We start from the raw sequence: 144,179 nt of genomic DNA on the forward strand, positions 1-144,179 counted from the left end.
CCCCCAGACCAAGCGATTTTTCTAGAGGTCCTACCAGGCCAATTCTCGAAAATTTCAATCGGATATCATTTTTGGTAGGCCCCTTTTCTCTTGACAGCCCCTGAGTAGGCCCATGCCTTAAGATGGCACTGGCAGCAGTTTCCTGAAGTGCTCTAGAACTGTGCCGCAGTTTCCTGAAGTGATCTGTAAATATGACTTAAGTGACTTGGGAATGTGCCTCGGGCCGCTTCAGTGCTCTGAAACTGTGTCGTGGTTCACTCAAGTGATGCCACTATGCCGCTGGTCCCTTATGTAATTAGTAAATGTGCCGCGGGCCACTTTAATGATGTGGAACTGCACTGCGGGCCCTCTAAGTAATCTGTAAATGTGCCTATTGGTTCATTTTTACAAAATTAATTTTGCGGTCATGAGCCACATCAGATGATTCCAAGGGCCGCATTTGGCCAGCGGGTCATGGGTTGAGCATGTATTATATACTCTTCAAGTTTTTTTTTAGAAAAGTCGTGTACACACACACACAATTAGAATTCTAAGAAATTCCCAGAGAAATGAATTCCCAAAATCAAACGTGAATGAGATTTATGGTATGATAATTTCATCTTCGATTTTTTCCCCTTTGAATAAATTACGACATGAATTGTGTGTGATTCATAGAAAAAGTACTGTAATAGGGAAAACACATAATTCAACGCATCAGTCCATGAACAAAGCTTGGCTTTATTAGAAAAGCCTTTGTTTTATTTGAATGACGCTCTCTCTGAACAAACTTTCCAAATTAAGCAAAACAATATGCTACTAACAAATCGTATTAACCCATCATGTCTTCTTAGAGAGTATTTCTCAAACATTCCCATCACCAAGGACGCACGTCGACTAATTTCGTATCGGATGGCTGCGGTAGCAGACAATATAATACACCGATAATGCTCGGTCCAACACTGAAATCAAGCAAAAATATCAGCTCAGTCGTGTTAAGACCGACAGACTGGCGCCTGTCCAGTTGCGTATACGAGAGAGATGCGCACGCGCGCGCGTCATTACGCCGTCGTCATTGTCTCATAGGTCGTTTGCTGCCACTGTCTTTCTCTTGTGGCTTTCACAATCTATCCATCAAAGAAACAAACGCCTGTTTCTTTCGCTTGTCAAATAACCATTATATCATTTTTCCCATTTTACACAATTACGTTATCTATGATCAGTGCGATTTGGTGGTTTTCGAAAAGGTGTCCTCGGATTCCTAGGGGTCAGTGAATGATTGCTACAGGGTCAGCGGTGATTTCAGAATTAGTACAACATGAAAGGAATGATTAAGAAGGTTCGAGGGCAACGTATTTTGTGTTACTGCGAATGAAAAGAGAAACAAAATATACGAATACGAAAATTTCACAGAGCTTTTTTGGAATACGGGAAGATTAAAAAGTCAGATACTGGTGTTGGATTTGAACCCTCTCTCTCGACAAACGCAGTGGTTCTTAACCTTTTGCGTTTCACGGACCCTTTGCACCAAAAAAATGAAGACCATAGACCCTTTGTACCAATGAACTGAAAGCCACGGATCCCTTGTACCAAGACCACTGACCCCCTTGTTGAAATGAAAGCCACGGACCCCCTTCTACGAATAGAATGAAGGCCACGTATCGCTTGTACTAATATATGAAGACCACGGACACCTTTTACCAATAAAATGAAGCCATGGATCTCTTCTACAAATACATGAAAATCATGGATGCCTTGATCCAATAAAATGAAGCCATGGATCTCTTCTACCAACATATGAAGGCCACGGACGTCTTGAAAAAAATAAAACGAAGGCCCTTATCCTTTCTACCATGAGGGAATATGAAAAGCCACGGATGCCTTGAACTAATAAAATGGAGCCATAGATCCCCTCTACCAATGTATGAAGTCCACGGACACCGTGAACCAATAAAATGAAGTCCACGGATACCGTGAACTAATAAAATGAAGTCATGAGCTCCTTCAACCAATATATGAAGATTACGGATGCCTTGAACCAATAAAATGAAGCCATGGATCCCTTCTACCAATATATGAAAGCCATGGATGCCTTGATCCAATAAAATGAAGCCATGGATGCCTTGATCCAATAAAATGAAGCCATGGATGCCTTGATCCAATAAAATGAAGCCATGGATCTCTTCTACGGACGTCTTGAAAAAATAAAACGAAGCCCCGGATTCCTTCTACTATTACATGAAAAGCCCCAGACGCCTTGAACTAATAAAATGAAGCCATAGATCCCCTCTACCAATATATGAAGGCTACGGATGCCTTGAACCAATAAAATGAAGCCATGGATCCCTTCTACCAATATATGACAACCGCGGACGAATTGTCCCAATGAAATTAAGTCATATACAGGGTGTTTCAAAAAAAACATCGCCAAAATGAAAGGGTAATTCAGGCATACGATAACAGTCCAAAATCACGTATTAACATAGCTGCGCAAACGCCATATGTAGCTGCTGCAATGGTCCTTGGAGTTACTTCGAGGTCTGTGATCTTGGATGAGGAAAGCAATTAACTCACTGTAGATAGGTAGGTAGGCTTTCACGGCTGGAGTTTATAAGAGCATCCGTACTTTTCGGGGTGTCGTTCCGGGTTCGAGGCTTTTTAGCAAAACAGGGTTCATGCACTACTGTGGGTGGACATCATCGTAGTAGGCAACGCCAAGAAAGGAGATGTCGGCAAGTTTCCAACGTCCTCGGAAGATCGGAAGACCGTGGACGATCGATGTCACCGATACGTCTTTTGTTCTATGTCCCAACGACTATACAGATTTCGCGATGCTTCAGCCGATTGCACCGATGATGTCCACCGCAGTAGTGGATGAAACGTCTGCTGATATAAAAAGCCTCGAACACAGCATTACACCCCGAAAAGTATGGATACTCTTAATAATTGTTTCTCCATTGCTATATACAGAATATTATTTTGTCAAGGGGTCTATGGCCTTCATTTTTATTCATTTTATTGGCACGTAGGGGGGGGGGGGTCCGTTGACTTCATGTTGCTGGCACAATTTATCCGTGAAACACAAAAACGTTCAGAATCCTTGGCCAAACCCCTTCCAAAGAAAGCATTAAAACGGAAAAATAAAAGAAGTAAATCATCAAGAAATTGTAAAAAAAAAGAATTGCAGTGATATATAAAAATGGGGAGGGGGAATTCTGAAAAGTTCTTCATAAACCTTAATAGAAAAACTCGTTCTCAAATTGTCCCCTTGTGGGGTGTTGGCGCCACGTTGGAAATTACCGACCTAGAGCATGTGTGAACGTGTAAATGATAAAAAGAGTGACCTATAAAGCAAGGAACCATGTTAGTGAGTGACCAAAAGAGTATGAAAGCACGTGAGCGACCAAAGCAGTGTGCAAGCATGTGAGTGATCAGAACAGCGTGCAAGCACTCGAGATAACAAAAAAATGTGCAAGCATGTTAGTGACAAAAGAAAATGTGAAAGCATGTTAATGACGAAAGAAAATTTGCAAGCATGTGAATGACCAAAACAATGTGCAAGCATGTGAATTACCAAACCAATGCACAAGCATGTGAATGACTAAAAGGGTGACTTAGAGAATGAGTGAGCATGGGGAGTGACTTAGAAACGCAGGTGTACTTGGAGGGTGGGGTAGGTCAAGCGGTTTATATAGAACAGGTTGGTGAATTCGAGGAAAGAGTAGTCAAGAAAATTTGACTAGAATGGGAGAAGGTCGGTAAAACCATAAATGTTCCTCTGATTACATTCTGAAACAACTTTCCTCAGGAAACAACACTGCAGTGTGCGGGAGGGGGGGGGGGGGTCTTGATTCTCTCAACCTGAAACAAAATTACCAAAAAATTTATTATCGATACCAATTTGCAGATTTGATTTATGTAATTTATTTTTTATTGGTGTCTGGAAAGAATTACGAGAAAAGTTGTCGAGTCGCAATACATACATTACAGCTTGTTTTTCGCCCCGCTAGCACCGCAACAGGCATTACTGTACGTGGAAAAAAAAAAATAACAGATTCGTTTAGGGAAATGGTTTTCTATTGTCTCGTCGGAGACGGTGATTCCACGTAGAATAACAAATAAATAAGACAAACGATTCATAAAAAAGGCACGACTCGATCACGTGCAAACAACACTCAAATGAAAATTTCACGCTGAACCAAACATCACTTTATCACCGAAACATCATTTTTATTGTTGCTAATATTGTTCTTTTTTTTTTCGTTTTTATTCCGCGTGTACTACAGACAATCAGAAAAAACAACAAAAAAATTGTTACGGCTTCCTGAAAAATGGCTCCATATTTCACGAAGACGCGGGATTCTCCTTGGGAATTACGAGAGTATAGAAAACTCCAGACGGGAGAAAAAAAATCTAATTGGTCTCCATGGCGTTTGCGAGAGCTATTCTGTCGATGTTAGAAAATAATTTATTGGATAAAATATGTTATATTCATTTTGCATTGAAATTAATGAACGGACAAAAATTATTGCAACCAAGAGCTGGTGTCTAGCATTTCGCAGGGAATGGGATAGGCATCTTCAACACAAGAACTTTAGTACAGAGTCGTCTTTGGTAAAGAGCCGTGAAGAACCAGCCATTCTACAATTCATTATTTGGTTGTTTATTGCATTTATTTTTTTCTTCATTTTTATCTCATTATCATGAAGTCCTCTACACACCTCTGGCCATTCCCCGGTAGGCCCCACGAATTTAGACGGGCCTGCATTGGTACTCACCAGTCACCAATGCAGCCAAGAGGTGCTCATGTCCGATTTCGGAGCTATGCTGATTTATGCACTTTGCTATTCATCTGATTGTTGGGGTGGTGCTCGCGACACTAACAATGGTGAAATTCTCCCCAGAGCAATGGTACTTAACCAGGGGCCCTTAGAGAGGTTTCTGGGGGGGGGGGGAAAGGCGTGAGTTAAAATGAGAAAAAAATGCATTCAAGGAAATAGACATTTTCTCATTATGCCGAGGTGAACTCGAAAAGAAGTGTCATATTGCCTCCTCCAGGAATCGAACTTAAGTACTCTTGCAATCCGGTCAAGTGCGTTACCATATACACCACTGGAGCTACCGTCCTGTTTTCATTATTTCGCCCTGTTTGCAAAAGTATCTTGGTTCGATTCACAAGAAATGAATTTGCACAGATTTGATTCGGCCAAAATTCGGTTTCTCTAGCAATGGTTCTTAACCAGGCATTTGCGGACCCCTTAGGGGTCCGTGAGCTTGGATAAACAACAATGAACCTCACCGCTGATTATACGAAGTACAGATGATTGGCTGCAGATGACTGAAAACGAATCTAGAAATGCAACAGAGCTCCCTATTCCAACATTAGCAGACGCTACGGACAAGTTAGAACAATAAGGTTTTTGAAGATCGAAAATGAAAACTCATTCTTTAAATCAAATTGAAGATTTTTTTGACAATGTTCAAGAGCGTTAAAAAAACGAAGTCAAATTAAAAAATTTACAAATGAAATAGTTTTCTTGATCGTTTACGTTTTACACAAACACTGGTTTGCAACAATTTTGCAGATTAATACTAATACAATACAAATACAAAGGTCACAATAGGCAAAGTGCCCAACGAGGTGACTGAAAAAATATGGATGTCAAATATGTATAACAAAAATACACAGCAACCCAATACAAAAGCACTATCACGAAAGAAAAAACAAATAATTAATAATATATATGACATGAATGTCGCTCTCCACTTGTTAATACAAGATATACGGAAGACTGGATGTTGTGAAGATATTTATTATTTCAGATGTTAATTTTTTAAGGAAGGAAAAAACTCATCTCTGCCTCTACCGGGAGTCGAACCCGGGTCCCTCGATTGCCGGACGAGTGCTCTGACCACTAAGCTACAGAGGAGATAGAGATTCACCGCCCATTGCACGGTTCCGTTCGGCATATATACGCTCTAGCGAAGGAAAATCTCTATCTCCTCTGTAGCTTAGTGGTCAGAGCACTCGTCCGGCAATCGAGGGACCCGGGTTCGACTCCCGGTAGAGGCAGAGATGAGTTTTTTCCTTCCTTAAAAAATTAACATCTGAAATAATAAATATCTTCACAACATCCAGTCTTCCGTATATCTTGTAATAATATATAATACACTGCCCATGAAAAATATATATAGTTGTCTTATTCTAAGTATGGATAGCTTCTCGATTTATCAAACTATGTAATCGTACTTCTTTTTAAACGTATCGTATCAATTGTGTTATAATCCACGACTTCCGAGAGTAAGCTAATCAATTTATTAACAACCCTATTAGAGAAAAACTCCTTGCGACAACACAACCTGTAATTTACGGCGAATTAATAATTCATGGTCCATCCTATTCATTCCATCGAAAATTCTAAACACTTCGATCATATCCCCTCCCCGACACTTGCATTTCGCCAATGTAAACGTCTTTCTTCATTTCATAGCTCAAGCCTTGTGTGCCAACAAGGACACGCGTAGCTCTTTTCTGCACCCCCTCAACCAAGTCCTTTGTAAGGTACGGACTCCAAAACCTTGTGGCATGTCCAGGACGAACTAAGCCTTGGAAAAGCGGAAGAATGTAGAAATTAGGACGGCGTGAAGAGGCGTTTTGGAGAATGAAACCGAGCATTCTATTTTCTTTTTTTTTTGACCACCTGTGAGCAATGCTCAGAAAAGTGTTTTCAGAATAGCATTCAACGAATTTTAATAATTATCAATTTTTATCTCCTTGGTGTAAGTACGTATAATTATCCTATACTGATGGATAATTGAATAATTCGAACTTTCTTTGCTGTCCCCTTGAGCTCCGAATTAACCAAGTTCGATTGTTTTTCGAGTTTGATGGGGTCTTAGCCGTGATTGATATTTACGCGGTCAATTTCGCAACTCATCTTTATTCGTCTTCTCGATCCGTCAGATTTTATTAGCCTGTGTCATAATTTCTTTCCGTTCTAACAAAACCTTGGGGAATTTCCGATTGACGCAATGCTTGAATTTCAAAAGAATTGCAATTGTCCGAGATCGTAAAAGATGTTTAAAATATAAGTAAAACTTTTCCAGCCATCATAAAAAACGTTTTTGGAGAGAGAGAGAGAAAAGATGTCTTTTCTCTCGCGTTTGAGGGAATACAAGAGAAAGAGATTGCTCACTATTCTTATGGTAATCGCGTCATGAATCGTCGGCATCTACGTAATGCCTTTTCATTGCTTTTGCTAAAGAACATGGTAAGATAATTTTGCACCGTTTTTAGCTGATTACTTATCGTGATTTTGGCAGATTTTTACGCTGAAAAAAAAATCTAAATCTTTAAATTTTATGCATCGCACGTAGGAAGACATAGGCAGGGGCGGCTTAAGCGAGGGTGAGGTGCACCCGGGCAGCAAGTTGCAAGGGGTGGCAGCGTAGACTTTGGTTGGACTTCAAATTTTTTCAAAATTTCACGCAGTAAAAATTTGTATGACATCACGCTTATGTTGACAAAGCTTGAGGAAGGGCCCCAGACCTTGAAGAAAGTGCCTGGGACCGTGATAATGTACCAGAAACAGGAATGTTGTCTAACAGGGGCGGCTCGAGACAGAATTTCTATTCGTGCGGGACTTATTTTTTACGATTCCTGCCTATCCCTCCCCAAAACCCTCACATCCTGCGTCCGGACCCCTAGACTGGATTCTTTCGCTGGCACTCAAGCCAGATTTTTCATGGAATTACAATCAATTGTTAATATGGGGCCGTTGAAGTATTACATAAGCAAATTTTTAGCCATTCTTGACCCCCCCCCCCTCCGCCTTGTCAGAAAAATTTCGTCATCAGCTCTGCCCATCTGAATCCTAACTCATATTTTCGTAAAGGGTGGTTGCTGACGTAAGCATCATCCGACCCCCCCCCCTCTCTCCTCTTGCCATCAAAAGTCAGCAAATCGGAAACTCCCTTCCCCCCCCCATCGATGATGACGTAATACTTGAACGGCCCCTATGAAAAAAATTGATAAGGGTAGTCCCGGGCCCCTGGGCTGGAGCACTGCCAGCCCCCCCCCCTTGTAGGGGCCATGCCCCTTCCTCACAACTTATCCGAATAATTCCTAACAAAAATATAAAAAAAGTAATTTTTTTCCTCCCATTCACCTCGGATTTAGCACCCCCTCTTGAGCAGCTCCCCTTGCGGCGGCAATGGGTCACATGGCCCATAAGAGCCGTCCCTGTACCCTATCGCAAAGGGCAAGTGTGCATTTTGATTCCCCTCACCTAGTACTTTTTCCAGAACGGTCAAACGAAGGCAATGAAAAAATTCGGCTTCTTACTTGTCCGGCCCCTGCAGCACAAGAAGCACCTTTTCGCAATAGATTTCTTAATAAAAATCAACCTCGTCATAAATAAGGATTAGTGGAAGTGAAGATGGCTTCCCTAATAAGTGCTGTTTTGAGAATTAAGTTATTTGGCATTATCAAGAACGATAAAATAATTCTGGAACAAAAAGTATAAATTTTTTTTCGTATTTTTCGGGACGTATGGTCACGAACATTTTGCACGCTAACCAATAGTGTGCGGCTTTCTGCTGAAAACAATCAGGTTTATCTCGAGGTCCCCTAGACTAGAGCACTGTCAGCCTCCCGCCAGGTTCACCTTTCGGGACGGCATACGACGCTTCGCACCTGGGTGGCAGTTATGCTCGAGCCCGCCCTGGACATGGGATTACTCTATTGAGAGTAACATAAAAAGTTTCCTTACCATAAAATTTATCATCTAATATTGTATTTAAATCATGTGATTCATAATTGGAAATTTTTACGAAATTTATTCAAAGGTATAAGAGAATATACAAGGTGATTATAAATAAACTGACACTACACAGACGTATGCAGCTCCCATTCTGATGAAGGTATTTTAATAAAACTTGGTGTATATAAGATATATGTGGACCATGGGGGAAAAAGAAAGATTCAAAATAAAAATAAAAAGTTCGATTTTTAACCACCAGGTGGAAAATGTGACTTTTTTTTATCGCAGTTAATGTTTTGCCCACGCCCAAATAACGTATACACCAAATTTAAGTATACACCAATAGTTCAGATTAGGGTCAGTATGATTAAAATAACACTCTATTGGCTTAAGAAAAATATAACTGCTGTAAAAAGTGCCACTTTTTCACCTGGTGGTTAAAAATTTAACTTTTTTATTGAATCTTTATTTTCTCCATGGATCTATATATCCTGCAAGTTTCATCAAAATACCTTCATCAGAATGAGCGTTCAGCCACACCCTGAATAAGAGATAATGTATAATATATTTCATTAACCCCTTCCCTAAAACGTAATCACACTGAATTCATGAATGGAAATAGTAACCAAGTTCCGATTTCCACATGGGCAAGTGGGGTATTTGCTCATGGCCCAATGATTTGGGGCCCGAAATTTAAACAACATATACTCATCAACTAACCAACATAGTCGCAGGAGGCCCCGAAATTCCTGCTTTCCCCAAGGTCTCTGCATGTCAAAGTCTGGTCCTGGTGGTACCCGAGAATATCTCCTTTGATGAAATTCTCCATGAATACTGACTGTTTAAGTCGACTTTCTCCTGATAAAAATTCGGTCGAAATATTTCCCTGTAACTCATGGTAGCTATATATCGCAGGGGTAATTTAAACTTCTTCAAATGGTGTGCACTTTCTGAAACTTTTATCACCCGCGGCTCCCTTGCCCAATTCATGGTTCGTCTGTGCCCCCTTAGAATAGTTTGATAGATTTTTTTTTTCTTCTCATATAAGAACCAGTTCAAAGCATAAATAGACACATAACAGCTGGTCGTGACGCCTCTTGCAAAGGTTGACGACTTCCCTAGGAGGCACGACGCACACTTCAAGAAACGCTGTTTTATGTCCATCATTGGAAGAAGAGCGCCCTTAAAGTATCACTGACATATTTTCAAACTCAACTCAGCATAATGCCAATCTAAAAATGAGTTAGTTTAGTTCTGTCCATCAATGCCTCACTAATACGAAATCGGGCACTATCGGATGTACCTCGTTCAGCACCTCACGGGCAACAGGTAGAATATGCCTGCTGTAATGAATTTTTAATTGAATTTCGCATGTATTCACGTTGATTATGATGATGATGGAGAAGCACAATAGATGCTATTTTTCAAGGACCCCAGTTGCTCGTCTCAATTCATCTCATTCTCAAAAAGATCCGCCGACGAGATAATAACCATACACATAAAAAAACGATCGGAAATTTTTATTTTTTCCTTCAAAAGCATTTTTTATTGCATAAATAATTGCAATTGGCATTTTATTAAGAATTCTGTTCACGGTAAGAGAGAAGAATCTTCATGCCACTAAATCTAATTTGGACACATGTTTTGTCCGTAGTCGTCGAGGAAAAAAAAAATACTCGTGTCCGAAATTGACTGTAAATTGGAAACTCTCATGTTTTACGAGGTGCGATGTTTGAATAGAAAATTAGCTACTCGTTATTCTCTCGTTTGTAAAAGAACAATCGTTCTTTTTTATTTGTTTTTTGCTTTCTTTTTTTCTCCCCGATAGTCGAACCATCAATCAATCGAAATCGATGCGTGCGATCTGCTAACAAACTAAGGACCAATGACAAAACAACAGAGATAATAACCTCGACTCATCATCTTCTTCTTTTGTTTACTTTCTTTAAATAATGAGTTTTTCATCTTTTTTTACTACAGATCCTGGTATATTCCTAGGCTTTATTTTTTTTTCTCGATAATAACAACTCAGCCTCAAAATTTATTCAAATAACTTTTATCATTAACAATTTTAATTATGATGGGAACGGATAATAATGAATACGAATCTATACCCTTGTAATTTACATTACAAATAATTCATGCATTATTCATACGGTAGCTGATAGTAGGGGGAGAAAGAAACAAAAAAATTGGCCTATATATATATATATATATATATAATTTTTTTTTTTGCAATAGAAGATGAAATTTTTATTCTTAGTATCATCTTCATGGATCATCACGTTTTGATCGCTCAGTTATACGAGAGGTTTTTAATATGTATAAGCAGCTTTTCGCGATATCAGTTTAAAACACGCGCGTTTCCTAATTTTTCGCACACGTATTGTCTTCAGACATCCTTTGCGCAGGTGCCGTAAGACACTGCGCATGTTCAACTGGGAATTCATACAAATACAAATACAACGCCACAACAGGCAAAATGTCCAACGAGGTGGCTGAGAAAAAGATGCCCATAAAAATATGGATGTCATATATTTCAAAAATACAGTAACCCAATTAAAAATGCAATTAACAAAAATTATAAACAATATATACACATGATAGTAGACACCTTATCCTCTCAATATTTTGGCAAACAATCAGACTTTCGACACTGTAATTTTCCCAAATGTTTATTATTTGCTCTCATTTTACTACGTATTTGTAGAACTTAGATGCTTGCACTTCCCCCCAGAAATTTCTAGGCATATCACTGAAAATGTATGGGATGCTATGACTACTATGGAAATGCGCAAGAGGCTTGCATATCGCTAAAAATGTGTGAGATGCTTGTATTTCCTTAAAAATAAGTAGGAGGCTTGCATTTCTCACCAGAAATGTATGATATGCTTGTTTTTCCCCTAAAAATCTATGAGGCTTGCATGTCTCTGAAATGCTTGGCATGCTTGATTCTCTCTAAGCATTCATAGGAGGCTTGCATATCAATAGAAATTTGTGGGATGCTTGCAATCCTCTAAAAATGCGTGGTATGCTTAGACTATAGGAAATTCGTAGAAGGCTTGCATATCGCTACAAATACGTGGTATGTTCGTTTTTCTCCTGAAATGCGTGGTTTGTTTGTTTTTCCCCAGAAATGCATAGGAGGCTTGCGTTTCGCCAGAAATGCATAGGAGGCTTGCGTTTCGCTAGAAATGCATGGTATGCTGGAGCTTCCCCCCAGAAATGCATAGGAATCTTGCATCTCAATGGAAATATGTGAGATGCTCGCTAGACATTCGTTCCAGAGTTACGTATCCCTTCTGAATTCGCAGGAAACTCGTATAAATTAATTATTATACCCTTATAAATTGTGCCACATAACCAAAGTTTCGCACTTTATTTTGATACATTTACTTGTTTTCTCACCAATGCTTATTCCGTGTATACCATGATGGCCCACAGTTTGGGAAGCGCTGGCATAGAAGAATCATCGGGTCCACGAGAAGGTTTCTCTCATTTGCGTTCTTTCCTCCGTTCGTTAAGCCAAAAAAAAAAAAAACCCCGTTATAACTTATCAATGGTAAAACCGCACGTTTTGTTTTAGGATAGATGAACACCTTTTCCCAAAGTTGAAATGTGAAAGAGGAGAAAAGGATGTAGAGAGAGACTGAATGACAGCACATGTGGGAAAATAGGTAGATCTTTCCACGTGCACTGCGAATTTTTTTTTTTTTTTTTCGTATTCAAGGTCTCTTATCTGTGTTCTCGGTAAAAGATTGGATCTCAAACTTTTGTGTGCCGTCGGTTCGGGTACAGGAAGAACATTCGCGTCACATAAAACACATGTAGAGAAAGTGGAAAAGAGAAATAAAGCGGAATGTGGAACATATGAAAAGGTGACAAGAGAGAAATCACCGAAGATTACGATTAGAAAAGACGTACAGGTAAAGGAAGTTCCGGAATAAAAACATGCGAATGAATGTTCTTTCTTATTCCAAACAGTCTGTCGAAGTCTCCATAGAAACCATCGATAAATATTTCTTGAGAGATTAGATGATGATGATGCTTCTTTTTTCTCAAAATAAATAAATGGATTTCTAGGTGAAGAGATTATACAAATACAAATACAAATACAACGCCACAACAGGCAAAATGCCCAACGAGGTGGCTGATAAAAAGATGCCCATAAAAATATGGTTGTCATATGTTTCAACATTTAATCATAGAATGATTTTTCCCAAACATTAATTATTTTCCTAATTACTGGATTCATTTTCAAACATGTTGAATGTTATTGCGTGTCCAAAAACATATTAATGTTCGTTCTATCTTCGAATGATTTTTTTTAAAGATTATTTTCTGTGTTTATGACAAATTAAAAACTATATATATACATAATGTTCACAAAATATTTAATTTTATAAATACAGTATAGACGTAGCTTATTAGAATCATGGATAATGTTTTCGTTCCGGTATTGTTATCAATTTCGCAAAGTAAGGAACAGACTAATATCGTAACATGGGAAAAAAATTCGTTTGTGATTATCTGGGCTTTGGTTTTTGTTATCAATTTTTGTTTTCGCTGAAAGTTTTTTCTTCTGCATAATTTGAAGCTTAGGTTGGACAAGACTGATTCTTTTCCCCTATAAGTTACCGTTATCAACCCGCAATACTGTGTAGGAGATCTGTGGGCTCCATTATTGACGGAAATTTACGTACTCGATTCACCATGTCTTGTAATCCGGCTGTAATAGCCGCTATGATCCTTGTACGTGTAGCGTTTCTTTTGCAATGGCTGTCCTTTTTTTGATTTAAAAATTTAAAAATTTTTTGATTTTTCAGCTCTTGGTCAGTTTCTTTCAATGGACCACGTTCACAGTTCCTCGCCCGGAAAACTTTCACAAGGGTATGTATGGGATAACCACGTATGGAGTGCGTGCTATGAAATATATTGCATTTCGAGCAGAAGCGGATTTATGGTTTTCGCCGCCTGTGGACTTCCTTTCAAACCGAGCGCAACTCGGGTCTATCGCCGTGGGCAATTAACTACCTAGCGAGTTTTGCCGGAAGTGTAAGTGTGCATACCTAACAGTCTGAGTGCGTATCTAGTGTTGTGTCCGATTTTTCAGTGATGCCATCTGTATTTCAGAAGTGAAGTGTGATGGTCGAATATTTGTACTGTTTGTAGGCCTTTTGCTCTCTGTGGCGAGAATTTTTAACGGGGAGATCGGCTCGCATTTGTGCCTCTATATTGGGAACCACAGAAAACTAACTTCGGCTGACTACCACTGTGGTGTCGGTGGAGCTCGAACCCGGGTGCGCGTCCATTACTATGGCCACTCGACTACTACAGCGGCGCCGCCTGTGGACTACACATTTTTTTTTTTTATGCTCTTCGCTCTCCTAGTCTAATGTTCTTGACCATTCATTTCTCGAATTTAATGCCTTGTGCTATACCGTGGCCGCTTAGGCCCACCCTGTAAATACGGCTGTTTGTTTAGTTACTCTTTTGGTCATTCTCATGCTTGCTCACTTTCTTGGTCTCATTTTTCGTCGATCACTGACTCGGACTGCTCTGCAGACCACTTTTTTTTGGCCAGTCATTGCACATTATCTAGGTGATACACATGATTGCACACTGTTTTGGTCATTCACGCGTTTGCAAATTATCTCACTCTTTTGATCACTCACCCTCACCGACCAAGTCCCTTGCTCTTTAGGCTACCTTTTTAGTCACTCACATGTCTGCACATTGTTTTGGTCACTCACATACTTGCTAAATATCTCTCTTACCTTATGGTCACTCACTGACCTGGTCCCTCGCGCTCTAGGTCACTTTTTGGTTACTCATAGGCTTGGACAGCCCTCGCTCTCTAGGTAGAGGCGGATTTATGATTTTAGAAACTTTGCCGCGTTTCTCCCATTTTACTAAATTTGTTGAGACTCATTCCTCATATTAATGACCACTTCAAACTTGCCACTTTAAGTTCGCTAAGCCCTCCTCAAAATATGTATATGATTTTGTGCGTGATGCACGTTAGACAGTTCCATTCTAACTCCTCGCGATTTCTGAATTTAATTTACGGAAAAGAATTTTAACTTAAAGAGAAAAAAAAATCCGGTTTTATAGAACAATTGAAAAAAAAATGCACGATTTTTGATGACAAAATTAAAATTAAATTTTGAAAACTGTTATGTGAGAAAGAAAAATGAAGTTGTCCAGTTTCCGCACGTACCGTTCAAACAAACGGGACATATCATCATCGTGTATACACTCACTCAAGATAATTTTCGGCTATAGTTATCAGAAACCACGATTCCTCGAAACACTGCATATATAAATTAGGGCTGGTCCGACTAATCGATTAATCGATCAATTGTTGATCGCAGTTGAAAATTTTTAGTTGAGTTGAGATTGATCGATTAAAATTTTTATTAAAAGTTTATGAATGAACTTGATTTTTTTTTTTGAAAAACTCGATTAGATGTCTCATAAATGATGTTCTATACAGAACATTTTGGATAAGTGGTCATATTTAAAAATATTTGAATCAATATTTTGATCAAATTAGGTTCAATGAAATTAAATCTTTGTTCAAAATCATTTGAACTCATGATTTCAATTTCGAATCGAGTTTAATAAGAGGTTTAGAAGACGACCAAAACTTTCTCCCCCACTATGAACAGTAGTTTTTCGTATTCTTCGAAGTATCAGCTGATCTCCTCACAAGTATCGTTCGAGAGGAGTTTCTAAGGAAACGAACAACTCTCTGTATAACCGAAAGTAGTTTCGAAATCAGTAAATAATAACCAATTAAAAAAAAAAAAATCCAAGTGAAGAAATTACAAGTTTCGGCTATTTTATATGTTCAGCATATTAAATTCTATATTTTCTCTTCCTCAGAAAAGGTACCCTCCATAAGATCTTGCTGTTGCAAGCAATGGAGGTCCATCAGTTTGCCTTCAGCAGTGTTTCTCATCCGACAGGCCGCGGCCCAGTATTGGGCTTTAACACTAGTCACACCGGATCGTGAGTGATTCACAGAGTTTCATTTTTCCCATTAATTTCTCATTAATTAGGTGTATGTCCGGACCCTTCATTTACGCAATAGAGATTTAACGGGCCGTGAGCTTCCAAAGATTAAGAATCACTGGTCTACAGTCACCTTCTGGCCAAGCAGAATTTATATAAAAAAATAATAATAAGCAACAACAACAAAACTTCAAGCGCTCATGCGCGTGGTTACAATGCGACATCTAGTTTCGTATCGTAACCAGTCAAATCCGTACACGGGTGTTCATTTTTCGCTGACTGGAGACTGTAGGGAAGAATATTGCCCACAATTCCACAGTACGCATGTGGACGAAAGCGAAAAGCGATAAGATCAGTTGTGATGATGTGATAATAAATAAGCGAAGCAGAAAACTTTTGCTCGTAATGTGAACCATCGCTCGTTAATCGAACCAATTTTTTTTCAAAATTTTTGCTCGTTAACCGAAGTTTCTCTGTATTTCCTTACATCTACCGAATAGGTTAATGAAATGAATAAAATATATTTTATAGTATCCAAAATAATATATTACAGTCACAAAAAAATATTTGATTAATCGATTAAAAAATTTGGATTAACCAGTTAAAAATTTTAATAGATTACGAGCCCTAATATTAATGTTCCCTTCGTCTGATTTATTGTCGAGGAAAATATGTGTAGAGCAGTTAAAAAAAAGTCTTTAACGGGAGGTAGAGAACATCAAAATGAACCATATTCACTTTGGAAAGCATGGACAGAGTCATCTTAATGCAGGGGTTCTTAACCTTTTTATGCTCCATGGGCCTTTTGGGCCAAAAAGACGAATGAGAAGGACCCTCTTCGTCAATAAAATGAAGGCTAGATAGCCAGCCTTTTACAAAATAATATTCCATACATCATCATCAACCATTTTCAACCCACCGCTGAATGAAGTTCTCCTCTCAATTTTTCCATCTTACCATTCAACACATAATAACGTAAAATCCATTAGTTGATTGTTTTCTCATCCAAAGCTCACGGATCACCTGAAACCTCTCCAAGGATTCTTGGTGAAGGATCATTATCGAATGGGGGACATTTTGACTCTGTCAGCAAGAACATATCGGCTGGGCTATTTGGACTTTCTTTGGGGGGATCATTTGAAGGCAGAGTTGTCTCCCGTTGTCTTAAATGAATTTCTTGGCAAGAGAATCGCGATCACCGTTTCTGTGATACCTGTGAAAATTCCAGGTATATTTTACAATGTGCGATGATAATCAATAATGCATTACCGATGCCACGCACGCATGCATTACTTCTAATTGCAGTGATGACGATTTTTTTCCTATCTCGTGCGATGCACGTGAAACCATATTCCGCTGAGCAAAAAAGAAAAAAAAATGCAATACGAGGAAGTGTTGAGTCTTTTCTGCATCTTAATTAGAGACGCGTTAAATCCCCGTTTGTATTCGACTAATTCGAGTTTAATCGGGTGCCATTTTCCCAGTTAGAAAGCCCATTGCGTAAAAATTTTGCTTCTGACAATCCTACTTGATAACTGAAACTATCTAACAACAAATAGAGAACAACAATATGGGCAAATACACAGGGAAAATACGGCTCCTAATGCTTTTCGACGAGCTATGGGTGAAGTCTTCACGAGATAAATGTAACCACTATCGTGCTGACCGGGAAATCCCACTTGGGTTCGTTACCGACTCCCGGTTGCTCAGCGGAAAAAATACACATCTTTTGAAGTTAAACGTTGGTCAGAAAGACCTACTGAGAGTTCGTTATTTTATTTCAACCGGGGTGCGTGGAAGATTAAGAATATCTGTTCAAGCTTTTGCTTTCTGTGTCAGTATCATTATAGATACGTACAGTGCCGTTTCAATGCATGGGCTCACCTGGGCACGGCCCGGGGGTATCAAGAGAAGAGAGGGCTGAGAAAAATGAGAAAAAGTGGAATTTTTTTCAAGAATTTTCCAGGTTACTTCACCTGGTGGCAAATGATACTCTTAACACGGCCTTGGATACGTACCAAAATAGATGTCAGCATTCACGGTAACAGCGTGGATGCTACTGTTGCTTCATTACAAAGTGTTTAATAGCTGTTTTTACAAAGTTTAAGTAGTGGCATTTAATTGCATTCAAAATATCCGTGACATTAAAAGAAGTCTGGTGACCCCCCACTGAAAGCAGTTGCATGATTGTATTCATCGATGAGTTCATCCTATGGCACGTCATTGGAACAAGAATGATTTTGTAAATCTTTAAAATAATAAATTTGGGTTCAAGAATGATGTGTAAGTATTGTCGCAGCTTCAGATTAATATTTTATATGCTACTATTACTAAACCATGCGTGCACCTCGTCCATATTCGGTTACGGAACTTATTACGAATTGGTACACGTTGGAATGTGCGTGTTGTGAACCTAACGTGCATTTTTTTCCTGTGTCATGCTTGTTATAGTGCTGCCACCTGCCATCAATTTTTTGAACTATGAGTGAAGTGTGGTGATTGAATATTTGTACCGTTGCAAGCCTGTTGCCCTCTGTGACGAGACATTTTTAATGGGGGAGATGAAAAGGCTTCGTTTTCGTTTCGGGACGGATATTTATTTAAACTCATCTGCTCCTTTCTTCAGTACAATATTGTCGTCTCGTGAAAAATTTCATCATTATCATCTGTTAATTTTGCTTCTGTATTTTCGGAAAAGTGGCCTTGTCTTTGGCGTGATTTCAAGTAATCCTGCACAAAACGGATGCGGATAGTGTCGTATATCCAAATTTTCTATTAGTTCCATACGTTTTTGGCAGAACTCAGAAAAGAAAGCTAAACTCGTATTTCATGAGCTAGAAATCAAGTGATCAGCAAAATTACAACTCATTTATACAAATACAAACACAAAGGCCACAACAGGCAAATTATCTAGCGATGCAGCCGAAAAAAAGATGTTCACAGAAAAATATGGATGCCAAACATAACCAAGAATCAGCAACCCCCCAATATAAAAGCATGTATCACGAAAGAAATTTTCGCGTTAAAAAAAGGGGGTGAATTATCAAGATTGCGAGGAAAAGTGGAAAAAACTCGAATTTTCGCATTTATATCGCATCTATTTCGTAAATACGAAAATTACGTCTCCCTATAATAATGTGTGATTCTAATTCCTCTACATCAGTAGTTCTTAACCGGGGGTGCGAGATAGAGAAGTAAAATTGTAACATACTAATTGATTATTTAGAGAAATTGAAATGATGCGAATAACTTCATTTTCCAATTCAAAAATACGAATCATACCTGAATCTTGACACCTCATTTTTTAGCTTTCGCTCGCAGAAATGTGTTGCGTGAAATTTGAATGTTTCCAATTTAAGGGGGATTTCGAGGGCACACTCGTATAGCAATTTTCAGATGCTTTGCGAAGTTATTTTTCCTCTTAATGATGCCAAATCCATTTCTTTTCGATATTAATTTTATGATAATTTAGTGCAAGAGACGATTCCATTGAAATGCGAGCCAGCGCACGTATATTCATTCAAATGGAATTTCAAAATTTTGGTTCTGAAAAATTTTTGTGTTCTCAGTTGGAACCATTCCAAAAACTAGGGAAGGCGGCATTTGCACACTTCTATCATTTTTGCTACCTTTGCAAAATAGGGTTTGCATCACTTTTGCCGATGAAAACAAAAAACCGGGAATCGCTGGGATGTAAGGATGTAAGTGATGATTATGCGGATGAATCCCCCCCCCCTCTCATAAGAAAGAACCTAAATTTCAATATTATTATGAAAATCAATAACGACTTAATCACTAAAAATCGGCTTGTAGAGTAATTTTATTTTATTGATACTACGTAGTGAGCATTTTTTCTTCAATTAATTAATTTTACATTTTATTATTTACATTTAGTTACATTTACATTACATTTAATTTTACATTAGTTTATCTTTCAAGTTTAGAATTTTGTCAACTATTAATGGGTGAGTAATTGATGTAATTGATTACGAAAAACCAAATTTTAAACAAATAGAAACAATATTATTCAAGGGGTGTGAGAAGGTAATTGAGTTGCACTAGAGGTGCGGGATGGAAATAAGGTTAAGAACCGTTACTCCTACAACTTATGGGGGTTGGTGCAAGCAAATTTTCCAAAAAACACATTTTCTAATTTTTAAGATATTTTAATATAATAATACTGATGGCAGGAATTACACATGCTAATGTTTTTCACTAAAATTCTTTTTTCTCAAAATTAAGTTTCTTGTTATATGAGGAAAATTTTTTCGAACACCACTCATTCAAATGTCTTGAAACTTTGTGTGTGTCTCAACACTATGGTTTTACATACTTTAACACAAGAGGATTTTCTATTAAAACTATTTAAAAAAATTTTATGCCACAAAATATGGGTAAATTTTGGTGATTTTTGAAAATGTTGCATGTTGTTAAAGTTGAAATTCAAGGTAAAAATATATATAACCAACATTTAAAATCCTAAAAGCTCGTGTTAAAGTACGTAACATCATAGTGTTGAGAAGGGCACAAAGTTTCAAGACATTTGAATGAGTGGTGTTCGAAAAAATGTTCCTTATCTAACAAGAAATTTAATTTTGAGAAAAAAGCATTCAGGGAAAAACATTAGCATTTGTAATTCCTGCTATCAGTTACATTAAAGTATTTTTCGTACGGGTAGGACAAAACCTTGGACACGGTTAGACGCAGAAAATTTTGTTGTATTTAAAAATTGAAAAATTGGAAAATGTGTTTTTTGAAACACATTTGCATGCACCAACCCCTTTACCGTACATGCACCTCGGAATTCCTCTGCGGAATTTCTAACGAATCGGAACATGCCGGAATGTGCATGTACGTGTTATGAAAATAACGTGAAGTTTGTCATGTGTAATGCTGCAACTGCCATCAATTTTTCTAACCACGGGTGAAGTGCAATGATTGATTAATTGCACCGTTCTCTCTGTGGCGAGACTTTTGAACATATAGATCGGCCAGCACCTCCTAGAGATAGAAGGCCTCCGCTGTCTGCTTGTGACATCAGTAAGTAGGCCATTTTTCTTTAGAATATTCAGGGGAAAAAATTCCCTGCTCGTGCCAGTATCATCGTTGTGAGGAAAAGAACTGATCGGGGCTCAGAGTTGGCGATTTCTATGCCCCACATCCAATCCCTATGCGGTACTTGTGAGCCAATCAGGAAGATTCTACGCCAAAATAAGAAGAAACGAAATAGGATGCTGTGTTTCAAATGTGGCAAACTTGCTAGGTAGGCTGAATGACGTTTATGGCATATACTGCAGAGGCCTTCTATCTCTAGGAGGTGTTGGATCGGCTCGCATTTGCGCCTCGAAGTTGGGAACAGAAAACCAACTTCAGCAGACCATCACTGCTGCTGAAGTTGGTTTCTGCGGTTATAACCACTGCTTACATCAATATATTTTTTTTTATCCGCAAAATATCGCTGTGTCAAGGTTTTACCGTAAGTCATTTAAATGTCGTCAAATCTCCCCAGAACAGTTAAGCGACACGATACGCGTTATGTAAGTCGCTTAAAGAGAGGAGATCAAAACTAAAGAAAAGAGACAGAAAATAAATCTTTACAGGTGTTAGTTTCCACCTGTAGCGTTAAAAGATTATAATATTTTGTCGTTGTTCTCTCCCACGAATACTCGACATCTGGATATATTGATATTCTGTTTTACTGTCACAGACTTTCACCCACGCCGTTGTATGTGGCACATGTTCCCATTCGTGTCTCTCTTGAACAAACACGTGCCATGTCTTGTTGTCAAACTTTCCAGAGTGTTTTCGCTAAGGTCAAAAGTTATGTCTGCCATTAAGCTGAAATTTTCACATCCTGTTCTGATATTTCGATTGTGCTTCCAGAACAACTTGTCGATGAGGAAAAAGATACAGTGAAAATGTCATAGTTGAGGGGAAAATCCAACAAAAAAAAAACATGAGTAAAAAACAAAAACTAATGTTGTAAGCATCATGTGAGCCATGTTCAGATATCATCACACACATTTATTTCTCGTATAACTTTCAAAATACAGTGGCTGCCCAAACAAGGAAATACTAATAAAAGATTTTCTCATTTGCATAAAATCTATCGACGAAATTTGCAATATAGATAATGCTTTTTTATGAGTTGATCATATCCTCCATGGGTTTTCATTATGGACACATATTTGTATGACTCATGAGTTTTTCCCCCTTCCTTTATTTTAAAATTTTAATATTGAAGAAATGTTGAGGTGGAGGCCAAATGTGGCCTTCTGAGTCATCTCACGCTATCCGAGTCCTCAAACTTAATTTTATAAAAATGTAATAAGCGACACATTTCCAGATCACTTCAATGGCAAGCGGTGCAGTTCCGTGTCACTTGAGTTGTCCCGTGGCACATGTAGATATCACTCAAACTGCCCGCGTTGCGTTATCAGTTAACTTAAGTGACCTGTGGTCAGAGACGGATTTAACGGAGGCCTGGCCCCGCAAAATCCCAACTTTTCACTTTTTTCTAATTTAAGAGGCCCAACATTTTCTTCTGAACCCGGGCCTCAGCAGACTTCGATCCGTCTCTGCCCGTCGTGCAGCTCCAGATCATTGAAGTGACCCGCAGCATGTTTACAGATCACCGTGGCACATTTCCAGAGCACCTGAATGACCCGCGCATTTGTAGATCATATTTCATATTTCCAAATTATTTACGTGACCCACGGCGCAGTTCCATATCCCTCAAGCGGCCTGCGGCATATTTCCAAATCACTTACGTGACTCGCAGCGCAGTTCTATATCACTCAAGCGGCCTGCGGCACATTTTTTGATCACTTAAGTGTCTCATGTCACATGACCGGAGACATATTTCATATCATCGCGGCACAGTTTCAGATCGTTCATGTTACCCGCCGCACATTTACAGATCACTCAAGTGACCTGCGGTGCTGTTTCAGTTCACAAGTGCCCAGCACTCTCCTAAAGTTTGAACATCCCTTGATGTAGAGGTATAATTTTATACGAAAAATGATCACATTCCTCTATTTGTTTTCATTAGAAAACACATATTTATATGAATTATATCAGTGTTTCCCAAAGTGGGCAATATCGCCCCCTATGGGGGGTGGTGCAAAAGTCCATGGGGGTGGTAGAAGCTTTGAATTTAGTGTAGGATCCTATGGGTTGGAGAGCGATGAGAATGAAAGAAATTTCCAACCCGTTTATTGTAAAATCCTCATATCGAAGAAATATATTCATAAATAAAGTTAAAAATGACATTCTTATTCTACTCTCATTATTATCCAAGAAATAACTTTGTAAAATAACACCGAAAAATGTCCGCATTCGAATTCGAACTAATTTGCATTGCGAGGCGCGTCGGAATTCACCGTAAATCCTTAAAAATTTCTTATTTATGTAGGAATATTAAACACATAATAATGTTTCTAAATCTTTGAAAATTGCCTTTTTCCGTAACTTTGTTCTCTGTATATATACAGTGTCTTAATACTCAATCATTGCAATGTGGTATCCAAAATTTAAATGTGGGGTATCATTACAACCTAAATTATTCCAATGATACTTTTCCGGTTTCTGATTTCCCCTTCAGTTTTAAATCCAGGAATGTCAGGAAGAAAATTCATGATGCACATGCATGTTTTATAATAATAAGTACAGTAGAATGGATAGTCTCTGTACAGCCGACTTTTGTTGAACGAATCTTTCTATACAATGAAGTTTTCAGTTGATCTTGTGATTAACCAAAACTCTATCATTTTACTTAAAAAATTGCACAAAAATGATAACATGAATGAAATATGGAGGGAAACTATTTGTGGAAAAAATTTTCATTAAATTGAAGTGATTAATTATTAATTAGTTAATCATTATTTCCTAAATATTTTAGAATATTTTTATTGTGTTTAAAGTTACTTGTAGTCAGTTTGAATAGCAGTCGTTTTGTTTATTTAGTTTATTTGTTTATTGTAGTCAGTTTGTTTATTTTAAGGTGACTGACTACGTGCGGGTAATTTTTTTTTTCAAAACAGTGCGATTTTTACAAAACATGTGTGGATTTGATCATAATACTGTATAAAACAAGAAAATCCATTGAGATATCTGAAATATTTCTATAACTTTTTTGACATATTTTACACTCATGTCCATAAATTGAGGATAATGGCAAATAAAGGTTCAGAAACAAAACAAACGTTACTTATTCATAAAGCCCATTTATTAAGCAAAAGATAAAGAACAAAAACGATGTGTGTATGTATGATACCATTCATAAAAACTACGATTTTTGCTCCCTCGAGCAATTGTAAAAAATATCACCTTTACAAAAACTTTCTATTACATGGTTGGTATGATGGTTAATACATTGTATGTCTCCCATGCGATGAAATACAGTCCGTACAACGCCTAGGCATGCTGAGTATCAAATTATCGATCTGATCTTGGGGAAGATCACTCCACTCAGCAAGCAATGCTCTCCGAAGTTCCGGTACACGTGTAGGAGGTGGTTGACGGGCTGCAACTCGTCGGCCAAGCATGTCCCACACATGCTCTATCGGATTCAAGTCAGGTGAGAATGCTGGCCATTCCATACGGGTCATATCCTCAGATTCAAGGCATTCGTTTACGATGTTTGCTCGGTGAGGACGGGCGTTGTCATCCATAAACACAAATTCTGCGCCCATGGCAACCCTAAACAAACGTACGTGTTGTTCCAGAATGATGTCCCGATAAATTTGGGCTTTCATGATTCCGGTTTGAACATGCAGATCTGTTCTGGAACCCAGTATAATTCCACCCCAAACGAGCAATGCTGCAACACCGTAACGGTGTCGTTCAATGATGTTGTTTTGGTGGTAACGGGTACCTGGCGTTCTCCATATGAAAGTCCGACGTGAATCAGACTGCAAGCTAAACCTGGACTCGTCGGAAAACATCACACAAGCCCACTGTGACGATGTCCACATTGCATGTTCTCTACTCCAGGCTAATCGCTGCCGACAGTGAGTTGCCGTGAGCGGAACACATCTGACAGGCCTGCGAGCATATAGACCAATATCTTCCAAACGTCTGTGCACGGTTTGCCTTGAAACTGTGGTACCCGTGGCTGCAGATAGCTGACGAGACAGGTTGGATGCTGTGCTTCGTCTGCTTCTTTTGGCAGTTACTGCCAAATACCGGTCTTCATTCGGCGTTGCAACTCGGGGGCGACCTGTAACGTCTACTGACATTTCCGTTATCTTGGAATCGTTGCCAAAGCCTAGAGATGACACTTTGGGCAATTCCAAGTTCCCCGCATACTTCCATCTGAGTACGCCCACATTCCAGGCGGCCGATAATTCTACCACGTAAAAAATCATCCACATGCGTCCTCTGTGTCATGACTATTCGCTTACGGCACTGAGCGCCTTACAGAACTCTTGTGAACAATTTCACTTCTTTGCCACCATTCCTTATATACCCCTCCCCTTACACTCTCGTCATTGTGACGTACTATCGGCATCATCTGGTGGCATCCTGAAATTCGCATATCATTCTTGCTGATGTGTGTGATAATTCTATAGGTTAAATTTTTACTTTAGATTTCGATTTCCGTGTGATTCTGAATTATCCTTAATTTATGGACATGAGTGTATATTATCAAAATTAGCTTTTATTTTCAGCACTTACGCCAAACATTGTACACTAAAAACTACTGCATATATTTGGATAATTTTGGTGCTGTATGTTGCTATGACTATTCAATGAACTAAAAGTTCTAAGGTACGCAGAGTATTCTCTGAGACATGGTAGTTTTCGTAAAACAAAACGTAAATTTTCACAAAAAAATTCTAATTTTCTTATTGAAACAGCCGTGAAATACTGAATTCTGATAATATATCTAAAATCTTAGTTCATTTCACAGGTAATATTATCTGAAAACCTGTTGAAAAATTTCATGAGAATATCTTGCATAGTTTTCGAGAAATTTGGCTCCGCGTTGAATTAAGTAACGAAAGAATTAATCTTTCGTTACTTAAGAAACGCGTTTGAAAATTGTTAGTTGCCTTCAAATCCATTGTTGCAGATGATTTAAATCAGTCATAACTTTGTTTTTACTTATTGCATGCATAAGAATATAGTAGTTTTGGATTCTGTGTAAAATATTATTCCAATTAAATTTATAAAACCATTTTGGACAACTAAAAAAAAAATCGTCATTTGACGTAGTCAGATTCTTTAAAGCAACCAATCAGTTTGGTGAATATCAGACGACAATTATAGATGCATATTGAGCTCCAGCCTTTAGGAAAAAACAGAAATCAATTCCATTTGTCTCAATTAAGATTATTCACAGTCTTTAGTTTTATTTTTACACTAGATTTCGGTATTCATCGCAATTTCGTTTGTAAGAGTAGGAAACCAAATACATTTAACTCTTCCTGTTCCTCAAATAAATTCAGGTCAAAAAAGAATGGAATTTTACGTAATTTCTTCTCACAATAATGCGTGTTTTTTTTCTCGTATTTAGTCACGGTGCGCGAATCGAAACCAAAACTGATGAACGCCTCTATCGAATAATCTCAATAAAATAATCAGGCGATTGATGTGTCCTTTATATCTTCTTCTAAATAATGACAATCAATCTATTTAATCGTATAAACACCGTAATTTCGATTTGATGCGAATGAGAATCGTTTGAACGAATCTAAATCCTTAGCGAATTCCTCAACGGCGATGGATATAATCGATCACTCGAGAGATGCTTCATTAGATAAAAACTTATCTATTAATTTAATTTTTTTTTTTTTAACCGATATCCCCAACCTGTTATCTCTTAGGAATTCTTTTTTTTAGTGTCTTTACCTTCATCTTAAATAACCGGAACAGATGGTATTTATTGCATAACATTTCTTATTTCTTCTTATTGCTTTTTTGTTCATTCTTAATCCGTATGTTACGTAAGGAAATGAACCAACGTCATTGAAGTCTCAGAATAATGATGTCAGAAAGACAGAAGCATCCGGTATGGAATCTATAATAGAAAATGAGATATCATTTCTCTCTTCTTCTACTGAATTAAATGCGATGATGAAGCGTATTTTTTGCGTTTCTTTTCCTTCAGACGTGCTGGAACAAGGTTAACGCTGTTCATCCATTTCAAATACATCAGCATATATATATTTTTTTCTTATTTGTCTTTTGTTTCATTGTAAGCTGTGCTAATATTCAGTTCCCACTGAAATGACCCGTTTCTATTCAATATTAAATTATGATGATCCTTGACGTGATAGATCGTGAGTAGGGCTAAGGGCAAACTCATAAACTGCTGCTTACAAATGTGTCCGTAAATTAATGAAATGATTTTTTTGCCCTTCTATTACTTTATTCCTGCATTAAATCAACGTGAAGATGACTTATAAACCATTTCTGTAGATTCTTTCTATTATGGTGTGAAGACTTTAGAAAATATTTTTGGATACATTAATAATTAGTTTTCACTTCTTTAATATTCTTGCGCAAATTTAGAGACATTTTAAAACCTCAAATTTCATCGGTGGCATTATTTTTCTTTTCAAATCATCATTCCCTAGTTATATGTGTTGAGATAAAAACTGAATATACGTTATGAGTTATCCTGTCTTTATTATCCTGTCTTATATATGAGTTATCCTGTCTTTATTATCCTGTCTTATATATGAGTTATCCTGTCTTTATTATCCTGTCTTATATATGAGTTATCCTGTCTTTATTATCCTGTCTTATATATGAGTTATCCTGTCTTTATTATCCTGTCTTATATATGAGTTATCCTGTCTTATATATGAGTTATCCTGTCTTATATATGAGTTATCCTGTCTTATATATGAGTTATCCTGTCTTATATATGAGTTATCCTGTCTTTATTATCCTGTCTTATATATGAGTTATCCTGTCTTTATTATCCTGTCTTATATATGAGTTATCCTGTCTTTATTATCCTGTCTTATATATGAGTTATCCTGTCTTGATACAAATCTGTAATCTCTGAAGGATTTAACAATTTGCATTTTCAAAACATGGTTTCAGTCGAACTATAGACTACTTTTTTGGATAGTATATGAATTATGTGTCGAAATATAAAAAAAATATCATAAAAAACTGAAAAATTGAAGATAATTGTAAAATATTACAACACGATTGCAGAAAATGTTAATACAAAAATTGATTGTATTTAAACGAAATGGTCAAACTTAATCATATCATAAAATAGTAAAATGTATGATGAAAAATGTAAAAAAAAGCATCTTAAATCTTTTGAAAAGCATTTTAAAAGTTGTAGAAAAGTATCTTTAAAATTGTAAATATTTATCAGAAAAATCGAAAAGAAAGGTATCTTAAAAATTTTAAGAGCCTTTAAAATTTTATAAGTGGCTTAAACATTGTAAACAAATACCTTAAAAATTGTAAAAAGTGTCTTAAACTTTGTAAAAAAAAGTCTTAAAAATTGTATAAAATTATGAGGAAAATGAAAATGGATATCTTAGAAATAGTAAAAAAATATCTTAAAATTTGTGAAAGAGTGTGAGGAAACTAAAAAAATAGACTCTAAAAGTTGTAAAAATGTATCTTTGATTTGTAAAAAGTTATGAGGAAAGTTTAAAAAAAAAATTATCTTAAAAATTGTTAAAAGTCTTAAAAATTATAAGTTTCTCAAAAACTGTAAAAATGTCTTAAGAATTATAAAAGTGTCTCAAAAGTTGAAAAAATGTACGTCAAAAATTAAAGTAATAGACTCAATGCCAAAACAAGTCTATATAGCAATCAAAATCTGATATTTCTTTATACCTGTTTCTTACAATATCTTTGAGCAATTTGTCAACAATTTTCCTTCTCTAAAAATAATCACCATCACATGCATAACTATTTCACTTTCTTCACATGTGATCCTTGACCGTACAAGTAAATATTTACTCCAACCGCAAAAGAGCCTTTAAGGCATTTTCTTCTCAAAAGAAAAAGAAAAGGTCTCTTTTTCATTTTATTTTTCTATTCTATTAACACACGATTTCAGCACCAATTGCAATCAATGGCTATACACTTATTTACGTTTCTCTTTTCAATTCACAAGAGAAAAGGAAACGCATTTAAAAAGAAATGAAAGAAACTTTCACTGAAGGTGAAACGAGGAAGAAAAATAATATATTAACTGACATTTGTTCGAGGGGGGAATTATTATCTCATAAATAATTTTTGTATTATTTTTGAAATCATTATTATCGCTGTTTACACACACACACACAAATATATCTAATCATTCCAGAACTTTCCAACTTGACCAATGGTCAGAAAACGGAAAGTACTTGTAATTAAAACCAAAAATATTGTATTATAAAAGTATTTATAATTTAATAAATGTTGAGAAAATTTTTAAAGGGAAAAAAAAACACCATATATATCTAATTGAAATGAAATTAAGAAATTTACTTGAAAATAATATATGAAAAATTTCTCCCATTCATTATCGATAAGAAAATCGTATCGGTCACGATAATCAATCGGTGAATTACATTCAAGAAAAATTAATCTTGTGATAAATTAATTAATCTCTTGAAAAATTAATCTCTTGATAATAGTGATTGATTATTGATTACTATCAGTCACAATATGTAATATTTTGCCATCATGCATTCGATTTAGCATATCCAAATTACAATTGCGATAAGGTAATTTTTGCTTGAATATCCAGGGATTATGGTGAAAGATTCGGAACTTTTTCCCCTCTTATAAACGGACGTTATATTGGGAGAGTCGTTATATCGAAAGGAAAATATATATATGATTGTCGTTATATGTAAAAAACATTACACACAACCGGTAGGATAACATCCCAAACGGTTGGTGACTTATCCTACCGGTCGTTGTAATGGAATGGTCGCTATATCGTGCGGTCGTTATAACGAGCGTCGACTGTATTTTGTTTCGTGACCGTTTCCTCATATCGCCACTAGAGACACAGCAAATGTTTTTAATAGTGGCGCTATACATAGACACGACGTTTATAGCCGGTGGAGTCTCCTGTAAAATGGGTGGATACGGAATGTATTTTAGACATCATTTATGGAATTAGACAAATTATAGATGTCTCTAATTCTTTATCTCTTCTAATTGTCATAAAAACTCAGACAGACAAAATAAAGAGGGAATTTGTTTGTTTGTTGTCGCGCGTGGATTTTCATTGTCAGAATTACCGGGATTTGTTTGTTGGTTTCTTCTCCTCCTCTATTTCCCGAGTTGGTGTTTGCGCTTCTGAGCAAAAAAAGGGCGCTGTGTGACGTATGCCGAATAGGAATTCGTGGAACACATCCTCCAATTCCGGTTCCCATTGATGGATACTACATTGGCAACTGCTGCGAAAGCCACACACGGAGCGTGTGCACGTTGCTCTTTCTTTTCCTCTGTGACTGACTGACTGCCGCCAACAAAACGGAAGGAAACTAAACTACATGGCTACTACATGTACATCATTACTAAAGGCCACCTTCTAAAAAAAAATAATGTCCCTAATATACATACAAGATGAGAATTTTCTTTCCCCTCATCTTTCATTGACCAGTTCCCGTTATGTTGTTTCACTTTGAGAATTTCCTTCTCATGTGTTGCATAAATCTACATCACGAATATTCAACCTTTTGCTCGCGAACAGCACGGTGCTCCCCCTGAAGTACCCAGAGTGCTCGATGCTCGTGTCCGAATTCGTGCTCGCGGGGGACTTCATCAACGTTCCAATTCAGCACCTTCTGCAAATAGCATTCAAGGATTGAAATCGAACTGATTTCATGCATTCGTACACTGGTGTAAGAAATTAAGATAATTTACAGACTTGGTCGATTATCTCTAGAACTACTGTACCGATTTTAATGAAATTTGATACGTACATACATTGAGACAATACAAAACAAATAACCATTCAATAATTGCAATACACACGCATGATCGTGCGTAATACTCGTTGGAGTCGGAAGGTATGAAACAGCGGTTGCAGAATAAACAAAAAATGGATTAATAGATGGGTTAATAGTTGGTATGGTCCCCTCTTACAGATATACAGGTCTCGCAGCATGATTTCATACTTGAAATAAGGCAGTTTATCCTTTCCTGTGGCAATTGGTCAAACTCGTTCAGCAACGCTGTTTTTATTCCCTGGGTGGTTCCCGGAGGGGGGTTGCGAGTTGCAATTGCCCTCCCTAGACATGCTCTATAGGGTTAAGGTCTGGAGATGTGGCTGGCCAATCCATCCGGCGAATATCCTCACTCTCTAGAAAATCGTCGAGCAGAAGAGCTCTATGTGGCCTCGCGTTATCGTCCATTAAAATGAACTCAGGGCCAACTGCACCCCTGAAAAGGCGAGGGCTCCAAGACCTCATCCCTATACCTCACACCAGTCACAGTGCCTCTTTCAAAGACATGGAGAGGTGTGCGGCCATCCAACATGATGCCTGCCTAGACCATTAAACCTCCCCTGCCATAATGGTCGATTTCGTGGACATTGGAGGGTAGGTAGCGGGTCCCTGGTTCTCTCCATATGAACGTACGGCGAGAATCGGTGCTTAGGCTGAACCGGGACTCATCAGTGAAGAGAACGGTTGCCCATTGATCCATACTCCAATCTCTACGGTCTCTGCACCACGATAAACTGATTCTCCTGTCCGTAGAAATGAGCGGGACACAAACAGCAGGTCTTCTTGCAAACAACCCTCTCTCATGAAGTCTTTTGGAAACAGTCACCCTTGATACACGGGTTCCTGTGGCTGCATACAAGTCACGAGAGAGCTGAGAAGCTGTAGCACTCCTGTTACGCTTCGCTATAATCGACAAATGGTGATCTTCTCTGGCCGTCGTGGCTCTTGGACGACCTTGCCCAGGCTTTCTCTCGATGGATCCGGTATCCTGGAACTGTTTCCATATGTTACACACGACGCTGGGCGTTAAATTGAACTCTCTACAAATCTGGACTTGAGATTGGCCTGCTTCTAGCCTCCCCACAATTCGCCACCTCATTCTAACGTTGGTGGTTACTCATTTTTACTGTTACAATTTGAAATTAACCGATTGCTGCAAAATAACACCAAGAAATTCGCCGAGGTGTGCTAGCGAACGAAATGCGTCTTAACTTAAGCGCGCTTATAAAGCTTGTTTCTCTACTGGCTCCGCCTACACACACGTGTACGCTTACGTATTTGACGTACAAGATTTGCATTTTTGTCTAGAAGCAGTGGTTTTACATTCAGTTCAGTTCTTTTCATGAAATTCGATAAAATATGCAAATTCTCTTAATTTATTTCACCAGTGTATGTCAAACTAGTCTTAAGGGGTGCTCTTATTTTAATGATGGGTACAAGCAGTGCTCGTGAATAGGAAAAGGTTGAAGAACTCTGATCCGCATCCTATAAAGATGAAACACGTCGGTTTGGACTGGGGTGGCAAGTGCTTGGGGCGTGGGTATCGCTGCTCAGAACGGGAGACAAAAATCTCAAGTCAGAGTCATGCACATGATAACAGAGAAAGGACTAGAGCGATTTATTTCATTCGAGCACACATATATATGCAGATTTTACACAAGCAACACTTTATGCAAATCATTTTAAAGCGCCATCTGTCGATTACAATCAAACACACATATTTAAAGCAGCGTGAAAAAACTGTGCGATTTGCAGACCATACTTTTCGCGAGATTACTATTTTAAGAACTAATATGAGAGATGGGAGCCAATGAGAAACACGGATTAAATCAATTTCACCTTAATTAATTTAATTGATGCATAGGATATTTTCTGCTTAATTATCATTAATTAGCATACATATTGCATCCGACCCCACGATTGAAAATCGTGAATTTATATATCGCCTCCCTCATGCCAGAAGCACGAATATGCAATGCCCTTGGAAGAAAAAAAGAACGTGGGGAAATGACGTTTGAATGCTTACTCTACCCCATGTCACTCTAAGGAAGTTATTTTCCTAAAATGGTTTGTAGCATGTGTTTCAATGGAGGGGGGGGGGAATACACATTCGTGTTTTAGGCAAAACTTAGAAATCAAAATAAGGTATCCAACGGTTGATTAAAAAAAAAAATGCACATTCATACTTCTAGCACGGTGGGGGGGTTTGACATTAAATTTCTTTGCGGGTCTCCAGAAATTGTGGACAATGGACTAGATTGGCACTAGTTGACTCCAGTCATTCTTATTTTCGCGCACGTGCTTGCGTACTCTTTTGGCCACTCCCATGCTCACACTCTATCATGTTCACGCACACACTCTTTTGGTCCTTCATATGCTTGCTATTTCACATTCCTGTTTAACATTTTGATCACTCCTATGCTTGTACAATGTACATGCTCTAGGTGACTCTTTTGGTCAGTCATGTGCTTGCACATTCTTTTGTTCACTCACGTGATTGCGCACACTCTAGGTAAGTGTTTCTCAACCACTGGGTCCTGGCATCTGTCAAACCAGGCCGTGATTGATTCAACTCTCGTTTTTTCATTTTCCCCCATTTATTTCCCATTAGTCGCATTTTTAAGCAGGCCTTCCACTTAAAAAAAAAATCAACTGGCCCGTGGGCTTCCAAAGATTAAGAACCACCAGGTTTATCTTTTGGCCATTTTTGAGCCATACCTTTACAACGAATATGTTGAGAAAACTTGAGAGAACAGAACAGGGCCTGGGGCCGTAATACCAGAGACAAGAATCAACTGTGTCATGAAGGGCAAGTGTACATTCCGTTGTGTCCAGGAGCGGTCAAGCATAGTCAAATAATTCGAGTTCTCTCTTTCCCAGGGTCTGGAGCACCAGAAACCCCCCCCCCCCACTACCCCTAGTTTCTGCCTAGGGAACCTCTTGGAGTTGGTATTTCGGCATTAATAAAGTTAAGTGGAGGGGGGATAATATAATCGTTCATCAATGAGAGCTATAATGTGGAAAAATGTATCTGGCATGATTGGGAGCGACGAAATAACTCTGTACAAAAAAAGGAGGGGAGGGGACAGTTTGTTTGAAAGCGGCACGTAATGTCAAATGCACTTTAGTACAGGCATCTTCAACCCGTTGTTCGCGACCACCTCGGTGCTCCCTGAAGTATCTAGAGTGCCCGATGCTCGTATCCGAATTCGTGCTCGCGAGCACTTGATCAACGTTCTAATTAAACATCTTGGAGGAACTGCATTGAAAGATTGAAACCTTCGTCATTTCATGCATTCGTATGTAAAACTTGCAGTAAGGGTGCTATTCTATTGATGATGGGTATGTGCTGTACGGGATGTGTGCTCGCGACTGAAAAAGGTTAAACACCCCTTCACTTCCCCTTTCCTTGCCCCTTTATTGCTTTATAGTGAGTAAAGTGGTGTGCGGCTTTGGAGGGATAAAAAAATCAGATTTATGCTAGAGTCCCGTAGGATAGAGCTCCTTCAGCCTCCCGCCAGGGTTGTCGTCGTTTAGGGGAGGCACACGAGGCTTTGCATCCGGGCGGCAGGTAAGCTCGTGCCGCCCTCGCCCACGATGCCTGATCTAATACGATAAATATTGTAAAAGCAGAATCCTTTGCTCGGGGGGAAAAAAAAAATAATAATAATAAGAGGATATGTTCGGTGTTGGCCGGATGGTGTTCCTTGATTTGTTTGTATGCGTCAATTTCTTATGAAGCACGCGCAAGAGACAGGATCTGAGAGAGAAACGATATAATTGGAGTAGCAAGTGCTGCTCGTGCTCGCGCGCGCGTGTGTGCGCTTTCCCAGAAACAAGGATATACACTATACTCTTCTTCGTTTTTTGTTATCATCACAAAGAGAGAGAGAAGAGTTTTGTTATCTCCATGGAACAGGAGACAAGTTCGAAATGAAAAATATATTACGTGAAAAAATAAAATAATACAAATCTTTTTTTTTTTAAACTGAAACAGAAAACGATCTTTTACGCGTGTAATGGTAGCGACCTAGTAAACGTGAGAGCTTGCGACCTGAATATTATGATGATGATGATGTGTTGTTGTTACCTGCTACACTCACTAACCGTGTTAAAATGTCTGAGAATGCTTTTATTATTATTGGTGGTTTTTTTTCCTCTCGTTGGAATGTTTGGGTTTCGAACTATTTTGTTTGTATTGCGATCCGTCACGAAGGACGTTTGTTATAAAAATGGAAGAAAAATAAAAGAAAAACCTCTGGTTGACTGACCTAATGCTTTTTATTCTTTCATTTTATTTTCTTGCATTTCGAGGAATAATTCGACGTTATTAATATCTGATATTTCGAATTGAGTAATATCCACGAGGGAAGAGGAATATATAGGACACAATAATAATAATATGAACACTATTGTTGATGTCTTTCTGTCTGCGGCATATTTGTTTAGTCACGGCAGCTCATTTATCATCGTTTCGTTATGTCTTTATGCTCATTCTGTCAAATTGATAATATCTATCATCTTTTTTACGGTTAAATGGAATTACGAAATTCCTCTGTTATATCCTCATTCTTATTTTATGGTTATTATTATTTTTTTATATGGGAACGAGCACCGTTTGAGACTGGCATCAGAGTAAAAGCATCCATATAGAGCAGCGTTTCTCAACCTTTCCGAACCCGAGTGAAATGTCTGAAACAATTCAAATACAAATACGAGACTACGTCAGGCAAAATGTCCAATGAGGTAGCTGAGAAAAAAGATGCCCATAAAAATATTTATGATTGTGTTGTCTAAGTATGGATAGCTTCTCGATTCACCCCAACATGTTTGTCGTACTTTTTTTTAAACGTATCACAATTGTATTAGAATTCACGACCCCTGGAAGTAAGCTATTCCATTTATTAACAACCATGTTAGAGAAAAACACCCTACGACACCACCACCACAACCTAGAACTATTCCTTAACCTGGGTCCTGGCCTGGTTTGACAGATGCCAGGACCCGGTGGTTGAGAAGCACTGACCTAGAGTGTGTGCAACCACATGAGTGAACAAAAGAATGTGCAAGCACATGACTGACCAAAAGAGTGACCTAGAGCATGTACGCGCATGGGAGTGACCAAATGTTATGAAGGAATGTGAAAGACCAAATGAGTACGAAAGCATAGAAAGTTCATTAACGATACTGGTGTCCCCTTGTCGAAGCAGTCGATTGAGGGCGTATAAATAAATTCATGGTCCATTCTCTCCATTCTGTTAAAATCTTTCAACACTTCGATCATATCTACCGACACCTGCGTTCTCCCAATGTAAACATATACGAAAAATGAAGTCTCTCTTCATAACTCAAGCTCCTTCCAATAGAGGACAAGATGAGAGGAGTTGGTGTTGCAGATCAGTCATCCGTTGGGGACAGACTACGGTGACGAAGGCGAATGGCTCGGGATGTTTCCGTTGGGCTTTTGCGTGGGTTGGGGGCTCGATGGTGAGGTGTCGGCGGGCGGTCCGCCCGTGCTCCTCAGTGGCCGGCGAGGGTTTCCGAGGGCTTTGAGGGAAGGTGCGATTGCCGCGAGTCAGAGGCGATGGGGTCCTAAGCGGGATTGGGTCCTGTGGCTTACGGGCCGGGGATGCCTACCGGGACCGGACATCAAGAGAGTTTTTCCAGCATGGCCCAGCCGCAAGGTAATCTACTTCAGAGCGGGGCCAATGTTTGGTGTTAGTGGTCCTTTGTGTGGGTCGGAGGTCCGGTGACGCGATGCCGGCCGGCGTTCGGCCCGTGGTGTTGGTTTCTGGAGGGGGCTTTTTCTTTTCTAGCATGGCCCAGCCATAAGGTAACCTGCCTATATCCCACAAGGGATAGAGCGGGGGGGGGGCATGTTTGGTGTTTGCATAACTCAAGCCCCGTGTGCGACAAGCACAAGCGTTGCTCTTCTCTGCACCCCTTCAACCAAGTCTATGTGCCTCTGTAGGTATGGTCTCCAAAACCTTATAGCATACTCCTGTCCAGCACGAACTAAGCTTTGGAAAAGCGGAAGAATGACTTTAGGAGAACGCGAGGAGATAATTTTGAAAATGAAACCGAGCATTCTATTCGATTTTTTTGACCACTAAAAGTGAACAAACGAGCATTCTATTCGACGGACCACTAACAGCACGAGTGATCAGCGTGATCATTTGTTCCTTAAAATACGAGACATTAAAATTCAAGAATAAACTGATTATTATACAGGAATTTCTTATATTTTGAGTGATACTCATTTAATTTAGGTCGTTTCCACTTTTTTTATACGCTAGTCCCGTTTGTTTTTTTCAACAAAGCATATTTAAGAATGAAATTTTGAATGAAGGTAATTTTCATCGTTTATAAATTATATTATGGTAACAATTATCATAATAAAATTTATATGCCCCGGAAATTGGCTACAATTATATCCCGTATTTAATATCACCATTTCCCGTATTTTTCCCCGTTGAGATAGGGTTACTCTGACAATTATTACAACCTCATTTTTCGGTCAGTTAGAATTAAGATTTCCCAGTTTACCTGCGGGCCAGAGGTTGAGAAACGCTGATATAGAGGAACTCGGATGTATGTTTGGAATAAGAATGGTGTGTGAATTCTTGAATTTTATTCAAATAGAATGTTTATAAAGACCACGAGAGCACAAATTTGAGCAACAGCAGCATTGAACACTCTTGAGTGATGCAGTGAGCACCGCGGTGCTCGAGAGAAACAGGTGTCTGCCTGTACTAAAGCGAGCATTATTCACCATTAATTTCTTTTATCCGAAGATTAACTGATTTGGTTGTGCAGTTTTGTCGATTGGTATTCACTAACACACACTGACGAAAATAATTACAGATTTATTATAAAGTTTGGGATTTTCAATATGATGTTTGAGGCGTTGTCGACAACGCCTAACAAAATTTGATATTGAATCAATTGTCATTATCAATGAACTGAAAATGACAGTAGACTCAGCTATAGCGACATCAAAAATTCCACGAAATTTTATCGTTATAACCGAGTTGTCATTGCAACCGAGGTTGACGTTTTTAAGCCTTTTTTGACGTTATGTTGTGGGGCCATATTTGATCGAGAGAAGACTGACTTCAAACGGAAAATCATGATAATAAATACGAGACATCGCCAATTCTTTCTAAAAATGTTGTCAATCGTTGTCGAAATCACAAAATATTGCTTATAAATAATCCTTGGCGAGAAATATAGGGATACAGCAAACCTGCAGTAATTTCAAATACATTTCATGGTGGGAAAAAAATTAACAAATATATGTAAGATTAATAGTCAATTTATTATTGTATAGATTCGGACAAAATTAAAGAAAAACACGATAATGTTCCGTGAAGGGGTCATGTCAATAAGGGGCAAGCCAGAGCTTCAAACATGTAATACGTTTCTTTTCTTTTTTTTTTCAACATTAGGCATCAATAGAAAAACTGACAAAAATTGCCTCAATGTGATGAGTTCTAATTCTAGAAATTTTTTCGGGAAAAATTCCATCCAAAACACCAAAGCAAGACCAATGAAAAATGTGTCGTTATATCCGAAGTAATTGTAATATCATCGATGTTATATGCAAGGTTCCTCGACATTATTTTCTATGGAAATCGCTCCGGACCGCGAATTATTGATGTCACAACCGAGGTGTCGTTACAACCCAAGGTCGCTACAACCGAGTTTGACTTTATGTATTAGATACTCGTTTAGTTCTTTCAGTTTAACATACGTAGTTCTAATACTAGCTAAGGCATTTATTTTCCTATTGCAGCTATTCCCAAAGGGTATGCCGTATGTATTCATAATTCAGGTCGAAATTTCAATCCAATGTATCATTCAAGATGCTTTCAATTATGTTGATTTGATTCCAAAAAAATGTTGAAGTTGTCATGGAAGTGCTCTCCTCCCCTTGAGGGAGCACAGACGGTGCTCTCAAGTCCAAAAAATTCTACCTCAGTTTTTTTCTCTACATTCGGGAAATTGAGAAGCATTAAATTAACAAATACAAATAAAAGAGATAAACCTACTTTGTTGAAAAATTCCATTGCTTGGAAACTACTGTGTAAGCCAAAAACTTTGTTGACAATTTTTTTTCCTCCATAACTTCAGAAATTTGTTGAAAATCAGAAAAACCTTTTAAGAAGTACATTACAATAACCCCCCCCCCCTTAACGGAAACCCCTCAGCTGCGGTCATCCCTCTTTTATAGCCAAATAATAATCTCCCCTTGCATAATAAATGCATTTATTTTTCAAATACCTGATTAACTGTCCTCCCTCTTTTTTACGGACGATTTTTTTTGTGCAGTTGTCAAAGAGAAGTTTTACTGTGTTCATATAGCGGGTCCAGTTTCATCTGTACACGTGATTTGAAAATATTTTTCAAAAATGGTAGATTTATCTTAAGAATACAAATTTATACATATAAAAATTAATTTTCACAAAAAAAAAGTTATTTTGAAGTAGCTATTTTCTTCATTTATACGAGTTCGTAATCAACAAAATACCATAACGAAACGAAATCCTACACACCACAAACACGTAATAAACAAATCGATTCCGAGAACTACATTTCCAACACAAGAGAGGTCAAGTTAAAACATTTTCCGCGTATACATTCCACGGTAACAAGGTAGTTTTTAATGGTCTACGAGCACTTTAATTATCTCTCTCAAAATAGCCCAACAAAAAAAACGGTTTTTTTTTCGTTAATTATAATTTTTATTACATTCCGGGTCAGTTGATAATCAATATCCTATGACACTGTATCATAAACACGTGCATAGAAAAAACGCCAGGCAGCAACTATCAGTGCGTTTTATTTCAGTTTCAAAAAAAAAAAAAAATGATCAAAGTAATGTTTGTAAACAAGAAACAGAGAAATCAATGATAATCAGTGACTTGTGGAGAAAAAAAAAATTGTTATAAAAACTAACGTCGCAATACAAGGAATCTATTTTTTATAACAAGGAAGACGAAGCAACAACAACAGAAAAAAAATGATTATTATTATTATAAGCGGGTCATTCGATTCGCTGCATTCCCGCGTATCTTTCCTTCTTTACGATTCCATGAGCATGAAACAATAGATACGTACTAAAGCCATCGTTTTCTACACACGAATAAAAAAAAAAAAAATTCCATAATAATGATAATACCAGCAAAGAGTGAGAGAAAAGACATGAATGGCAGCATAACACAGAGAAAAACGAACGGGGTCACAGCCGTCGCAATACCGACCGACAATAACAACAAACATGGCCTTCTCTGGCACAAGTTCGGCAAAGTGATCACCTATGGAGAAAAAAAAAAGAGTTAAAGGACCGTTACGAGGAATGCCAATGGAATGCCTTTTCTTTTAAGAAACAAAAAAAAATAATTCCCGAATGATTTTTCTTTGAAAGAACGGCGAAAAAAAATAAAAACGCGCCACTGATTCTGTTGAAAGAATGCGTTATTATTATTAACGTGCACGAAGTGTGTTTTTTAAACTGTGTGTTGCTGCAGCTGCACGGTTGGTAATGTGTGTGCATGTTACACTGTTGTAAAACGTAATATTTATCCAAAGAATGAACACACTCTGTTTATTTACTGTTGGCGTGGCTTACAGTCAGTGTATTGTTGATGAATGCGAGAAACTGCGGCCGAAAACAATTTTTAGGACCTCCTTGAACTCGGGTTTTACGTACAGTAAAATCTCTCTTTTACGGACATCGGCGTGAACAAAAAAAATTGTCCGTAAAAGAGGGGTGACTGTTCATCGCGGGCCAAAAATGTATACTTTTCTTATACAAGGGAAAATTATTATTTTGCCGTAAAAAAAGGTGACAACATATTGAAAAAAAAAGAAATAATTTCAGAATCGATGCAAATTCATATTTTTGAAGAAAAAAAATTTAAGAATTGATGAAAATCCATATTTAAGGGAAAAGATAATTTCAGAATTGATGAAAGAAATAATTTCAGAATTGATGAAAGAAATAATTTCAGAATTCATGAAAGAAATAATTTCAGAATTGATGAAAGAAATAATTTCAGAATTCATGAAAGAAATAATTTTAGAATTCATGAAAGAAATAATTTCAGAATTCATGAAAGAAATAATTTCAGAATTCATGAAAGAAATAATTTCAGAATTCATGAAATTAATGAATGTCTTCAGTAATTTGTGGGAGCTCGTTTAGGGCACCTTCTAGGCAAATCCGTATCTAGGGCACGCTTACACCTCTCTGCAGACAAATATTTTATGCTACTGTACTCTACGTAAATTAAGAAGACTCAATTAATCAGACAAAAACAGTTACAGTCCTGTGCAGTTTCATAAATACTGTCATGCTCCTAGGTTGAGAGTTTTAGCTGCTTTTTACATTTATTTTGCAGTAAATTTGCAGCGTTTTTAAAATAAGGTCGATGATAATTTGAAATCGAGATGTAAATTATATTTACAGTAAAATATGGGTTTTACATGGTTCTTGTTTCTATTACTATATTGCAGCATTTTATGGCTCTCAAAGGGATGTTATGAACTTGGTGGTAATTTTTTACAATCAGCATCCCCGGAAATGGCATTTTTGGATCTTTCGCGGTTATTAGTATGACCATTCTAAAAACATAGCTTTAAATACTTCTCTTTTTTTTTCACGCACGTGAATTCATACTTGACCAGTGGCGTACCTAACAACAACCAGAACCAAATCGCTAGGACCCGTAACAACACTAGAGAAAGAGGAAGCCATTTTTTATATTATCATTACATTCTGTCGAGTATGTGAATGCTTGGAACGAACTGCTCAACGTTGCATGACCATTGGCCTGAATAACCCGTTGTTTACAAACATTACCACGTGGAGTTGCATGACAAAACTAGATGCCAGTCCAACTAAAAAATGATAATAAACAAAAGGCATTTCTCCGTGGCCCCAATTTCAATGATGATGGCCGTACATACTGAAGGAGAACCATGTTAGAGAGAGAGTGTGTGAGTGTGCGGACACATGAACAAATACGCATAACAACGTTCCTCGTTGTTGTTGCCGTCGTAGTATCGAACTGTTCCATCGATTGGAAGCGTTTTTTTTCTTTTCCTATTGTTTATTTATAACCTCGACAGGAATTCGAGATTTCACTGGAAAATGTTATTTTTTTGTGGGGATAAAAAACAATGGCTTCTCTCCTCGTGAACACAATGAAATTCACAAACTTCTAGCGAAACGCACGACCGGTGATGATACGACCATGTTGAAACAAGAATGAAATAAAAATACTTCCGAATTCCAAACATACTTTTCGGTTTGCGTTGCGATATAACGTGATGCAAGTGTATGGACACGAAATCCAGAAATTCGGAAATTGGAAAAAAAATATTTGACCGCTGAAAAAAATTCATGCAATAAGAATTTTTTAAATATGTAATATTTTTTAAAAAAACGGACATTAACGTATTCATGAAACTCTTGGTATGTTTATTATAACTATTACCGTAACTTTTTTAAAATTTTGTCCCATATTTATCATATTAATTTTTACAATTTTATCATAATTTTTAACAAGTATACCACAATTTTATCAATTTTTACTACAGTTTTGTACAGTTTTTATCGCAATTTTATTATAATTCTTTTTTACAATTTTACCATACTTCTTTTTTACAATTTTACCATACTTCTTTTTTACAATTTTATCATAATCCTACAATTCCATAACACTTTATCATAGTTTTTTTAAACTTCTATCATACTTTTTTTTACAACTTTATCATAACTTTCTTTTATCAAGTTCACAGTGATTTTTTTTTATCAATTTTATCATATTTTTTCAATTTCATTACAATTTTATCATAATTTTTCTTCAATTTTATCATAATTTTTCTTCAATTTTATCATAATTTTTCTTCAATTTTATCATAATTTTTCTTCAATTTTATCATAATTTTTCTTCAATTTTATCATAATTTTTCTTCAATTTTATCATAATTTTTCTTAAATTTTATCATAATTTTTCTTCAATTTTATCATAATTTTTCTTCAATTTTATCATAATTTTTCTTCAATTTTATCATAATTTTTCTTCAATTTTATCATAATTTTTCTTCAATTTTATCACAATTTTATCATAATTATTTTGCAACCACTTTATATAGTTTATGAGTTTGCAGTGCAATTGCATTTCCTAGCATCAAAACTGTATTTTCTAATTTATTCCATATTACTTTTATCCATCGAGTTAAATTTTACAAATTTAAATTATTTTTTTCGCAACTACTCAAGTTTGAATTTTAACATTTTATACATCATTGATTATAATAATTTTATAACTATGGATAGATCTTCATGTATGTACGTCAATCAATCAAAATGCAAGTATTAAATAGTCAAAATGTCATCTGTTATGCATTTTCAACGCAAATACTTAAACAATGTTTTAGACATCTTTTTGTGATTAATTTAATTTTGGAATTTTATTGATAAATTTCATTTTCTTGACTTCTAATCACAAAAAATTTATGGCTCATTATTTCATTTCATATTGATCGACTTTTTTACGTCTATGTTAAGATGGCATTACGTGATATAATTAGAAATAAAGAACTGATTTCGTTTCTTAGATCTTCCGTATGGCTCTTCGAAGAGCCAAGAAAAATAAATGACTTTGAGAAGTGATTTAGAAGGTGAAGTTCGGGTCGTGATAATGATTTTCCTTAATGTGCTTGCTCTTAGTCGTAGACGTCTTAAGTTTCACGATCTTTGACTGGTTTAATCCATCATCGTTTATATATCTAGAGTATTTTTCTTCTCTTTTATATTTTAATTATGCAAAGAGAAATGAATATACCACATTTCTTATGATTATGATCACGAAAGAAAAAAACCATGATAAAAAATACGAAGGAAATTTTGATGAAAAAATGAGCCGAAAATTGTGAAACATCGCGACATAAACTGTGTAAAAGAAAAGTTTTTGTTTGTACTACGCGTGTATGTATTTGTGTATTAGGGGCCGTTCAAGTATTATGTCAACGCAAATTTTTAGTCATTTTAGACCCCCCCCCCCCTTTGTCAATAAAATTTCATCATCCCTGCCCCCATATCCTAAAGCATATTGGTGGGATCAGAGAAGAACGCGGTGGGGACAAGAGCCCCTCCCCCCCCCCAAGGCCCCTCACTCAGATGATCAAAAATGTATTTTTATAATGCAAAAATTATTTTTGATAATAATAAATTATTTGTTATAATAAATTTCTGTTAATTTCAATGCTATTTGAAGGCTAAGAACTCAAAATTTCTTTTTAAGAAATTCGTAGCTACCCCACCCCTTAAGAAATATATGTTAAACCCTTGGCCTGTGGACCAGTTGTGGCCCTGGGGTTTATCTGATGTGGCCTGCCACCTCAAAACTAATTTTGTAAAAGTGAACTAAGCGGCACATCTACAGATCGCTCAAGTGACCCGTCGCACAATTCCAGAGCATTTAAGCGGCCCGTGGCACATTTTTAGATCACTCAAGTACGTCTCTGTGGACATTCACAGATCACTTAAGTGAACCGCGAGACAGTTCCAGAACATTTAAGTGATCCGTGGCACACTTAGAGATTCCTTGAAAGGTATAGGTTTTAGAGCTCTCAAGCTACCCCCAGTGCGGGTCTACATCACTCAAGTTATCCGCAGCACATTCTCAGATTAAGTAAGCGATTTGTGGCAGTTCCAGAGCACTCAAGTGGCCCGCGACATATTTCTGGAGCACTTATGCGGCCCAAACACATTTACGGATCACTTGAAGGATCCGCTGAACATTTAGAGATCACTAAAGTGGTTCTATAGAGGACTTATCAATAGGGCGAATGTTAGTTCAAGTGCCGACAAACCGGTGAAATTTTTAGTTTTATAAATGGTGGTTGATGACGTAAGCATCTTCCAAATCCCCCGCCCCCTTGTCATCAAAAGTCAACAAATCGGGACCCATCGTTGCTGACGTAATACTTGAATGATATATACTTGCATTTGTGTATTATAAAAAATTTATGATAAAATTGCAAAAATTATGATAAAAGTGATAAAATTGTGAAAAGTTCTGATAGACATGCGATAAAATTGTCAAAAATTATGATAGACATGCGATACATAAAATTGCAAAAAGAAAAATTACGATAAAATTGGGAAAAATTACGATAAAATTGTAAGAAATTGTAAAGTAAGAATGAAAATTGTGAAAAATTCATGTTAAAAAAGAGCGTGATAAAACTGCAAAAAAATTTGATAAAATTGTAAAAAATCATGATAAAAGTATGATAAAATTGCATTTAAAATTATGACAAGGAATTGTGACGACGAAAACTATTTCGTCGTTGGGCAGGCATTATGATACTTAAGAATTTTCGACTCCAATTCGGAGAAGCACCAAACATATTTCTCCTAGTAAATTATTATTTTACCCTCAGTTTACTCATTTAAGTGAAATGGATCAAATCGAAATTGATTCGAATTTCGCGAATGGGGAGCGGGCAGACATTATTACTGATCATAACAACACCATTAATTATTTGAGAAAATTTCATGAAACTTGAAACGAATTCAGAAATAATTCTTCCCCTATCTCTACGTACATTGGAAATTATCATTTCCGTGGATCACCGAATGATGTTAGTCATGCCATCGATGATTATCTCAATTAATTTATGAACTTTGAAGTAATATTAGTTTGGACATGTTTAAAAGAAAAATAGACGAAACCGAAATACATTAGGTAATGGAATTTCTCTAAATCCGACCTATAAATCGTGATGTGTGTGTGTGATTGTGTATATATAGAGAAATATTTCGTCCTAGAAATACTCGTTAACCCACACACAGGTGTCAAGATCAATCTCCTAAATCGAACTAAATCCAATATTTACGACATGTGGTCGGTAAATTGCGATGTTATTAGGAAATCTAATCAAACTATCGTTCATGTGGTGTTTTTTTTCGCAGAATTTCGTAAATCTTTTAAGTTTTTTTTTTTTGTTTTATTGAGCACATTTTTTCTCGTAAAGCAAATACTCGTTAGGAAATTCCTCGCAAAACACTTCCGATTTTCTTTCTTTCTTATATATTTTACGAAATCCCGCCGAGTGCCATTCGCTGTTTTCAGCAACTTCCGCTTCCTCGTATATTGCACTTCCACGAAAACAGAAAAAAAAAAAAACCGCAGTATTTTATTTATTATTATTTTTCTTAACTATTATTATTAAGGGAACGTCGCACATTCGGCGATCAAATGATTGGACCGTTTTGTTTTTTGTTTTTTTGAAAAAGAATAGAAAAAGGGAGAAATAAAATATAAAACGTCGTGTGACGCGAGATAAACGCCATCAGTCAAGTGCGAATTTCTCGTTCATATCTTCCTTTTTACTTCCTCGCAAACTAGAGGGAAAAAAATTCATTTTTCATAGTAATAATAATTATAATGAAAGGAAATTCAAATATACATAACGGTATGGTGATATACCATTATTTAAAATCTTAAATAACCCAGTCTTAACCCATTTTTTTAGTACCAGGCCCTGTTTATGCCAGGCATAGAAAGAAGAGCACCCATATACACAACTCAAGGGAGGGTTTAATTAAAGCGTCTACACAAAAATCTCGTGAGAATGAAATTGCGCACCAGCATCGAGCATTGAGTACTGCAGTGCTCTTGAGAAACAACTTGAAGATGTCGGAAATACACGAACAGTATAACCTGACTTAAAATGTTCCTGAATTATAAATTAAAATGGAAAAAATAATCAGCATTTTTTGAAACAAATTTTACATAAGTTGGATGTACACTACTACTGCCACTACACTGTACATGCACTTCGTAAATATCCGTACATGGGGTATGCACTGCATAATTATGATTTAAAGATTTTTTTTTAAATATGTACTTTGCAATATGTTTGACATAAATTTAAAGAAAACAAATTCAGTAAATTCATTGAAATATTTTAGGAACGCCAAAAAAAAATGTTTTTCAAAGCAAAATACTATAAAAATTGTTAAAAAAAACTCGTACGAATTCCACCCAAAAAAAATTAAAAATTCATATCCGAAACCATAAATATTTAGATGGATAATATTAAGCAATTCGTATATCTTTACGTAATGGAAACGCTTCAATTACTGACGAACAGATCGTACGTCAATGAGCGAAATCATATTCAGTCTCTCGCGAAGCCATATTATTACAAACGAAAACAAACTTTCGTCAATACCTAAAACACGTAAGAAAAAGAGTTCCATTCACTGTTTTAAAAAAAAAAAAAACAAGCGCTGTGACGTATAGCGTTGTTCTTTTCCTCGTGGAAAACGCGTATGCAAATAGACGTCACGAAATAGTGAGAAATATTCGGGAAGGGTTTTTAGGCGATGGTTTTCCCACAACATGGCGTTTTTCTTTCTTTCCTCATATGAAAGATACAGACAACATTCACAGTAGAAAAGTCATTATAAACCATTGGGTTTTTCTTTCTTTCTTTTCACTAATCTCTACGGCGCCAAAGTTCTTTGCGTCATTAAGGACGTTTCTTTTCTCTACTTCTTACGTAATTGCTAATACGTTTTCTGCTTACGGTATTCAACAAAAAAAAAAAAAAAACTTATTCTACATGTGTTTTAAAACAAAACATTTACGTTTAAAAATCGCTTTTTCTTTAATAGAGAATAAAATGATATTTTTTCTAATATTTGATGCTCATTTTATGCTCATTGATATGTAGGTTTTTATTTATTTATTTACTGGCTATAATACCCGGCGCTGCCCGGGTTTTCTTCAATTACTGGGAGGATAAAAAAAAAGTGACAAACCATCATAAAGGCGTATTATGAACAAGGCATATAATACATATACTGGCAGGATTAAAGGAATGACAAACTATTGTAAAGACATATGCATGTCTGAAACGCTAGAAAACCACGGTAATGAAAGTAAACATTCCGAAAGTGACTGTTGAGGCCCAGAAACCATTGTTGCCCGACAGGTTTTTTTTTTTTTTGCACATTTCGGGATTTGTCCAGCTGTGACGACCTTTTATAGTAGCCTATCGTTCGATCGGGGCCCTTTCAAAATTTAGCCCCCGTTCAATAATTCGGCCACGATCACTCTAAAATTGTGTATTTTTATACAGAACATACACACAGACAGACAATCAGACAGAAAATCAATTTTTATGTATATAGATTCATTTATTCGGGCTACATTATTTTTTAACCCTTTATCTAATAAAATCTTACGGTTCTTCAGTTTTGCTGCGCAATCTTCTCTGAACATGGGTATGGAGATAAACTATAAATTTTATTATAATGAATCTTATTAATTTTGATCGAAACTAATCAGATTCATTAATCCAAGATATGTAAAACTTTGCACCAGCATAAGATAGCACATACAATCAAGAACATATGTAAAAAATTTGAAATAAATAAATAAATGTGTAATAATTCATGAATTATAGTTGAAAACTAGCTATAATATCCGACGCTGCCCGAGTTTTCTGTGATGAGGCTTTTTAGATCACGTGATATCTCCCTTTTTCATTGAGGGACATGCAAACCGTGTCTAAGTTAACAAATATGACGACTTCCTGCGTGACTCATGAAAGAAACAAATCTAGATTTAAAGAAACGTAGAAATGAATATTTTTTCCTTTTTTTTAAAGGGTCGTTAGGCATTTCGATCCCCCCTCCCCCCCCCCCCGAACTTCAAGTTATCCATCTGCCTATTTCTGCCTCAAAAATTTCTTGAAATTCCAATCAAAGCTGTGGAATTTATTCGATGCACTTTACGGACCCATAATTAATTTTAAAACATCCTAAACTATATGAATTTATGCAGTTGGATATTAAAAGACAATACAGACACATTTTCATTTTTGAGCTTGAGAAGATGTAAATAAAATGTTGAAATCAATGTTATTGCTTGGATATCCAACTCAAAAGTAGGTCCATATTAAATTTTCTGGGCTTCGTATATCTTTAAGCGAACTCAATATTTCAAAAATCGAGAATTCAATACAATTTTTAAAATTATTGATGTGGCTGGAAACCCCACATTTCCGCATATGTGCAGTTAAATGGGCAATTTTAACACTGATTTCTATGGGGAATCATCCTTTGACTGACCTTCAAAGTGATGAGGGTCAATAGTTCTTTCTTTCAATAGTTCTGACGACTATTGAGAAAGTAGCGAACCATTATAAAGCCATAAACACTATTGTAAATATATACTGACAGCATTAAAGAAGTGACAAACCATTTTAAAGGCATATACACGTCTGAAACGCATTGCCAGGGAACCACGGTAACCAAAGTAAACGTTCCGAAAGTGATTGTTGAGGCCCAAAAACCATTGTTGCCCGACAGTTTTTGCCCATTTGGGGCATTTACTCTGCTTTGACGAAATTTTAAAGTAGCCTATCGTTCAAATCGGGTCCCATTTGGTATATATGCAAAATTTGGCGACGATCGATCAAAAATTGTCGATTTGTATAGAGAACATACACACAGACAGAAAATCAGTTTTATATATATAAATTTAACTTTTGCTCTGACTATAGTGCGTGACATCAATCGTATTAATTATTATACGGTGTAAACCGATTTGAAATGATCGAAAATGTCAGATTGAATACCGTATCCGAATGTTCATAGACTTGTATTATGAATGGCAGTATCGAGATTTCCAGTAGTTTTTCTTCATTTCAATTACTATGTTGATGCGTATTTCTATAGAAGACGTTTGGATTCCTGATTTTACTTTTCGTGATCCGAGTTTCAGGTGTCAGAAGAAAGTTTTTAACGTGTCTTAAAAGTCACTTAGACGATGACAAGATATGATGTCTGATATATATTCTCAGATTTCTTCTTTTTCGTAAGAAAAGGGACCTGAAAAAATTCGTTATTTTTTTTATTTTACGTGACTGTCTCGACAAAAAATCGAAAAATCCCGATTTTTTTTGTCAGTTTCCCATCTTTAAAGTCACGTTTTACTTCAAAGTCTACGTGACTTTCGATATTTGAAAGAGAAAAAAAAATTATACTTCAATCCAAAAAAAAATTAAATTCAAAAATTATTCTTCTCTTGATAATTTTTATGTCTGTGATAAAATATTTCTTTGTGGTAGAATAACAGATGCAATGAATAATTTATTGTCATTTCAATGTCCTACTGTGCTGGGTCTGTTGCTTTTTTCTTAGATTTCTAGGGAGCATTCTGCGCAGGAAAAAAATAATACGACAATTTATTCTAATTCACAGCTTGGAAGACATTTTACTTAATTTATTTCCTTTTTTGATTAATTTTTACTTTCATTTCCAACTACTCCAATCAAAAAAATCAGAAAGAAGGTAAATTTTGATTTTATATTTATTAATTGTGTTTCGACTTAAAGCTCACATGATTGAGAAACGTGTCTTGAATTCACATTTAAAAAAAAACCATGCTATTGATGATGACTTCACATTGATATCTTGACTTCACATATCTGAAAAAGTATCTTGAATGAGTACCGTTGAAAAACGTTTTTTGAATTCACATTGTTGAAGAACGTGCTTCGAATTCACATCGTTGAAAAATGTATCTTGAATGTATATATGTATTGAAATGTTGAATAATGAATCTTTTTGCCCATTCATGAAAAACGTAGATTATATTCACATTGTGAAAAAAAAACGCATTTTGGATTCTCAATATTGAAGAAAATATTTTCAAATCCCCTTTGTTTCAAAAACTTATTTTGAATTCACGTTGTTGCAAAAAATGTGTTTTAAATTCATGCCGTTGCGAAAAATGTGTTTTAAATTCATGCTGTTGCAAAATTGCATCTTAAGTTCACGTTGTTGAACAACATATTTTCAAATTCACATTGTTAGAAAAAGTTTTTTGAATGCCAATTGTTGAAAACCTATTTTGAATTCACATTTTTGGAAAACATTGTGAATTCAAATTGTTGTAAAACATATTTTGAATTCACATTGTTGGAAAAGGCATTTTGGATTCACATTGTTGGAAAAGGCATTTTGGATTCACATTGTTACAAAACGTATTTTCAAATTCACATTGTTACAAAACGTATTTTCAAATTCACATTGTTACAAAACGTATTTTCAAATTCACATTGTTACAAAACGTATTTTCAAATTCACATTGTTACAAAACGTAATTTAAATTCCCAATCGTAATACAGAAACAAATATTGTCGGGCAGTTTTTTTTTTTTTTTTTTGGCAATTTCCAACATTTATCGAGTTCTGATCAAATTTCAGTTGTCGATTGTTCATTTCGAATACTATTGAATGATTACATTTCAAATTTTCAATTTCAAAATTTTCTAAAGTTTTTCTTCAAAAACTGTATAACCGTATTAAGAACACGCGACGGAAGATACGGCACAAACTAGGTATACACTGATTATTAAGACACAACGTCTTCCGAATAATACATAATACGTACGAAAGAATTTTCTCCATTGTTTACATGTTTACATGCCTCGGTTATAATATATGAGGCGGAATTAAAATTCTTGTTCCATATCAATACACTTACTCTGACAAGTACCGACGTACGATCGAGTCTGTACGAACGTACAAAAAAATATAAATAAATAGAGAGAAGATAATAATTCATAATCATATTATTTCTCTGTTATATTGTTTTTCACGGTGCGGAATCGTCGTTTGTTCTCGAGCCGCGCGCGAGCGCATTTTCATGAAACAATGAAAACGTAAATCAGAATTTTAGTTTTATGGTGCGCGTAACAAGGCTTTCGGAGCAAACATTTTCCAAAAAAAAGAAAGCGCAGAAAAATAGGAGAGTAGAAAAATCTAATTTTCTTTATTTTTCTCGTTTTGGTGACACTGACGGAATCGTAATAAAAGAGCATAAAAATAATATGTATCGGGATTATGTGCATAAATGTAAAAATAAATAAAAGGGAAAACATTGTAAATTCCTTTCTTACGTAAGAAAATAAAATACAAAGAAATTTTCCAAAAAGTGCGAGACAATGTCAACAGTATTATCGCTTTTTTTTAGAATATTCCGGAATACGTACGTTCTTATACAATGAAACGTATCGTAATCTTTGTTTGAAAAGTTGCAATGTTTTGTCTCTTATTTTTCTTTATAAAAACTACATGTCGCGTTTAGTTCCTTGTTCTTTAAGAACTTTCTTTCTTATGACGTCATAGTTTGTTTTTTTTTAATAGAGAGAACGTTACCTGTAAGAATATCATGATGTGGACAAATTTGAGAAATTAGACCAATAGGATCAAAATTCATAGATTTATGTCGTTTCATATAACTATGAAAAGATAATTCCCGACTAAAAAAGAAGCCGTGGTCTAGTGGAATTTAAACTTCCAGACGTCGTTTCGCCCACATCTGTGGCGGGGATCGTCAGTATTTTTCTGAAATGATGCTCATGAGTTAGTCAGAAACTGTCAGGTTAGTTTAATGCGCGCACTTTTTTTATAAGAAATGGATAACCTAAGCCACAATATCTCACGGTGCGGATACGTTCTGTGAAAAAAAAATTGCCCCAATTTTAGTCTCCAAATAATTCTATCAGTACCTATCCTAGTAATCCTCGTACGACTCCGGGGCTAGTCCGGGCTATATGATGGACCATACTGATGGGGCTTGTCCGATCTTATTGAAAGGGCCGAATTTTTTATTCTTACCGTTTGATAGGTTTGATACACTCACATGGGGGGAAAGGGGAAGTCTTAACGGTACCGTTGGCCACGGATAAAGTGATGTTTGAAGGCCTCTGCCTAGCCGGAACAACCTGCCAATCGATTTACATAGATGCTTTTGAAAATCATAGCAGTTGTACCCATGCGTTCCCGGCACTGTCACATGTCACCCCCGTTGAAGTTCGGTTTTAAATCTGTCTAGATGTTAAATGAAGGGTGTGTTCAATTAGTTCTCTCTCGTTAGTACTGTATATTTCGATGCAGTTGCAACATCTGAGGCTCTTATGGACCATTTGGGGAGTCCTCGGAAAAATTTCAGGGGGTGCGCTTAAAGGAAAAAAAAATGGCATATCAGTTTTTAACTTACTTATTGGTTCAACTTTAATAATTTTTTTACAATATTAACTGAATATTATTCTGTAAAGGGTTCTGTGGCCTTAATTTCATTGGCACAAAATGTTCGTGGCGCACACAAAAGGTTAAGAACTCTTGAACTAAGCTGCTTATTTTGAAAACATCCGTCGTACATCTCATGATATGGTCAGGATTGCCGCAAGTGATGTCTTTTAGAACCCGATGTCAAGAGTTTCTGTACAACACACAAGCCAAGGGCCTTCAACATATTTCGACCGATGACTGCCATTTATTTCAGGGAAAAACAACCGCATGGCAATTTTAACGTAAAAATTAAGAGTAAACTGATGTTGATTATTGAATTCAACGTGAAAGGAATGATTTAATAAGGGGTGTCAATCACCAAGCCAGCTCGGAACTTCGCACAATCATCGAATACTCTTGGGTGTTTCAGTGAGCACCGCAATACCCGCAAACAACAGGTTGGAGATACTTGCTGGAGAAGCAATGGTGCCGAGCATTTTTCGTCACCGTCAAGTTCCCAAAAAATCCATTAAAGTACTATCAGCTTTTTTTTCAAATGCTTCAGGATTCCTTAAAACAATAGATAACCCCCCCCCCCCCACAGTCAAAGTTTTGACCACACTGGAGACAAATGTCACCATATCAATCTCCATATGACTGAGCTCGTCATGACTAATGAGTGTTAATTGGATGAAAGAGGGAGGGATAGAGTAGTCGAATTATCTCGGAATGTGTTCGTCAAGACAACGTCACGAATTATCTCCCGTTAGAGTGTCTTGGATTACGATCTCTGTGTTTCGGGGGGGTCTATCTCAAGCGATTATCATCTCGAGACACACTGACAGGGAATGGAGAGCGACGTATTTATTCATTCTCTTGTTTATAAGTTCTGATGAACGAGAGCTTCGAAATGAATTTTCTCTCTTCTTATGTTATCATTATGGTGAGGAAACTTTTCTGAGAAAACTTTCGGACTCGGTTTACACAAACGTCAAACTTATGTAATCTTCTGGCACGACACACACACACAAAAAATATTTCGACGATGTTAATGCGCAGCTTATCGTTGTTTATCCAAAACGAACTTTACTCGAAAAATATTTTTTTTCTCCATGAGTAATAGTTTCCCTAAGAGAAAAATTTTTCGAACAAATTCTCACGCTTTTTTAGAAACTTCCAAGAATCCTAGTGAATGAATGTACAGGAAAAAGTAAAAAATTTTCTTTTCTTTTATCTACGGCTGTCCTAATGCATTCGTTAACCGAGGACATTTTCCCATTTTTCCAAAATTTGTAAAAAAAGTTATCTTAAAAAGATGAGGAGTTTTCAGAAATCTTAGCAAATGCGTTGTGCATAAAAAAAGTATAAATATTTATTTTCTTATCAAAGGCCGTCTGGACATTTTACCAAACTTGGTGTAAAAAAAAAATATTTTTGAAATGAAACGTTGAATCAAACTGCCGTTAATGGAATGGAATAAATAACTGAAGTGAGAGAAAGGAATAAAATAATTGCAATTGTGAAGAATGTATAGGAATCTCCTATGATTCTAGGGCAGCGCTGCCCTCACCAGATGCGGGGCTTGATACGAACATAATGGTGGAGACGCTGGCTGTAGCATAGCGTCCCAGGTTTGGAATTATTTCTCTGTTTTCATCTATTCCAAATTTTCATTGATTCGGGATTATTCTCTCATTAATTTTCAGTAATTCTGCTGCTGGCTATATAAAAATTTTGCCGCCTCTCTCCCATTCTAATCTAATTTCTTTTGACCACTCATTCTTCAAATTTGCCGTCCTATGCTGTAGCCAGCATAGACCCAATGGAGGATTAAAGTCGGTCGAGGCCCCGGGTGCAAAAGGAAATATTGGGCCCCTTAAATGAGCAAATAATATAAAATTTTGGTTTTCGGGGCCCCGGGCGCGTCCGCCGTTAAATCCACCTCTGCCTAAACCTCACTCCTGTAAATACGCCTCTGTCTACAAGTCACTCCTTTGGTCATTCACATCCTTGCACACACTCTTAGTCACTCGTTTCGTCACCACTGTGACCTGGTTCTTCGCTCTCTTGGTCACTCACTGGTTTGGTCCTTCCCTCTCTAGGTTACTCTATCTCATAGGCGTTAGGCGTACGCAGAATGTTCTCGGGGGGGGGGGGGGTTCAATTTTTTTTTCTCTTCTGAAGAGGGGCGTTTATGGTTTTTTTTCCTGGAGTTCTAACATCTCCCCGTATACGCCACATACTTTGTTGGTCAGTGTTTTGGCCGCTCACCGAACTGGTCCCTCACTTTCTAGATCACTCCCATGCTCAAATACTCTCCAGGGGTGGTTTTTTCTTTTTTGGTCACTCACATGCCTGCACACTTTTTTGGTCACTGTTTTGACCGCTCACCGACCTGTCCCTTCGCTCTCTAGGTCACACCTTCTGCCACTTACGTGCTTGCAAACTCTCTAAATCTTTCTTTTGATTACTCACTGTCTCTTGCTCTCTAGGTTACTCTTTATGTCACTCACATGGTTGCAAACCGTCTCTGGGCCACTGGTTTCATCATTCACTGACCTTGTCCCTTGGTCTAGGCCATAGTTTCCCAACCTTTTTTGTTCCATCGCCCCTTCTTCAGAAATGTTTTTCTCCCATCGCCCCCCCCCCCCACAACGCAATCTAACCCACAGGATCCTACGTTATACCCGTAGCTTCTACCGCACCGTTGGAACATTCCATCGCCCCCCCCCGGGTGGAGTTGACGCCCACGTTGGGAATCACTGGTCTAGGCAGAGGCTTATTTATGGTTTACCGCTTGTGAGCTAAAGAGACTTTACAACCCTTCTCCCATTCTACTAATTTTCATGACCACTCATTCCTCAAAATTGCTATCCCCTCCGACCTTGCTGGGCTACAAACCCTAAACTGGGCTGCTAAGCCCACCAAATCCCCATCCCCCTTGCCGTTAAGCCTCTGGACGACCCTGTTTCTATATACCACACACAACCGTATATATAAGAAGGAACTACTTCATCTCTTTCTCTCAGCCATTTCGCCAGACCATTTTTTTTCTTTTTTTCCATAATGCCTACGTCACCAAGTTCCTGATTAGAAAGAGCATGTGATCCAGACTCTTAATTGAACAGGAAATGGCATTTTCTGCCTGCCTACTATGTGTGCCACAGATCTATGACCGGATGTGAGCGACAGGCCCGAGCTTTTCCTCAGAGCTTTCCTTCACCGACATTTGCAAAGCGGAAGAACAATATGTGTGTATAATATACGTTGGAATTTTTTCTTCTAGTTTTCTCTTCGTTTATTTATTATTCCTCTGTTGCCACTTTCAAAACCAGCGAAAAAGGTCAAGGGCAGCAAACTAAAGCGAGAAGAATGTAGAGCGGACCGAAGAAAAAACCCAATTCATATAATACAGTACTACATAGGAGAACAGTAGCACTGAAAACACGGGACGTAAAAGAAACCTATTCAGTCAATATTCTAAGTAGCACTTGAAACATGGGTATCGCATGCACGTATTTTGATTTCGCGAACATGTGACGTTAATTGGCTAATCAAACTCACGAAGGGTTTCAAATTACAAGAATGGAAGGCGCGGATGTTTTTAGATCGATACCGGGCTGATTCGTGTCAGAAATGCTTTGGTTTGATCCAGGGATCGATTTTAAGGAAGCGGAAATAAAATTTGTCGAATTAATTAATTACAGAAAAATCATTTTTCACCGTCAGTTTGATCCTGGGATCGGGGGGGGGGGGCGGGCGGGGATGATTAAAGATCCAAAATCTAGAGCAGTGGTGTGTTCCCAAACTTTTTGGCCTAAGCATCTTTGCAAAATCCTGATGATGTCCAACTAAAAAATTCACACGTGAGGTGCAAGTGGGGGGATATACTGCGCATGCAACCCCCCCCCCCAAGATGATGGATGAAAGATAAAAACAAATGTACAAAAAAGTTGAAACATTGAAAAAAATCATTTAAAAGCTATTTCTCGATCTATTTCTGTGAATTTGAAACGCTTTTTGAAGGTTAAAACCTTTTTTAGAATTTATTTTGTGGAAACATTCCCTGTACTCTTCTGAAACCTTAAATTAGTTTCTCCATCTCAGAAGGAGTCCAAATGACTATAAGACCAAAATATGTTTAGGCTACTGGTAAAAAAAACAGGTTTTCAACCTTTAAGACAATGCGGGGCGATAAAAATTTCCATGAAACCCAGTCTATATACAGGGTGGGCAAAAAGTCCGTAGAAACTTTAAAAATTCATAAAAACCGGAAAAATAACCAGAATAAAAAACGGTTTGCATTGCTAGGTCACGGGAATTTTTTTGACAGGGAAAAAAATAACTAAAAGAAAAGCCGATAGGTGGCGCTGGCACGAGTGACTTCGGTTGAAATATGAAAATAAGACGGTTATGAGAACTTGCGCTCCTAATCCACAATCAGTTCAGCGTTGTAAACTATTTCCTTATCATTCATTATATTTATATAATATTAATTCTCATTAATTTTTCATTGAATATTGATTCTCAAATCATTCAATTCTTAAATCATTTCCTTATCAGTAAGTTCCTTTTCTCTCCTTAATTCTCAAATTATATTCTCAATGAACATGAATTTTTCATCGAATATGAATTACCATAAATCACGATTGCTCTCTTAAAAAATCATATCCCCCCCCCCCAATTCCTGAATTGATGAAAATTAATGTAATGGGAGTGATAATTCCAGAATCAATGGAAGTGGCAAGTTCAGAATTAATAAAAATGCAGAAGTAATGGGAGAGAGTGATAATTCCAGAATTGTGTGATGGAAGCGATTATTCCAGAATTAGCAAAATTCAGAATTGACCGAAGTGATAATTTGAGAATTGATTGAAATTGATAATTTAAGAATTGATGAAAAACAGAACTGAGAAAAAAAAATTGAGAATTAATGTGTGAAAAATAATTTCAGAACTGACGAAAGCGTTCAGTAATTTGCCATGAGTGCGGGGCCCCACAAAGGTCGGGGCCCGGTGCGACAGCACCTCTCGCACACCACCTAAGAGCGGCTCTGTTGTTAAGCATTAGAAATTGTTGAGTTTATATAATCCCAGGGTTTGACAGAGGTGAAATTCCTTAAAATCTCTGGAAGGAAAAAATACGTTAATTCGGGGATTGTTGACAAGATTAGTCGGATCAACATAATCTGTGGTGGTAATGGGATTACATATAAGTGGACACAGGCCGTTTTTATTTTATTTTTGGGAGGGGGCGAATGTCAACCTCCTCCTTTCCACCTTATACCTATAATAATAGGAACCTTATACCTTTTTTTTTGTTTACGTAGCCACGCGCCGATTAGTACTGATTACGAGAGAGAAATGGATTATGACACTACGCACATAAAATGAATAAGAATTAATAGAACAAATAGAAGGGCGTCTGGCGCCTAAACAAAGTAATAATAACGAAATTAAATACGCATCAAAAGTTCTTATCGAACAATGAAAATGGAATAAAAAGATTCCCGATATACGAGAGAGATTTCAAAGGAACACACACTGATAAGAAACACTAAAAATTACACTTTTCTTTTCACTCGTCGACGTTAGCGTTTTATTTGCTCAGTTGCGACGATGATTACTTTTGCACCGGACCACGAGCCGATTCAGTCACGAGTGCTCGGTGCACGAGTTCGAAATTTTGAACCGGTGATGATGATTGTATTTACGAACAATAAACGATGGCAAGTAAACAAACACGATCATGTTAATCAAATTAATATCGGTTTATTATCTTCCAGAGCTCAACTTAATGCGTATTTGAGGTTTATGATGGAACTTATAATAGGAGCTCCGTTCGTGAAGATCGAAACTCAAGACTCTTAAGAGCTTTTATATACAGTAAAAACCTGTCTAAATTGGGCACCCACGGTTTTATTAAAATCTGTCCAAGTTATACAAATACAATACAAATACAACGCCACAACAGGCAAAATGCCCAACGAGGTGGCTGATAAAAAGATGCCCATAAAAATATGGTTGTCATATGTTTCAAAAATACAGCAACCCCATTAAAAATGCAATTAACACAAATTATAAACAATATTTACACATGATAAAATATTATACAACGCCCATAAAGAATACTTATGGTTGTCTTATTCTAAGAATGGATAGCTTCTCGATTTACCCCAACATGTTTATCGTATTTCTTTTTAAAAACGTGTCAATTGTGTTACAATTTACTACCTCCGGAGGTAAGCTATTCCATTTATTAACAACCCTATTAGAGAAAAATTCCCTGCGACACCATAACCTTGCATTGTCCCTCACCAATCGATACTGGTGTCCCCTTGTAAAAGCAGTCGATTGGCGGTGTACTAAAAGTTCATGGTCCATCCTATCCATCCCATTGAAAATTTTGAACACTTCGATCATATCTCCTCGACACCTGCATTCATCCAATGTAAACATATTCAAAAAATGAAGTCTTTCTTCATAACTCAAGCCCTGTGTGCCAATAAGGACACGCGTAGCTCTTCTCTGCACCCCTTCAACCAAGTCTATGTCCCTCTGTAGGTATGGTCTCCAAAACCTTACAGCATACTCCAGTCCAGGACGAACTAATCCTGGAAAAAGCGGGAGAATGACTTTAGGAGAACGTGAAGAGACCTTTTTGAAAATGAGACCAAGCATTCTATTCGATTTTTTGACCACCGCTGAACAATGTTCAGAAAACTTAAGTCGCTCGTCAATGAGAACTCCCAAATCGGTGACCCTAGTTGCATCCGGGATAGTGACACCATTCAACTCGTAAGAGAACCGTGGGTTAAAAAGGTGTCCAAGATATAGAGGTACAAAGAAATATTTTTTGCGGCATCATTAAAAGGCTTTATAACTAGTAGAATATGACAAAATAACTAAATATACTTACAAGCATTAACCTTTTGAATAGGAAAATAATTGTATACAAAATATTTTTTAAATTAGTAACAATATCTTACAATTAAGAAATTTGAATGTAGTAATTAAATATTTCAATTAAATTAACCAATAATTTATTTTTTTCTTTTCAATGGTCAACTCCACTAACTTCGTTTACTCACAATGCAAAGTTAGAATTTACTTTCACATTTGCAGGAAGTCTAAAATGATACTTCATATGCAGAAACACTATTGAGGACTGAACGAGGGTGGATTCACATCTACAGACACTCACTGTGTAGTGTGAGACGGCAAACATCAGTCTGCGCCTGCGCAGCTACGATACCATAAATATGAATGCGGTCATCGGTTTTGTATCAAAGAATGTTTGTCTAACAGGACACAGTGAGCGTCTGTAGATGTGAATCCAGTCTAAAAGTCTGAAATGCAGAGATTTATTACCTTAAGAAATAAAGGGATGTACAGGTGCAAGAAAACGCCATAATCTAACTGTTACACCCTATTTTGTAGGTTAACAATAAATCGGTAAATCTGTTTTTAGGTCTTCCTGAGAGAGATATGGAGGGGGGGGGGGGGGAACTCCCAACAACAACTTCATATACACCGTCAAGTATTCAATACTTGGCAGATAGTCAGCAGACAATGAGCTGGACCTGTTCAGACATCTTGAGGGTGTCCAATGTCCGAGGTATAGACTATTGTTGACATGCTTTGATACAGGATTACAGCCGGATCTATTCAAAACTATCCAATATGATAGGGAGATGACCAAAGTGACAGGTTATACTGCATATAAATGAAGAAATTATATTTACGCATATAAAAAATGAACAAAACACCAGCCACGGGTGCTTCTCAACTGCCGGGCCGCAGCCCAGTACATGGCCCTGAAATCAGTCAAAGTGGCTGTTCTTAAACCACTGGTGCCGGTCCGCAAAACATCTTACTCATTTCATGTGCCTGGAACATAAATTTAGATATGATGAATAAATTAATATTTATATGTATTTTGTTAGTTTGCAAATAATTTTTTTAGCTAATAATTTGTTTGCCTGTCCTCGAATTTTTTCTTTTAATTACAGATTATTTTTTGCTGGTCTGCAAATTATTCCTTTATTTAATTCGATTCGCAATTAAGTAACTGATTTTTGTCCGGTCCGCACTCCATTCCTCCCATTTTTGTCGATCCGCGGAATTTTTCCAACTAGTTTTACCGATCCGCAAAAGCTGAAGAGCATTGCATTTTCAATGCAGGATTTCAATTTAAAATGGTATCAGAGGCAATATATTGTGCATAATGATGGAAATTGCTTACAAAAGCAAATGCTTCTTCGCGATGGGGAACGTCTTTTCCGTGTATGATTAAACAATCTGTAAGTGACCCGTGGCACAGACCAAAACCCCTCAAGAGGCCCGCGGCACATTTACAAATAACCTAAGACCTGCAGCACTGTCCCAGATCACTTAATTATGTGGCCCGTGACCCGTCTTAAAAACCGATGGAGTGGCCCGCGCTCTCCTAAACGTTAAGCACCCTCTGCGTGAGTAATCATAAATTCGATATTTGCAATTGTAAACACCGATTCGTGAATCTCGGGATTTTGCGATAGGAATCATATTGTTGTTTTTTTCAAAAAGACCTTAATCTCTTTCAAACCAATTTGCACCTCGATTCCAAGAGGGAAAATAAAACACTAGCGAAATCGAGGCAAGGAAATTCCTCTACCTACGTACGTACGTAGATCCGAGAGTTTGATGAACTATTACGAGTAAAGCTCCAACTATGGGAACGACGAACTGTCTTTGAGTTGTCCAACTTCCGAAGAAAATTTCTCAGAAAGTATTAAGGACAACATATAAATGTATCTCGAATTGTTAGTTTATTGGCACATCATTTGAAAGGAGGGTCATCGCACTCTCGACATCTGCCGCTAATTAATTTGTTTGTATACCGTCTCGCCCCCGAAAAACAAAATCTCCGCCCTATACAGATATTAAAAGTCGTTAGTGTCTCTATTCGGAAGATTATAATGACGATGTGAGACACTACCCGGATGAAAAAAAAATGATACGAGACATTTCCGTGAAGAAAATTATAGGTAATGGAAGAGAAGAGGCGAATATACTCATCGACGTGAACAAGATCATCATTATCAGCGAGTAATAATGAATCGGCTCTAATGAGGATGAACATATTACATGGTATCCGAGCTAAAGGTATCCAAAAGGTGTCCGGCTTTGGCTGGGTGGTTTGGCAAGACAGCGTTAGAAAAGCTTAGTCATTGTTGCTCGAGTTGATTTGTATATGGCGCAACGTTCCATTTTGTGTGGAGGTGTGCGTTACGCCATAAAAATCAACGTGAACGACAATAACTAAGCTTGTCTAAGGCTAGGAGCACACCGGATAGACACGACAAAACAGCTTCACACAAGCTTAGTCATTGTTGTTCACGTTGATTTGTGTGGCGCAACACACATTGATCAGTCAATGTAAAATCTTATTTTATCGATTTTTAAATTAAATTAAAATTTAAATTCATAAATGTAATTTAAATTTAAGTTGAATTCTTATTTAAATCGAATTTTATCGATATGTGTCAATCAATAAGCTAAATGAATGTCTTCCCTCAAATCAACCTCAAGCCCAAAAATATTTTAATATACCATTACTAGAAAAAAATGGTCGTTTAAAAAGTTAAAGCGGGGATCTCAAACTTTTTCCCACTAGCGGCGCCCTTTACCTTGATCAACGTTTATTCGCAGCTCTCCACAGAAATAAGATATCACTCTGCGGTGCCCCTGACCCACTAGGGTGGGTCTAACGGGGCTCCAGCCTTGGGGCCCCCCGGATGATTCTTATCATTTTTTGTATATATTTTCACGCTATAAATTAGGGATAATTCTGATCAGTCAGAAAAATCGAAAATTCGCGTCATATAAATATGTAAACAGGAATAACTAAACTGGTCTACAGGTGTCTTGTGTCTAACCGGTGGGCACCCAGCATAACAAGATCGTCCGTGCGCATTGTAGTCAGCTGCTTTGAGACCCTTTTCGCAGAAGTGGTTTGCCTGTGGCTCTCAACTTCAAGGTGCTTGGACTAGCTGAATTTACACCAGAGCAGCCCTTTAGGGTGTGGACTGGTGCGGTCCCACCAAGCCCACGGTGTGACATTATTTCCGACATCAAATTCTGAGTTTCAATCAATTCTGGAATTACTTTTCCCATTAGTTCTGAATTTCTATAAATTCTGGGTTTTTCTCATTAATTTCGAATTTCCATCAATCTGAGATTTGGGAATTTCATTCATTCTGAGATTCTTTCTCTCATTATTTCTGAATTTAAGAATTTTCATCAATTCTGGGATTTTCCTTTTTCATTGGTGAGCATATATTTTTCAGTATTCTGTGATAATGCACGAATCTATGAATTCACAGTTATTTCCCCCCCCCCCCACAAAATATATAAAATGGGGTGGAGCTAAGGAACCCCGAAATTCGCAACAGGCCCTACGTCTGATAAGTGCTGCAATGATTTGCACTCATGTCGAACGCCATGGGCGAACTGAGTTAAATTTAGAGCGTCCCACATGATTTGAAACAGCGTGTGCGGCAAGTGATTTAAATGGCACTTCAAATGCTACCAAACACTTGGCGAAAGATCGAGCACCGTTTGGAAATCTGCAGAGCCACTGAAGGCGTCACATTGAACTTTAATTAACCACAAATAAACTTGCCACCATCTTCAATGCAACTTGAATTTATAAGAAATCATGTGCGGTTTTTCCTTACTTTTGGATACCTTTAGTCCGGAAACCCTGCATAAAGAAAAATTTCATACTCATGTTACAATTATTCTCCAATTTCCCACGATCAAAAATATCATTGAACTTAAGACACTTCCTTCAGGGATTCCACTCCTGTCAAAAGTTCAACATGATCCGCAAACATGAATGTCTATCCAATTCAACTAACCCTGACTTGTATCCCATTTTCATTTAGAACACGTCAAGAGATTACGTTATCGTTAAGATAGGTCAGGAAAAGACGAGCAATGAGAATGGGGGGGATCGCATTTGCATATTTATTTTGACCGATGACCTCACTCAGTAATTTTTATTCACAACGTACGGCAGATGAGAGGTGTTTCCCATGTCTCTCTTTTTGTGGTATGTAGGTTGATTTCCCTTGACAGGTCAATCTGCATCGCTTGTCAGATAATTTCCGAAAGTGTGCTTTGTGTATCTTATTGGTGAAGGTGAATGGAGGCGCCATTTTGTTTTTGTTCCTTTTTACTTCACCAAAAAATTGGGTGGGCTGTGTCATTGACACGGCTGCAAGTTCTGGCGTTATTCCGTTTTTTGCACCTCTTGTGCGGTACAGGTGCTCCATTTTCACATAATCGAGGTATCGTTAGACTCGTCTCAACGGGATCTTTCCATAGGCACCAGTAACGTCCACCTTCGTGGGGTTTGAGCAACACCATCTATAGCAGGAGGCCTCCTCGCGAAGTTCGTGACGTCGCTGAAGAAGTTATTCCACCTGTAGCCATTGGATATGGCAGGCTGACGCATGTGATATCTTAACCTTTTCTTTCTTTTGCAGTATATCTTGGGTGACCATACGTCCCGTATTTTCCGGGACAGTTTTTTTCAGTTTTTCTGTGTGTCTCAACGTTTTTGAAAAAATGACCCGGTTTTTCACGTATTTCCAACGATATTGGAAATGGTCAGTTGGAAATCTGTCCATTTCCCATATCCCCGTAGATCGTCATTTCTTATCTCATCGTAGATCACAAAATTTCTTTGTATGAATCATCTCGAATCACTTTTTTTTCCCGCATCTCCATGGATCACCATTTCTTTATATGTATTTGCCATTTATTGTGAATATTATCCGACTTGCTATCTATAGCAAAGACAACTAAGGATGTTTTTGATCAACATTTTAGCGACACGATTGTAATGTTTTCCAGTGTTAACTATGTTTCAAAAACATATTGATGTGGTTTTTTTTTGTCTATTCTCTAATAGGCATGAAACAATACCATATCTCAGGACCTGTGAAGTGCCCTATTCGGCTCCCACAGCTGAGTCCTGCCTCTATTAGTTTCTCTAGCTCCTTTGGTCCTCTGGTTGGTGGGTGCTCGGGGTCACACTGGGGGTTTGTGTTGGAGGGCAGGGGTCCAGTCCTTTGTTGCCCCCCCCCGTGGGAAAAGATGATATCATAATGCGGCGGTGACCTTTCAGTTAGAAATTGCTTGGAATATGTACTGGGTCACCGTTCGGTTAGGATGTTAGGATGATGTGAATATTATCATCGATCACCTTTTCACATATCGCTGTAGACCGCCATTTCTTATTTCATTGTGGATCGAAATTTCTTGTACATATATACAAATACAAATAAATACAAATACAACGCCACAACAGGCAAAATGCCCAACGAGGTGGCTGATAAAAAGATGCCCATAAAAATATGGTTGTCATATGTTTCAAAAATACAGCAACCCCATTAAAAATGCAATTAACACAAATTACAAACAATATTTACACATGATAAAATATTATACAATGCCCATAAAGAATACTTATGGTTGTCTTATTCTAAGAATGGATAGCTTCTCGATTTACCCCAACATGTTTATCGTATTTCTTTTTAAACGTGTCAATTGTGTTACAATTTACTACCTCCGGGGGTAAGCTATTCCATTTATTAACAACCCTATTGGAGAAAAATTCCCTGCGACACCATAACCTTGCATTGTCCCTCACCAATCGATACTGGTGTCCCCTTGTAAAAGCAGTCGATTGGCGGTGTACTAAAAGTTCATGGTCCATCCTATCCATCCCATTGAAAATTTTGAACACTTCGATCATATCTCCTCGACACCTGCGTTCATCCAATGTAAACATATTCAAAAAATGAAGTCTTTCTTCATAACTCAAGCCCTGTGTGCCAATAAGGACACGCGTAGCTCTTCTCTGCACCCCTTCAACCAAGTCTATGTCCCTCTGTAGGTATGGTCTCCAAAACCTTACAGCATACTCCAGTCCAGGACGAACTAAGCCTCGAAAAAGCGGAAGAATGACTTTAGGAGAACGCGACGAGACCTTTTTGAAAATGAGACCAAGCATTCTATTCGATTTTTTGACAACCGCTGAACAATGTTCAGAAAACTTAAGTCGCTCGTCAATGAGAATTCCCAAATCGGTAACTCTAGTTGCATCCGGGATAGTGACACCATTCAACTCGTAAGAGAACCGTGGGTTGTTCGAACCAAAATGAGCGACCATGCACTTATCTACGCTAAACGTCATGCTCCATTCATTTGCCCATGCTGCAATCTTGTTTAAGTTGGTCTGGAGCAACTCCCTATCGCTTTCATTTCCGATTACCCCCATTAGCTTCACATCATCTGCGAATTTGCTAGTAATTCCATCGATACCCTGATCGAGTTTGTCGATAAAAAGTGAAAAAAGTATGGGGCCAAGGACACTTCCCTGAGGAACTCCACTTGTGACGTCTGTCCAACCAGAGAATTCCCCGTTCACCATAACTCGTTGCGACCTATCTCTTAACCACGATTCTATCCAATTCAGCAAGTTGCCCCCTATTCCAATCTCGTGTAAACGCTTCAAGAGTTTGCCATGTTGGACCCGATCGAATGCCTTCTGGAAATCAAGGTAAACAACGTCGACATTTTTGCTCTTACCCAAAGCCTTAGTCACGTAATCATAGAAGCAAAGGAGGTTAGTTACACATGACTTCCCCTTCCTGAACCCATGCTGATTATCCGACAATACATTATTCTCGTCTATCCACTTCACAAACTGCCTTTTGATGATAATTTCCAAAATTTTCGAGAGGGAGCTCGTCAAACTCACAGGACGATAATTAGACACCACCTCTCTACTACCCTTCTTAAATATCGGAACAACGTTAGCCAGTTTCCAATCTCTCGGGACGATACCCTCAACAACACTACTCCTGTATATCTGTGCGACTGGCCCCAACAATTCATTAGCACCTTCCCTGAGAACCCTGGGATAGATATCATCTGGTCCTGGTGCTTTGCTTGCACATACATTTCTTAGAAGATTTAGGACCTCCACGTCTTCCACTTGAATATCGTTGAGCGTTTTATTACCCCATGCAACACCCGTATATCGAATATCATTATCTCCATTAAAAACCGACGCGAAAAAGTCATTGAAAGCACTACACATGCCTACATTGCTCTCTACTTTTGAGCCTCCTATCGAGAGGGGGCCAACTGTCCCCTTACATCCATTATTGACGTATCGAAAAAATGATTTTGGGTCAGAGCCAATGTTATCTGCCAACCTAGATTCAACTTGCTTTTTACTATCCCTTATCGCTTTCTTCAACAGTCTTCTTTTATCAGTAAACAATGATAGGTCACCTCGTCCACTTTTATACTCTCTGAATGCTCTTTTCTTTTCAAGATAAAGGTTCCGCACGCTATCCGTGAACCATAGAGGGTGTGATGTACAAACACGCTTTTTTCGAACAAAGGGTATGACGTCATGCAAAACAGAGGATAGCTTCGTACTAAATTCTTCCCATTGACTTACCACCCCTACTGATTCCAACCGGTCTTTGAAAACTTCCGCTAACCTTCTTCGCAAAACATCAAAGTTAGTTCTCCGAAAACAAGGAACCAGTCTTTTGTTATCAACTTTACCCGAGGAAAAGTTACAGTGAAATCTGACGATACGATGATCACTGGAAGAAAACTCTTCCCCCACCGAAACATGTTCAACAAGATCCTCAGAACTAGTAAGAACTAAATCCAAAATAGCAGTACCCCTAGTGGCTTCTGATACATGCTGATACAAAAAATTTTCGAGCACCAACTTAAGAAAGTCTCTTTCATACTGATTTCCAGATGAAAGGTTCTCCCAATCAATACCCGGGTAATTGAAATCCCCTAGTATGAGAACCCTCTTTCGCTTACACATGTAGGAAATTTCATCATGCATTTTGGCGATATAGTTTTGATCCCTATTCGGTGGATTGTAACAAACCCCAACAATAAGCTTATGACGTCTTTTGTTCTCAAGTTCAACCCATATGGTTTCAATATCACTTCTCTGCACGTTACACTCTCTAGCCTTCAAACATGATTTCACGTATATCAACACTCCACCCCCTTTCCTATCAGATCTATTTCTCAAAAAAGTATCGTATCCTGAGATGTGTAAGAAAGATTCATCCCCATCGTTTGCCCAAGATTCTGTAATGGTTATAAGATCCAAGTCCTCCACAACTATCATAGTTTCTAAAAAATCTTTCTTGTTACCCAAGCTCCTGGCATTTCTTAACACACATTTTAATTTGCCCGGTGGTTTGTTGTCAATCGAGAAGCCATCCAAGTCAGAGGTGGGTAATTCCCCGTCAGTACTGTTGTGATTATCATTAACTAACCCGCATTCCCGACTACGTGGTCTGGGAGTAAAAAACCTGACCTAAGACTATCGTAAACCTCCCAGACCCCTTTCTTATTTAGATGTATCCCATCCGAACGAAGCCACCTATCGGTAAATGCGGGAAGCTCCAAGAACGTGACCCCAAGTGAGGAGCAAATGTCCTTCAGGCCTATCTTCACTAATCATTCTATTTTTGCATATTAATAGATTAGATCACCATTTCTTTTATGTGTAACCATTAATCACCATTTCCTGTACATTATAGATCGTCACATATGGTTATGGATCGCCACGGATCATTTTTTGCGCAGATTGAGTATGTATATTGTAGACAACGCCTCGTGGATAGATTGCCTTTTGATTCGTCTGAACAAGGCCTATCCCTAGGCACCATCAACGTTTGTACAGTGTGTAAGAGTTTAACCCTTTCTAACGCAGTGGGAAGTACACTTCCCACTAAATTCATTCAATTTTTAACCGTCCATGGTGAACTATTTTACCACCTGTCATTGGAGCTACCATCTTTCCATTACTTCAGAAACAACAACGAAAAAAACTAATTTATCTACACATAATTTATATGTAATTATATTAATTAATTGATTAATTAATATTTCTTAATAATTTTATCGATATGCGTCAATCAGTAAGCTAAATGAATGTCTTCCCTCAAATCAACCTCAAGCCCAAAAATATTTTAAAATACCATTACTAGAAAAAATGGTCGTTTAAAAAGTTAAAGCGGGGATCTCAAACTTTTTCCCCACTAGCGGCGCCCCTTACCTTGATCAACGTTCATTCGCAGCTCTCCACAGAAATAACATATCACTCTGCAGTGCCCCTGACCATGGCTTCCACCCGGATGATTCTTGTCATTTTTTTGTATGTATTTTCACGCTATAAATTCACTGCGGAGGGGACCCGTGAAAAGTCTGGTCTGGGGGGGGGGGGGCCCGCCAAAGGTTCCAGCCTAGGGGCCTTGCTCCAGGATGTGGGGCCATGCCTCTGACAGAGGTTGCCGGCCCACCAGGTTGCCACGGTGCACAGTTTGAGAACCCCTGAGTTAAAGAGAAGTTCCCAACTCTTTTTCGACGCACCCCACCTAAGCATCTTGTAAAACCTTGTGCCCCCGCCGTTTAAAAGATAAGTGGGATGGTGGTGGTGATATGAATCCCCTGCAGCCCCCCCCCCAAATTATTGAAAATTTAAAAAAATTCAAAGTACATTGAACTGAAAAATATTCTTTAATTAAAGTTTTTAACAATTTATATGATTTCGAAATGCTTTTTGAAGGTTAAAAACTCAAAATTTTATTGCAGAGGTTTTCGGTGCTCCCGTCAAAACCCAAATTAGCCTGTGTGCGCCCCCACCCCCAAGAATATAGGCCCTGCTTACATCCTTGCCCACTTTCCGTGACATATAGCTCTAATTATTCGAAAAGGGAACGTTTATTCCCACTTGGAAAAAGCCCAAAAGATTATTAACCTGGTCTGAAGCAGGAGTTTTCGACTTCGGAGACAGTGCAGGCAAAAAAAAAAAGTTTCCATCAACTCCAGTGGCCAACAAGTCATACTGTGGTATCGTGATTCACTCAGTGGCGTGTTAACAGTTGGATCCAATAGAGGAGCATAGCACTCCGTATCAAATAGGGAAGCCCTAAATTATTAAAGAATTTCATTTATTTTCTAAGATCATTTTTTTCCATTAAATATGAATTTCCATTAATTCTGGAATTGGTTTCTCAATAAATATGAATTATTTGTGAATTTTTATTTTTCATTGGATATGAATTTCATTTATTCAGAAATTAATTTTTTTCATTGGTTATGAAGTTCTGAAGAATTACTTTTTCATTGAATATGAATTTTCATGAATTTTGATTGCTTCTATTAAAAACCAAATTGCCTTCCTTAAAAATCATATTGTGGCTCTCCGCTGGGTGCGGACCCCAAGTTGGGAACGACAGGGTTAAAGTGCGCAGTTTTCCATGTGTCGATGTCAGTTACCTGATTTCGAAGACGTGTTCATCACGTCTTGGTCGCAACGAGTGGGAAACGTGACGCAATCAATAACGTCATTCAGGTATACAATATATACTATATATATATATAATTTTTATATTTCTCTATTCTATAACACAAAGTTCTCTCTGAAAAGAATATTGTCGTCCCGTTTCTTTTCAAAAAGAAATTTCTAGAACATTTTCTATGGCTTTGCGGGAAGAGCTAGCTCCACGTGTCCGAAAAAACAGAAATATTTTCTTATATGTTCCTCTTATTTTTTGTTTCTTTCCTTTCCACTCTCTCAGGTTTGTTTACGTTTTTTTTCCCCCGTCAGTCAGTCACGAGGAAAGAATTGTGCCAGTTAAAGGGACATTGGCCAGCCAGCGCACGTGATTACAGCGTGGTGGTAAATAGAAGCGGCAGCGCGGCCTTTAAATGCCACGGCGCAGTTTGTGGTCCTCCTTGAACTTCCCGAGGCCACCCGTACCTTGAATCAATGGCGGATGATGGCAAAAATACATATATATTATTATATTTATTTATATGATATTGGCGCATCGTATCTATAATATATATTTGAGGTATATCTCACACTTATATCCCGTCTGGAACATCGTCTACTTCAGTGTTCCTCAACTGCTGGCCCGTAGGAATTTCCTGCCAATCTGCAAAGCATTTCATCCAATTCATATAGCCCTGTATATATCATTTTACTGGTTTATTTTTTATATATTATACCGTCTATTTTTTTGGTTAGGGGCCATTCAAGTATTACGTAAGCAGATATTCAGTCATTTTTGACCCCTCCCCCACCTTGTCAGCAAAAGTCAGCAAAACACTGACCCCCCCCCCGTCAGCAAAATTTCGTCAGCAGCTTAGAATATTTCATATCTTGAAAGAGGGGTGGTTGATGACGTAAGCAAGCTTCAAACCCCCCCCCCCCTTGTCATCAAAAGTCAGCATGAATCGGAAACCCCCCCCCCCGATGCTGACGTAATACTTGAATGACCCCTTATTTGTGATTTCTGTCTTAGCTCACAGCGGGTCTACGAACTGTATTTCTTCACTAGCAAAAATTCACGGCACTGCCCGAGTTATGGCTCGCTATCGGGGCCAGGAATCGGCATAAAAATTTTGGTTCTGGTTCCCCGAGTTTTCTCCATATAATAAAAGCATAAGAGGAAAGACAAAACATTGTAAAGGGATAAATATGTATGAAACGCAGTGCTAGCGAACCACGGTAAAACCAAACATTCCGAACGTTATTGTCACCAACCATTGTTGCTCGACAGTTTTTCGCAAATTTCTGGAATTTTTCCATCTCTGATAAACTTTTAAAATGGTCTATTATTCAAGTCGGGTCCTGTTTTGTATATACGTAAAATTTGGCGACGATCGGTACAAAATTGTAGATTTTTATAGCGTATACACACACACACACAGATAATCATTTTCAGCTTGCTTGCCGGTCTGCAAATCATTTTTCTCATTCACTTTTTGGCAGCCCCAAAATTTTATTGTTCCTCAAATTTATTTCCTTTTTTGTCAATCCGCAAATAATTTCTCCCATTTACGTGCTTTTTCGGCGGTCCGTAAGTTATTTCTCCTTTATACATATTTTTTTCCGGTCTGCAAATCATCTCTCACATTTATTTTGTATTTTGCGCAAATTATTTCTCTAGGTTTTTTACCGGCTTAAAAATTATTAATCCAGTTTTTGCCGGTCCACAAATTATTTCTTTTATTTATTTTTTGCCTGTCTGCAAATTATTCTTCACTTTTTATATTCTTTTTTGCCTCTCCACGAAATACTCTTCACATTTTTAATTTTTTTTTGTCGTTCGTAAGTTATATTTCTCCTATTCAGCGTTTCTCAACGTGCGGTCCGTGACTATGGCATAGGTAGTCCACAGGCATACCCGATAATTCAATTCTAACTGAATGAAAAATTATTCAATTGCAATTTATATTACTAATATGCTATGGGTTTAAATCCATATCTTAAAACTGTACCTTCATATACTTAGATTCGCCATACCTCATGAAAGAAAATGCGGGGAATTGCGATCCTAAATACGAGATATCACTGCTTATAGCCAAAAGATGTATTTGGGCTTCAATATTTTTCTCATATTTCATTAGAAAAATAAAGGGAACTTGGAATTTAAATAAGATGAAATACGGGACGTCGCCAATTGTCATCATAAATGTTGCCACAACCTCAGCAAAATCCCTAATTGCAGTTAAAATTACTGAAAAATTGAGGAAAAAAGTCTATCCTGACGTATACGTAAGATGAAAATTTGTATTTATAGCCATAATTATCATGATGAATATGAAAACGCTGTTTATTCACTATTTCAGTAAGCATTACAAATTTAAATAAACATCGTTGAAAGAACTGGACAAATGCATAAAACAATTCGTAACAACTGAAAATACTGGAGTGTCCCGTTACACGGGACACAAGTGGACCGTCGAATTGTTTCAGATATTTTACTGGTCCTTGGGCTTATAAAGGTTGAGAAACGCTGCTCCAATTAGTTATTATTTCTCCTTTATACATATTTTTTACCGGTCTACAAATCATCTTTCGTATTTTTTTTCCGGTCTGCAAATTATTTCTATTTTTCTCTCTCCGTCTGCTAATCATTTCTCACATTTGTTTAACTATTTTTGCTGGTCCGCAAGTTATTTCTCTCATGTATTTTTTACCGGCTTACAAATTATTTCTCTTTTTTTTTGCCAGTTTGAAAATTTATTTATTTACATTTGTCTACGATTCATTTACATTTTCCCCATTAACTTATTTTCGACGGTCTGCAAATCCTACGTCTCGCTTATTTACTTTTTGACGGTCAGCAAACCATTTCTCCCATTTATTTTTTTGCCGACAACGAAATTATTTCTCCCAACTACTTATTTTTTGCTGGTCCTCAATCACTCTTAGTTTCGGTATATTTGTGCCGTGTCCGCAAATTATTTCTCTCATTTCTATAGAATTGTTCGGCCACTTTTTTTATCGGTCCACCGTTGTAGAAAAAGTTGAAGAACACTCTGCTCCCCTCCATGCACCCGTTCCTTAAATTTTGCGAGGCCGATAGATACCCTATAACGCAATACTTGATATTTCACTCTCAAAGAGGAAATAATAAAGATTAAAAAAAATTGTTTTGAATCAAAGTTTCTAAGAATAATTGAATTCGAATGTAAACACCACGTAATGATGACGTCAATGTGTGTATTATAAGAAAAAAAAGTTGCTTATATACGTGAAAAATGGGTGTATTTTTTTCTCCCTAGGACTTATTTATAGGAAGTAATTAACATTTAATGAAGAAGAATGGACTTTTATTCTGTTTATTAGAAACGAGGTCTTTGAAAAAAATGAGAAGCGAGTTTTGTCTCGTCCCTGAAAATTTCTACAGAATGATGTAGAACCGAAAGGAAAGAAAAGAGAGTGGTTATGAAATGCTATTCGACTTTCTTGATAATATGAAAATACGCGACGGTGGCGTGTAATTACGATTGTGAGACACCTTAATTGATCGCACCTCGGTTGATTCTAGAAAACGGACACTTATAAATAAAACAAATATGTTTAATGAAGATATTTTAGTGGGCGCACGTGTCTGCAAGAATTAAGGTCGAAACTGTTATCAGTGTTAGGAATCGCATTTTGAAGAACCGAATGTATTGGTTCTTAACTTTGGAAAGTCTCAAAAAACTTCTTGAAAAACCGAGGAAATACCGTCCTTTTTTCTAGACACGAGACTTTTTGGTCCATGGTTCAAGGGGTGTAATGTGATAGGCCTCCTCGTGGTGCTGCACCCTGGGTAACGCCAAATCTATCACACGTCATTGTCATCGCTTTTTGTGCTCATATACTTCACCTTCAATAGCCCAAATTACATGTTTATTTCGACACATCTTGTAGTACATGTCTTGCGTCTCGTTTTGTCCTGTACATGTTTTTGTCTTTTGTGTCCAACCCCTCATTGTGGGCCCCGCTCAGGCGGGGAGGGGTCCTCCCGGATGGGGCATTGCTTCTAGCGTATGCTCTATCCGGGACGCTGTCTACCTGCGTGTTTGCCGTGCGTGGAGACCCGTAAGGCTGGAGATGGGGATCCTGGTTAGCCTGATGCGCTAGCTTTGGCCTCGGATTCAGCCGAAACGGGAGGCCTGGATTAGCCCCGTCTGGGTCAATCGGCTGGTCGCCTCGGTGGCTAAAGGGGTTACACTACTGGGCAGGTAGAGGGGCCGGGCCTGCCGGACGTCGTTGAGGTTTGTTGGTGCTGCTTCACGGCGATCTTGGATCTTGAACGCGTCTGCTCGCCTGCTTCGGTGGTGTATAGCTCCTACCTAACCTGGCGTTGCTACTAACCTTCATCGGTTACGTGTGCGCGTCCCCTTGTAGGGCTCCATGGTGGGCATGGTCGGTAGGGGCCGAACACATTATCTCCAAAATGGGGAAAAATCAAAATGCACCAAAACGTCAAAGAACTGCTATGAGCGAAACTATTGTCACTGATCCTGCTCCTACTGTTTCATTTTTCTTCCTGCATTGTACTGACACTGATAAACCACTGGCCAAAGTGTCACCATTCATAATAGACAAAGCTCTCTATGGCGCAATAGGCACATTAAAATCAGTGAAGGCTCTTCGTTCAGGAGACCTTCTCATTGAAACTAACACACCTAAACAATCCGAACTCGTTCAAAAGCTCACATCTCTCGGAGACATTCCAATAATAGTCAAAATCCATCCCACGTTGAATTATTCACGTGGTGTGATTTCAGATACTAACTTGATTAATATGGATGAAGAACTACTAACAGAGGAGCTGGCGTCTCAAGGCGTAACATCTGCCAAACATATCATGAGCCGCAAAGATGGCAATCCAGCTCCATCACGTAACATAATTCTGACATTCTCATCACCGATATTGCCGAAAGATATTAAGATAGGCTATTATAGTCTCAAAATCCGCCCATACATACCTAACCCCGTAAGATGTTTCAACTGCCAGAAATTCGGTCACTCACGAACGGCGTGCCGCAGTCAACCCACCTGCGCAAAATGCGGTGAGAAGGACCACATTTCGGACAACTGCACTTCAACATCATTCAAGTGCGTCAATTGCGGTGGCATTCACCCCGCATTTGACAGGAAGTGTCCGAAATGGAATGAAGAAAAAGAGATCCAGAAGATCAAGGTCCTTAATAACATAACTTATATCGAAGCACGTCGTCGCATAACATCTAACCAAGCTCCAATCGTTGGTAAATCATACGCCAATACGACTTCACAATCACCGACTACTAACAAGATTAACAGTGTAACAAAAGTTTCTATTACAACTCAGACCGAACCAATTGCTAACACATCCACTCAAACTTCATCCAATCAACCATGCAATAGTTGTGGCTGCTGTTGCTCCGCTGGATTCCGGAGGGAGTCCACTACCTCCGAAGAAGAAGCGGGAAAAGCAACAGCGAACACATTCAAAATATCTACTGGTACCAAACCGAAAATTAGTTCTGGAAATAAAACAAAAAAGAAACCTTTCAAGACGGGGTATTCCAAAAAAGCCATACAGAGAGCTTTGACACATCCCACCATTAAAAATGTGTCACTTATCGATGACACATCGATTGGTGACATGGATTTTGACAATCCTACAGAATCCGGTACTACCCGCCGCAAGATTGACCGGAATAAATTTAAGGACCTTGAACCGTCTACTTCTATTTGAAATTGAAATTTATGGCCAACATAATTCAATGGAACATTCGTGGTCTTAGATCCAATTACGAAGATCTCAAGGATTTGATCAATCGTTATCATCCTGTTTGCGTGGCACTCCAGGAAACTTTTACGAAGCCCTCGGAGACATGGAACATCAGGCGACATTCCCTGTTCCGTATTGATTACGATGACGGGAGTAGAGCCTGCCGCGGTGTTGCTCTGCTGGTTCCACATCATGTGTCGTCGCGCGTTTTAACGCTGCGCACGAACCTGCAAGCCATCGCGGTGGAAATCTCTACAGGCCTAAGAATTACCATCTGTTCTATTTATTTGCCACCAAATGACACCATCTTACAGAGAGATCTAGAAGATCTGATTGATCAATTACCTCCACCATTTTTTCTTCTTGGAGACTTCAATGCACATAACCTGATATGGGGTTCTAACAGCAACACCCCACGTGGCGAAATGGTTGAACGACTGTTAGAAGACATGGACCTCGCCATCATGAATGATGGCAGTTTCACTCATTTTCATGCCCCAAACAATAGTTTCACTGCAATAGATCTATCCTTATGTTCACCCTCACTCTTGCCCAACTGGTCCTGGTCGGTTGATCCGGACCTCCACGGGAGCAATCATTTTCCTCTAGTGGTTAAGTGCCTTGATCGAAGCCATAGCATACCTGAGGGTCCTCCTCGGTGGAAGCTTGTGGCCGCCCGATGGGCAGACTTCACGGTCAAGGCAGAAATCACGGAGGATATGATTTCGCAACCCGACGTCGACCACTGTGTCGACCTTGTGACCAGTTGTATGATCTCAGCAGCCAAAGAAACAATACCCAAAGTCTCCTCGAAACTTCCTAAATTTCCTAAACCTTGGTGGAACCACGAATGTAATCTTACGATTAAAGCACAAAAGAAAGCGTGGAGTAGGTTCCGGCGGTATCCTACCCATGACAACAAGTTGGCGTTTTTAAAAGCAAAGGCGATAGCGAGAAGAACCAGGCGCCAGGCTCAACGCGAGTCCTGGCAAAAGTTTACCACGGGAATCAATTCATCTACTTCATCGAAAGACATTTGGGACCGGATCCGAAAAATCAATGGTCATTATCAGTCTCATCCAATCACCATTTTAAACACCAATGGCACTATCATCAGCGATGTGAGGGATATTGCGGATACCATCGCCGCCCATTTCGCCACTGTCTCCAGTGATGCGAATTATCCCCCATCGTTTCATCCCATTAAATCATCGGCCGAACGTACATCGTACACCTTCCGGCCTTTTACACCGGAAGGATACAACTCATTGTTCACCCTTCATGAACTGACGACGGCCTTGCAGCGAAGTCCTGACTCAGCTGTAGGGCCCGATGCCATTCATTATTCCATGATTCGGCATCTATCACCAGAATCACTGTCACATTTACTCATATTATTTAATCGGATCTGGGTCAGTCATTCATTTCCTGACACCTGGCGAGCAGCCATAGTTCTTTCATTCCCGAAGCCTGGCAAAAATCCTCAGCAACCCAATAGTTACCGACCTATTGCTTTGACCAGTTGTCTATGTAAGTTCATGGAACGCATGGTCAACTATCGCCTTATGCACTACCTTGAGGTTAACAATATTTTATCTAAACATCAAAGCGGCTTTAGACGGTTCAGGTCCACAACATGCAATTTGTTACGCCTTGAGACATCAATAAGACAAGCATTTGTGAAGAGGGAGCATATGCTAGCCATATTTTTCGACATAGAAAAGGCCTACGACCGTACTTGGAGGCACGGAATTCTTTCCGACCGCTATAATAGCGGCTTGCGGGGCAACTTGCCCATTTTCATTAAGAACTTTCTTGCTCGCCGCATCTTTCAGGTACGGATCGGAAGCACGTTATCAGCTCCCCAAATTCAAGAACAAGGTGTACCTCAAGGTAGCATTTTAAGTGTAACACTTTTTATTTTAAGACTCAACGGGGTGTTGAACCAACTCCCGTTGTCTGTCACTGGCGCACTCTACGTGGATGATCTGTTGATATCATATCAATCAGTGAATATGAGGTCAGCCGAGAGACAATTACAAACCGCACTCAACAAGATCAGCAAGTGGGCACATGATAACGGCTTCTCTTTCTCCGCAGACAAAACCGTCGCTGTGCATTTTTGCCGGCGTCGAGACCTACACGATGACCCACAGTTGTTTCTCAATAACAATCTAATACCTATTGTAGAAAACACTAAATTCCTCGGCATCATATTCGACAAGAAACTCACTTTTAAACCTCAAATTGCGCAATTAAGAGCTCGTTGCATGAAGACGATGAACCTCTTGAAGGTCATCTCTTCTACATCGTGGGGAGCTGACCGTAAGTCGCTCCTCCACTTATACAAAGCTTTAATAAGATCGAAGCTCGACTACGGCTCCATTGTATACGGGTCGGCACCTCGGAGCTATCTGAGTGTGCTCGACCCAGTCCACCATCTCGCCCTGCGGATTTGTTCTGGAGCTTTCCGGACGTCTCCAATGGAGAGCCTATATGTCGAATGCAACGAGCCATCACTGACATCAAGACGCCAGCAACTTTCCTTGAAATATTTTATCAAGATGAAGTCTTTTCCAGATCATCCACTTCATCGTGTCATTTTTAATCCCTCATTTCATAGACTATTTGCTGCTCGCCCTTCATGTGTTCCATCTTACGGTCTTCGTATGAGGGCACTTGTGGAAGAACTAGAATTAGACATCAGTCGTGTGGCCCCAGTTGCTTGGCAACTGGCACCATGGGAGCAGTCTCTGCCAGATGTCTCTCTTTCATTATCATTATACCCTAGAGCCACCACAGCAGATGTCATATATCGACAGATATTCTTTAGGCACAGGGGCAGGTACAACAGGTACTTCCCCATATATACCGACGGCTCCAAGAGCCCTGGCCATGTCGGTTGTGCCTACATTTGCTGTGAGGAGACATCTTTCAAACTTCCAGACACATTCTCTATATATTCGGCAGAACTGTACGCAATCCTTCAGGCTCTACGTCATATACGACGCAAACGCCACCGACGATGCATCATTTATAGTGACTCTCTCAGCGCATTACAAGCACTGTGTTCCGTCAGTTTCCACACTCATCCATTCATTCATGCCATTTTTCATGAACTGCATTACCTCATTCATCATGGTACCACAGTAAAATATTACTGGGTACCAGGTCATGTTGGAATACCGGGCAACGAAAAAGCAGACACCGCAGCTCGAACAACAACTAACATTGACAATAACCTTTTGGTACCTGCCAGTGACCACTTCTCAATCCTCCGGGAAGTGATGCATCACCGCTGGCAGGACCATTGGAACAATCAAATTAATAACAAATTACATGCCATCAAGCCCACACTTGGCGATTGGCGTTCGAGCTGCAGAACTAACCGAAAGGAGGAAGTTCTGCTTGCCCGGTTGCGCATAGGACACAGTCGTATCACACAATCATATCTTTTATTACGAGAGAGTCAGCCACAGTGCCCACATTGTCAAAGTCCATTGACCATTGCCCATGCTTTTACTTGTTCATATCATCGTCATCATTTTACGACCGCTTTTGGTCATAGTCATCTTTCACTTCATGATATTTTAAATGACAATAGCGATGCATCTCGCATTTTTAAATTCATCAAAGCCATTGGTTTTTATAATAAATTATAGATTTTTACAATTCATGTCATTGTTTTATGCTTTACGTTGCTTTTTATCATGCATAGTTTTAGTATTTTGACATGACAAAAGGATGATTTTTCTTATTTTTATAATTTGTTTTGGCGCAGTTTGATCAAATTGGTCCTTGCGCCAGAAAATTTAAAATCCAATCCATGGTTCAAAAGGAACCTTAGGTCCTTTGAAAGTTAGTATTGGGAAGGAGACTGGAATTTCTGCGTTTGACCGTCTATTCTTTGGTACCTTAATTATTATGAATAGAGTCATATAAAACCATCTCATCATGTGATGAGATAGAGATTAGCCATCAAAGAGTTTCATTTCTTGTAATACAGCAGATTGTCATTTTCTGGATCGCCTTTTTTTTTGTCATCATGGACCGCCATTTCTTATGTCATCATATAGATCGCCACTTCCTTTATTGCCGTAGATTGTCATTTCTAATGTCATAGAGGATGGAAATTTCTTATATGCATCGTCATGGATCAATTTTTTTTATTTTCTTTTTTTTTGCATCATCATGGATCGCATTTTTTGTGTCATCGTGGATCTCCATTTCTTATATCTGTCATCATGGATCACCGTATTTCGCCATTTCTTGTATCTGTCATCATGGATCACCGTATTTCGCCATTTCTTATTTCATCATGGATCAAAATTTCTTGAATGCATCGTTATTGATATTACATCTTTTTTTTGCATCTTCATGAATCGCTATTTCTTGTGTGTATTTCCATGGATCACCATTTCTATCCCCCGTTTATCTTCATTTCTTATCTCATCGTAGATCAAAATTTATTGTATGAATCATCACGAATCACTCTTTTTTGCATCTTCATGAATAGCTACTTTCTATGCTTATTACCATGGAGCATTATTCTCGTATCACCGTAGACCACCATTTCTTTTGTCATCGTGAATGAAACCTTTTTTTTTTGCATCATCATGGATCCATTTCCCGTATTCCTGTAGATCGTCATTTCTTACCTTATCGTAGATCAAAATTTCTTTGAATGAATCATTTTGAATCACTCCTTTTTTACATCTTCATGGATCACCATTTCTTTTATGCATTACCATTCATTAGCATTTCCTATACATTATAGATCGCCACACATATGATAATGATTCGTCACCAATCACTTTTTTGGAGACTTATCGAATTGCTTAATACAGTATGCAAATTTATACTCGATTGAATCCTATCGAGTAAAAAAAAAAAATTCTGGAATCTATCGATATACTTCGAATCTCTTGAAAACGTCTAAAAACTGAAAATTTCTCTCATGACACTTTCATATTTCATTCTGTTTAAATGTCAAATCTTAAATGTCAAATCTTAAATGTCAAACCTTAAATGCCAAAATTTTTCCGCGGAAAAATGCCTCAGCTGTTGCATTCCCCAATAGAAAAGGGTGTTGTGCAACTTCCTGTGAATCGAAAAGATCGATATATAACAAAGAAAGCGCGTAAAGTTACATATAACGTTATCTCATAGTACTTTTTTTTCGTAATTCCATTCATTGTTTCCGTAAAGAGAATAAAATTTATACGTGAGAGCATTATTTTATTTTCCATTCATAATATTAGCATCTTCCGAACCATTCATGGCGCCTCTCTGATTGAATCCCATGTCTCATTCCATTCATAAATGACAACGCGTTCAATGAAAGTAATATTCTCTCACCTGTTATATTCTCTTCTCGCAGAAATATGCAACCATGAAAAAATTTTCTCCATAGTTAGACGATTGAGAAGCATTAAAGAAGTCACAAAATAATTTAACAGGTCTCTGCATTGTTGGAAAATGCATTGTTAAGGGGTCATTCAAGTATTACGTCAGCATCGGTGGGGGGGGGGGGTTCGGATTTGCTGATTTTTGTTGACGGGGGGGGGGGTCAAAAATGGCTGAAAATCTGCTTACGTAATACTTGAATGGCCCCTAATAAACTACAGAGACCAAAAAAAATCATTATTGGGAAAAAGAAAGCATTGTTGGTGTCGGATTTTTTGGACATAACTCGAGTTTTGAAGTTTTGAAAGTGTTTCAAAGCATTCTATCGTTTATGTGAGATCCAATTTGCCTTTCAGCAATTTTTCCAAAGATCTGTCAAAAATTGTAAAATTGTTATTTAAAATACATAGATTTACAGACGGATGGAAAATCAATTTCATACTGAATAGCAACTTTTGTTTTTTTAACTTTATTTTGTCATCATCCATGTCCCTCCCCTTCGGACCACAGGCCTCTTGTTTTTGGGGTCCCTTTTCATCTCAAAGTATGGCCTCTTCTAGTTATTGAATCTATTTTTCGAGTAAATTTAATTGAGAGGAAAATTTTTATGAATAAGGTTAATCGCCAGATCCCTGGACTATGTAGTGTCCAGTCTCTCTCTCTTATAGGGTGCTATGCAGCATGGTCTCAACGTCATTGGCCAGTGGGTACTGTCATGTTCTGGAGACCCCTGCAAAGTTATGAGCTCACATATTTACATACGCTCGAAAGTCGTAGTACCAGAATCACGTGGAATCCCTCCTTATGGATATGAGGTCTGCGGGCCGTGTTACTTATGTTAGAGATGTATTATTATGAGACGGCCCCGGTTACTCCGGATTCTGAAAGTGGTCGCAGTTTTTCCTACCATAATCTTCCATAAAAGCTTAATTTTTATCATCTATCATCTGTATTTTTTTACAGTTCTCTGTGCCTTCCCCCCCCCCTACACACACACACACAACAGCCTGTCATGGCTCTCCTTCCACTAGATTTCCCTCCTTGGCTCTCTTACAGTATCCTAGTAGGATACCTTTTTTAGTCCATGGCACCCTTCAGAACATATTTTCTTCTCGTGGCCCCTTGTCTTACCTCAGGGCCCCCCCAACCCTCAGCCCTCATGCGCCACATGTAGGGGCTCCTCCTTCCATCTAATTTTCATCCATGCCACCCTAAAATATCCCAGGACACAAGGGAACCGTATGGCCCCAGGTTGAGAACCACTGTTCTAGAGGACCCTACCAGCTGAAAGTAACAGTTTACATATTTACATACGTTTTAAAAAACCATAGTATTGTACCCAGATCTCTTCATGTTCATCCCAGAACTCTCTGCCATTATGAACATAAGGTCCCAGGGTCCAGATGCGCTCATTCATAAGATGGTCCTGGTTCTACTGGTGTGTCGTCGTATTTCCCTACAACTAATACGATGTATTCCTGTTCTACGAAGGGATCTACTGAACATTTCTACAATGTTCTGAAGCTTTGCCGGGGATGATCCGGTGTCCGTCCCGGGGGGGGAGGGGGGTGGGGCTGAAGTCTTTACGTTGCTTCTTGCGACAGAGCTTGGGTGTGTCTCACGGTTTCTCCAGTTCTCCAGTATTCTGAGGCTAGTCATAATTTTTTCTAACTGATTTCCCATAAAAAAGTTTAATTTTTTTACATCCCCCCCAACCACCCGCCATCATTACAGTTGATTTCTCCCGGGGACTCATGGGAGGGGGGGGGCCGTATGCAGGCTCGTCATTTAGGAGGGCAGGGGGGACCGTTGCCCCCCCCCCACGGCTTTTGAAAATACACTAGAAATGGTATATATATATATATATATATACACACATGCATTGAGTACATGTGCTTTGCCCCCCCCCCTGGAAAAAATTGAAATGACGGCCCTGCCTGTATGAGCCCCAGGTCGTGGTTGAGAATCACTTCTGTACGTTATCAAAAATAATTCAGACACACAGAGTGATTGTCATTGAATCCTCAGATAACAGAAACGTGACTCAATTAATTCGAATTCAAGGACAAACGAACAGTGTCTTTTATTGTGTATAATCAAAGGAGAAAAAAAAACAATCAATTAATGAATGCGATTCACAGCACATAACGCTTTCATTTCTAAACTGGCTGCTGATTGGTGGAGAATTTTCGAGAAGGTTCAAGAGTCACCCATAGTCCAGGCTGTTGTCTTCCAGCCGAGAGGACGCCCCCCCCCCCCCATTTGCTATTATTCTCCAAGTTTTCTTTTATGTCTATCTCCTCGTTTTCTTATAATAAATATATAAAAGAAAAGAAGAAAAGCATCTCTCGCGGTGATTAGATTAATTAGAACATTACGAAACAAGGAAAAGTAGTTAAAAAGAGAAAACTCCCTCTACCTTTCGCTCCTCACTTTCTTGCTTCGTGTTCTCCTGTTCCGTGTTCTTAATTATTTAAGACATTACACAAATTGGATTTATACTCGTATACTAAATCACTTCTGAAAAGCATAACAAGGGGAAAAAAAAGAGAGCTGGAGAGAGAGAGAGAGAGACGTGCTCGCTCTCCCTGAATTAGAGAGCTGCTATTTCTTATTTTTTTTCTCTTAATTTTCGATAGGAAATCGACTTAATTCGTGCTCGTTCCGACGGGGGTCTTGTATCCGTGATCACGGTCCTCTTAATCGGTCTGTGAATAAAAATGCCTCGTTTTTTTTTTTTCCTATCTCGTGCGATGCACGTGAAACATGTTCACCTGAACAGAACAGAAAACGCCTGACATAACGAGGAAGTCAATCTTCTCGAGCCCATGGAAGACGCTTCAAGTATATATTCGATCGATTGACAGTTCATCGGCAGCTTGATTATGTTGTTTTCGTATCAATAATGCACTGGCTGTAGACGTTGCCCTTTTTGGTAGACTCTACCTGACAACTGACCTCCTCTAACCACGGCTACAGACGCTCACTACGAAAGGGAAAATTTCTTAATATTTTTCGGCTGCGACCCAAAATCAACATCAAGGTAATTTTCGCGACCAGTGGGACTGTTTTTTTTTTTTTTAATTAGTAAAAACAGTGACGCAATAATAATTATATTACTTATAATTATAACAGAACTAAGTAGATTTGTACGATTCATCTAGGAAGCATCTCCAATTAGGTTTGAGTCATGAACCATAGCTCAAAAAATCTCTAGCTACAAGTGGAATCTGTACTGTTCTGTATCTCAGAAGCCCCTGTGACCCATAGTTTAAGAGCCTTCGTACTAGATGAACTTGGATTAAAAATTTCTCGATTTCGGATCACGGCAATTCTGTTTCTTAAGCAGGGCCGTCTTAAAGGTATTATGGGCCACAGGGCAGATTGATTTTTCTGAGGCCCTCCAGCTGACTGAAAATGCATGCGCTTAACAATTTACATGACCAATCTCGAAAATCGTTATCTCATTATTATGAGGCCCCCCCCCCCCCACACAAGCACTCGAGGCCCCCGGGAATGCCCGAGTAGTTGGCCGCTGTACTGGAAATCTGCCGCGGATCACTTAAGGAGGCTGGAACTGTGCCACAGGTAGCTAAAGTGAGCTGGAACTGTGCCACAGGTAACTAAAGTGAGCTGGAACTGTGCCACAGGTAACTAAAGAAGGCTGGAACTGTGCCACAGGTAACTAAAGAAGGCTGGAACTGTGCCACAGGTAACTAAAGTGAGCTGAAACTGTGCCACAGGTAACTAAAGTGAATTGGGACTACACCGTGGGCCGCTCACGTGATCTCAAACTCTGCCTAAGTTCATTCGAGTGATCTGTAAATAAGCCGCGGAAGAGACTCAAGTGATCTAGGAATTAGCAACGGGACACTTAAATGATTTGGAACTGTGCGGTGGATCACGTAAGTGATATGAAAATGTTTGACGGGTCGCTTAAGTGCCCTGGAACTATTCCCATTGTGATCTGTAAATACGTCGCGGGACACTTAACTGATCCGGAGCTGCGTCGCGGGTCACTTCAGTGATCTAAAAATGTGTCGCACTTGGTTTACTTTTTACAAAATTTTGACGTCGCGAGCCATATCAGATGACTCTGAAGGCCGTATTTTACCCGTTGACCATGGGCTTAGCATGTATGTTCTAGATCGTGTCAAAAGTGTTGCGATTTGTGTGAGCGGGTCAACCATAGAGAAACGCAAAGAAATGACAATAAGAACGTTCACATCAACGTCCTCTTTTGACGAACGGTAGCGCGGCATTAGTGTGATGAGGCTATTAGTGGCTGTGCGTTCAAATGCATATAATTGGGTTTCGGGATTCGTGGTAGAGTATCATCGCCGGTCATCTCATCACGGTGACGATGCTCTTGAATGAAACAACATCACACTCGTATGCCCTTTGTGATGGCCGTTGCGACTTTTTTCTTTTCTTTCATCTTCTCCCTTTTGAAGCACTTGACCCTCCTTTGGGAGGTTTTGTCTTTCATCAAGCAACAAGTGGTAATTGTCTCAAATGAGAGGAAAAATCTCAGAAAACACTTGACCCTTTTTTTTTCCAACTTCTAACGTCTTCGCGGTGTTGAGACATATAATGAAGTGGCGGTGTTTTATTGTCTTGATAATATCGTGAGAAAAATAACGGCTCGTGCATGTGGTGTTACCGAACTGAGATGGTTTCCCTCCTCCCCCCCCCCCCAACTCAAATGGTATTCCTTACAAGAGAATACAGTGTGGTAATTTTCTCGCAAACGTCTTGAGAAGCGCTGGTCGTTCCACCACTTCTAAAAAACGAACCGCTTCTTTTATTCCGTGATGAAATGCGGATGTCTTTTTTACCCAAACAAAAACATGATGAGGCTTTTAGTTCAAAGAATTCACTAAACCGGTGGTTCTCAACTTTTCCCATGCTGCTTCAAGTGAATTCTGAAGAAGGAGGCTTGCGTACCCCATGAAATGTGTCGAAGACGTGGACCTTCCCTCGTAATGCGTAAGAGGGTTGTGTGTGTACGCGCGTATGCTCATTGTGATGATGTCCTAGAAATGTGTGTGAGTTGTACGTAGTCCTTTGAATACAGAAGGAAGGTTTGCAAACCCTTAAACAAGTGCAGCTGTGTAGCGAACTTGCGTACGCCTAGGAATAAGTACGTAATATGAGTGCGCGCCTCTTCAAATGTGTAGGAGGATCGGCTTGCCAAAGCTAGAAGTTTCTCTCAGGTATGCTTACTCCTAGAAATTCATGGGAAGCTTGGCAAAGCTAAAAATGTGTCTTAATTGTGAAACGAATGGTTAGGAGGCTTTGCATAGCTATAGATGTGTGTGTTAAGAATGTTTACGAATAGGAATGCGTAAGAGGCTTGGCATTACTAAATGTGTGTTAGGTGTACTTACACATAGAAATTCGTATGAAGCTTAGCAGTTCTAGAAATTCTTCAAATATAGGAGACTTGACGAAGCTAGAAATGTGTGTTAAATGTGTTTACGCCTAGAAATTAGTAGGAAGCTTGGCGAAAATAGAAATGTGCATTAGTTGTAATTACGCCGAGGAATGCTTAGGAGACTCGACGAAGGGAGGATGGAAAAGGAGGATTTTGAACAAATAAGCATTCCGAAAGTGATAGTTGTCGAGGTGTTTTAAGGAATCGAGTAAAAAAAAAAAACCGATAAGGTAGCTACCTTAAGACTCCATCGGAGTTCAATAAATGAGACCATAAAAAAAAAATATCCAATACAACAATGGTGTCGTGCTCCAATAATGACTTGCGTTTTCATAGATGCCAAATAATGCATATTTCAACAACGCCGAGACATGATTATCCATCCATAATGTTCCATTACTTCTTCGGATGTTTCTTAATGCTTCAGGTAGAGAGAAGGAAACTCGGCAATTAAACTGTAATTATCATTTATTTATGGAAAATTAATTGAATAAAATAATATTTAATGCATTATTTCTCAATGTTGTTGTTGCCATTCTAAAATAATTAGTTTGTTTGTTTTTTTTATTCTTCGAATGTCAAGACTCGCCGCTTCTGTCGTCTTATGATTGTTGTATCCTTGACTCGAAAGAATTTTGACCCGCAAGGCTGAAGTTATAAAAATAAATAAATTTATTTATTATTTATAAATCCTTTTTTCTTCTATCTAAGGCGTATTTCTTTTCGTTAGCATGAATGTTTAGAAGGCTGTTTACACGTCTTTATTCTTATTTTCTGATGTTAGGCACACTTTCTCTTCGTCATGATCCATGACATCCCCAATTTCACTGGCGAGAGTCAATACCTTGAGTGAAGGTCGCTATCGTCAACGATATGGCAGGTTGTTTTTTTTTTTTGTACATGCATAGACGGATTTTACGAACGTGTACATGCAATATTTAGCATTCAAGACATTAGGTGACTTTCGACTTTTTTTTTTTTTGTTTTTCTCAATCTGTTGATTAACTTTCCTCGAGCATAAGTGACTATGGGAAAACTTTCCGTATATATGGTACGTACGCTATAGATATTGCGTATATCTTACGGTTCGCTGTTAATGGAGCTCGTGGCACTTTTGTCACGTGATTGTTTTGCCGATGTTATCGACGAGATTCAATTAATTAATCATTTTCGTTTTTTCAGTTATAAAAACAATGGTGTGTTCTACAATCTTTGGGATTGTTTTTTATTTTATGACCTTAAAGATGTTTGTTTCTGATTATAATCGATATTGCGTTTATCAATACTAATTAACGACGCGTATAATCGAGAGAGATTGAAATTTCGGATTTTACTTCTACGGATGTATGCACTAAATCAGGGGCACCTACAATGGAGCCCCAATTTTCTATAACAACTTACATTGAATAACTTTCTCGATAAGGGCTGTCGTAGGATGAGGTGTGAATTCAATAAATCAGTATTTTGCAATGTGTTGGTGGCATTAGTTCTGAGCCATATGAGTCAATCTGAGCTAATGGCTGGCATCGATATCTACTGAGACATCTCCGACCACGATCACTCGGCCGGGATTACACTATAAAAGTATGATAAAAGATATTTTTACAAGACTTGAAAAAAAAAAAACAACCAATAAACTTGTTGGTTACATTCACTCGAATGTAACCGACACACTTATTGGGTTTTTTTTCAAATTTTGTAAAACATGTTTTCTAAAACATTTATAGTGTAAGCCTGGCTTAAATGCCCGATGTAGTTTGCTCAATTTCTAGTTCTTGACAACAACATCAACCCGTGAGTACCGTATCAGCATCTGCACTCCTACGGGCTTCTAAGCACCGCGGTGCTCTCAAGCAACAGAATGTGTGTGTGTGTGATGATACTTGAGGTAAAATTCTCAATATTGTATCCCATCGATTATATACCGCACAATATCAGCTTCGACCTTTGAAGACCAGACACACCTCGCTTCCCATCTCAGAGAGATATCGAAGCTTTCCAGAAGGATAGGTGTATCTGAAGAGTTTTATTATAAACAACAAAACATTTTCGCCTCAGACGAAGGCAATAAAAATAAAATATGTATAAATAATCGACTCCTCAATCAACTGACAAAATCTTTACGATGGCGTTTTCAGCATTAGATTACACTATAAAAGTTTGACAAAAGTTCTTTTATAGAACTTGAGAAATGCAACCAATAAGCGTATCGGTTACATTCGAGCCAACTTTTATAGTGTAAAGCCGGCCTTAGGCATATCCAATTAATAATACCTTGTTATATGAAAAATGCTTGAAGGAAACAACTAAAAAATCCCGACATCGAACAATTCGAAATTTATAAATGTCTAGTCTACGAGACAGTGTTTGGAATGACTCAGAATCCGCTTAAGGTTATTTTGGGTGCGGGTCAAAACGGAAAATACATGCATGACCCTCGAATTTATATGATGAAATTATCCTCCCTCTCTAATACCAGTGATGAAAAAAAAAACTCACCACGTCATCATTGTGTTCAATCATTTCTTCAATCACTGAATTCATGGAAATTTACCAAAGATAGTAGTTATGTAATAGGCAAAAAAAAAGTGCAAATAACGATTTAAACGTGAATAAAATTAGACGTGCAGTGACACGTGTGGTAAACATACGTGTATTTCACATAAACATGGATAATTGGTGTACTACGTGGGTAACTTTAATATTTCTGGCACGTCAGGACGCATCAAGGAGGCAATTTTTCCCATGTCACCTTGACAGACACTACTGCCCACAATTTAATATCATGAGTAAGTAGAAAATCTGACTAATTTCTTGAATGAATAAGAAAATACAAAAAAAAGAAAAAAAAAGAATAGTATGTTGTATTTCGTGGAGTCTGTGTTAAGATTCTAATCAAAGCTGAAATCCTTGGAATACCGAAATCCCGACAGTTTAAACAGATCATAATCCATATAACCTAATTTATAATAAAGCACGCATGCTCAACCCATGGCCCACGGGTCATCGTGACCCTCTGAGTCCCCTGAAGTGACCCGCGACCTCAATTTGATTTTGTGAAAATTAACTAAGCTGAATATTTATAGATCACGTGATGGGGTTGTTGAGATTTTAAGGTTTTCGAATTTTTTTTTAGAGAGCCACCATTTAGTTTCCACATGTAAACGTTTGATCCTAGTCCATGGTCGGTATTCAATGTCAATGTTGGAATTTTAGGCAAGCTGTGTGAATTTTGTTTGTCACAATTTAAGTGTTGTCTGAATTTTGGACGGGCTTTGTGAATCTTGGCTTGTCGAGATTATATAGTATTGTCGCAATTTCGAGCTGGCTACAGAATATTCGGCTGCGTGAATTTTCTCTAGTCAATATTTCACAGTATTGTTGAAATTTCGGATGGGCTGTGTGAATTTTAGCTGGTCGTGATTTCAGTGTTGATGAAATTCCTTTCTGTATGAATTTTGACTTTTCGAAATTTCGATGTGTTGTCAGGATTTCTGCGTGATTTTTCTCTCTTGTTGGGATTTCAGTATTGCCGGGATTTTTCAAGCAAGCTGGTGTGATTTTTGTCTGGTTCCGATTCCAGTGTTGTTGGAACCTCGCTGTATGGATTTTGGCTTGTCAAGTTTTCGGTGTTGTCGGAATTTCAGGGATGGATGAATTTTTTATTTTCGAGATTCTAGTGTTGTCGGAGTTTCTGTTTATCGTAATTTCAGTGTTCGCGGAATTTCCTCTCGTTGTGATTCCAATGTTTTATGAATTTCGGGACTATATGAATTTTTACTTGTCGATATTTGAGTGTTGTAGGAATTTCCGCATGTTGACTTCATTGTTTTCGGAATTCGGGTTTTTATGAATTTTGTCTCGTCGAGATTTCAGTGTTGTCGGAACTTTGGGCCGTATGAATTTCGGCTTGTCAACATTGTCAGGAATTTCGGCACCACAATTTTCCCTTGTTGATGTAACGGTACAGTCGATATTTCAGTTTTTGGCACAGCATTATCAGAATCGATGGTAACGGTCGATATTTTAGTTTTTGGTACTATCGAGTTAACAGTGTTATCCGGATCGTGGTATAGTCGAAATCGTATCTTGCTCAAGTCAACACTTCCTAACATTTTATAAATGTATCTCGTAATGCGTTATAAATTCGGAAATACGACCTATACTCTCTGTGCCTGAACACCATCTGAGCCAGTCTGGTATTTATCCAGAACCCCCAAAGATTCCAACAATGTTGTCACCTCATTTATTTGGCACAATTCACGCAACGACATTAAATTTGCATAAAATATACTCGAATAACCAAAAATTTTTCTAACCTAATCGTGTAGGTCCCTATTGTCTGTGCTTCCCAGGGCCTCCTACGAAGCAGTAGATCCCTCTAAAGTTTATACATTACAATAGTAATTTATAATTTATAGAGCCCGGAAGTTTAGGCACTAGAAATGTTCGAAATAGCCAGACACACAAAAAGGCTGTAAAAATAACTAAAGTAAGCACTAATAATAGGCATTTATAATTTATGGAAGGAAGGAAATATAACTATAAAAACCAAGGTATTAAGGCTCCAAAAACTAGCTGAAAAATTTGTTGCACTTAATCCGTCTATTGTTTCAATTAGAGTGTATTTTATAATAACTATATTATTATCCAAGTTAAGTAGTTGATTTCAAGCCAAAAATAAAGTATTTGAGGTTCCTCAGGTAAATTCCAGGGTCACCCTTTCCAAACGCGGAGCCCAAAGAGAAAATGATCTGCGGGCTCCTTCGAGTTGCGAATAATTCTTGTTTATTTAATGTGTTATTTGGAATAATCACTATCATTTCTATAGTTAAAATATAGCTACCTTGTTATATTGTTGTAAAACAAAATTATTTTTTTTATATTTCCACATATGCGGGACTCCCCCAAGCGCGAGGCCCTGTATGGCCGCATCTGTCGCACACCCCTGAGGGCGACTCTAGTCAATTTAATCTAATACTGAATGTACTGTATATGTATGTAAAATAAATAGCTGTGGTTGTTTGCAGTGTATTTATTGTGTAAAAAAACAAAATCAAAACAACAGGAGCCCCCCAGAGCCTGCACGTCTGCTCCTATCTCGCCTTGTGTGAGCCATGACGTCAACTGATGACCTCTTAGCTATACAGGGTCGCAACTAGATACTTGGTTAACCGGGGCAAGTACGTATTTAGGCGCCCCCTCGTAATGCTGAAGAAGAGGTTGAAGGGTTAAATTTCCGCTCCCCTCTTGTCTTGCGCACGGGGCACCAGACCCACCTGCTCCCCTCCTAGTTGCGACCCTGCAGCTATGCATATACAATGCAGTTCAATGCATGAGCGAGACATAATGTGAAGCATGTGGAGGAAACAATTTTCTAATTTTTCTCTGATTTTCTGACATGGGCTGCATCTGAAACACCCTGTCTAACACCATCCGAGGTGTCAAAGCAAAGTTAACGCATGGCGACAACAAATTCCCTATCTCTCAGATCACATATTCGCGTGCTTAAATGGAGCTGGGAAAGAGTGGTGGAGAGAATTTCTGATAAAAATTTATACCGAGAGTTGGAAAATTTTTCAAAAAGCATTTCTTTTTGTTCTCAAAACATCCACGCTTTGCATATCATGGCCTCTGAAATGCACCAATAAACTTAAAACTATGTTAGAATAGGCATTTATGGCAGAAAAAAGGCATTTTTTTGTAGAAAAGATTGAAAATAGGCAAAAAAACAAAAGGCATTTATGGTATTTTGCCTCAACTTCCGGGCTCTAGTAATTTAGTTTTTGTTTTCTGTGTGGGGGATGCGTATTCTTTTTACGGAAAGATTCTTGCTAATAAAGCAGCACATTCCTGACTGTGACGAGGACGAGAATGCACATAAGTAATGATGACACTGATCGCACATTGAGAGATTCTTCAAAGTAAAGTCCTTCATGGTCTGTTTCTTTTAATAATGAGAACGGAAAAAAAATGTTTTAAGAAACTTTTTCTTCTACTTGCACATTCTGTAATTCCTTCCTTTTTCCTCACGCTCTACTTTCATAGTAGGTCACTCTCGCTTATGACCTTAAGGGATCTTTTCAGGTCCTTCAAATTCGAATCCGCACGGACATTGTGTAAACAAATACGCAGTTAGTTAACCTCTCTTTCCTTTGTTATTACTCGTTTAGTTGTCTGTATGCATCGCGTACGTATACATCCGATGATTTACTAATCAATTAATTTTCTAATATGTTCCAATGTTTATGCACTAACCATTTTGGGCTTCCTCTTTTGACCATTAAGCTAGATTTTTTTTCTCAATCAGGAATCAGTAGGCCCATGGGTCAAACACTGAAGGAGCTAATGATTCCCAAACTTCAGTGTTTCTTCACCTTTTCTTCACCTATGCAGGGCCCATGGCCCCCACATCCTGAAGCAGGGCCCCTAGGCTGGGATCTTTTATGGGCCCCTTTATGATGAATTTATAGCGTGAAAAAACAAAAATAGATTCATGCATTATAATATAGAATACACAGGAATGGTTGGTGAAATATACTTACTCACCAAGGAAAATTCAGAATTAATGAAAGAAAAAACTTCCAGAATTAATGAAAGAAAAAACTTCCAGAATTGATGAGAGAGAAAAATTTCATATAGTGATGAAAATTGATAATTCAGAAAAATAATTCCAGAATTAATTGAAATTGAATTAATGAGAGAGAAATCCCAAATTGATGAGAAAAGTAATCCCCAGAATTGATGAAAATTTCCAGAATCCTATCAGTTGAAACTCAGACACCGTGTTCAGAACGGAAAAAAATTTATTAGATATACAAGTATATATACATATTTTTTTTCACTTTTATTCCCGTACATACGGAGCCTACCTCTCCTCAAACTGCGGGCCCGGTGCGACCGCACCTGCCCCACATCCCCTAAAGGGTAGTTCTGCACCCATGGACTCCCTTTTCACAATATTTACTTCTCGTTAAATAAATTTATGGCGGGCTATTACTGACACATGCATGCTTGGGCAAGAATTCAGAAAAATTCTCTCTTGTGGAGGTTTTATGTGAATTGCCATTACAACATCAAAAGTTCCCTACTATAATGATGTTCTGGGAGAGTCCCATATGTCTTTCCCAAAATTTTCACTTGAAAGCTTTATTTCCCCACACTCGAATTTTCACCTCTTTCTCTGTGGCCTCCCTTAACCACCTGTCATGGATTCTCTTCCCTAAGTTTTTCCCCGAGCCAAACCCCAGAAAATCCCAGAACCTCAAAGAAGTCACGTGGACTTAGTTTGAGAACCACTGGATTTAAAAACATCTTTGACCCTGGTCGTGGAGATGCGGGGGGGGGGGGGGGGGGGGGGGGGGAGAGTATCGTCTTGAACATATTCCGAGTTCCGAGCACCGTCACTGTCCAGCATCAGAAAAACAACACTGATACAGTAACTCAAATGTATATTCAAACTCAGATCTGGGCCATCTTAAGAGCAAGCACTATGGGCTCAGACAAAGTGATTTTCTGAGGCCCTCCTATCTAGTTGGAAAAATTATATTGAAAAATCACGATGCTTTAAACTCATTATCACGAGGTCTTCCATTCATTTGATGCTCCATTTCCATGTCTGGGTAAGCCCATGCGTTAATTTTCTCACCCGTGGCCTTCTTAGAATATTCCAGATATTCCTATATGGCTTCTTAAATATTTTTGTCCCCGTTTAACTCGAGGCTTCTTCAATTGATTAGCCATCTATTAATTGATGTCACCGTAAATTAGATGAGAAGTCCTTAAAAAATCTGTGGATCTTTCAAATACCTCAGTATGAGTTGGTGATCCGCGGGCTTCTCGGGAAGTTTAAATTTGACCCACGATAACTGAAAGGCTGGAGACCCCTACCGAAAGTCATACCAACCAATCGTTTTATTTTGACTCAAATTTATGCTTTGTTCTGAAACATCGAGGACCTTTTAACAATCGCTCAGGTGTATTTATGGTCAATTACGTTCATTATATATTATGCAGTTAAATAAGCCTCGGCTGTGTACGCTCCGACCAGGCGTGGATCCAGGACGATGTGTTCGGGGAGGGCGAATTGTGAAAGTTCTTCGAGTGCACACATCCCCAGCTGTGGGTGAAGTGAAGTCAAATCTCATCAGCTACGAATGAAGCCGAGACAGGTATCTTAAGCTTCGAATTGAAGAAAGACATCTTCAGCTGCAAATGAAGCCGAGACAGACATCTTCATCTGCGAATGCAGCCGAAGCAGACATCTTCAGGAAAGAAGTAGGGGGCAGACGGATTCAGGGCGGTGAGTTGGAGAAGCGACTCATGGTGTGTAGGTGCATTGGATCATCCCGTATTTTACTATACAGACAAATTTATCCGTCTCTCCCCCCCCCCCATATTATTTAGCTCTTTCAATCACCTCCATCGCTTCCTCTGGATCCGCGCTTGGCACCAACTCAGAGTTTCAGAAAAACAACAAAAAAAATTCAGAAAACGTTACGGATACATCATCTGATTGTCAATCAGAGATGAACGGTTTTTCCCCCACTGGTTGCAACGGAGAAAAATAAGTAACATGATGGCAATTATCAACGGCTCATTGATCGTAACATTACGGGTGTAACGGAACCATGTCTGGCCTATGTGTATGAGGCAACAAGGATAAAAAAATATCGTAATTTTTCCAAGGCACTTCCCTATCTAGCTCTCTCTCTCTCTCTGGTCAGTTTCCTCGTCCATTGCAATTGTAAAATACGAGAATATATCTCTATCAGTGTTAAGAACTCATCATAATAAGAGATAGAGAAATAATAATTGTGCGCCCGCGATTATTATTTTTTGAGCGGATTGTACTCGGTAGCGACAGTCTGGAGCCAAAAAGACAATAAAAAAATTGCAAATATCTCGCCAAAAAAACAAAAAAATTCTTACGAGAAAAATATCGTACACACAAAGAAACAATCGCGTACAATCTCTCTTTGTATATTATTATTGTTATTATCAGTTATATTATACGGCTTCGCGCGCTAAACAATTGATGTTCCACTTGATGCGCAATCGAAAAGAATTTTTATTGCTCTTCGTGGACATTAATTTTATTTCATTCTGTCTCGTGCGTCTTCTTCTTGAGTTGTAACAAAACCAAAATTAGGTTAAGAATTCTTAAGTAATCTTCTTAAAAAATCGAACTAAACCCGTCAAGGTGTTCTGATACCGGGTCTAAATGGGCCCCCACGGCGAGGTCATACTTTGAGACATTGTCCGAATATTATTATTTATGCGTTCGTGACGTAGATGTAGGCCATCCTGACGGTCATCTCGAGGATGTGTTGTTGTTGTTGTTGTTGTTATTCCGATGGAAAATACGACGTGTGTGTGTGTGTGTGTCTGTGTCCATTTTATAATTTTAAGATTGTCGTTACGGATGATTTACACGAACTTATCTGTTCGTAAAAGTCGGTACTTCGTCTCTAAAAGAAGCTCTTTTGGAACAAGGACGAATCCTAAATGTTTGAAATTTTGTATTCGTCTTGTCGAGGTTTCGGTGTTGTCGTAATTTCGGGCGGGCATTGTGAATTTTGGCTTGTCGAGATTTCAGTTTTGCCGGAATTTCGGGCTGTGCGGATTTTGTGTCGTTTGAATTTCAGGAGGTCTGTCCGATATTTGGCTTTCCGAGATTCTACTGTTATCGGAATTTGTGGCTTGTCGAGATTTCAGTTTTGCTGAAATTTTGGGCTGTACGAATCTTTTCTTGGGGTGTTGTAATTTCAGACAGTCATTGTAGGGTTTTAGTTTGTCGAGATTTCAGTTTTGCCGGAATTTCGGGCTGTACGAATTTTGTCTTGTTTTAATTTCAGAAGATCTGTCCCATATTTGGTTTATCGACATTCCACTGTTATCGGAATTTGTGGCTTGTCGTGATTCCAGAGTTAAGGGAACTTTGGGCTGTACGAATATTGTCGAGATTTCAGTTTTGCTGGAATTTCAGGCTATACGAATCTTCTCTTGAGATTTCGGTGTTGTAATTTTGGACAAGCATTGTAAACTTTTCAAAGTTTTTCGATCCCTAAGCACCGTATAAGCTTCAGACATCTTCAGGCATCTTCAACCCATTGCTCTTGAGCAGCAAGCTGCTCGATGAAGCTCGCCAAGGTAAACACGAATTTCGATGCTCCAGCATGTTGGACAAGCCGTCAAAAACAGGCGAAGAGTGAATTTTCACTTCTGGGGGGGGGGGGGGTCCGTTGAGAACTGCGGTGCTCGCGGGTTAACAGGTTGAAGATCCGTGCAAGCTGCCCATGCAAACCGACTGGATACACGCAGCACAAGAGGATTAAAGTGAAAGTCCGTCTAGAACATGTATGCTCAACCTATTGCACTTGAGTGATTCACGGCAAAATTCTAGAGCGCTTACGAAGCCCGTGGCACATTTAGTTTTCCCATTACTTTAATGACCCACGGTGCAGTTTCCCATTGCTTCAGTGACCCACGGTACATGCCCAGATCACTTGTTTCATTAATTCTAGAAGTGATCTGGAAATGTGCAGCTTACTTAAATTTTACAAGATCAGGTTTTAGGTCTTAGACCTTATTCGTCAGATGACTCCGAGATCTACGTTCAACCCGCAGGACACGGGTTGAGTTTTTATGAAATAACCGTTTTCATTTTCAAACTGTATATAAAGAGGTTTAACCTGAAAAATGCCTTATAAACTGTCTTCACCCGTGTCTTCTGATGATACGGATCTATTTGCAATACAATTTTGCCCGCACATAATTCGACCCATGGCCCATTGGATAAATGTGGCCCTCGGAGTGACGGATATGTCCTGCGGTCATAAACCTAATTTTTTTAAACTGAAATGAGTGGCACGTTTCCAGATCACTTTTATCTACATGCGCTGCAGTTCCACATCACTTCAGAGACCCGTGATGCAGTTCCACATCACCAAAGTGTCCAGTGGCACATTTACAGACCACCTTAGTGACCTGCGGAAAATTTACAGGTTATTCAATTGACTCGCGGTGCAGTTCCACATCACTTATTAGTCCACGGCACTTTCCTCACACTATTTGAGTGCCGCTGTGGTGGTCGAGTGGTCATAGCGACGGACTCGCATCGCGATGTCCCGGGTTTGAACCCTACCGTTGCCACATTGGTGGTTAGATGAAGTTGATTTTCTGTGGTTCCCAACACACAAGAAGCAACAGACCTACAAACGATGCAAATGTAATTCAATCATTACACTTCACTTCTGAAATATAGATGGCACACACTTACAACTTACACTTCCGGCACAACTCACTAGGTAGTAAATTGCCGATAGATGGCGATAGACCTGAGTTATTCTCGGATTGAAAGAAAGAAAAAAAAGATCATTTTTAAGTAGCCCGTGGCATATTCACAGATCTCTCAGGCGACTCGCGACACATTTTTAGATTACTCACGTGACTCGCGAAACATTCTCAGGCCTCTCAAGTGACCTTGGATGCTGTTCTAGATCACTTAAGTGGCGCGTGTCTCATTTTCAAAGCAATTAATGGGTCCGAGGCACATTCACAGACCTTTTAAGCAGCCCGCGATGAATAGACAGGTCGCTAAAGTGACCAGCGGCATAGTCCCAGGCCACTATACAGCACGCTGTACATTTCCAAATCCCTTAAGTGGCCCGCAACATATTTTCAAACCAATAAAGTGGCCCGCGGTATCCAAAAGGATGAGCACCCTTGGTCTAGAGAATGGTGATCTCAGTGATAGAAAATTGTTTCTCGGAACCAAGTCCTCCGAAGGGCAGGAAATAAACACAGAAGGAGATAATACAACACACAGAGCGAAGATAAGTCGTAAATATTTGGACTTGGTACCTGAAGATGTTTTTATTTCTCTTTCTCTCTCCTTATTTATCCAACGGTCGCATTAAATGAACGTCGCTCTATAAGAATATCATCACGCACTAAACCTTTTTCTTTTTACTCTTGATCCTTCGATATTTACGATCACTTGTTTGTAAACAACGCTTCTGTTTACAAACAACGGTCCCCCCAACGTCTTAATTCCAGAAAACTTTGTCCTCAGAGAATTTCGAATCGTCATTTCTCTAGAATGTGATTATTTTTTACGGTCGTTAGAATGTTCAATCGTTTGATCATTTTTCTGCACACGAGGGCTAATTAGACCGGGACCAATACAAGTAATAGCCTATTCTGAACGACAGTCTTTTTTTATATATACTCACCGAGAGGTTGGTGCGCTAACCCCTCGGTGTGGGACTCTCCCTGCGGTAGTAATCTTTTTCCGTGGTCGTCTTCGCCGTATCCGTTGCACCCCTGCGTCATGAAAGTTCCTGACAAGGACGAACCGGGTATCGAACTCGTGACATCTGTAAACATCTTTTGGCACTTCAGGCGAGTATCTTATCGACCTGGGCTACCGCACCCTTTCAAATATGTAATAACAATTTTGATAGATGGATTTTTTTCGGTGGGAATAACGTAATATAGTATAATATTCAGGGGAACTGAGGATCCCCCTCCTAAAACAGGGGTTCTTAATCTATGGGTCGCGACCCAAAATTGGGTCACTGGGCCTGGAGATTGGTTCTATAAATTCACATACGATCCGGTTCTAAATCGTTGCACCACTAGTTTTCGGAACATTTTAGCGACATCAGTGTCCTGGATGGGACACGGATATTTTTCGGGGCTCTCTTGAGACATTATTTTGATATTTACACAAAAATTACCACGTTTTTAAGACAAATAAATCACACTGGTCGAATGGTCGACGCGTTTCGGCTCTTCAATGGAGAGCCGTCATCAGGACCTCGTGGTCAGAACTCACACGAATGAAGAGTGATGTTTACGTCTGGTCGTCCGAAGAGTTCGCCTTTGTATTTGCTGCGTCCGAGTGGTCTTTGGATGCGAATTGGGGAGCCATCTGTTGTAAAGTGTTGAAAGTTTTTTCACGACTGAGGTTAATAAAGCCTGTCCAAGCTGACGAAATAGGTGGTGTGTTTCTTCCATCATTAACGAGGAAATTCTGGCATGTTCTGATGAAATATCCCTCGAGAAAATTCAATTCCGAATTGTGTGTTGCTTTTTTAAAAACAAATGCTTTGTCAAAATCAAAATGATGTGAATGTTGCCAGCAGTGTTGGGCAATAGCCGAATTATCCGTCCGTCCCTTCTCAACATGCTTTCGGTGTTCGAGAACTCGAATATTTAGATTTCTTCTAGTTTGGCCAATATATCCATTTTCACAATTCTTGCATGGGATGAAGTAGATACCAGATTCTTTGGAGGGTGGGATAGGATCTTTCAGATGGGAAAAGGTGAGTATATTTGTTGGCTGGAATATTGTATGGAAGTCAAATTTCTTGAAGATAGAAGAGATCATGAAACTTGAAGAAACGAATGGAAGAACAACGGTATTAGGAAACTGTTTTGAGTCAGCTGGGAGCAGGTTCGTGGTGCATGTCTGGGTCATTTTTCTGAGGACCTTGTCGATGATAGAAGGTGAAAAACCCCGATTAGAAGCGATGTCACGAAGGATATTGAGTTCATTCTGGAGGGAGGCTGAATCACTGCAAAGTTTTTTTGCTCGATGAACAAAAGAAGAAAATGCCGAAAGTTTCTGATTGGGAGGATGAAAGGATTTTGCATGAGGTGGCATGGAGATAGCGAATGGCTTACGGTACACAGATGTATGAAATTCAGTGTCTGTCTTTTTAATGAGCACGTCGAGAAAAGGCAGTATATTATTTTTTTCCATTTCATAGGTGAATTCAATATGTGGGTCAATAGAATTCATAGAATTGAATAACTCAGTGACATTGACATCAGTCTCATCAACTAAAGTGAATGTGTCATCAACATACCTGATCCAAAGTTTGAAGTGGTGGGTTTCCAAAAGTTTTGTTTCGAAAAAATCCATATATATGTCACAGAGGATAGGCGAGAGTGGGTTGCCCATGGCAAGACCTTCTGTTTGGCGGTAAAACTTTCCAAACACTGAAAAATAATTGTGCGATACACAAAGTTGGGTGAGTTGACATATTTCTTCGATTTCAATCGAGGAGAAGTGGAATTCTTGCAGACGTTGTTTCAGGAAAGAAATTGCACCGCTGATGGGAATGTTAGTAAACATGGATTTGATATCGAAGGAAATCATTGTAGCGTTATCTGGTTGAATGCTGCGGATGATGGAAACGAATTCTGAGGAATTCTTTACTGTGAAACGATGTTTTTTGCAGAGAGGGGACAAAAGTTCAACGAGAAATTTAGCAAGTTGATGCGTAGGTGATCCAATGCAAATACCGTTGCAAATTCCTAATACCGTTGTTCTTCCATTCGTTTCTTCAAGTTTCATGATCTCTTCTATCTTCAAGAAATTTGACTTCCATACAATATTCCAGCCAACAAATATACTCACCTTTTCCCATCTGAAAGATCCTATCCCACCCTCCAAAGAATCTGGTATCTACTTCATCCCATGCAAGAATTGTGAAAATGGATATATTGGCCAAACTAGAAGAAATCTAAATATTCGAGTTCTCGAACACCGAAAGCATGTTGAGAAGGGACGGACGGATAATTCGGCTATTGCCCAACACTGCTGGCAACATTCACATCATTTTGATTTTGACAAAGCATTTGTTTTTAAAAAAGCAACACACAATTCGGAATTGAATTTTCTCGAGGGATATTTCATCAGAACATGCCAGAATTTCCTCGTTAATGATGGAAGAAACACACCACCTATTTCGTCAGCTTGGACAGGCTTTATTAACCTCAGTCGTGAAAAAACTTTCAACACTTTACAACAGATGGCTCCCCAATTCGCATCCAAAGACCACTCGGACGCAGCAAATACAAAGGCGAACTCTTCGGACGACCAGACGTAAACATCACTCTTCATTCGTGTGAGTTCTGACCACGAGGTCCTGATGACGGCTCTCCATTGAAGAGCCGAAACGCGTCGACCATTCGACCAGTGTGATTTATTTGTCTTAAAAACGTGGTAATTTTTGTGTAAATTAAAACCAGGCAAAGTTACTCATTTTTTTTGTGATAATTATTTTGATAGTTTTGGGGCAAGTTTATATCGAAAAAAACTGCACATCAGCAGAAAGCAAACCCTATCCCTCAATAATCTTCGAAGCACCGAACCAGCACCGGTACATATCAATATCAACAGCTCAACGCGACGCTCCCTGAAAATGGTTGACGACGCACCTAGGAGCCGCGATGCACTTTTTGAAAACCACTACCTCATGTGATTGCATTTTAATTCACTTCAGAATTTGCTGTAGCCCTTTTCTTCCAAGTGCTGTTTATAATCAATAATAGGCAATTTCGCTGAATATTGGCAGCATTTTTGGCGAGAATTTTCGAGTTCTTGCTTTCATGATCCCACACATAATTCCTGTATTTTTCTCAATTAAAGTAGAGTCAATCCGAAGAAATATTAACTTGATGCATCTAAAAAAAAAATTCATATTTAAATGGTCTCGGAATTGTCAACTCGGTTATAACGGCGAAATTCCATAGAATCTTCGATTTCGTTATAACAGTGATTGACTGTGCATAAGTCAATGAATTTTAATAACGTTTTGCAGTCCCTAATATTCTGTGGCACTATTTTGCTAAGCCTTTCTAATCCTGGTGTTTTCGTAGAAAATCATTATCAAGTCCCGTTTTCTTAACAACCCCGCTGCCACTAAAAATACAGTCTATTTGTATATAAATGTGTCCTTAAACACACCACACACACACACACACACACACACAAAAGAAAACGGCTACCACCACCTTAATAGTATTTACTACTACTACTCATAGTCACTGAGGAAGTTTTGTTGACGTCACCAACAAAAGAATTTACTCTTCTTCTCTTTGTTTGTGTTCAGACAGACAATCAGAACATAAATTACATTCAGAATAAACGGACTTGACCTGCAATAGATAAATAAACGCAGTCAAAATACTGGATGGGGCATCCAGGACTTAATAATCATAACAACATGGCGTCGCCTCTATTGTTGTTCATTCTTAAGTGCACAAGATTCCTCCAGAAGACTTTTTCTATTGTCTATTTTTTTTGTTTTTTAAGGCGATATTGTCCCGTTTATATTTTGTTCATGTTCATTTATTTATACGCTTATTATTGTTGTAAATATGCAAGCGTATGTTTTTAAGGCGACGCGCAATACGATGACGAGACGCCATCTTGTTATGTTTGAATTCAGATATTTCGCTCCCTGTTGCGAACAATTGCATACATGTGAAAATATGGAAAGCACGTGCATTGTTTGTTGTGTGATGGGGACGTTTCCTAGAAAGTCACGTGAAGAATGTGTGTTTCTTCCGTGTGTTCGTGCTACTCCCAGGATCGTGTCTCTTAAGAACATCAACTCTTCGGGCAAAAGTGATTTTTTTCTGAGGCCCCTACAAATGCTTGACAACCAATTTACATGCAATAAAATCTCGAAAATTTTAATTAGATCCCATTTTCATGAGCAACCCTTCCCCCCTTCTGTTTTTGGGGCCCCGGCCATTATCCGACAGAATGCTCGGTTTGATTCTTAGGGTCTCTCTGGTTCTCCCAGAGTCGTCATCCTTCCGCTATTCAAAGACTTACTTCGTCATGGCCTAGAGCAGTGATGCGCAAACTTTTTCAAGCGCGGTCCCCTTTTGACAAAAACATTTCTGCGATCCCGGCACGCACTGACCATATATCCCGGAAGACAGGGACATTCCTATTTTGCCAGTAAATATAGTGTCGTGAGAGCTATTTTCGGAATGCCTTGTTTAGATTTTGATTAGGCGATATTGAGTTCCTATTCTAAAGCTATTCAATTTTTTTCAATATCATATAAATATTTATTTATTTATTTTTTTATGTAGGTACTTAGTGTCCCTTATGCAAGACGGAAGTATAGCAAGGTGTATGGTCCTTAATTTTTGTATACAGGGTGATTAAGAAAGAATCATTCTATTTCAAAATGATTCTACACTTGAAATCGACTTTTGACAAAAAATTTTCATAAAATGTAGTGACATCCCCCGTACATTCACATATCACTTATCATTCTATTCTGTGTTTTTTAATTTCTGTTTGTTTTCCTTCTCTTTTTTTCCCAGCCACCTTGTTGAGCAAGTTTGCCTGTTTGCGGTTTCTAATTTCGTTTTTATATTTGTTTTGATGTCTGCATTCGATCTATCAACCGGAACTATAGCTTGACCATACATGTTCAACCCGTAGCTCGCGGGCCAAATGTGCCCCCCTCCCCGAAGTTATATGATGTGGCCCGCAACCTCAAAACTAATTTTGTAAAAATGAACTACGCGGCACATTTACATATCGCTCAAGTGATTCGCGGCACAACATCGTTCCATAGCTTTTAAACGACCCGCGGCACATTTTTGTGTACCATGGCACATTCACAGATTTGAAGTGACCCGCGGCATATTCGCAGATCACTTGAGTGGCCTGCGGCACATTTCCAGATCACCTATGTAACCTAACTAACTAACAGTGTGATGGCTCGGTCCATATCCTACAGGACTTCTAACCGAAAAGCCATCACCGGGAAACATATTTAAAATATGGTTAATATGCGAAATGAAAAATACATATGCTCGTCTTATACACATTCCACAATTTCCAAACATTTCAGAAACAGTTATACATAAAAGCACAATAAAATAGCAAGCAAAATAAAATAGTACATATGTGCATCCCATTCACATTCCACAATTTCCAAACATTTTAGAGACAGAAATACAATGAAAAATGCGTACACATATATCAGATAACCCAATCACATATGGCAAAGATGTCGTCAAAGATGCAATACGCTACAAGAGCGTATGCTATATTATAGAGATTATTGAATTCTCATCACATTGTTCGTCTATTCCGTAGTAGGGATTTGCTTCGAGTAATAGGCGGTGAGTAATATGATAGGATCGAAGTCGTGGATGTGTCCGAGTCTGGAGGTAGGCTAGCAGAAGTTTTAGTCTTGGTGTGCCATAACTATATGTATATGGGTCTGTTGTTGGAGAGTCCGAAGCGTTCTAAATAAGTTGGCAATGGGCCGTGTTCTGAAAGAAAAATTGTCTTCTGACGTCACCAGACTTTATTCATAGTCTGAACTTGTGGAACTACCTTTTGAACCTCTGCTCGAGTGTCCGAATCGTTCCATTCCCTTCCCTTTGCCATCTGTTCCTAAGCCAATCTTTTAATATTTCTTTGGCAAAGGATTTCGGTAATGCAAAGTCTGTTAGAAATGGATGCTTAGTCACATTCTTAGCTGCAGCGTCGGCAGCATCATTTCCAAAGTTGTTCTGATGAGATTTTATCCAGGCAACATGAAGGTGAGAGTTGTTAATCAACAGGTTTCGGATTTGGTGTACTAATTGATGTCGGGATTTACTGTTATGAAGTGCTCTGATGCTTGCCTGGCTGTCGGAGAATACTGTAATGTGAGATTGTGTGTTTTTGAATCTATCGAGAGCGTGCAAGATAGCAACGAGTTCTGCTTGAAAAACAGAATTATTATCATTCAGTCTGATGCTCCAAGTGTAGAAGATCTTGTTGCTCTGGGCAACGACGAATGCTGCCGCTTGTACCAGTGTCCATTTTAGATCCATCACTTGCTCGTCATCTTCGTTTAATTTTTCTTCAAGCGAGATTTGATGCGGATGAAAATTGATCGCTGGATGTTTCTGAAACCCGTAGGTGTTTTTGAAGTGTGGCCCTGATCATAGTAAAGTCCTCGTTTACCACATCTTGGTTGAGTCTTGTGATAAGAGCCAAATTGCATTCATAAGAAAGAAAAAGATTAAGTGGAGGCTTGCCAGAAGCAACCTGAAATACGGATGATGCTGTCGTTCAATAGATAGGCTCGTACAACATATAGTAAGAAAGGCCGTTGAATAGAGTTCATCTTCCTGATTGCTCTAGCAGTAGGATTGCACAACCAGATAACAGCACTATACGCTATAACTTTACATAGTACTGACCTGTATAATATGTTTCTAAATATACGTTCAGTTCCCCACTTTGCGCCAGCCGTACGATGAAGATTATTTAATATGTTGTTTGCTTTAACTGCTAGATGCATTGAATGTTGAATGAAATTAAATTTCTCATCAAATGTTATCCCCAGAATTTTTATTGTAGAGGTATGCCGAAGTCTCTGGCCACTCATGTAAATCTTCGGTAGTTTGCGTTTCTTATTAGGCCAGAGATAGCTAGTCTTGCTCCACTCTATTTCTAGTCCATGTTTGGTGACCCAGTCGTTTATTGAGTTCAGGATTTCTCCGGCCTGATCATTCATATCTTTTACTGACTTATCAGCAATAACTAATACTAAATCATCGGCGTTCGCCTGTAGGTGGACTCTTGCCTGTCGAATCTGGTCCAACAGTTGGTTGATGGCTAAGTTCCAAAGGGTTGGCCTTCCGCACGATTCCCGTGGAGTGCCAAGTCGCATCGAGTGTTGCGCCATTCCTCCATCGAATGTTAGACAGATTTTCTTATCAAACAAAAAGTTCTCGAGTGTTCGGCCTAGATCATCAGAGATTTGTGGTTCCCTCAGTGTATTTATGATATAGTTGTGAGGCAGCAAATCAAATGCTTTTCTATTATCGAGCGTGATCAAGAAAGTCTTCCTGTATGTATTATTGTACAGTTTTCATCAAGTCAAGCAGAGCCATTGTAATCTGCTATGTAACCTGCGGGCTGTTCCGGATCACTTAACTAAGTGATCGCAATGTGTTTCCGAATCAATGAAGTGGCCCGCACTCTCCTAAAGGTTGAGTACACTTGAACTAAACACTTCGTTTAGGGAGATCATCATTGCGCCGGTTTGACCTCGACAATTTGATGCTCATGTACTGATGACAAGACGGTTCTCGTGGCTGGTTTAGTTTAAAAAAAATCCTTTATGGCAATGTAATTTTCAATGTGCTCGTTCCCTGCCATGTGTTATATCGAACCACTGGAAGAATATATATATATAATTATCTAGAGTAACCCAGGCTCCTAGTGGTCCAATATACACTTAGAATAAAACGATGACTCATGAAAAGAAGGAATCAGTTAAATTTCATTAGCATTAATATTTAATCAAATGATCATATGAAAAGAACGAGTTATATTTACACAAAATAAAAGTCAATTAGAAAAATCCATTTCCACGATATCAAATTCTGCATAATACATAAACAAAATACTGTATGTTCAATTATAATAATGTTAACTTGATGTTGGAATATCTCTCTTTTAATCACTTTTTATATCTAATTTCACCATCTCTGCCCCCTGTTAATTCCTCCTAATTTATGTTTTAACTAAACGTCTATAATTTACTAGAATTGTGGTAAGAATTTCTTTCCTACCTTTTCCTCCATCCCTTTCATCACGGATGATCGCCGCTCCTGATGCTACTCATTGAAAATGTGTATATACAAAAAAAACTACATTTTTTTCCAACTTGATTTCTAGTTTGCACTTATCAATCTGCTAAATTTTTTCAAAGATTCCAAAAAAGTAAAGTTTTGAGGGGTACCAACCCCCTATTTCTAATTGGTAGACCGGCTTCAAAGAAAGATCCTTCCATTGGATGATGAGGATTACGTAGGTACAAATAGTATTAAAATTGACATCATTGGTCAAGGTTCACCCCCTACGATCTTTCGAAGCATATGGGAGGAAGATGTTTACTGTGGGGGAGGGGGGAGAAGTTGTACAAAAAAAAAGAGAAGGAAAAGAAAAGAAGAGAGGAAGCAAGAAAGTCAGAAGGCACATATTCCCAAGAAGGGATGCGTACAATAGATGAAATAAAGTCAATCGCCTGCAGGTGGCAATTACAAAGGTCAAGAGGCTTCAGTATATAGGGGAGAGAGAGAGAAAAGAAGAATACGAAGCGGCTATTACGCAAACTTTGAAGGGGCCCTTTAAGTAAGTGGCCATAAAATTAAGGAGTGTTGATGGAGGCGAAAGAGCATGTTTTTTACAATTTAGATGGCTCAAGTCCCCTTTTCCCTTTTCTCTTATTATTATATTATATTGGGCTGGAAATTGGACCTCTCCCGCTTCATTTGATAGCGATGGCTATTGACGCCATAGCAATGCACATCCATCTTGCGGAAAAAGAAAAAAAAAAAAACGAAAAAAAAAGAAAAAGAAAATATAAGTCGGGAGATTACAATACTGGCAATAAAATTATGTTTGCTCTTCAAAACATGAATGAAAACCTGGTATGTACAAATGTACATCACTTGACACAAAGGTAAGCAATGTAGGAATGCATTGAAAAGAATACTCGTACCTAGATATACATATGCGAAAAGAAAAATATATATATATGTAATATAATACTTAGAAGTGAATATACATTATGTGTTGTAGATATATACATGTGCTTCGATATTGTCGTAAGTGAATTGCAGATAGATAATATAAGCAGAAATAAAATAATATACCAAAGATCTTTGCAAAAATCACTGAGCATGAAATACACAGAAGCTTTTAAAAATCTCATGAATTCATAACGTAGATTACGTATCATCCCTTTCTATGATTTATCGGAAGTACTTTTTTTTTTTTTTTTTTTTTTTTTTTTTCGGAATAGCGAAGATACATATAATTTCTTCGGATAACGTCACAAAAATATATCAATAATACGTTTAGACATAGCAACAAAAAAATCACTGTTGCATTTATCACTGAAATAAATGTAACATTAAGTGTCGCAGAACATGTTTCCCTGAAAATGCTGCGCATTGATTCGAGATAAGTTACAGCACATTCATTACTCTGAACTTCAACGTACTTGTTCAGTGCCTCGAGAGTTATTAGTTCGAAAGTGTAAATTTTCAAAATCCAGCTGTACAGGAAACAAATTGGCTTGTCGTGGCTCAATCCGCACTAGACCCAATGTCAGGAATCAGTCCTCATGATGTTCAGCGTGGGTTGCACTTTGCAGCGAATGTGTATCGTAGAGAGCGTCGAATGTGTTTGTTCTTTACACATGTCAGTCACTGAATAGAGGACGACGCTGGAGTACTGTCGAAGCGAAAATTATTTAACTAAAATATTACGAAACGAATTATTCGACCGTTCGTTCGTGTTCAGACGTGTAGTCAGTCCCGAACACTATTTGTTACACAGACGACTGAGGACAACCAAAGTGCGACACCGGCGATGCATCTCGTTCCGTAGGCGTATCCAAGAGAAATTGCACGTAAACAATTTCAGTGTATGGTGTCTGGAAACGGCAGTTCAATGTGAAGTTTTGAACACATTAGTGAAGTTAGCAAATTTCTTTGCTTGAAGATATCACTGCCACATTACGCGGTGAACCATCGCATCAACGAGTCTGAGTGATCGATGTCGTTGTCTGCTGGAAAGGAATTTGCATCGTTCGAACGGCGAGTTTGAAACAGTTGATAACTGTCTCCTCTAAGCAGAGTTAATTGAAATTTGTGAGCGGTGTCCTGAGAGTACGGGCACATTTCACTTATGAATTATGAACTTTGAAGGAATATAGAAACATAGAATATAAAACATTTGGCAGAGAAAGAAAAAATCTTACCACAGTGATCATTTATAATCATTCCCAAATTAAACTTGTTTAAATGCTCAATATAAATATTATAACTCTGAGGGATTATAGATTCCAACATCAAATTATACTACACTAATACGCAGTATGTTGTATTCTTAACACAAAATTGCATATATGCTATATGTGTATATTAACATGAAAGTACTTGCATTCATAAGTGTACAACATTAATACTTTTGTTCCTCATGCACATTTTTAACATTTTGACAAAATTTTTTTTTTCTCTTCACTTCCATTTTTTCTTCTTTCATAATTTCATTTTTTCCTAAATTTCATTTTTTTCATCCTTATTTTGTTTTTGTCTTTTTTTGTATACTTTCATTTCCCTTTTTTTTTTCTCTATACTTTCATTTTTTTTTTCTATACGTTCAATTTTCCTTTCATAATTTCATTTTTTTTTCTTTCATCTTTTTTTTTTTCATAGTCTCATTTTTTCTCACACTTTCATAATAACTTTTTTTCATAATTCCATTATAACTCTACTTTGTTTTCAAGGTTTTAACAATTTTTTTTCTCAAATATAATAGTGCGAAATTGATTACGCATAGAAATGAACAATGTAAATGCATCCATTAAACATATAATTTTCAATATAAACATAATTTGACAGTCATTGTTGTTGAATGCTTCATCTTCTGCTTCTTCAGAAATAGAGATATGTACATATATGAATTTTTTTTTTTTTTTTTTTTTTTAAATAAGGTGGGACTTGATCAAACTTGCAGTGCTCTTCAATGTCTACCTCAAATTTAATTTGTGAAGGAGGGATAGTGAGTTTGAAGAAAAATTTTGCATGAAAAAAAAAAGAAAATTGGAAACAAATAAGCGTTCACCGTCCAATGAGGGGCCCTTCTCACTGAACAATCAACAGCATATTTGTATCCACGACGGAATTCCAGTAATAAAAAAAAACTTATCACTGAATACGATTATAAATTCGATGAATTAATTTTCGAATAATCGTTATAGAAATTTTAAAAAAAAATTTATATTTTCAAGTCCCATATTATTTACATACACAACACTTGATTAATATGTTCCAAAAGTGAAAGTGTTAATTTGTGCCGGCCGGTTAGAGCGCAAATTGTATCGATGACCAACGGAACGCTGAGGCAATAAATTACGGGACATATTATCCAGAGCAGGGGGTGCATCACTTGCTGTACTTGTGGAAGGCCTTTGGGCCTGACATCCTTGAATAGAAGATTGTGGTATTACAACGGCAGGGTTATCTGTGTTTCGAGAAGGCTCCTCGGAATAGTGCCCAGGGCTACTGCTGGGTGGGTTCCCCACCGAACGTGCGGCACTAGGAGAAATACATTGAAGCCATTGAAGGTCAGACAATTCATCGAAACTAGCGTGTGGCCTTTGTTGTACATTGGAGTCTGCCGGATTTCTACTATTCCTGTTTTCCCTAATAGTACTGTGCATATAATCCAATTCTTGACGTCGTTCTTTGAATGGGATCAACCTGTTTGCATGTACTTTAATAGGTTTTGCTTTTGGATTTCTTGAATCAATTATTGTAAAATTTACAGGATTGTGAACTGTGAGAATTCTGTAGGGACCGACGAAATTTCTTCGCTTAGGAAGCGAAGCGTGTCTATCAGCGTCGGGTTGATGCAAGAATACTAATTGACCTGGGTGAAAATTCCTATCTTTCGCGAATTTTCGTTGGTAATTTTCCTGCCTCTCTGCTGATGTAATTAGACTTTCACGCACTTTGTTGAATGTGTACTGCAGTTGTGTTGTTTTTTGTGTGACAAAATCAGAATATGAGACACGTGTATGTGGAGTTGTCTGATTAAGAATGTCTGTTGGAAGTGTAGGGTCGTAGGAAAGATGTAAATATGCTGGCTTTTCCTGTGTTGCTTGATGAATAGTTGAATTATAAATTAATTCATAGTAATTAATGTATGCATCCCAATCAGTTGTTCCTAGTGCAAATATAGAGAGGGACTTCTTCAAGTTAGAATTTATCCTTTCACTTTGACCATTGGATTGTGGGCACATCGCCGTTGTTTGCAATTTCGTTACCCCTAGGCGACTACAAAGTGTTTTAAAAAGGTCACTCACAAAATTTGAACCTTTGTCTGATAATAATTTCTCAGGAAATCCAAAAGTGCAAGCAAAGTCGAGGAATTTCTCTGCTGTTGTTTTTGATGTTTGGTCGGGAACTGCGTACAGTTTCACAAATTTTGTGAAATGATCAATGAACGTAAGTATGTAGCAGTTTCCACGTGAGGTGTTAGGCAATCTTCCGACAAAATCGCAAGAGACATATTCCATTGGTCGAGATGGAATAAAATGACGTTGCAATGGAACAGGTGGTACTCTACGAGGAGATCGGAAAGATATGCAATGTGTGCAAGATTCTACGTAATGTTTTGTATCTGTGTATAAATTATCCCAGAAATACTTCTCTTTAATGGCGTGGTATGTTTTTAAGTGTCCAAAGTGTGTCAAGTGGTTGGCTGCAAGAATGTGTGGCTTGAACTTGTTAGGTATAACTATTTGTAGTATGATCTTCTGACCCCCTGAGCGAGTGATAATCCCTTTGTGCATAAGAAGACCATTCGATAGGACATACTTAATCCTGAGCTTTGAGTGTTGAGTGTTATCGTCTTCTAATGTAGAGATTATGGTTGACAATTTAGGATCTTCGCGCTGAGCCAACTTTATCTCCTCTATGGTAGGTAAAGTGATCTGTACTGTATTCACATGAAAGTCACGTGAAAAAATATCGGCGACTTGGTTTTCCGAAGATTTGATTAATTCAAAATCATAATTAAATTCTGAGAGAAATGCAAACCATCGAGTGACTCTGCTTCCTGGTGAATCCCATTTCGATAATTTGGTCAAAGCAGCATTATCACACCTAATAGTGAAATGTCTACCATACAAATAGTACTTGAATGCTTTTACAGATTCCACAATGGCCATTAATTCTTTTTCCATAATAGTGTATCGAATTTGTGTGGGATTTAACTTCTTGGAAAAATATGCAATTGGATGTATGACATTAGAATTGTCTATTCTCTGCCCAATCATTGCACCTAATGCAACGTCACTGCTGTCAGTAGAAAGGATAAATTCCTTGTTGAAATCCGGATGAATCAAAATTGGAGGTTGCGAAAGTTTTTGTTTTAGAATGTCAAAAGCATTCTGGGCCTCTTGAGTCCAATGAAATTTTTTACTCTTTCTAGTGAGGTTAGTAATAGGTGCCGTAATATCTGAAAAATTTTGTATGAAACGCCTGTAATACCCAACCAGCCCAATAAAACGGCGAATTTTCCGTACGGTGTTGGGAACTGGAAAGTCTTGTATCTTTCTAATGTTTGTCTCAATGGGGCGAATGCCTGAACTGTTCAAAGTATGACCTAGGAATTCGATCTGAGGAACAAGAAATGAACATTTAGCTGGGTTAAGTGTCAAACCAAAATAGCGGAACCTCTCGAATAGTTTTTTCAATTTGTAGAGCATTTGTGAGACATTGTCGGCACCCAAGCAAAAATCATCAATATAGTTGGCAATTTTCAAATCCGAAAGAGGAGCTAAAAGTTGATCTGAAAGATTGGAAAATGTTTCCGGACTAGCATTCAAGCCTTGAGGCATAGTTTTGTAACGGAACGAGCCAAATGGAGAGCTAAATGTTGTCATGTCACGATCCTCGGGTTTCAAAGGAATCTGCCAAAAAGATGATGATAGATCAAGGGAGCAAAAAAGATTAGATCCCCGTAGCATTTCCAGTAAGTGATGAATGATTGGTAGAGGATATCTTGGATATTTTAAGTGAGCGTTCAATTTTCTATAGTCTACTACCAATCGCCATTTCTGTTGCTTCGGGTCTCCTGAAGGATTTTTCTTCTTTATCATGATCAAAGGGAAGCTTATGTGACTGTCTGATTTTTCAATCAAATTTGCTTGTTCTAATTCATTTAACTGACATTTTAATTCGTCTCTCAAAGCGTAGGGAACATTGTAGGGACGAGTAGATGGTAGTTTTGATGAATCTACTTGTAAAATAGGAGTGATTTTATCTGTACAACCTATGGTGTATAAGCGTTTACTAAATATATCACCAAATTCAAAAAGTAATTTCAATAGCTTCGAACGAGTTGGAAGGTCTAAGTGGCTCAGCTCAAAATCATTTTCCGACAATTCCTGCCTGCGTAACTGTTTGACTTCCTCCATGTCTCTGATTACTACGTCATTCGTGATTGTACCTACACGAGTGTTTTTGTTTAGAGCCACTTTTCGTGCGGTCAAGTTCGAAAGCATAATGGGGATCGTTTTATCTTTAGAGATGGAGCACACAGCTCTATGTACTTCTATAGCATCGTTTTGTAGTGTAGGTGTCAACATTATATCATCCCCTTCACTAGCCAAAATGTCAGTTTTCAAATACACTACCCTGGATTCGTGTGGCAAAAGTGTGATTTTCGTTGCTAGTCGGGCGTACTCTGTGGATAATGTGTTACAAGTTGGAGAATTGGCGTCTCGTATTTTAATTTTTGTATTACCAGCTTCTAATATGTCATTATCGAGGTTGAGTGTGAATTTGTGGGCCTTCAAAAGGTCATAGCCAATTATTGCTTGGTATTGTGTAGCCAAATCATTTCTGACTATAAAAAATGAATGAATAATGCATTTATTTCCCAAAGTGAGAGGGATTTTGAATGACCCCAAAATATCTAGTGGCTCTCCTGAAATGGATTTAACTCTGACATCAGTGTTAGCTTTTTTTATCCGTGCATCATTTCTGATTTTCTGAAAAACAGAATACTGAAGTAATGAGACTGAGGCGCCAGAATCAATCAAACTGGTTGTTTGGCAACCAGCAAATTTGACATCAGCAACAGGAAGGTAGAAGTCATTTTCTTGTGAATCCAGAATCTGTGTGTTTATCGTTTTAACTTGTGTAATACATGTATCTTGTTGCGGCTCTGTAGAAGTTGAAGTGGTATTCATGTTGGGGGAACGGACTCTAGCCGCGGAAGTACCGGAATGAGATGTGTTGTTGTTCTCAAATCTTACTGATCTGCCTCTATTGCTTCTTCGAGGATGTGGTGAATGATTGCGTGTATTAAAACGTCCTCGATTAGAATGAAATGTCTGATGAAAATTTTGAGTGCGTGGTGCGTGTGAACGTTGATTGAAACGATGCTCAGGATTATAGGCATAGCATTCTGAAGTTGTATGATTGTTTCGACCACAGTTTTCACAAAAATTCTGAGCATAATGAGGGTATCTATGACCTTCAAAATCATTGAGTGGAAATCTGTGTGAAATTGTTTCGTTGCAGCAAGTGTCTCCACCGCAACCTGCGGTCCACGCCTGTGTGTGAGTATGTTGCTGTGGGGGTTCAGAGAATGCTTGAATTGTGGAGGGGTTATTTTCAAAGCGAAATTGCGCACTGTTTTCGTGCCTTGGCACGGAGTGCAGTTGAAGATTTTCCACCTGCTTTTGTAGTGCAGCAAGTGTGTTGTGAGTCAGTTTTATGTGCGTTTCTAGTAAGCTCCTGATTTCTTTATCTTTGCTGTTTTCTACATTGCAAATGGTTTCGTGTTGGGTTGTTGATTCATTAACTTGTAAAGTTTCAATGAAATTCACAGCATCTTGAAACGATTGAGGGTCTTTCACTAAAATAGAACTTTTGTATTTTGGTAGGAGGCCTTCCAAGAATTTGGCTAGTCGTGTTTGTTCGTAGAGTGATTTCACTTCGGGTTTACTGATATCGGCATTGCCGAAAAATTGTTGTGTATTTGTGGAAACACGAGCAGCATAGATTTTGACCCCTTCGTCGGAGGACATGCGACAATTCGAGAAAAGTTGCTGTCGTGTAGCAAGGCTTGTTTTGGTGGAGAAAAAATCCAAAAATTTCTGTTTAAAGTTTTCATAATTCTGCTCATTTTCCAAATCAACATTGTTAATGATCTGTGTCAACGCATCTCCCTGAACTCTGGATTTTAGCAACAATAATTTCTCTGATTCAGTACAATTTGCGGTTTTTGCGACTGCCTCTAACGTATCAACAAAATATCGGGGAGTGACAGCGGATACGTTGTCAAAATGGGGGATTAATGCCTGGCACCCCGCTAACTTGTTAAAATTGCTTGGATCTTCAGCCATAGTGCAATATTTTCAAAAGATTTCACAAAATTATAAAATCAAAATTCAATGAAAGTAAATGTAGAAATTCCCAAAACACAAAAGTTTCTATACAATAATAAATTTCAACACCAACTTAATGTTTCTTTTTTTCCTTTTAAATTATCATTATGACCATATCAATTTGAACATTCTCTCAAGAGTCATCATTTGTTCATGTTTTGACATTTTTATCTGAAGGTAATAAAAGGGTAAATTTATGAATTAAGAACAGTATTACAAAAAATAAAATTTGGAATAATACTGTAAGGGAATGGTCACGGTACCATTGTTATATCGAACCACTGGAAGAATATATATATATAATTATCTAGAGTAACCCAGGCTCCTAGTGGTCCAATATACACTTAGAATAAAACGATGACTCATGAAAAGAAGGAATCAGTTAAATTTCATTAGCATTAATATTTAATCAAATGATCATATGAAAAGAACGAGTTATATTTACACAAAATAAAAGTCAATTAGAAAAATCCATTTCCACGATATCAAATTCTGCATAATACATAAACAAAATACTGTATGTTCAATTATAATAATGTTAACTTGATGTTGGAATATCTCTCTTTTAATCACTTTTTATATCTAATTTCACCATCTCTGCCCCCTGTTAATTCCTCCTAATTTATGTTTTAACTAAACGTCTATAATTTACTAGAATTGTGGTAAGAATTTCTTTCCTACCTTTTCCTCCATCCCTTTCATCACGGATGATCGCCGCTCCTGATGCTACTCATTGAAAATGTGTATATACAAAAAAAACTACATTTTTTTCCAACTTGATTTCTAGTTTGCACTTATCAATCTGCTAAATTTTTTCAAAGATTCCAAAAAAGTAAAGTTTTGAGGGGTACCAACCCCCTATTTCTAATTGGTAGACCGGCTTCAAAGAAAGATCCTTCCATTGGATGATGAGGATTACGTAGGTACAAATAGTATTAAAATTGACATCATTGGTCAAGGTTCACCCCCTACGATCTTTCGAAGCATATGGGAGGAAGATGTTTACTGTGGGGGAGGGGGGAGAAGTTGTACAAAAAAAAAGAGAAGGAAAAGAAAAGAAGAGAGGAAGCAAGAAAGTCAGAAGGCACATATTCCCAAGAAGGGATGCGTACAATAGATGAAATAAAGTCAATCGCCTGCAGGTGGCAATTACAAAGGTCAAGAGGCTTCAGTATATAGGGGAGAGAGAGAGAAAAGAAGAATACGAAGCGGCTATTACGCAAACTTTGAAGGGGCCCTTTAAGTAAGTGGCCATAAAATTAAGGAGTGTTGATGGAGGCGAAAGAGCATGTTTTTTACAATTTAGATGGCTCAAGTCCCCTTTTCCCTTTTCTCTTATTATTATATTATATTGGGCTGGAAATTGGACCTCTCCCGCTTCATTTGATAGCGATGGCTATTGACGCCATAGCACATGGTAGTCGGAACAACATCCAATAATCCGAGACTTTTTCAACAGAAACCTCCCCCTGTATCAAAACTACCCACTGCTAATAATGCCACTGCCCGGCCAATAATTAAAAAGTAAACTATTTCTATGTCTATATACGCAACAATTTAATAAATATCCACCCTTTCACGAATGTAAAAATTTTGTTTATCCTTTCTAGCAATGCAAAGACACGTTTATCCACGCGAGTGTGAAAATATATGATTGCTCCCTTTCTCTCAACAATGTTCCGACGTTAAAGTATGTTCCGACGATCATTCTTTTCAGGACATGCACTGAAGACGAGAAATGGTATTTTTAACAATGCTCTTTTACTACAATCATTTCCGAGGCCTCGTTGAAGGTTGCATCGTTGGATTATTACTTATTTCGACCATCGAATAACAGCAGCAACAAGGGGAGGAATGATCAAAATATTATATTTCTTATAATCTCTTTCATTTTGGTGTTATCACATCTTTGATTATTTGGTGCGTGTTCAGTTGCAAGCGTTTTTCTGATCTCCGCGTGTGGTAAAACAAAAAGAGATAACACAATTTTTTTTTCCTTTTCAACACGTCATCCTTATAGTAGTGATGCTGCTACTAGTAGATAGTCTGTAAATAATATGTGTGTGTATAAAGGGCTTTCTAATCTCGACCTTGCGACTCGACGTAATTGAAGGACTCAACTTGCGTACGTAGTAGGCTGCGAAAGGAGTCGCAGACTCAACCATGATCAAAGGTTGCTGCTGCTGCTGCTGCTGCTGCTGTTGATATTACTGATAATACCCAAACGGTAGAAGAAAGCAACTCTGTAATATTTAAATTATTATAAGTTCAGTAAGGATTCTTCACCTAGCTTCAATCAAGGTAGTTAAAATCTCCTGGAAAAGTAAAGGTCTCATAGCTAGATTTTAAGAGAGAAAAAACACCAAAGATTCTGTAGGAACTATGAGATTCCTTGGTGTTCTCCGTTTTTCTGCAATCGGGCTCCGAACACCTGTGTCCATTTAAGCACCCCTAGAGTGCTTTACACTTGTGCCAAATTTCGTATTTGTGAAATCTCGATTGACACTCCATCATGAGAACAATCTCAGCAAAGAATTCAAATTGTGCTTGTCGGAGTTTCAGAATGTGTCAGAATGGCGAAGTGTGTGCTATAATATCCACAAAATGCAAAAAATGTCATCCACAAGATGCAAAAAATGTCATCCACAAGATGCAAAAAACACGTTTCCCACCCATTCGCGAATGATAAAAACACGTTATTTGATTTACCCCTTTTACAAATGCAAAGAAGAAAAAAGCTATACACTTTTTAACGAATGCGAAAAAACACATTATCCGCGATTTCACGAATTTGCAAAAAAAAAAAAAAATTACATTTTTTAACAATGCAAAGGCACGTTATTTCTTTCCTTAATGTGAAAATGTTTTTGTCTCTTTCAACAATGCAAAAGCATGTTTGTCTCTTTCAACAATGCAAAAGCATGTTTGTCTCTTTCAACAATGCAAAAGCATGTTTGTCTCTTTCAACAATGCAAAAGCATGTTTGTCTCTTTCAACAATGCAAAAGCATGTTTGTCTCTTTCAACAATGCAAAAGCATGTTTGCCTCTTTCAACAATGCAAAAGCATGTTTGCCTCTTTCAAAAACCATGTTCACCTCCCGCAACAGTGCAAACTTTTTATTCATTCAACTATTGCTTAGATTTGGGCCTGCGAGTATTTCAACAATGTTACAAAACACGATCGTTCCTTGCTCTTTCTTTATTGCTTCTTCAATTCTCGGAATGAACAGAGTGGATCCTAACATTTCTAATATTGGAATAACTTCTTCAATCAATTAATAAAAAAAAAAGACCGTCAATCAATTCATCGCATTTTAAAAGAACGAAGAAAAGAGACCAAAAAATCAAAGGAAGTAGGTCGAAATCTTCTTTTCTGTGTCTGTAATTCCTTAAATTAAGAATTTAAGGATTAGGAAGCTATATAAGAGATAAGGAATAAATAAAGATAAATTGCTGGAGGGATTTATTCCGTTTTTATCTGTTTTCAAAGGAATTTCTCATCCTTAAGAAAATGCATTTAAAAAAAACTAGAACATTTGAAGAAGAAAACTTTATCCTTCTTTCTTTTTTCTTTGTAGAAGAAAATCCTCTAAAAATGCTGTTATTTGCGTGTGACCTTCTAAAGAATGCGAGGAATTCTTACGTAGGAGGAGGAGTAGGTTCGAGATAAGACAGGCTTTAAGGCAAACATTCAAATTGATCCGCTCTGATGGGATCCTTGTTTACTAAAGCGTGGGAAAAAAATAAATTTTCAAAGATGTAATAACAATAATCGAAGCAATTTTCGATTATTACCATTCGTCCCATCGAAAAAAGCAAAACACGGTCTTTGTTTTAAAGCGATGATTTGCCTTGATAAGATAAGTGATAGTCACTTGAAGCGAATGGCCGAGTTATTTTTTTCTTCTTCAGTAAATTTATTGGAAAATCATATGAATGGGTTATTTGCTTGTTTTTCTCCCCCGTTTTGTCATCATTTAGACAGGAATCGATGTCGTGAAGCAATTTCGGTCAAACATAGCCATGGCCATCCATATTTGGTATGGAAATATTGGTTCTTGATGTTATATATGAAAAGTACGGAGAGAATGAATTCTAACAAAGAAATTCTCACAATTTCTGCAGTCTAGATTCTCAGCACCTTTGGCAATGAAATTGAGCTTCTATTAGCACCTCTGTTCGATCTCAGAGCACTTCAGTAGCACCTTGAATATTCGTTTCGCCCTGAATGGGAATTGTGGCCCTATAACTACAGTATGTGCAATATCATTGTATCCTCGAAATGCCTCGTGTGGTATCACCCTTTAGAAATCTCAGTTAAAACAGAAAATCGGTGACTCGGCTCCTATACTTCCGAGTTATTAAGATCAAGGCCAAGAGTCTTCAAACCTCTTCCGAGTCTCAAAGTAGAGCAACAAAATGGTAACTCTGACACAAACTAGAATCGCTATAATAATAATCTGGGGATATTCGATCTGGAATAAGTAGATATTATAAACTTTGCCTAATGACCACCAAAGAATAAAACCAAATATACGGAAAATACGAAACTCCTGCATTTAATGCATTTCGACACACAGTGGGTGTCGTCTTCAGAGGACAAATACCATATTTACAGGACGGGATTTTTATTGAATTTCCGCTGCTTTAAAAACCTAGGTCCTCCTATATGCGTGAGCGAATATAGGACTAAACAAAACATGCCATTTAAAAGCAAAACAATAGAAATCAATAAAAAATATGAATTACCGTATATACTCGTGTATAAGCCGACTCGTATATAAGCCGAACCCCCCCCCCCCCACTTCAGGACCACCAAAATCACAATAAATGTAAAACCCGTGTATAAGCCGACCCCAAAAAATCCATGCATTTCAGAGAAAAAAAATGCTTATATTTTCGTGCAAAATTAATAGTTTACGGAAATTTACAATAGAAAACGATTCAAACTTTTTAATCCGTTTCTTCTGAGTCTCCAAGCTCATGGTAATCCATCAGATCATCTCAGGGGGGTGCGACATCTTCGTGTTCATCTTCATCTGGGCTGTCATCGCCATTGTCACTTTTAAAGAGGATATCATCTTCAGTTCCGCCCATCCCATTGCTGATGCAACACTTTTTGAAGGATCGGATGATAATTTCGGTGGAAACAGAATTCCACGTCTCATATACCCATTGGCACACTAGGCCAATGTCAGGTTTCCGCAAGGCACCACTTTCTGCAGTTTCTTCATCATCGGAACTCATCCATTCGATCCACAAATTCCTCAAATAGTCTTTGACTTATTCATACTCTCATAAGGCTTTGCAATCGACATTAGCCCACCTGGTATCAAAGCCAATGATGTTTTCGATTTACTGATTGTGGGGTCGAAATTTTCTCATCAAAAACTGACCCGAGTATAAGCCGACCCCCCCCCCCCCCTACTTGAGGAACGAATTTTTCCACAAAAAAACTCGGCTTATACACGAGTATCTACGGTAATTCAAGAAATAATTCGCGAACTGATGATAGTTTTCAGTGATTGAAAATGATAATTTGGGATTCATTGAAAATTCAATATTGATAACAAAATATTGGAATCAGAAAAAAGGGGAGTAAAATAACTGAATATTAATTAATAAAACAATCGAATACTAATGATGGGAAATAGTTTCAGAATTTTTATGAAAGACATTATTTCAGAATTTGTGAAGATTTTCAATCGTAATGGAGCCCATCCGCTCTTTTCATTCAGGGCCCTGGGCCAGACACAGGGATCCCAACATGTATTTTGTAACACCACATTCCGAGCACCCATTCCCCGGAATTCATTTAAATATACAATAATACTCCGACTTACGTCAACCTGCATTCACGTCGTTTTGCTAAAAAATCTTATATTCCCATTATCTGGGAATAAACGAAATAAGGAGTTGACTAATATAAATCTAGATTTTCTTATTCTGATCTCTAAAATCATACCCTGTAACATACTCGAGATAGTTCATCATGCGAATAAATATGGTGTATATATAACCACTAATCCCGCTGACTAAGGATCCAACTTGGGTTGAATCCCGTATCTTAACTCTCACTTTCTCAGCAGGAAAAAAGTACGTCGTTTGAACTCACAAACATTGCCCACTGTTGTTTTAGGTCAGTCCAGCAGTATTTAAAAAGTTAAATGAAAGAGGGAAAGCTCATAAGGCCACAAATCGTCCTACATCAGTCAGTAGCCTAGACCCGAATTCAAAGTCTACAAGAATCGGAGGCCGGTGAAAATTCCTTAACGGACTAGTTCTAATCCGTCATATTCATTCACACCCTATATCGAACTGGAAAATGACGTCCAGTCCATGTTTACAAATGACTAAAGATCTAGCACAGTGTTGTATGTGGAACTTTCGAAACAATAAATATCGATCAAGTTCGTATTAGAATTATTTAAATGACCATAATACTTTTCAGCAATTACACGCGTACCAGTATCCTACAAAACCAGGGAGGAGAAGAAAAAAGCCTATTAATTTCGAAATAAAATTTACGCCAAACCCAAGCTCCAGGCTAATATATGGAGACACACACACAAATAATTAGAATAAAATATATATACATAAGAAAGAAAGTGCTAAGAGAGAAAACTTGACCAGTGACTAGTGGTCGGTCGGTCGCCTTCAAAAATATTTTCTTGGCGTTGCCCCGACTTTATTAAAGAAAGAGAGCCTTTTTACCTACCTACCCCGTCGGCCGTAAAACCCACTGATCTAAATACCGTTACAAAAATGGTAGATGAATAATAATAATATTAAAAAAAAGTCAAACCAGAGGGCTACTACCAACTACCTACCGTCCGTCAAGGTTAGTTTCGGTCAGTCTTTTTCAAAGGCCGTCCTTATCTGGGTTTTTCCACCTCCAACTTGATTATTTAAAAATAATAATAAAAGGATTTTTTCCCAGTTCTTTCTACACTATTGTTTTTTTTTATTATTATTAATTCCAACTTAATTTATTTCGTGTGTGTGTGTTTTTTGGTATTTTCCGGCTCCCCCCCTCCCTTGGTTTTTCTAGAAGAAGTGCCCAACCCAACAGGTAGGAACCGCCCTGGCTGTGGCCCGCCGTGTCTATCAAAAAAAAGAGCAACTCAAAGTAGTTTTATTGTAAGAAAGTATATTCAGTTGATGGCCTACTTAATTTTCTTTGCCAAAAAAAAATTGTATATAAAATGTCTCGATGAAATATTTTTTGCTGGTTCTTTTTCCTTGTCCAGACGTGTACACACACACACAAAACTTCATTCACCGAAGAGAAAAGAGAAGGTGCACAAGAAAGAGTTAAGAAAATAACTGTTGCTGAATTTTTTTTTTTTTTTTTGGGCCCTCGGGTATCGGGACCTACTAGCCTGGTTCTGGTTAGTTATACACAGAAGTAAGGGAGAAAAGAGCAAAAAAAAAAATAGTATATATTTATTTATACCTTTCTCTTCCATTTTCTTGGTAATGGTTCTTTTTTTGAAGAGAAAATCGGGCACAAAATACTTTTACCCTCGAATGATGGCGATGGTGACTTTTTGATTTCCTTATGGGTCTTTACCATTTTTTTCCATCGAACAAACTAACTTCCTTTTCATCTTTTTTTTTGTATGAACGATGTGTGATGTTTGTTTCTATTATCGCAGTTGAGGAACGAGTAAGCGGTTTGTGATCTGTAATTACGATCAATTAATCACATGTTAGGGGTTATTGGTTATTGGTATGTGTCAGTTCTTGGTGGTTTTACACTGGAGAGAGAGAGAGGGATTCGGTACATTATTTATAGATTCCATGAATATTTAGTTTTTTTTTTTGGAATTTCCTCTTGTGGTTTTCGTCCGAGTCCAAGTATTTCAGATTTCGTGCGTTCTGATTGACCAAATGTTTCTAGTTTCGGAATCTTCCAAGATATGGCTGAATGTTCTAAGGATTCTGTATTGAATTAGTTATTATTCGAGGTTTCTCTGAAAGCATTGGCTAAATATTTTGCGGTTTTCTACAAAGCTTGGTCGTCTATTTTGTGTTGTCTAAGTTTGAGTAGATAATTAGAGTAATCTCCGATGCAAGCTTGGCGATGTGTTTTGAGATGTCTGAAAATTTTGACAAGATACTTCTGAGACTTGACCAAAATATTTCACGGTTTACATCAAGAATTGATAAAATATTGAAAGATATCTGCGAAGCTCAACTAAACAGCATTTCGTAGTGTTTGTATAAGGTTTGATTTTAAAGTTCGGGGTATCTCCAAGGATGAACAAAATACAGGTATCGGCCGTTCTTGACCCAATAATGTGTCTGTACAAGGTATGACCATAGGTCTAGAAGGGATAAAGATTGATAAAAAATTTTGAGGCATCTACAAAGAGACCAAATATTTTAGGGTTTTTGCAAAGGATGGTCAAATATTTCGAGATACATATCTTCAAAATCAAATATATATGACATATAAATAACATATCTTCAAACCAAAGCTCAACCAAATATTCTGAGGTGACTGTATAAAGCTTGAAAAAATTTCGAGGAATCTTTAAAGCTTGACCAAATACTTCAAAGTGTCTATACAAGGATTGACAAATATTTCGAGGTATCTGTATGATGTTTGACCAAATATTTCGAAATATCTGCTATCAGGTGTGACCCTAATCGAGGTGTCCGCTAAGCTTGTGTAACCAAATATTTTAAGGCCTCTGCAAGACTTAGCCAAACACTGGATTCGATGTTACTGCAAATTCTGATCAAATATTCCGAGATGTCTGCAAAGCATTACCAAATACTTCGAAGTCAAGTTCAACCAATCATTTTGAGGTGTCTGCAAGCCTTGACCAAATCTTCCGAGTTACCCGCAAGACTAGATCAATTATTTAGAGTCGTCAATAATACTTGAACATCTAAGTCATTATTTATGTTGATTCCAATAAAAAGAAGCATTTGTGTTATTCTAGCCCATTGACAATTCGGGAATGTACCGCAGGCCCCTAAAGGAGAAATTTCCGATTTTCTTTGGACTTCAAATTAAATTGTCGTATTTTCCTCTTGATCCTTCCAAAACTCTCCACGTAGCACCACGAATTAAGTAATAATCCAGAGACTCTCTTCTCTCTCTATCTATGATGAGGCATTCACTAAGCTTGATATGGCGTAACAGATAAATGACAAGTAAATTTTTAAGGAGGAAGGAAAACCTTTATTATTCAATTATTTACAATTCATAGAAGTTATTGAAAAAAAAAGAAGAGAAATATAGTCAATAATCATATTTTCTGCAATACGAACCGTTTGTCTTTTAAATTAAACTATATTAAAACGAACGGGGAGTAAAGCAGTGACGTGCTCGACGTGTAAATTGAATTTGCTCTCATCCAATCAAATTGAATGGCATTCGAAATCCAAAAAAAAAAAATCAATTTTCATCCTCGATAGACAAATTAGTAAATTGAATTTTCCCATGATCAGTCCTGGATATCTACGCACGATATACAAGAGCAAACCAAAAGCAGATTCTAAAGCAAGGGTGTTCAACTTTAAAGAGAGCGCGGGCCACACATAACTGAGTGGTCTGTAAATGTGCCGCGGGTAACTTGAGTTATGTGTAAATGTGCCGCGGGTAACTTGAGTTATGTGTAAATGTGCCGCGGGTAACTTGAGTTATGTGTAAATGTGCCGCGGGTAACTTGAGTTATGTGTAAATGTGCCGCGGGTAACTTGAGTTATGTGTAAATGTGCCGCGGGAAACTTGAGTTATGTGTAAATGTGCCGCGGAAAACTTGAGTTATGTGTAAATGTGCCACGGGTTACTTGACTGATCTTTAAATGTGCCGCGGGTCACGTAAGTGCCCTGAAACTGATCCTCGGTGATCTCTAAATAAGTTGCGGGATCAATCAAGTTATCTGGAACTGTGCAGTAGGACACTGAAATGATCTGCAAATGTGAGGTTGTTTAAGTGATATGAAAATGTGCCTCGGGGCACTTGAGGGATTTGGACCTGTGCCCAAGATCACTCAAATGATCTGTAAATATGTCACATTTAAATTATCTATAAATATTTCACACACAGGGATCTAAGTTACAAAGTCACTAAAATCATTCAGGAATGTATCGCAGGACACTAAATTGATGTGGGACTGTACTGCGGGTCACTTAAGTGATCTGTAAATGTCCCTTGCGTGATCTGTGAATATGTCACGGCTAACTGAAGTGATGTGTAACTGCACTTTGGGAAATTTAAGTGGTCTGGAAAAATGTGCCACTTGTTTCATTTTTTTACAAAATTAAGTTTGGCGTAGCAGGGGTTACATCAGATGACTCCGAGAGCTACATTTGACCCGCGGGCCAAGGCCGTAGCGAGGGGGGGGGACCATACCATCAAGACCCCCCCCCCACCCCCGAAATGTGATAAAATGACCGAAAAAAAGAGAAAAAGATGGCCAAATTCACTGTTGTATCACTTGGTTCCCCCTCCCGAAATGAAAGTGGTCTTCCTCCGAACGAAATTTCTGACTACGGGCCTACCGTGGGCATTTGTATTCCAAAACATTTTTTTTTTTGTCGTAGAAAGACCTATAGAAAACGCCCAGTTAGTTTCATATTATAATGAATAATCTATAATTAATCGATAAGTTTCGAACGTGTGTATCTATCGACAGTGGTGATGACGACGGTGATCATCAATTGACGTAATACCGAACGTCATACCAACGAATAGGAAGTAGAAAAAAAACCACCCAAAAATAGTTTTTTCCGAGACTTTTCTTTTTTTAAATGACAATAAATCATTTTTATTTCGGCAACTATTTTGGAAGTGAAATTAGAGCCACAAGAAAAGCAGAACCCGGCCCTAAAAAATTCTCACTCAAGGCGATCCGCGTGTTTTCGAGCTTTGCCTTTTCATTTCAGTGGCGTAATTATCGGTTTTGGCTTCCACGAGTAAGTTTGGGACGAGGCAGGCAAACGACTAATTACGTATTCCGCATGCCTTTAACCGATTAGGTTGCGGACACGCCTAAGAAGCGGCCTTGGAAAGGTTAGTAGGCTCGAACTCTTTTTTTTTTATTATTATTTTACTCAATGCTGCATTGTATAATAATTGCCATTTCTCTGTGTGTTGTTGCTTTTTGTTACTCTCTTTTTTCTTATTTCGGTTTCGATTCCTGTTTCTCGGACCACAGATTCGTTTAGGACTCAATTCCAGATGGAAGATCATCCTCAGGGTCGCGTCAAGGCGATGAAATGACTAGGCCTCAGTTCTAAAGAGAGAGGCGCGTTTTCCGTTTTAATTGTTTGTTTTACTCGTCTTTATTGTTTACCTGTTATTCAGCTGGGTTTTTTTTCCCATCTTGTGGCGGCATTGATAGGCTTGGCCTAAGGGATGTAACTTAGAATAATGCTTCTAAGTTGGTTGGGAAAGAGAAAGTTTCGTCAAAAAGTCATTTATTGTTGCTTGTTACCTTGATCGATTGCCTACCTTGTCGGGGCGATATCTGGCGCCACTTCGGCAGCAGACCTTACAGCTTCATGGAAATCGGTGGTGGTGGCAAAATAACCTCACGTGGACCGACCACGTGATTGTGATGTTCTTGGTTAATGCAGAGAATTTCGGATGCAAAGTCGGTATCCGGAGCAGTTTGGAATGACTTTAACCAAACGAAGATAATGACCTTCTATCTCTTCACGACACATGGTGTCATGGACCACCTTGGACCCCTGCAAGCTCATTTAAGGAGGGACCACAATACAAGGTAGAAGACATTTCACTAACCAGTTCATTTTAGGGGTAGATATCGAACGAACGACTCGTGTGTGTCAAGCTGCCTGAGTCATGTGGACCATAAAGTAGGTGTAGCCCAAACGACCATATGCAAAACTAGAAATGGGAAACCAAGTTATGAATTTTCCAAACGCCCTCATAATAGTCTTGCTAAAGAGCAGTAGTTCACGACCAGAGGGCCACGTGGCTTCTTTGCGACCCTGGGATACCCTGAAGGGGAGGGGGGAGGCAAGGGTGAAAATTAAATAAACGGGGAGCTGTAGCAGATGATAAAGAGGGGCCACGGAGAACAAAAGGTAAAAAAGCACAGACATAATTAACGTAGAGGCCCATCCCGGCATAGCCTGGAGCCTTGTGACGAAGAGATTTGGTTGTATGATTTTTGAGGATAAGTATGAATATTTATAGGCAGTAACTTCCGCTGGGTTGGGACCCGAGAACGAACATTTTCCCTGACAGCCCATGGTCTGTTAATATGGCTCCGCTGGACGTACATAACGTCTATATACGATTTAGTAGTAGTAGTAGTAGTAGTAGCAGCCGGAGATCCACCCTTGTTTGCAAAATTTTTGCACCCTGTTGATTGAATCAAATACCAAATCAAATAAGTAAAAATGATCTCCGTCGCGTCGTACAGTCGGGACTATGCTCAAGACTACGGGGCTTCTGCCCCCCACATCCTGGAGCAAAGCCACTAGGCCAAACTTTCCGTCCCCCCCACCCACAAAGTGAGTTTACACGGTGAAAAATAAGCAAATATTGAGAATCGTTCCTGCCCTAGAGCCCTGTCAGCCCCCACCCTTGGGGGGCATTGGCAAAAGAAAAGGTACGGATCCAAAAGTACTATGGACGAAAAAGATTGAGAAACACAACACTGTTTTAGAAGTTCATCAATGCTTTTGATGATGATTAAAAATCAATTCGAATTCCTCGACATCGGTCTTCTTCTGACTCGGCTAATGACTTGAGAAGTATCAAGTTGCCCCATCCGTACCAGACACGGGACTTCTTTTCCTCATCACTGCGAGGTTCGATGGTTGGCTCTGTCTGAAGTGGCTCCCACCACCCTGCAAATAATTATGAAAAAAGAATAAACAAACGCAAACGAATATCATTGGGATGGCGAATGTCTTGTCAAAAAGAAACGTGATCCAATCCTGGTACAGACTGACAACTAGCCCTAGATTTCTCTCCCGCTGCATCGAATGTTGGGAAAATGTTGCAGGTGTTAATGTGGTGGTGATGGGACGCCACTCACTCCTTTCCCATGTACCAGTCGGTTCCGTTCCCACGAACTGATCATCACATGCTTGCAATGCTTGAAATCGAAGATGGGTCATAAGTTCTCCCTCTTTCGTTGGGAGAAACTGTTTTCAACTGTTTTCGAGTATAATATCATAATTGTGGGACTGTTTCTGAGTCCTTGGGGGTCCCTTATTGAAAGAAATAATATATGGCAAGTTCTCAAGAGAGGGCCACCTGATATGAATTTGGTCCAAAGGGGCGAAAAAAAAGGTGAAGAAAAATTGGTCTGGAAAATCTTGAACATAGTGCTCTTGACCATTTCACGGTGCTCGTGGAGAAATAGAATACTACCTAAGAGAACCTCAATAGTTGTGTTTGATTTCGTATTGACGAGTTACCGATATACGGGCATTTCAGTTAAAATCCTCGGTCAAGACGCGTTTAAAGATAAGCATTATGGTAATGTGATTTTGAGCATTTTTCAGAGTTGCCATACGGGTGCTCTTCTTCTTATGACTGGCATAGACGGTGCTCGCGAATCGAAAATTAAGACCGTGGTTCTTAACTTCTGTATTCCACAGACTCGTTATGCTCATAAGACGAAGTGCACGAACTCCTTCATAAAATTATAGTATCAGGGGTGGCCAACCAGTGGCACGCTCACCACATAAGTGACACTTTGAATGCTTTTCAAAAATTAAAGAAAAATTCTCCCAATTTTTAAACGATCTCTTTGCTATGAACGATGGCCTTGTAGGCTGCCAAACCTATATTTAGTATGGTATTCTTAAAATAATAATTACGTGATGACTAATTCACATTCATTAATATTCTACTCAATGCGTTTCTGTTCGGTTTTTAATCTTTGGGCATAGTTGTAGTTGCTGGACGTCCCATGCGTACAAGATTCAGGGACATGCATTGTGTGTAATATAATTATTACAATTTATGTCCATGAATTCTCTGGGGAAGACGTAAGCCCTCTTGCAAAATTTATTGGGGAGGGGGCGCAAACACCATGATTCCTCAGATCCGCGTGTCTCCATATCCAATATGATGTAGGTAAGATGAACTTATACCAACATATACGTACGTAGGCCTACGCCAATCTGCAATGCGATAATCTAATTTATGACTCAAAAATAAAAACAATTTAGAACTCAAAAGAGATTGACAAACTGAACATCGAAAATAACCAGACAGAACAATTTTTTGCGGGGACAGAGGGAGAGAATGCTCGTGTCGCGTAAAAACGGGACGTGTGGTCTGTGCGTTGAAATTCATAGAATGGCATGCGCATCGAGGGAATATTCATGATTGTGGTTCGGCTTGGAAAATGCAAAAGTATTGAGTCAGTTGTTTTCTCATCTAAGCTTATCGATCCACCCCCTCCCCGAAATCTATTCAAGGACCCCTAATTAAGAACCTTCCCAGAACAGAGAACCTTCGTTATTACGAATAAACTAGGTATATAAGTAGATAAGGCAATAGCAACTCAACGGAACTCACTTAAATAGATTTTGTCTCATCATTTGAATTTTTTTATTAATTTTTTCTGAGCGTTTCACTCAGCAACGTCATCGCACACCCATATTTTGGGGGTACGAAATTTAAACAACAACATATTCGTCGACTGACAATAGTCACGACAACTTCCGAATGACGGATTTGTCTCCCGCCCGGATCAAAGTCTGATCCTGATCAGGCACATAACTTACACATTCGGATATTATTTGCCAAACTAGGGATTATTGACCATATTCGTTGATTATTCCTCAACCTCCTCCACCAAAAAAAAAAAGCCAAACTGACTTTTCATATCTCCAGTTTTATATATGATTGTCTTCTCCCTCTATATCTACGATTTCAGGCATCACCGACCTGGGCTATAACGGGCTCACTTCATTAAGGGAACGATCGCTTCACGTCATTTTCAGCAACAAGCACGATTAGGTCCAGCCCCTTCAAATCAGGAAGCATAAAAACCCTGATTGGAAGGAAGTAGAAATAAATAATTAATAATTTTTCTTTTAACGAGAAACGGTCGATATGAGTCATAAATACATCGAATTATTCCGCCGCGCCCATTAAAAACATTCGGGTAAAAAAAAAACGGTCGCTGGCTATATTCGCAATACATGTGATGATAAATGGTCTCTTGGATATACGACTCCAACGCACGTGTTCCAACCCGATATCTTCTCATGGTTATGTGTCCCACCCGATTACTTCCATGTATATATAGCACAACATGACGGACACGAGACGAGATCACTCCTACCTCCATTTGCATATCATACACCTCACCTCCGCACAAATTAATTCACTTTCGCTTTTACCACAAGGTGTATCGGCCAAAAAATAAATCCTTGTTACGAGGATATTTCGAAAGAGTTTTTTCGGCCTTAAACGAGTACCAGACCTTGTATAAGTTCTTGCTGTAACCATCCATACACACGGGCAGAGACCCCAAATCCTGTACCTGCCCTGATTTGCATGTTGACTAGTTTCGGATTTTCTCGTCAGGTTGATTCGATTTTTCTGTTATTTATTTATTTATTTAACCAATCATTTCTCGCCTTGTACATATTTCCTAGATTTATACTCATATTTTACGCGCACGAGAAAAAAGAAATATATTCGTATTTTTTCGGTGACGCCCTAACCTTAGGGCTATACCTCACTTTATTATCTTAATCGGGACTTGGGCAGAGGGCGTTAAGGAAAATGGCGTTCGAATAAAAATTATCATCGACTGGTTTCTGAGCTATAAGTTATGTAAAATTGATTATGCAAATTGTTTCAGTTTTTTACGAATATGGTGGCTATAAAATCTCTCTCTCCCCCAGTAGTTCCCAAATACATTTGGTCGTGAACCCCCCCCCCCCCTCCCCCAGGAAATCTTGGTGTCTGCCATGGATCCCCATGTGTAGCACCAGAAACTTTAGCCATCTATTAGCGGAAATATTCTCAAGCAATGGAGGACATTTTATACGGTACTGGTAAATGTGATGCAATGGCAGTGCAATCTACTGGACTGCAAAAGAACTAAAACGGCGTTTCATACCCCTATCGAGAGCTGTCACCACGTGTACAATTTTTTTTTCGAATCATAACAATATTTTCAAGTATTACGTAAGCAAATTTTTGGCCATTTTTGACCCCCTCCCCCTCCCTTGTCAGCAAAAGTAAGCAAAACTCTAACCCCCCCTCCGCCCCCTTGTCAGCAAAATTTCGTCATCACTGCCCCCATCTCCTAACGCATATTGGTGGGATCACAAACGTACGAGGGGGGAGGGCATTGGGGGGCTCGTGCGCCCCCCAGACGAAAAAAAATTATTTTTTAATTCAAAAAATATTTAAAAAAAAAAATTACGAAAGAAAATACCTTTTACTATGTTATTATAATCGATTTCTGTTAATTTCAATGCTATTTGAAGGGTAGAACTCAAAATTTCTCTTTAAGAAATTCATTGCGACCCACCCTTTAAGCCATACATGGCCCTAAACCCTTGACTCGCGGACCAAATGTGGCCCGGAAGGTTATCTGATGAGGCTTTCCCCCCCCCCAAACCTAATTGTGTAAAAATGAACTAAGCGGCACTTTTACAAATCGCTAAAATGACCCGCGGCACAATTCCACAGCATTTAAGTGGCCCGTGGCACATTTTCAGATCACTGAAGTAGGACTCAAGGATTACTTTCACATTCAAAGATCACCCTAAGTAACCTGCAACACAGTTACAGAACACTTAAACGATCCGTGGCACATTTAGAGATCCCTTGAGTGACATGTGGCACAGTTTTAGAGCATTTAAGCGGCCCCCAGTGTGGTTCTATATAACACTCAAGTTACCCGTGGAACATTCCCAGATCACTTGAGTGATCCGTGGTATAATTACGGATCACTTGAGTGATGCGTGGCACAGTTCCATACTTAAGCGGCCCGGAAACATTTCCAGAGCACTTGAAGGAACCGTAAAACATTTAGAGATCAGTAAAGTGGCTCTATAGGAGACATCAATAGGTAGAATGTTAGTTCAGTTGCCCAATAAATATCGAAAGGTTTTTTTCCGTTTTTGGAGCACCGAATAAGTTGCCATTAAAAATATTTCATATCTTCATAAAGGGTGGTTGATGACGTAAGCATCATCCAAACTCCCCCCCCCCCTTGTCATCAAAAGTCAGCAAATCGGAAACCCCCTCCCTCCCCCATCGATGCTGACGTAATACTCGAATGACCTCTTACAGCAGCAGTCTACCAACGTTGCAGCGGTTCCTTTGCGCATTAGTTTAATTAAAACTCTGTTCACTTTTGTCATTTTTTTTCAACTTAGTATTAATTGTTTTTATAATTGTACAATTGGGCTGTGGACCCCACTTAAAATTCATGGACTGCTGAGGGTCCAGGCACCCCCTCCCCTCCCCAGTTGGGAACCGCTGACTTGAATCATACATGCAACAAAACAATACTTTTGCCAGAAGTATTGTTAAAAGGCCATTTTTGTCTAAGTATTGTTCTAAGAACCGTTTCCGTGGAAAGTATTATTCCAAAAAATAAATAAGTAAATAAATCGAAAAAACAGTAGTACCCCGAAAAACTTGTTTTACAAAGAAAATTTTGTATTTTTCAAGAATTTGTTTCCCACAAAACGGTATCGTTCTACCAAAGCTATTTTTGTCAAAAAAGTGTTGTCCTAAGAACCGTTTTCATTGAGAGTACTGTTCAAAAATCTAATTTTCCAAGGAAAAAAATAGTGTTGAAAAGCTATTTTTATCAAAAGTATAGTTCAAAATTATATTGTTGAAGAGAGAGTATTGTTCAAAATGACATTGTTGAAGAGAGAGTATTGTTCAAAACGGCATTTTTGTATTGTTCAAAAAATGAAATTGTTAAAGATAGAGTACTATTCAAATTGACATTGTTAGATAGATCATCGTTCAAAATAACAATGTTGAAGAGAGTATTGTTTAAAAAAATAACAGTGTTGAAGAGAGTATTGTTTAAAAAAATAACAGTGTTGAAGAGAGTATTGTTTAAAAAAATAACAGTGTTGAAGAGAGTATTGTTTAAAAAAATAACAATGTTAAAAATAGAATATTGTTCAAAATGGACATTGTTGAGAGAGTATTGTTCAAATTGTCGTTGTCGAAGTGGGAGAGAAAGTTAAATTCTCTTAACCGAAGAGGAAGAGAAATGGGAGTTAAAAAATGTAATTTTGAGCAATACGGTTAAAATTACATTGTTGAGAGATTTCAATTCAATTTTATTCAATCACATTAACAAAACGCACATTATACAAAACAACGAAAATCCATTCAAGGGATCGTTGTACAGCTGACAATTGGAAAACTATTATTATACGACATTGCTTGAAAAACCATTGTTATACGACATTGTTTAATTTACTCATTCACAAAACTACGGAACAAAGGGCCTCAAATACAGTATCTCAATGCAAAATTATCACGTTTTTATAAGGCACGTTCGAAAGGTATCTACCGTATTTTCCAACACTGCATTTATACGTACCCTTGAAGATACGCGCAAAACCGCACGGTCTCGAGTTCAGTTCATGATTGACTTCGAGGAGAAGGAAAAAAATGCTTTCTTTTGTTGTTCCGTCTGAATTCCTAAAGGCAAAAGCGGAAATATGTAAGTTAAGTGTCTAGAGAGAAAAAGCCATTTCTTTCACGTCACGGACCATCTATGCTATGAGGTCACGACAATGGGCAATGGATGCGCTTTCGGTCGGATTAGACTCAAGTTTTCACGCCTTCAAGAATCAGCTTCCTTGTCTAGAAAGAAAATGTACAGTGTATGGATTTCGGAGTGTACACAACCTGACAGACAAGAAATCACTCGAGATATATTTTTAAATTTTTGTATGACTGAACAGAACGGAATTTCTGTCAGTCACTCATTACTATAGTCGATACGTAGATCTCGCTAATGAAAAAATCCAAATTTATATACACAAGAACAAAAATTTGAAAAAATCGCGCATTTTATTCGCAAAAACTAAAAAAAAAATTAATCGACGTTTCAAATTCCGCAAAAGTTTCAAGTCAAAATTTAGTATTTATCCGCAAAAATATTTCTCAAAGGGGCCATTCAAGTATTACGTCAGCATCGATGGGGTGGGGTGGGGGGGGGGGGAAAGAGGGGGTTTCGGGTTTGCTGACTTGATGATAAGGGGGAAGGGGGGGGGGGTTGAATAATGCTTATATATACTTTATCCACCACCTTTCGTAAAAATACGAAATATTGTAGCTTGCCAATTAAGTGCTCTGGAACTGTGCCACGCGTCACTCAAGTGATCTATCTATAAATGTGTTGCGGGTCACTTAAGTGATCTGTGATGCACCACGGGCCTGCTCGAGTGACCTGAAAATGCACCACGGGCTGCTTGAGTGACCTGAAAATGTGCCACTGGCAGCTTAAAAGCTCTGGTGTTGTTCCACGGGTCATTAAGAGATCTGTTCGTGTGCCGCTTAGTTCATTTTTAGAAAATTCAGGTTTGAGGTGGCAGACCGCATCACATAATCCCGAGGACCAAACTTGGAGATGGGTCTAGCACATATGGCTTAGAGCAGTGTTTCTCCCAACCGGTGTGCCCCGGCATCCTAGGGTGCCGCGATATCGGCTAAGAGATGCCGCGAGATATTATGGAGAGGAATAAAAACCATGAGAGTCCACACTTAAGGTCTTACATTTTTTTAAAGTCGAATTAATTACTCTCCTCTCATGCATGACAGACTCATCGGATCAGTCGCCATCTGGTGGCAGTGTCAGCGATGTCAGCTATGGAATGAGTTAAGTCTGGCTGAACATGTACGGCCCCGTTCTCAGCCAACACCATCTACAGCAGAAAGCCTCCGCACGAAGCTCGTGATATTAATGATTAATCGAACAAAACTTTATTGGTGTATTATAGTAATGCAGTTGCAGTAAACTGCATTTTGTATTCAAGGAAGGGTGCCCCAAGTTTTTAATGTTATTCCCGAGGGTGCCGCGAACTTCAAAAAGTTGGGAAACGCTGGCTTAGAGCACGGCCGACTAGACATTCATTGTTTGACATTCATCATAATTGTTTAGTGGGCTATGCTTAGAGGGTGGATCGCAACGAATTTCTAAGAGAGAAACGCTGCTCCGCCCCACCCCCCACCCGCGCGTACGTTTCTGATCTCAATATGCGTTAAGAGGTAGAGGTCAGAGCGGAATTTTGCTAACGGGGAGGGGGGAGGGGGTTCAAAAATGGCTAAAAATGTGCTGACGAAATACTTGAACGGCCCCAAATTCCAAACTTTTCATTCATTCAGAAAAAAATTTTCAAATGGAAACTTTTACGCATTCACCCGCAAAAATATATTTCGAATCAAAAATTTTTCTTTCAACCACAAAAGAGAAAAAATTCAGATAAAAAATTTCGCGTTAATTGCAAAAAAAAAAAAAAATTCCGCAAAAATATTTTTCAAATGAAAAATTTTGAAATTTCATTCACAAAAACGAACTGAACTAACGATACAATTTTTTTCATAATTTAATTACGAGGCCAAGTAAGTATCAAAGTAATGTACTTGGTTAAAGTTCTAGAACCCAAATGTTCAGCGGTAAATTTTTTACGAAAAATTGGTAAAAAATCAAATTTTCGCATTCATTCATCAAAAATGGCGAATTTTGCATTTTCGGCGTCTATTTCACACAAATACGAGAAAACAACCCCCCCCCCCCCCCACTCATTACTCAGCCTATTCGTGATCTTCTCATATGAGAGCATGAAAATCTATACATTTTATTGTCGATTTCGATCTCTGTCAATATATCAGTAATCACTTCCCTCTCCGCAATTTCCTGTTTTTCCACATAACCCCGGGAGTACATACTACTACCGGCCGGAAGTATTTACATCCACGTACATTCATTGACTTCATCCGGTCATCAGGGTACAATGAATCAATCACCAACATCCTGTGTCCATAACACAAACAGTATGGGCCAATACCACAGTATAGGTGGTACAAGAGCCCACCATGTGCTTCAAATTAGGAAATCGATGATTTGAAACGATTGGACACCATCAAGCGCCCCCCCCCCCCTCCGACGAGGCTATCTTAACGTGTGGGCCTGGGTGGCCTGAAGTGTATTACCATTATTATTATCGAGCAGGTAATCAGGTCCTTATCCTGAGAGTTTTCTAACATAAAAGCCACCGACGGCGTGGATTAGCCCTCGAGTGTGTGCGCGTGGGGGGGGGGGGGGGGTCGTCATGAACATGAGATCTGGTTCAAATTTTTGAGATTAAGCATGTGGATTGGTAGGCAGGCATTACTAGTTAGATAGGAGCCTCAGAAAAATCCCTTTGTCCGAGGCATCTGATTAGACGTTAAGTTATTGAAAATATTCCAAAAACTCAAAAATATTGGGGGTGAGGGTTTTCAAACCCGATATTTTATAATCTATGCGTATTTCAGAGGTGATGGCACATATTGGAGGGGAGGGAGGGAGGGGGGCGACTTGGGTCCACTGGCTAGATACAATTTTATGCCTATGAGAACATGTTGCTCTTATAACGACCTTGCTGCTTACATCGAGAAGAGCCTAGACCAGTTTTCTCAAAATGGGTAATATCACTCCTTGGGGGCGATGGGAGTATCCAGGAAAGGGAGGCCAGTAGAAGCTTTGGATTTAATATACGATCCTATAGGTAGGCTTGAGTTCGGGGGCGATGAGAAAAAAAAATTTGAAGAAGGGGGCGATGGAACAAAAAGTTTTGAAAACCATGGTTCGTCAACTCTGGACATCCGCCGCATATTTATGCATGATTGGCAGTATTTTGGCATATCAATACTCCTTAACAATTTCGCAAACGGAACAATTTGTCAAAAGGGTTCACAGAAATTCATGTTTACCCAAGGGTCCGAACTTGTAAGGGCCAAAGTGTGTGCTAAACAAAATAATTTAGCACGACATCTAGATCTCACTTTTTTTTTAGCTCCTCTTCCCAGTAAACTCATTCTGGATAAGATGGACTCATCATTTTGCACAGCAATCACCTTGTAAAGGGGACTTGTAGAAGGACCTGATGATTTCTAAAGACTTGTAGAGGAAATCGGCTTGCTCGACCCTCGGGCACACGATATTATTATAGACTCCTGTACACCAGAACTATCTTAGCGCATGGGCCTGCCCGGGCACGGCCCTCGTGATTTAGTACTATGATTTTTGAGAGCCAATATCTGAGTGTGTAGGCAGGCGGCCATTTCAGGTAGATAGGAGCACCTCATTTTTCCGCTTTTCTCCAGGGGCCCCTGATTCTGTTTATAATACCCTACCTTTTCCCCCCCCCCCTTTCATAAGTCTGATTAATAATTAATTGTATGATTGTGTCATATAAGGATATGACACAATCATACGCCTGTAATACCTATTATGATGGGAACCATCCAGACTGGGCGCCGCCGTTCAGCTTATTTAACTGCTAGGAATCCGGCAGCTTTCTTATAACACATGTATAAGAAAAGAGTGAATTCCTCTTATTTCAAGAAGACAAGAAATCCGCTGAGGCGTGATTAGGCGACGCCACTGCCACCGCCACTGCCTTCCACAAACTAGCTTTTTCTTAAAAAGATTATGATGAATTTGGTATATTACGCTAGCTAGGCACACACACACACAACCACCTGACTGAATCATATGGGTCCTTGTGTGTTCGTGTCCTTTCTTTTACCATTTCTTCTCAAGACAGTCACAAAAATGCCAGTTCCTTTTCCTCAAGGTCCTTGCGGTTTTTTTTTCTTTTCTTCTGTCAGCGTCGAACGAATCAAGGTCTACGGCATTTATGTCTGCATTCCTCATCAAACACGAGGCTTAAATAGCTTATGTGATGGGTCTATTAGTATTATGTTGGACTTGAGTTGGGGTTTTCCCCCCACAGATCGATTGGCACTGGATAGCTAGCTGTAAATTGGGAATGTCGATCTTCGAGTACGTACGCACTTGGTACGAAATTGTGTGTCACCGGGCAGTTACGTTCCGAGTTTTCCAAGTTTGTCTAATCGTTTTCTTGAAATGTCTCGACTAGTGAAGGTTTTTTTCTCAGGCAGATGCGTATTTACAGATTGGCTCAGGGAGGGTTTATAGCCCAGGTTGGCAACTTCTCAGGGGATGGCAAATTTGAGGAATGAGTCAAGGAAATTAGCAGAATTGCAGAAGACTGGCAAAATTTGTACAGTTTACGACCATAGGGTTTAGTATAAGCCTTGAGAGTAAGAGACCAGGCAAGTCAGTGAGCTACAAAAGGGACTATAAAAAAAACAATATATATATATACATATATACAGGGTGATTATAAAAAAACTATCCCGACATATGGGCCCCTAAGTATCATACTATTCACAGAAACTGAATGAAATTTTGGCATAAGGTATTTTGATGTATGCGCTCAAGAATGATATGGAAAACAGCAGTGTCACTCTAACAGTTACGGTTACAGTGAGAAAATTTCGAAAATATCAAATGGCAACACCAAGTTTTTTGTATTGGAATGTGATCTCCATTGTGAAAAACCCTAAATAGCGTTCGAACGGCAACTGTAGCATGAAAATCACCGGCGGTAGATAGACTAAAAGTGAGGACAACCAATAAGGACAGAGAAGCAGCATAAAATAAAGCATTTTATTGTGTTTCACAAATTTTCCACATGACCTTGTGGAGGACTAATTAGGCTGGGATCTCATCCGAAGAAAAGGTGTGACGAATGAAACGAACATTAATGCTCTGGTAAAGTCCTTTTTACTTTTTCCTTGCCTAGCTCCGGGGGATTTTCGTGCTACAGGTGCCATTCCAACGCTATTTAGTGTTTTTCAGTATAGAGATCGCATTCCAATACAAAAAAACTTGGTGTTCCCATTTGATATTTTCGAAATTTTCTCACTGTAACCGTAACTGTTAGAGTGACACTGTTGTTTTCCATATCATTCTTGAGCGCATACCTCAAAATACCTTACGCCAAAATTTCATTCAGTTTCTGTGAATGGTATGATAGCTAGGGGCCCATATGTCGGGATAGTTTTTTTATAATCACCCCGTGTATATATATATAGAGGGAGAGAGAGAGAGAGAGCAGGGGTTCTGTCTCAATCTTTTATCAGCCGTGACCAAAAATAATCAAACAACAAGATCAGCTTTGCGACCCATAGGTCGCCTGTTTGACCTTCGAAATTGGTGAAACTAGTGACGCAACAGGTGTATTCATAATAGATTGTACGTGAATTCGAAAGACTCATCTAAGAAGTCGCCCCCCCCCCCCCAGAAATCAAGTTCTGGTAGTGAAAAATGGCTCAAGAATCCCTGACTGAGGGTGGATTCACACGACCCTTCTCGGAAGCTCCGCAGCAGCCAAGGTTTGGGTCGTGACCCTTACGTTAACCTCTGACCTAGAGAGTTTGCAAGCATGTGATTGAGTGATCAAAAAATGACCAACAGAGTAAGAGACCAAGTCAACGATCGACAAAAAAAAAAGTGACCTAGAGAGCAAGGGACTAGGTCATTGAGTGATCAAAGGAGTGACGTAGAGAGTGTACAAGCATTTGAGTGACCTAGAAAATGTGCAAGTATGGAGTGGCCTAGAGACGTGCAAGCATGTGAGTGAAGTAGAAAGTTTGCAAGCATGTAATTGACCAAAAGAGTGACCCAGTAAGTGAGGAAACAGGTCAATGTGTGACCAAAAGAGTAACACAAAGAATGTGTGTAAGCATGGGTGCGACCAAAAAAAACTGATTGACAAAGTGTGCAAGCATGTAAGTAACCAAAACTCTTCGGGCTATAATTGTGGGAGGCAAAATTTTAGAGGAACAAGTGGTCAAGACAATTATACTAGAATGGGAGAAGGGCAGCAAGATTTGTGTAAGCCCCACAGGCAGCAAAACCCTAAATCCACCTTTGGTCTGAGACACGAACAAAAGGCAGCATCTAAGGAATTCGGATCGCCGAGAAGCAGTACAGCGACCCAAAGGTCGACCCAAAAGAATCCGTTCCTTCGATTTTAGCGGAAAGGAATGTTTCTTTGCTCGATTATCTCTTGGTTGCTTTCCTTTTAATTCTTTCCTCGCGTTCTTGTTCTTCTCTGCAGCATAGCATTACCTACATCCACCATCTAGCAATGTCCTGTCTCTCTCTCTCTCTCTCTCTGTTTTAGTTCCTCAATCTCTGGCCATGCGTCACGGTGCGATGCGATGCGATATGTGAGTTTGTTTCTTTTTCTTTTGAACGAGTTCTTGGTTCGGCCAGACGATCTTCTTCCTCATTTTTCTGCTCAAGGAAGAAAAGCCCCGAAACAGTTAAGCACATACTTGGGGGGAAAAAACTCAAAGTTGATCGTTTCTCAAATACGTAATGCACGTATAAAAAAATTGTTATCAACACTATCATCAACATCTCGCTGGCAGAAGATATCTATCTGGGTTTTCTAAAAGCAGCTCCGAATAAAATACACAAGGAAACAATACCGAAACTTGGTTTTAGAGGTTTTGCGTGTAAGCATGCGAATATTCTCAGTTTTCTGGTGGATGCGTAAAAGGATTTGAAGACTAAAGCAATGTATGGCTTTTCCACCAAAAACGCACGAAATTCCGACGTTTGTGGTGTGTGCCCTATTCAAGCAAAAGTAAGAAAGTTTTCACATTGAATGAAATTTTTCTGGAATGTTGAACTTATTATGATGACGTTTCACTGAACTTTGGATATATCCAGGAAAGCCTCGCTGAGCTATAGAAGTATCCAGGAGAGCCTCAATAAACTTCAAAATCAAATGGAACAGCTTCACCAATCTCAAGGTTCTCACAAAACTGTGAGAACAGTTGATGAATATGCAAAATGAAAACACTGCTTGAAAAATATCCAGAAAAGTAGTATTGAGCTCTAAAAATATCCAGAAGAGCCTTACTGAAACTACCCAACTAAGTCTACTTAACTTACTACCCAAATGAGCGTCGCTGAGCTGTAGAAATACCCAAATGAGCGTCGCTGAGTTGTGGAAATACCCAAATGAGCGTCGCTGAGCTGTAGAAATACCCAAATGAGCGTCGCTGAGCTGTATAAATATCCAAATGAGCGCAACTGAGCATTAGAAGTAACCAGATGAGCCTCAGTTTGCTCTACATGTAACCAAGAGAGTCTCACTGAGCTCTAGAAGTAACCAAGAGAGTCTCACTGAGCTTTAGAAGTAAACAGGAGAGTTCCAATAAACTATAGAAATAGAACGGTTTCACCAAGCTCAAAATTCCTCGTGAAACTCCGGGCTGATATCCTATTCTGTGAAATGAAACACTGCTCTAAAAATATCCAGAAGAGTCTCGCTGAGCTCTGGTTGAGCTCTATAGTTTTCCGGGTGAGCCTAACCAAGCTCAGAAATATCCATGGCGAAAGACAGTTGAAATACAGTTGAATCCCCTGACAACGAACTCAAAAGACCGGAGAAATCACTTCGTTATAACGAAATTTCATTATGAAGGAATACCAGGTTTTTGCATTGTTCCTATGTAAACTTATCTGGGGTGGTGCATTAAAACGAGATTTTCGTTGTTACGGTATTCGTTAAAACGGGATTTTACTGTATACATATGATGATCTCTAGAAAACATCAAGTGCGCGCTGTATATGAGATATTATTCAAGCGCTCTTGAAAGTTTCGAAGAAAACCTTCACTCTGAGCTCTGCAGGAAACATCGAGGAAAGCCTCACCGAGCTCAGAAATACCCGGTAAAGCCTCATTGAATGGAAAATAATATATCGGCGGCCATGGAAGTAATTCCAATGGAATCTCTTACAGGTAATCACGGAAACTGCTTCATACCACAGAAAACATGGTCAATTTTTGAAGGTCACGTGTAATACTAAATCTATCGACTCTCGTGGGCCAGAAACGACCCACGCCGTTCCAATCAACGACAACCAATCCAATCTAGACCTCGATACGAAACTTTGAAATTTCAGAAAAATATTACGACGCACCAATTAGACTGATTATAGCGAAAAAAATGAATTCCGATAAGGAAACTACTAAATCTGCCGGTGTGTTATGTACTTTCTTTAAAATAATATCATACCTTCAGCTTGATTATTGACCGCAAAGATCATTACATAAATACACCGTATATTAAAAATAGATATGATCTGGAAACAGAAAACTTTCTCATACACAATAGCTACAATAATAATGACAGTATTTGAAGTGGCAGATAATTTAATTTATAATGAATATCATATGCCTCGTGAAAACAAATATATTTGGAGAAGATAAAACGTGAAAATGTCTGTGATTATTTTATAGAGATCCGTTTATTTTTTCTTCTTCTCTTTCCTTGATTGAAAATAATGACGGGCCGTAATTGATTTTTAAGACCTTTTTTTTTTTGGGTAATTTGTACAATGAAATTCGCATTATTTTGTGGTTTTCCTTGAACACGATTGATTATAAAGACTATACAATGTGGTATATGAGAAAGATTTTTAGCAAATGCATACATCGTTATGCCTCGTGGCATATCATTTATTTGAATTAGGCATGCACAGACCTTGTTAATCATACGTACATCATCTTTGTTTTGATCATTTGTTCAGGGCCAGGCTACTTTCGGTTTTGAATTCTCCAGAAGCTACATCATATTCCCAATCATCATTTGTGGGAATAATAACGCTATTGATTATTATTGTTAATATGATTTGGGCTTTGAATTAAGCCTATTTCGCGGCATCAAGACAGATCTCAATGCACTTTTAAAGTGTCAAAGCCACTATGAGCTATAGAAATACTGTATATATATCCACGTGAGTATCACGGAGCTCTAAAATTACCCACATGAACTGTAGAAATACTATCAGAAATATTCAACACAACTTCATCAAGCTCTATAGATATCCAAAAGAACTTCACATAGTTGTATAGATATCCGGTATAGAGCCTCACATAGCTCTAGAAATATCTGAGAGAGCCTCACATGGCTCTGGAAATATATAAGGGAGCCTCACACAGCTCTAGAAATATGCATACAAAGTCACTGAGCTCTAGAAATATCCATATGAGCATTATTGAGCTGTAGAAATACCTATATAAGTATAACTCAGCTCTAAAATTGCCCACATCCACTATAGAAATATTAGAAATATCTAAAGAGGGAGAGAGAGAGAGAGAGTGTTCTGCCGAGATCTAGAGCTATTCAGAAGGGCTTCACAAAGCTCTATAAATATGAATTTTGAGATCTAGAAATATTAATATAAGCTCTAGGAATATCAATATGAGCCTCACTGTTTTGTATAAATATTAATATGAGGCCTCACAGAGCTCTAAAAATATCCATGTGAGCTTCGCAGACATCTGGTGATGTCCGAGGTTTTTGGACACGTAAAATGATTTATAGAAACGTCAAATGTAGTGAGATGAGATTTTTAGACAGGTCAAATGCAGCGAGGTTTGTGGGGACGTCAAATATAGTGAGGATTTTGGACGTGTCAAATGAAGTGAGGTAGGT

The sequence above is a fragment of the Pholcus phalangioides genome, unplaced genomic scaffold (genome assembly GCF_987345545.1).
Source record: "Pholcus phalangioides strain wild (caught in Gottingen) unplaced genomic scaffold, Ppha-v1.0 ptg000019l_1, whole genome shotgun sequence".
NCBI classification, from domain to species: Eukaryota; Metazoa; Arthropoda; class Arachnida; order Araneae; family Pholcidae; genus Pholcus; species Pholcus phalangioides.